General features: G+C 44.4%; 1 protein-coding gene across 1 annotated transcript; it reads left to right on the plus strand.

Moving 5' to 3' along the window:
- Positions 1 to 7,203: 7,203 nt before the first annotated feature.
- PLCXD3 (phosphatidylinositol specific phospholipase C X domain containing 3) lies at positions 7,204 to 97,718 on the plus strand. Its single transcript, XM_081881653.1, has 3 exons — positions 7,204 to 7,576; positions 77,824 to 78,532; positions 97,409 to 97,718. The coding sequence occupies exons 1-3, from the start codon at positions 7,474 to 7,476 to the stop codon at positions 97,563 to 97,565; spliced, it is 969 nt and encodes a 322-aa protein (XP_081737779.1). The 5' UTR covers positions 7,204 to 7,473; the 3' UTR covers positions 97,566 to 97,718.
- Positions 97,719 to 121,896: the final 24,178 nt, after the last annotated feature.

The raw sequence follows: 121,896 nt of genomic DNA on the forward strand, positions 1-121,896 counted from the left end.
ATTGTAGGTGCAGAATTACCGACAGAGCAGAAAAAACTATTCATGTATGCAACGACTGCCACCAGGATGCTGGGTAGCCCAGAGCTAGAAAGACGACAAGGTCCCTCTTGGGATACTGCCAGGGAGACAGAGGTATCAGGTCTCCACGCCAGACGATCACCGGTCTCCCGTGGAAACAGCATCAGTCAATTAGTGACACGAGCCTCAGACACATTCCAAGACTCATGGACGCCCTTTTCAGCAGTCTCCGCAACGGAAGATTCAGGCAGAAGAGCATATTTACAGCTTTATTCAACGTAGGTCAGAACAAAGGGAAAACATGACTGCTTGCATCTGTGTCAAGGAAACAGCCAGAACAAAAGATATATACAAAACAGAAGTTCCCAGCAAGAACAGTGCTGGGAGTAAACAGGCATGTGACACACAACAATCATGCCTGACTCTTTTAAGGAGGAACGGAACTATATCCTAACAGTCCCTACCAGAGTGGGATGGCAGACTAAATGCTTGGGCTATGCAGAAATGGCAAAAATGACCAGGAAAATCAGAAATCAGGAAGATCAAAATTTCAGTAAAGTTGAATACCACTGTAAACATTTGAACTCTTTAGCAGGTCTAAAATAACTATTGTAAGGTAACAAGGACTTTGGATACAATGGAAAACTGAAAAATTGGAGCGACACACGATATGCAGTAGAAAAGGTTGGAAGGGTGGAGGGAAGTCTAAACCCATGGAAGGGTGGAGGGAAGTCTAAAGATTCAGAAGAATCTTGTTTATTTGTTCTTATTTATGATTGTGAATGTAAACAATAATTTGTAAAATCGAATAATTTTTTTTCTTTTTTAAAAAATAAAAATAATAAACTCGGGGGACAACCAGAGATGCTCCTACAGATGATCTCAGTGACTCAGCTGAGATATGAGGGTTCAGTAGATAGATAATTTATTACGTCCGGAGACCAGCTTATAAAACACACTTGAGGGTACAACCCCAGAAGGAAAACAAACATTTAAAACAATGTACAACAATAAATGTATAATTTATAAATGTGAGAAGAGTATAGACACTTAAAACTTTAAGATAAGCTACCGCAGAAAGGTGACCCAGAGTCACCCATGGAACTGAGTTTGGGGATTTTCTTAACAAACTAGTTTAGGTTGAGGGATGGTCTGTGCCTACAGATCTGTACACATAATCTGGCGACCATCTGGGTCGTCTTATGATCTTTGCCTAACAGGAAAAGGTCAAATTTTTGCTTTACTGGGAGGTCAGCGATCCTCACCATCAGGGGATCAATGGTCTCACTACGTGCCTCTTCATAAAAGGGACATCTAAAGAACAAGTGCTCTGAGCTTCCTATCTCCCCCAATGAACAGGCGCAAAGTCTCTGAGCATATGGGAGTTTTTTAAAGGATCCTTCCAGGACCGGCGAGGGCAGAGCCTAGCTTCTGGCATAAGGGTTCAGTAGTCTAGTCTCTGCATTCTGCCCCAGCTGAAGCTTCTGTGCCAAAGCACGGACTACAGAAGTCAGGTTCCCCATTTCCAGGAGTTGGATAGATGCATATATTAACCATCACCACCACAACGAACTACAGTCTTGCATAATCAACTTGATTAGGTCCCTCTGGTTTTCAGGCCTGCAAGATGTGCATTGTAGATGGTAACATAACCCGCAAACTGTGCTGTGGACCGAAACCAGCATATTGATTTAAGTAATTTTCATAAAATCTCATTAGGCTCATTGACGGCTCTCTACACCTTTGGGGAGTGCTTCATTACCATGTAAATAGAGATAGGTCCTTTGGGCTTCCAAAATTAAGAAACAGTGGAAGCTCGTCAGGCGAGAAGGAAAGCTTCTGTGGAAAGGTACCAATAAACCAAAATGAGATTTATTGCGGCAATCTGTGCTTCCCAGCATCTGCATGTGTTGCATTTTGAATTCCCCGAACTCTTTACAATCTTTATGTTGTTTCAGAAGAGATAAGAAGGAGCTGTCTCTGTAATGTTTGATACACGTGGGTGAGATCTTCCAGGGAAGATCCTCAGGGGTCAGTTTCCTTTTGGAGGAGAGAACAACAGGGACTTGTCTTATTATATGATATGCTTGCAAGAAGAAGAGTTGTCATGCAGCTGGAGCGAGAGAGTGAAGCAAGCAGGCTGGTGACATGAGTGAGCAGGCCAGCAGTGTGAGCGGGCAATTGAATGGCCCAGGCAAGCTTTCCCACTTCCCTGAATGAAGATGAGAAAGTCTTTCTTCCCTTTGCTCTGTGCCACCAACAGAAGGAAGTGTAGCAGGAATGGGGGGTGGTTAAAGGAGCTGTGAGGTGATAATGGGTTGAGATATAAAGGGAGAGGGTTGACAAGGTGGTTGTGTCGGATAACCAGCCTCATATAAGCAACATGTTTAAGTCTAATTAATGCATGAAGGAGTTAAAATCATAGAGTAAGCTGTCCTGCCAGGCTTAGCTATGCCACTTCCTCTTACCTTGGGAGGAATTAGGTAATCAGGTCTATTGCTTACCGAGAAACACAGCATGTGAAGAGACTTGAGCTGCTTGCTCCAGCTCAGTCACATGGCTCTCACCCGCCACTCTTGAGTTCCTATACCAATAATCTAGGATTTTTTTACCACTTTGTAACTAAGCTATGTTTTACTGCCTGTGCAACTTTTTTTGACTAAGGTGTGGAAAAGCACATGAATCTGACCTTTGGAGAGTTTGTAAGTAAATAATTTTTAACCAAAGGTGTGGTATTTTCCTATGCTGGCAGGGAAATTTTGGAACTCAAATTTTTAGGTCTAAAGCCTATATTTCCATGCTCTACTTTGCTGTATACTTTGTGACTTTAACTCTCTGCTGGGGCTTTCTCACCAAAGAATACTTGCTCCAAACTTGGAATTTGGCATCTAGGAATTCTCCTTTCTTTCTTTTTTTTCTTTTTTACACCATCTGGTTGGTGGAGTGGGGAATAGGCCGCATTTCCTGGTTCTGTAATGTCTGTCTGCAGTAGTTGCCAACATACAGGTTGAGCAAGGATGAAAAAGCAATGATAGTCCCAAAACAGCAACAACAAGGCCAAATAATGGCATCGCTCCTCAAGCCTTTAAGGCTCCTATACCTTATGCATAGTTGAGAGTATTGCTGCCTCTACCTCAGTATTGTCTGCACTGACTGACATTTTCCAGGGTACCACATCCCCACTTCCTGGCTTTTTTTACCTGGAGATGCTGGGGATTGAACCTGGAACCTTCTGCATGCAAACCATGTGCACTTCCACTGCACTATTGCCCTTTCCCCAGTGGGCTATGACCCTTCCCCAATCAATTGTCATCTGCAGTGAGAGCTTTCCAGCTTTTGTTGAGTGTGTGCAGCTGCCTGTAATGGTCTGCATCTATTTTTACCAGAGAGTTGATCTTCACTACTCCGAAAAGTACAAGGCAGCCTTTTCATTAATGGACATTCAATCCTGCCTCAAAAGACCAAGAAGAAAGAACAATCCATTTTGTTATTAATTAAGCGGCCTTTGGGTCCGCCATTTCGTTCAATAACATTTAGTACGTATATGTGAATCCCATGTCAAGTGTCTTTTATAGGCAGCGCTGAGGCTCCATCTGGCTAAGCCTCCCTCCCTCCCCAATTTCACAACTAAGGTAATAAAACAAGGATTTCTCTGGAGGTTTGGAACTGCCTTTCCAATGACCCTCCAATAAAGCAATCAGAAATGCATAAATAATCACTGCTTAAGCAGCATTCAGCCTTAATTAAGATAAATTACAAAGTGTGGCAGCAAACATCTTGTGATAAAACCCACAACGGCTCTCGTATATCAAGAGTGCCACTTCCATAAATATGGAGAACATATCAATTTTGAGCTTAATTTAATAGGTTTATTTAGGAGGAGAGAAATCCTCTGTCCAAAGCAAAGTCTCTTCTTAAAGGACTTTTGTCACTTAAGCTTTAATGCTATAGATTACAGCTCTGGGAAAAGCGGCCCAGTGGATCAATCAGAGCATAGACTTAGGGCACCTGAACACAGACTTAGGGTATTTCCATTTGCCTGCTGCTGCCAACCCAGGACGTTTTGCTGCCTGAAGCAAACCCCAGATGACACCTGCCCAACCCTTTCCTGCACCAACTCTTTTAAAAAATAATTGTAGGTACCAATTCCTGTTTTCATCTATTCATGGTGCAGCCTAAAGCACATCTCTTTACTGCATGGCAGGCAGGGCCAGCCCATCCATGAGGCAAGGTGAGATGATCCTCTCAGGCAACAGAGCCACAGTGGTGGCAGATCTGGCCTCCAAGGAACACATCGTCCACCACTGCTGCCACAGTGGCAGTGGTGTCTGCAGCACACTCCTTGAGGCCGGGTCTGCCTCCTCCTCAGAAGTCCCTCCATTCCGCCTTCACAATGGCCTCTCGACGAACGGGAGATGCTGCTGCTCTCCATCCACCCCTAGGGAGGAAATGGCGGGGTCTCCCTCTTAGTCTCCTGGTGTCAGGGACCGGGCTGAGGAGGGCTGCACTGAGGAGGAATGGTGGGAACCTCCCCCTCCCCCTGCTCCTAGTCAGGATCCTGAATCTTCCCAGGAGCAGGAGGACAGTATAGATTTGGAACAGTGGTTTGAAGAGGGGCATAGTTCAGAAGGCAGAAGCTGGGAAGAACTGAATGGGGAACAGCTAGGAGGAGAAGAACTGGAGGAGAGAGAGTTAACAGACTCACTGCCACTGGGAAGCATTAATCCACTCAGCCCAAGGTCAAGAAGAGCAGATAAGGTGGCAGCCATTTTGGGGGTGGTGGTTAAAGGGGTACATGGGGGAAGGAGAGAGAAATAAAGCCTTATTGCACAGATAGAAGCCCTTGTGAATGGCTTCCACTAATGTGGTTCGCTAGGTAAATCCCATCCCATTTATGTCTTTCCTTCCAAGGTAAATGGCAATTAAGAGTTGGGGATGTGTGTGGACTTGATGGGGGGAAAGTGAGGGAGGAAATGTGAAATCTTCCTTCTAGCTGTGCCATGGTCCCAGGTCCCCTCTAGCTGATATATACATATATTTAGAAGTCTAAAAAGACAGAAATGGAGTCACATATTTCTCGTCTGATGTAGTTTGGCCCTTAGACTACAATGCTAAGCATGCTTATGGAAGGATGAGCAGATCTGGTATTCCAAGTAAGCAAATAGGCTTAGATCTGGTTTGGAATATTTAGGTGATTGCTTTAGTTGCCACCCATTCTCCTCTTCATGGCTCCCTCCTGCTGCTTCACTTAATAAACACACATTATTATTATTATTATTTTAAAAGAAATCTGGAGTGAGCCAAGTGTTGCAAACCTACCTGAAGTATTGATATCAGAGTTAAAGTGAAATGTGAAACAGACAGTGGAGAGAAAAAACACACACAACCTCCTCCAAGTCCCATCTCACACATCCTCTTGGTGACTGTTTAAATGTGACACCTTCATGTTTAACCGAACACTTCGGAGATAAAAATACTTCATTGGGTTCGTTTTAGCTGTGCTGAACAACACAGCTTTGAAAAAAAGAAGAAGAGAGAGAGAAAAAAAAGAAGAATCCAGCTCATTGTTTAGTAACACCCAAATGAGGTTTGACTTTGCCCCCAAACGGCAATGAAGACTAGCAAGGACTGGTGTTTTTGTCAGAGTCGCACTTTGCTGAGATCCATAGCATCTTCTCGACAGGTGCAAGAAGGCAGTGGCTCTAAGCGCAGGATGCAGCAACAATTACTGAGGCAAAGCAGGTGTGGGTCTAGTCAGGGCCTGGATGATGCTAGACCTTCTGGATACCCCATATATATCACCCAGAATTCCATCATGGAAGAAAAGTGGGGTATAAATGTTTAAAAGTTGAGGTGTTTGATGTGATTCAGAGGAGAACTATGGACAGTGTAAGAGTTTAGATTTTGAGAACTGGTGTGGTGTCGTAGTTAGAGTGTTGGGAGCAGCACCTGGGAGACCAGGGTTCATATCCATACTCAGCCATGAACCTCACTGGGTAACCTTGAGCCACTCACTGCCTCTCAGCCTAACCTACCTCTCAGGGTTGTTGTGTGGATTCAGTGAGGGGGGTAGAACCATGTATGCTGCCTTGAGCTCTTTGGAATAAAAAAAAAAAGGTAGGATATAAGTGCAATAAAATAAATAATAAACTGGGTGCTATCAAAAGAAGCTGGACGCTCAAAGACTCAGAACAGGCAAAAGAAAGTACTTCATCAAGCAGCACTTAGTTAAACTATGGAACTGGAGTGACAAATTCATGAAGGATAAGGCTATCAGTAGCTACTAGCTGCAATGGATATGTCCTTCCTCCATTATTGAAGACCGTATACTCTGAATATCAGGGGATCACAAGAGGGGAGAATGTGATTGCATGGTAATTCTGCTTGTGGGATTCTCAGAGGCACCTGGTTCTGAGAACAGGACCTTGGACTAGATGGGCATTTGGCCCGACTCAGCAGGACTCTTCTTGTGTATTTATAGTCGCTGAAGGCTCAGTCTTGTGTTGATGTCAGATGAGTATTGCCAACTCAGGGGACAACCAGAGATGCTCCTACAGATGATCTCAGTGATTCAGTTGGTTCAGGAGGTTCAGGAGGTCCCTAAGGTATCTTTTACCTGAGTTGCTGAGGGCAAGGACCTTAGACCTGTCTCAGTCATAGCTGGGAAGTTAATGCAGATGCTGAAACAATTGTGTCACACATTTGTGACTATCTGCTGCCATCAGTCGTCTAGCTCAGCCATGAAGCTCACAGATGCCCAAGGGAAGCCCATGAGCAGGACCTGAGCACAAAATCACTCTTCCCACCAGCAGCTCCCAACATGGGGTATTCAAAGGCACACAGGCTGCATAGCCACTGTGGCTAGTAGCTGCTGATAGATTTATCCTCCATTAAATACTAAGCCACATGGATTTTTTAATATACATATTAAGCGGGCTAGAAATAAATGTCACGTCAGGGAGATGGGAGTTGCACTGCACATCAGTCCCCTCGCTGAGAAAAGGGGGTTGAGATAGATGTCCTCCAACCTTTCTTAATGATCTTGTTGGAATTCCCACTCCGGGGCTGTGATTTGGCCCGGGGGTGGGGGGTGGGGGTGGCAGGGAAACAGGCTGACTGGAGTAGAGAGAGAGAGAGCGCTTAGCAGCAGTAGCGCGCTAGCCCGCGGCTTGTTACTCTTGTTGCGCGCAGCCCGATTCGAATTCGCCTGTGCCTGCGCCATCATCGGGTGGGTGTGGCGCAGCGTGGCGCGTAAACTCCCGAGCGTAGCGGAGGCTGGAGAAGAGCGAACAGTCTGGGATTCAGGGAGTCAGGTGGAGGAGAAGGAGGAGGAGGTCGCTGTTCTTGGTACCGCTGCCGCCGCCGGCTGAGACCAGAGAGTAGCCGCAGCCGCAGCCGCAGCTTGCGGGGTTGAGTGAGCGAGTGCGTTTTTGCGCCCCTCTCCGACCTGCAAGCATGGCTTCGTCGCAAGGCAAGCTGGAGCTGAAATTCGCGGACTGGATGGCAAGTTTGCCCGAGAGCATCCACAGCGTGCCCCTGACGAATCTGGCGATCCCAGGTAGGCGACTCGAGGTTGGGATTTGGGGAGGACTGGTTGGTTTTGCCTCAAAAGTCCTTTATAAAATGTGGATGAGCTCTTGGGCTTCAACCAGACATGGGAAAGGTGACATTGCCAGAGAATCTCTTTGCTTCGCCTGCAGGGAGATAATGGCTTTTCTTCTGGGGAATGGCTGGCGTGTGTGATGGAGGGCTGGGAGAAACTGGCTTGTATGTGAGCCCCTGGGCGTTTCATGTGTGTGTGCGTATTGCGTGCGCATCTGTGCACATGCTTGCCCAGAAGGGTAGCTGGTATCAGTCGCGTTGCACCAAGCAAACAACAAAGACTCTCGTGGCTCCTTGAAGGCGAGCGCATTTGCAACGCCATCTCGTACATTGTTTACTCAGGAGTAAGTTCCATTGTGGCCAACGGGACTTACTCCCTAGTAAGTGTGGTTAGGGGTTGCAGCCTTGCCGAGGCATAATCTTTCATAGGCTGGAGACCGTATATAATATATATGGCATATGGGAAGAAAGTGGATTGGAGTCCCAGAAAGCTTATGCCGCAATAAAATTGGCTTTTGCTTAGGGTGCCACAGGCATATAAAGTGTTACTGCAACAAGGAATTCGCCCTCTGGAAATGTGTGTGTAATACTAAAAATCCTCACCTTCTCCACCTGCCTCTGTGGCCAGAAGATCTGTGTTTGACTTGCATTGGAAGGCTTATGGCTTTAGATAATTCCCCCACTGCCTGGCATCCAGGTTCTTAATATTCTCCTCAAGTCTCTAAAAATGAATCTCTAGTTCCAAGAAAAGGAGGGACAAAAGTTCAGACTAATGAAACCATTTCATTCTATTCTCTGTCCCTCTTCCATTCCACCTTCTGTTAGAAGCTCAATGGCACCTTGATGTGTGTCCCATAGATCATGCGTTTCCATGATCTAATACATGTGGCAGATCTATCTGGCTTGGTTCAAACATGCATGCCCTTCTCTTCATTCTCTGCCTCTGACTGCTGCATCTTGATGAGTGACAAGCAAGGGTCAGTTTAGATATTTGGCACCACCAACCTCTTGCTGTTAAAATCGGGCACACATGCTTGTTACTACATTTTATTTTTTATTTGACTTTTCTCTAAGGAGCTCAAGGTTCTACCTCCCCCTGTTTTGTCCTCACAAACAACCCTGTGAGGTAGATTAGGCTGAGACACAGCAGCTGGCCCAAATTCAGCCAGTGAGGTTCATGGCTGAGTGGGAGTTTGAATTTGGGTCTCACCAGTTCCTAGCTCTAAACCTTACTGGCATGCCTGCCTGGCCCCATCCCACCCCTCTCTGTTTGCATAGTTGAGATAGTTCTCATCTGCAAATCCACAGAATGGCCAGCATCATGTCTAGTGGTCCCAAGCTTGTGAGCTGCCTAAATAGCAAAGCATTGCACCTTTCAGGTGATGCGAGATGAAACCAATGTTAAGCCTGGGTGGTTTTTGCATCGTTGACGTTGCATGCATGCAACAATATGTTTCCTGGCGTTGCAGGGAAAGGGTGATGGGTGTTCATGTATGAACTGACCCTTGTAGGTAGGAGTGTGTGTGTACATGTGTGAGCAATCATCAAAGAGCCACGGAGAATGGACAGTTCAAGACCAAGAACTAAGATCCAGGGGTCAAGATGTTTGCATGCAGCAGGTAGAGGGAAGTCTGTTGGGGTTGATGTGCCTCACTCTTCATTGCTGATAGCCTTGCTCTATAATGGGCTGGGTAGCCCTAGTCCTAACAGATGTTGGATTCTCAGCTCTCATCAGCCCCAGCCAGAATGGCCAATGGGCAGCGATGATGGGAGATGGAGTCCAGCAACATCTAGCCACAGGTTCCCCATCTCTGCTTTGTGGGAAACTCATCTATCATTTGAAATCTACCCAAGAACCGTTGACACACTGCAACATTTCAAAATGATCTGCCTTATTCTTCTGTTGCAGAGTCAACAGTTTGTAATGGATGGCAGACTTGGGGTTGTAATAGGGAGAACTGAAGGGTCAAAACTTATCTCAGCCATGCATCTCATCTGGGGCGGAGGGTGTATATTGAGAAAGTTGTCTCAGCCTTGACTTTGCCTCTCAGCATTGTGAGGATAAATTGTGTAAGTCTTTGATGTCCTTGGAGGAAACAACCACTGCCACTACTGTAGAACACATGACAGATTTCTCCCACCTCCCAAAAAAATCCAGTTTAGAAAAAGTACCTTTCTCTGGAAAAGCAGAATAAATTTATTTATTGGGATTAATAATAAGCTTTTTAAAATAATAATAACAACAACCCTCCTTGTCATTTACTATATTGGTGCTGTTTTCCTACACAAGACTTACATTGCCTTTCAACTTATTTCATGCTGTTCGTGTGGATACCTGGAAGCTTTTGTTGTGCAAGATGAAGCAGATGAGCATTCTAGCCAGGGCAGATTTCATATTTTCATTGCAGACTGAGAAGCAAGGAATGTGTTTAACCATTCAACCCTATTCCTATTCAGAAGCAAGCCCTACTGAGTTCAGTGGAACTTGTTCCCTAGTAAATGTGCCAAGTCCCATTGAACTCAGTTGGGCTTACAGGGAAGATTGCGCTTTAAGCCACATTTGTGAAAACGCTCCGTGTGCATGTTGCTAGACCAACATGCCAAATGCATCCTAATGCCTGTAGTCTTGGGATTGCGAGGTGTGTGTGCAAAGGAAGCAGTTGTGGGGACACCACTTGGCTCTGGATGACCTCGGACAAAGGACACGACTTGAAAATGTGGAGTTGCTTTGTGGAACAAAAGATATCTTCTAATTTTGGGATATTGTTGAAGCTGCTGTGCGAAGGAGCGCCTGTGCAGATTGCCAAGGTTATTTGGAATTTGCAAGAGCAAGAGAGAGGTGGTGCCTGATCATTGCAGGAATCAATGATCAATTTGTCTGCCTCTGAACTCCTAGCTCAGCCTTTGCAAACCTGGTGCCCTCCAGATGTTTTAGACTACAGCTCACATTGTTCCCAGTGAGCACAGCTCGCTGACTGGAGCTGATCAGAGTTGCAACCACAACATCTGGAGCATCCTGGTTTCATGAAGGCTGCACTAGTGTCTAGGGTGTCAGCATGAGACAGAACAAAGGTAAAAATCAGGCAGCTTCTTGGGGGGGAAATATATTCTAATATGTTCTTTCCATAATTGTCTGATATGAAAATAACTTGCCCAAAATAACATTTTGGAGAGGAGGGGGAGAAAGAGAGGGAGAGAGAGAAATCCTTTGTATTCTCTGCAGTACAAAGAAATGGATTCTCTGCTAATTGCTAATTGAAATCTAATATATGCTAATTGAAAACTAATGCATGCAAATAGGTTAATTGCTCTGACATAGAAAGTGGATGGCTTGCTGATTGGAGATGTGTTTATCTGGCTAGTTAAATTTAAAAACAAAAACACACAATTATTGCTCTCTTTACACACACACACACACACAAAAACTGAGTTTTTCAAGCACCTTGAGTGCTGAGCGGATCTGCCATGGGAAGTGGGTTGGAATGCCTGTGGTTAGATAAGCTTTCCTGTTATACTGAGCAATTTAAAGGCAGAAGCCAGAACCCATAGTGTAGGGCCAAGATTATGGAACAGCGCAAACTGCTCTTGCAATAACAGATGATGGCTATCTGTGGGTGGATGGCATTTAATCCTGCTCTAGATGCTTCATAGCACAGTGGTCGATTGCATGCTCTGCATGCAAAAGGTCTTGGGTTCGTGCCTGAAACCTTAGAGAGCCTCTGGCAGTCTGCGTACAGTACAATAGTGAGCAAGACAAGCCAATGTCCTCAGTACAAAGCAGTTTCCTAGAGCTGCAATGTAGGCTTGATCTGCCTTCGGAACAAAGCGCTTTGCAGCTAAGTGGTAATCTGATTTAGTATTGATAAGGGTGGGCGTGCGAATCAAGCAAAATTAAATAAATACAGGGGATTGCTTACTTGTGCTTTGCTGTTGCAATGGGAGAAATGCTGTTTGCTTTCTTGTTCTTCTTCTGGACCTATTTCCCCAACCTTTCCTGCTGTAGGTTGACTGCTGGCTCCATAATTTCTGGGGGGCTTACTTTGGGCAGGTAACCTTTGGGAACATGCTGGGTCCTCTTGTTGCATCGACCAACCACGTGCCCATGGGAAGCTCTCAAGCAGCACCTGAGCACAACAGCAACCTCCCCACTTGCAATTCCCAGCAACTGCTATTCAGAGGCATAATGCCTCCCAAATCAGTAGAGGTAGAACATAAACACATAAAATGTGTGGGACGCGGGTGGCGCTGTGGGTTAAACCACAGAGCCTAGGACTTGCCAATCATAAGGTCGGCGGTTTGAATCCCCGCAACGGGGTGAGCTCCCGTTGCTTGGTCCAAGCTCCTGCCAACCTAGCAGTTCGAAAGCACGTCAAAGTGCAAGTAGATAAATAGGTACCGCTCCGGCGGGAAGGTAAACAGCGTTTCCGTGTGCAGCTCTGGTTCGCCAGAAGCAGCTTAGTCATGCTGGCCACATGACCCAGAAGCTGTACGCTGGCTCCCTCGGCCAATAAAGTGAGATGAGCGCCGCAACCCCAGAGTCAGTCACGACTGGACCTAATGGTCAGGGGTCCTTAGAACATAAACATCATGGCTGTTAGTCATTTATAGTCTTGCCCTCCAGGAATTGGTCTGGTCCTCTTTCAGGGCCATCTAAGTTGGCGGCCATCTTATGGGTGAAAGCCTTTCCCTATCTGCTTTCTTAGCACCGTGCATAATCTTATGTGCCTCTGGAACACCCCCTCTTACTTTTTTCCTACACTGAACAGCCCCAAATCATGGAATCACAGAATTGTAGAGTTGGAAGGGTCATGTAGCCCTACTCCCTGGAAATGTAGGAACTACAGCTAAAGAATCTCTTTACATTGCAACTTTTTCTCTTGAGGGAGCTGCACTACCCACTAGATCATTTTGGTTGTTCTTTTATGGACCTTTTCCAAGTAGAGGCATCTAATTGAAAGAGATTGGTGTGTGTGTGTGTGTGTGTGCGCGCGCGTGTGCAAATGGATTGTTTTCCCTCATGTTGCCTTTGACATTGGGTTTTCTTTCCATATCTTGCCGGAGAATGTTGGGACCCCCCTTTAAATCCCAACCATTCTACCTTCTAGAATATAGAGGGAGTTTCTTTTTCTTTCAGTGCCTGCCACTAGGATTTTATTTGCCACCACTTAATCTGAAATGACCTTGGCAGTATTGATTAACGCACTCCAATTCCCTTTCTTGGAAGGTGGCAAAAGATAATATTCTTTTGTTGTAGGAGTTGCAAGGGGATTAGTATCCCCAAATGCTCAGAACTCTTGGAACTCCTGCCATTAAAATGAGCGATAAGGAGAGGAAAGGGAATTAGAAATGCACCAGGGCTGTTTAGGCTGGGGCTGAAACATATATACAAACGGAGCAGAGTGGCACTTACTTCTGAGTAAAAATGTACAGGATTGCTCTGCACCTAGATCTAAATGCCTTCGTTTGTTAAGTCTGACCAAACATGCTAAGTATATCATTCTGATTTGGTTTGGATCCTGAGTTTAAACCCAGAGGGAACCACCAAAGGTTAGTTGACCAAACTTAGCAGTCGACAACTTAGTGTCAAGCCCTCCATCCTCATTACATAATCCTCCCAACTATCTCCTTTTGTTGTTGTTGTTTAGTCGTTTAGTCGTGTCCGACTCTTCGTGACTCCATGGACCAGAGCACGCCAGGCACTCCTGTCTTCCACTGCCTCCCGCAGTTTGGTCAAACTCATGCTGGTAGCTTTGAGAACACTGTCCAACCATCTTGTCCTCTGTCGTCCCCTTCTCCTTGTGCCCTCCATCTTTCCCAACATCAGGGTCTTTTCCAGGAAGTCTTCTCTTCTCATGAGGTGGCCAAAGTATTGGAGCCTCAGCTTCAGGATCTGTCCTTCCAGTGAGCACTCAGGGCTGATTTCCTTAAGAATGGACAGGTTTGATCTTCTTGCAGTCCATGGGACTCTCAAGAGTCTCCTCCAGCACCATAATTCAAAAGCACCAGCCGCCTTTATGGTCCAGCTCTCACTTCCATACATCACTACTGGGAAAACCATAGCTTTAACTATACTGGCCTTTGTTGGCAAGGTGATGTCTCTGCTTTTTAAGATGCTTGGTTAATTGGTTAATTAATACACTAATCAGTTAAAAGCATGGCAGGATAATCTTGGCAGCAGTGTATATTTTTGTGGCTGGATAAGAGCCAATGCCATAGTACAGTGTTTCCCAAACTTGGGTCTCCAGCCGTTTTTGGACCTCAACACCCATCATCCCTAGCTGGCAAAACCAGTGGTCAGCAGTGATGAGAACTGTAGTCTGAAAACAACTGGAGACTCAAGTTTGGGAAACCCTGCTGTAGTAGCTCATGTTGATAGAGAGCCACAGGCAGAGGTTATCAAGTTAGATGAGCTGCCGGCCTGACTCAGTTTTAAGGCAGCTAACGAAGCAGTGGACAATATGACTAGCGTACCCCCAAATTCTTTTATCTTGTGCTAGAGCAGGGTTTCCCAGACTTGGCCCTCCAGCTGTTTGGGGACTACAATTCCCACCATCCCTGACCACTGGTCCTGCTTAGCTAGGGATGATGGGTATTGTAGTCCCAAAACAGCTGGTGACCCAAGTTTGAGAATCCCTGCTCTAGAGCAATGCTGCAGAACATTTTCCAGCCTGAGGGCCACATTCCCTTCTGGGTAACATTCTCAGGGCCACATGCCAGTGGTGGGTGGGGCCAGATGCAAAAGTGGGCGGGGCCTTGAATATGAATGTAAGGTTGTTCAGTAGGCTAGTTTCTGTGCATTGATTCCCCTTCTTTCCTGAATCCAGCAATGCAAGTGTTATCTGAGTTCAAAAACACATTCCAGACAGGCAAAAATGTTTAGGGTTGGGAAGGGCATGGGACCTGGGTAGAGTTCAGACAGAGGGTCCCATTTGGCTCTTGGACCTGAGGTTCCACATCACTGCCATCAAGGGTGCACCTAGTGGCCATATAGCTTGACAGAGCTCTGATAGCAAGTCTGTGTTTACTTCTCTTCTCTGAGGCCATCTTGGTGAGTTGATTGCCAGGCCCACTCACTGCTCACATGGTGACCCTTCTCAAAATTGCTTCAAGGCACCATTTTGGGGAAGTCAGTGAGTGCTGTATATTAATTGGGAACACTGCATTCAATTCTTATGTGTAAGCCTTTCTCCAGAAATAAATAGCTACGCCTGTGGGTAGATTTTTTTTTGGTATAACTTGTTATTATCACCTTCATTGAAATATGAATCAGTCTGGTCCAATGGTAGAATTTAAATTTGTTGTTTTCTCCCTGCACCCCCAGTAGGAAGAATGTTGATCTTGATATTGGCATAGCAAGAGTTTGAGCTCAGAATGTTATCTGCATCTGTTGTTGTTGTGTGTGTGTGTGTGTGTGTGTGTGTGTGTGTGTGTGTGTATTCATACAATAACTTATCTTCAGTTTCCTAATGGATTTGTCTTGACTGATTCAATATTGAAGATGTTCCTAGGGTAATCAGATATACTTGGTTTCCTGATAATTCACTGTGCTTACATGTTTTGCTTGTTCTTTGCTCATAGAATGAGAAAGAGTCACGTGGCTTGAGTTAATGTTTGCTTTTAGGGGCGATCTGCTGCTAGTGACGTTGTGGAGACTCGTAATTAGCCCAGCCGCACTGCACATCTCGCCTTTTCACAATTCCCATACGTGTAACAAAACGTGATTTTGATGCGCCCAAAGTATAATAGTCTTGCAATTGAGAAATGAGATTTATCATGAAATAAATTTATTCTGTGCTCCTGTGTGGTTTGCTTTGTGACTGGCATAATGAAGCAGCCCAGGTAGGCCAGGCTGAGAGACAGTTCTTCACCTATGGTGAGCTTTGTAGCAGAGTGGAGTTTTGATCCTGGGCTTCCCTAACCCTAGTCTGATACTCTTGCTGCGACATCGCACTTGACTTGAAATTCGAACTTTACCGCAAAAGAAGAAGAAAGAATATGTTTCATTCCACTTTTATGTTCTAGTTGCAATGATTACGCCAATAAGAACTACTTAGAGCCTATTTCTCCCCAACGTGTCCATTTCTTCTGCCTGTATTATCTGTTAATGGATCCATTTCTGTGATGTCCAGTACCTTAATTGCCCATTCAGTTGATGCAGATGTCAAGTGCTGAGCGGGAGAGGAGTAGATTTGCAGCTCCTAGGAGAGTTTTTTTGTGTGTGTGTGCAATAAAAATAATTTGATTGGCTCTTGATAATCCTCTTCGAGAGAGTTCAATATCAAAGTTAATACATCAGACATCAGCCTTGACACTCATCACTGAAACAATAACCTCGGCAGTCTGGACCCAGAAGGAGGCAATGGGGGCAGGGTGACATCCTCAGCAAAAGGTTAATTCAGTGCAAGGACCAGTCACCTGCCCAGGATTAGGGCTCTGATGCCCATTTGAAGGGGCTTGGAAGCAGGATGCAGAAAAATTGGGAAGTGGGCAAGCAGGCAGGTAAGGAAGCAGATCCTGGATTGGCTGGGGACAACATGCCAAAGAAGTGGGGGCTGGTACCCCTTGGGCAGAAGTCAGAGAGCCCTACAGTAGGTGGACCCAGAGTCAATGACTTTCAGAGCTGACTGATTAGAGATTTAATAATAATAATAATAATAATAATAATAATAATAATAATAATAATTTTATTTATATCCTACCCTCCCCAGCCGAAGCTGGGCTCAGGGCGGCTAACAACAATAACATAATACAACATTCTAAAATCATTTCATTATAAACTTAATTCAAATCAAATTGATGGCAACCATTGGGCTAGAGTTCTGTGAAGATTGCCAAAGGAGGGAGTCAGGCTGGCCAAAGGCCTGGTGGAACAGCTCTGTCTTGCAGGCCATGCGGAAAGATGTCAAGTCCCCCAGGGCCCTAGTCTCTTGTGACAGAGTGTTCCCCAGATCGGAGCCACAGCCGAAAAAGCCCTGGCTCTGTTTGAGGCCAGCCTAACCTCTCTGTGGCCTGGGACCTTCAAGATGTTTTTGTTTGAAGACCATAAGTTCCTCTGTGGGACGAGTCAGGATGGCCATCCATCAACAGACAGAGTTGGGTGTCATCAGCATGCTGATGGCAGCCCAGCCCAAAATTCTGGATTTGACCCCATCTTCCTCCCAGCTGAGTTCTTCAAGGGGCAACACCGAAACTAAGGAGAGGAGGAATGTGGCAGGCAGTGCCCCTTGCTAGAAATGGTCGTAAGTAAAAAGACAGGAGTCGCTGGCTGAGGGTAGGCAGAAGTTGGTGGGGCAGTGCCCCCATGGCCCTCATTCACTAGCTTCTTTTGCAGAAAGCAAGGTGGTTCCTAACTGTTGCCCTGCGAGTGCTGCTATACTAGATAACCAGCAACGTAGCAAGAGTGGGTAGACAGAGGGTCCTGCCATGGGTGCCACCTGGACAGGGCAGAATGAGAATCAAGGATGCATTTCTGGACTATCAATTGTTTTTAAAATAAAATGATGCATTTTTTTCTTCTTCTTCAGGGTGGAAATGATTACAAATGTCTTCAAGTTGGTTGATATCAGGTGTCAGCTTATTCCGGGGCTTAGTGGGGGCAGCAGGCCTGGCAGAGCAGCTTGTGCAGCTCAGAATGGACTCTGTGACTGCAGCCTGACACAACAAAACACATTCAGGGTGCTATCCAAGTTAGCAATTTGGGGCATGTTTACCTGCAGGATCATCTTACTCCTGTATCCACCCACTTGACCACTTCAGTCTGTGGAACTGATACAGCACCTGGTCCTCATAATACCTATTCTACATTTGTAAGAAATCAATCTTTCAGTGTGGCAGAACTTACACTCCCTGCCTATTTACACCAGGGAATTGCATTCACTGTACTCTTTTCGGTGCCTGATAAAAACATTTTTGTTTAGACGAGCTTGCCTTGACATGTAGAATGTTGGCGTATGTTTTTAATCTGATTTTGTCTTTTGACTGTTTTAAAGAGTTGTTCTTACTGATAATTTTATTGTTTTATTCTCTTTGTAAACTGATTTTGGGTCCTTTTTTTCTTTTTGCAATCAAGTGATGTATTAAATCATATGAGATAAACAAATAAGTTAACTTGGGAGTTAAGCCTACTGAGTTCAGTGGGTCTTCCTCGTGAGCAGGATTTTCTGTTTTCAGTCATTAAATACTGCTGACCGGGGACAGGAATGTGGAATTCATTTTAAAGTAAGGCAGCCTTCCTTTCTGGAATGCGCTACATTTTTCAAGAATTGTTGTATCCATGGATAAGATTACTGTATGTGTTTGCTAAACCAAAATGGCCATAGATGTTACTCATATGCTGGACAGCTCCACACTGCTGCTTTTCAGGCAGGTTTCGCCTTGCTGCTATTGCAAACAAAATGAACCAGAATGAAAAACTGCTACACAATGTGAATAATAGGTTATTTGAATGCATCCTCTCATACCAATAAGTGTGTAATTTCATGAGCAGCTTGAAATGCCAGTGAAATGTTCAATTAGTCCCCAAATAGCAGCCCAGCCTTGTTGTTGTTGTTGTTTTGTGTGTGTGTAAGAGATTTCAAGAATGTGAAGCATGTTTGGAAGTCGTCACAAATCCCAGTATTGTTTGCATGGTATTAACAGCATTTTGGAATTCTTTCCTTATGTTCTTTTCTGGCTGCATCTCCATAATAACATTTCAAACTGCGTGTTGTTTTGAGCAACTCCTCTTGAATGTCTGGGATATGGGGGGTAGGGCATCAGAATGATAATCCAAAAATTGAACAAGCATGAATCAGTCACACAGATTTCTCTGAAAAAAGGCTGCATGAGATATGTTCCTGCAATTCCAGCATGGAACCACTGCTGTCTCTTCTGCAAAGCCCTCGGTCCTTGACAGAAACACGTTTGCTTGCACTTATCTCTTACTATTCTTCTCTCTCCATTGTCTTGCTCCTACAATCTCTTCTTCAGTGTCTAAATTTAGTCTGTAAAGCTCTTTAGAGCAGGGACATATATTTGGCTTCTGTTACTCTGTAAATCATCATGCACAGTGATGGCATGATAAATAACTATCTCCACAAATTGAAGGGTGGCCTGTGGATATTCTTATTCTTATGAGCTCATTCGGAGTGAAGGCAATGCTGATCCAGGACACTGTGCCCTCACTCTCAGTTGCCTTTCTGACATAGCCAAATCTTATTGGCTCTGTAGTCTTGCAATGTTGTTCACTTCATTGCATTTTAGATTGTGTTATGGCTGATGTGTTTGCCTCCCCTGGGCTCCTTTGGGAGGAAAGGCAGGGTATGCAATGAATGAATGAATGAATGATCCTTGCTTGTCTGGATGGATTAATCTTAGCAAGAAGGGCTGTAACCCAAAGGGCCAAAGGGCCTCAGGTGCAATCCTTGGGATATCTTGGTATGGTTGGGAAACTCTTGTTTAAAATCCTGGGGAGCCAGATGAATCAATGGTCTTCCGAGAGAGAAAGTAGGTTTGAGGGAGTTCTGAAAATAGCCTCCCCTGTGAAGCATTGTTCTCCCTCTGGCCCCTAAAGGAAAAGGCAATATAGGGTCCAGGCTTACATTTAATGTGGAAAATTGTTTTGTTGGCATCCATCTGTCTCGAGAGACATTGGCGTGCGTCTACAGGGGTGAAGTCAAACCGCAGCATTAGCAGCACCAAAGCGACCTCTCTGGGATGCAAGCCTGGGCAATGTGTATGGAGGTCCTGGGTTGCCCAGACAACAAGACCCCTCCCTTGGCCTTGTTGATGTGGTCCAAATGAAAGCAGAGCAATACGTTTGGCACCAGCTTGGCTGCAGGAGTTGCTAGAAGGAGGCGTGCTCCTTCTCCTGAAGATGCCCCACAAGCCAGCTGATCTCTTAGATGGGCTACCTCCCCAGGTTGACTAACCCCATCTGCTCCTCACGTCCCTCTACAACATGTGCACAAATGCCCTTCCTGACCTTTGGACCCATTACTGGTCTTGTCCACTCAATCCACTGGAGCCTGTCTTAGCTTGTGGAACATTAGAGATTTAAGAGCAATATTTGGTTGGTGATGCTGAATTAGTTGGTACGGCCCATGCTAAGCATATACAGCATGTCTAATAGTGCACGTCTGTGCTTGTTTACTTGAAAGTTAACCCCATTGGTCAGTGGAGTAAGTTTCCCAGGTAAGTGTGCAGTCTTAAATTTGATCTGGTTATTATCATTTCCATTATCGTTATCATTGCTTACAAACTACTAGCAGCGCAATCTAAACATGGCTTCTCAGAAGCAAGTGTGACTAAATTCAATGGGCTTACTTCCAGGTAAATAGGATTGCAGCCTAAGGTAGGAAGGGAGGACATGATAGAGTTGTTTGAAATGATGCACTGTGTGGAGAAACTTAATAGGAAATCTCTCTCTCTCTTTCATAATACAGTGGTACCTTGGTTCTCAAATGCCTTGGTACTTGAACAACTTGGAACCAGAAGGCTGCAAACCCAGGAGTAAGGGTTCCGGTTTGTGAACTTTTTTCAGAAGCTGAACATGCTCCATTTTGAGTGTTATGGTTTCGATTGGAGTGCCACACTTCCATTTTGAGTGTTACGCTGATGTCTGTTTTTGCTATTTATTTTGCGTTTTTGTTTCTGCAGCTTTTTTGTTTGTTTTTGTGACTGTGTGGAACCCAGTTCAGCTACTGATTGATTGATTGTGTGACTGCAGTACTGTTCATTGTTTATTGCTTTCATTTTATGGATCAGTGGTCTCATTAGATAGTAAAATTCATGTTAAATTTCTGTTTTAGGGGTTGTTTTTAAAAGTCTGGAACGGATTAATCCATTTTGCATTACTTTCTATAGGAAAGCGTGCCTTGGTTTTGGAATGCTTTGGTTTTGGAACCGACTTCCGGAACGAATTAAGTTTGAGAACCAAGGTACCACTGTACTAAGTCCAGGACCTCTGAGGAAGTTGAATGTTGGAAGAGTCAGGACAGACTAAATAAAGGACTATGCCACACAGTGCATAGTTAAATGATGGTTTCACTCCCAATGGGAGGCAGCAATGGCCACTAATTTTGCAGGCTTTAAAGGAGGGTTAAACAAGTTCATGGAGGCTACAGCTATCAATGGCTCCTAGTCCAATGGCTGTGTTCTGCCTCTACTGTCAGAGATGGTATAATTCTGAATATCAGTTGCTGGATATCACAAGTGGGGCGAGCACTGTTGTGTTCCTGGCTTTCTATAGATAGGTATTGTATCTGCTTGGCCACTGTGAGGACAGAACGCTGGAACCAGAAGGCTCTTAACCTTCTTCCTGTAACACCTAGTGGTCAGTCTCATTGAACTCACTGGGATTTACCTCTGGGTAGACATGCATTGGAATGCACAGAAAATGTTGCACATGCATTGAAATGTGCAGCAAATGTTGTATGTGGTGTGTATTCCAACACCTGTTTTCTATTGGCTTATTATCCTGCATATTAGTATAGCAGTGGAATATTTTTCTTTGTATAAAATCCTAGCATCATGACGGGTGTGTTTTTTCTCTCTCTTTCTTAATGACATTTTAATTCTAGCCCTCCTCTTGGCATCTACAAATTGCTGGTGTATATTACCTCTTAGGCTGACATTTCTATATGCTTATATTTGGCCAAGATCAAACTTTTCTTGGAAAGTTTTAGGAACATCTGTTTAGCCATTTGGGGGCTATTGAAGCATGTAGAAATTATACCATTCAGCTGTTTAAATTTTGCTAAAGTACTTCTTCCTATTTTAGCACGGGCATGAATAGAAAATAGATCAAATGCAATAACTGAGAATTTCAAAATGGGCTTCCTCTGGGGCTCTTCTCTCTCCTTTCGCTCTATCCTGATTGCAGCTACTATTCTGCACCTTAGAATATTCCATTTCTGAGAGCCACTGCAGGTATGAAGAGACTGGCTTGGAGTGGAAAAAATTGGGTTCAAACTCCTGGTCGGTCATGAATCTTGCAGTATGACTTTGGGCAAGCCACTATAGGCCAATTTAGACATAAATGCTAAACGTTACTTTGGATCATGGCCTCCTACTACTATCTCCAGTTTTGGTGTGGGCACAAGGAAGAGTTCAGAAGCTTAGGCTTCGATTTTCAGTTAATCCAAGTTTCACATTCTGTCTAAACTCTAGGCTGTTGTTAAGCTAGTTATGGTTTACCACAACAAGCCAACTTCATAAACCACAGACAAAAGATGCCTGAGGTTCCCCAGGACTGTTTGAAAACCTTTTTGACCAGATGTGCGAGTTGGACAATGGAAACATTTCTGCAGATGCCATGAGGGACAACATCCCTGTTGTGCTACTTTCAGCTCTCCTAAAAGTTATTGTCTGTCTCTTGTCTCAGACCCAATCCCAGCCAGTTTCCAAGGAGGCACTTCTCTGACTTCAATGGCTGCTTGATTTTAATAATAGTAACCTTGGTGGCTTAACCTTGAGTGATTAATTGCTCTTCTCACATTTACAAATCCATCTGCCAGCAGCACATCTGCCTGTTGCTTGTGTAGCTCTTGATTTTAATTTCTCCCGGAAAAAAGACCCGGGCTTCCTGTAAAGGTAGAACAAGGAGTGGAAGTCAGATATGCATTTTACTCAGAGTAGACCCATTTGAACTAATGAACATGACTAAGTTAGGTCTACTCAGAGGAGGAACTTAGTTGAATCCCACCCCAGGAGGTTGGACATCTGTTAGAGATACTGTAGATGCTTCTACTGAGCAGGAGGTTGGAATGGATTGAGCACCATCCATGTGGTGTCTGCATGCAGGTTCAAAGGCCAGCAGCTGTGAAGCTCTCACTGCAATATCATGCCCTTTTGTTGACTTTCTTAAGACAATTAACATGATTTTCACCCTCCATTGACTCATGGAACCTTATGGAAAGGCGCTTTCATTGGAACTGCTTTTCTTGGAACGTCTCAAACTACAGTGGTACCTCGGGTTACAGACGCTTCAGGTTACAGACTCCGCTAACCCAGAAATATTACCTCGGGTTAAGAACTTTGCTTCAGGATGAGAACAGAAATCGTGCTCCAGTGGCGCAGCGGCAGCGGGAGGCCCCATTAGCTAAAGTGGTGTCTCAGGTTAAGAACAGTTTCAGGTTAAGAACGGACCTCCGGAACGAATTAAGTTCTTAACCCGAGGTACCACTGTACAACCATTGGCTGCTATTTTCTGTATTATCTTCTCTGTATTAAGCTCTGTATGAGTACGTTTTGTTACTTGACATTAAAAACCAATTTAAAATAGTTAAAAAATTGGAAAGAGCATGTCTTTAAAGCAGTACTATACCACTTTAATGGCCATGGCTCCCCCCAAAGAATCCTGGGAACTGTAGTTTGTTTTGAATTGCTATTCCCAATACAGAACCACAACTCCCCGAGCTCCGTGGCAAGGAGGATTGATTGTTAAACCACTCTGGAAATCATCAGAGGAGGTCTGTGGTGGGAAAAGGCGTCTCCTAACAACTCTCAGCATGCTTAGCAAATTACAGTTCTCCAGATTCTTGGGTGGAAACTGGCTGGTTGGAGAACAAAATCCACACACATCCCCCACTTTTGCAAACATTTTTGGTTGGAGCACAAAATTCAAAGAAGTTTTTTTAAAAAGCAACAACAAAACCAAACCAAAAACCTGCATTTTCATTTGCATGTTGTTTCAGTGCAAATTAATATAGTTTTGCATTGTCTTTCTCATTACTACTCTTTTCAATAAAATCCCACTGCTATTGATAGGTTCTATGGGGGACAAAATATATGGAATTATTCTTTTATATCTCTTACTTCATTCATTTCCCATATACCATTAAGTCTTGACTGGAAAACTTTCCCCATCTTCTCTCTCTCTTCCTGCAGCTACAAGATTTTCTAAATGCACCATGTAGAGACCATTTTCTCTTTTACATTTCATCACAGACTTTCATAGCAGCCAAGACTATATATCGGCCAAAAACATCCACTTGGCTAAACGGTCAAGGAATTTACAAAGGGCATTTTTGCTGTCTAGTTGCACAGCTGTGAATTTGTCATACCTGGAGACGCTTCAAAAGTTTGAGCTCAGGGCTTCCTGTAAAATTGTTGTTAGACATTCTTGCTTGTTGGCATTGGGGAAAATTGGGAGTCCAGCATTTATGTTGTATATAAGTAATAAGGAACCCAGCACTCTAGGTACCCCTTTAGTTGAGGTTCATTGAAGAACCAATGGTGGCTGCTAAGCTACAAACTGCAGCCAACACACAATCATTACTTAGCTTGTGAGCCACCCTGAGACCTGCAGGTATGGGGAAGTAAAGATCACCAGTGTTGAAGCAATGATTCTTCAACATCAACTTCGTTGGACTGGACATGTTGTGCAAATGCCTGATTATCATCTTCCAAAGCAACTACTCTATTCCGAACTTAAAAATGGAAAGCATAATGCTGGTGGTCAACAGAAGAGGTTTAAAAACAGTCTCAAGGCAAATCTAAAAAAAAATAATCCTAAAAAATGTAGTATAAATACTGACAATTGGGAAACACTGGCCTGCGAGTGCTCCAGTTGGAGAACAGCCTTCACCAAAGGTGCCATGGACTTTGAAGACACTCGAACTCAGGACGCAAGGGAGAAATGTGCTAAGAGGAAGGCATGTGTGGCAAATCCACACCGTGATCAACTTCTGCCCAGAAACCGATGTCCCCACTGTGTGGATCCATAATTGGCTTCCACAGTCACTTACGGACTCACTGTTAAAACTATGTTGATGGAAGACAATCTTTCTCAGCTATGAGTGATTGCCAAAGGAAGAAGAAGAAGAAGATAAATTTAATAAAAAATAAAAAATAGTAACAATAGCCACAAATCCAGACTAAGCCCAGTTCATTATATTGTCTAGTTCCTTGAGAGTTGTTTTATACCTACTTATTTTGTTTTATGTTCCACCTTTCTTCTGTTGAATTCAAATTGCTGCCTAGGAGTTTCCAGGCAATTGTGGCATACCCTCCAACAGTTCTTTGATTCCGATGAATCAGAAACCCGGACAGCTTCTGTAATCCAGGACTGTCCCTGGAAAACAGGGACACTTGGAGGGTCTGTTGTGGTGTCTCATCCATCCAAACTGGGAGGGGTGGCTAACACCCCAGAGGACAGGATCACACTTCAAAACGACCTTGACAGATTAGAGAACTGGGCCAAAACAAACAAGATGAATTTTAATAGGGAGAAATGTAAAGTATTGGACTTGGGCAAAAAAAAATTGAGAGGCACAAATACAAGATGGGTGACACCTGGCTTGAGAGCAGTACATGTGAAAAGGACCTAGGAGTCTTGGTTGACCACAAACTTGACATGAGCCAACAGTGTGACGCGGCAGCTAAAAAAGCCAATGCAATTCTGGGCTGCATCAATAGGAGTATTGCATCTAGATCAAGGGAAGTAATAGTGCCACTGTATTCTGCTCTGGTCAGACCTCACCTGGAGTACTGTGTCCAGTTCTGGGCACCACAGTTCAAGAAGGACACTGACAAACTGGAACGTGTCCAGAGGAGGGCAACCAAAATGGTCAAAGGCCTGGAAACGATGCCTTATGAAGAACGGCTAAGGGAGCTGGGCATGTTTAGCCTGGAGAAGAGGAGGTTAAGGGGTGATATGATAGCCATGTTCAAATATATAAAAGGATGTCACATAGAGGAGGGAGAAAGGTTGTTTTCTGCTGCTCCAGAGAAGCGGACACGGAGCAATGGTTCCAAACTACAAGAAAGAAGATTCCACCTAAACATTAGGAAGAACTTCCTGACAGTAAGAGCTGTTTGACAGTGGAATTTGCTGCCAAGGAGTGTGGTGGAGTCTCCTTCTTTGGAGGTCTTTAAGCAGAGGCTTGACAACCATATGTCAGGAGTGCTCTGATGGTGTTTCCTGCTTGGCAGGGGGTTGGACTCGATGGCCCTTGTGGTCTCTTCCAACTCTATGATTCTATCCAGCCCAGTCCAGATGCAGACCTGCTTAGCTTCAGAAGGCAGGCTTGCCTCTTGTGCTCTCAGGGGCCATTATGGCAGCTTGAAGTGCCCCCATCTTATTGTGTAAAGGTTGTTCAATCTTTCTTCCACCTAACCTTCAGTACTGCCTATCTCCAAGCATTCTGGGAAGAGTAAAATACTCTCCATGGTGTCAATTTCAGACTAAGCTGCACTTGATACGTGGCACTACATCTGTAGATTAGCTGAGATGTATGACACACACACAGAGGCTGCTGTTGCTAGGGAGGGAAGAGCCTGTTGAGGAGGTTTATTGGATTACAAAATTTGCTCTTAAAAATGAGATCGGGAGGAAGTGGAGCTATTCCAGCTTTCGAAATAATTCCTGTAATACAATTTTCTGAAGTAAGGTGTAGCTGGAAAAAGAAACTGATTGTGGCTCAAAATCACCGGGGAGCTAGAATCTGAACTTGGGATCTTGGCGGAAAGCTAGGCTTTATTTTCCTGCCTTTTGACAGTATATATAAATCTAACTCTCATTTTGCAAGATGACCTTTTGTGTGAACAAGAGATTTGAGGAGTTTAGTGGCGGCATACTGTCAGCACAAGCACAAAACAGGACAATAAGCTAGGGTGGAATTCAGAACGGCTCATTTTGGGAGGTGAAATCAAGAGGGTTGCATCCTGCTGGGCAAGCAGAATTCCACTTGCATGCCCATGAAATGTGCTATGGAGGGTCCCTAAATCCAGCGGAGCAGATTTTGAGGGTGCACAGAGTAGGGACTGCAAAGTGAAGGAGGAGCGGGAGCTCCATTGTGCAACAATAAGTCTATTGTTTGAGTGGAACAGCAGCCATGCTTGCAACCTAAAGATGTACTTCCTGGAGAGATGGTCAAAGCAGTGGTGAGCAAACTTTATTTTGGTGTTGGTGGCCCAATTTCCTTTGGCGTAGGTTAGGGGACTCGTGATGATTGTGGATGGGGTTGAAGACAATGGTGGAAATGACCAGAGCCCAAAGTAGGTGAAGGCATCCTTCCCCCGCTCTCTTTCATTCTCTTTCTCTCCCTCCCTCTCTCCTTTCCATTCCTTCTCTCCCCTGCTGCTCATCCAATGGGCTGTTGCAGGAGGGACAGAGCATTCTTTCCAGATGTCTGAGCAGAGATCACCTGCAGAGGAGTTTTCAAAGTCAGCCAAGGACCACATAAAATTTGAGTGAAGGCCACATGCAGCCCGTGGGCCACAGGTTGCCCATTGCTGGTTTAAGGTAAACCATACATGGGCAAGGAACCAAGGAGCTATTTGATCGTTAGGTTCGTATTTTCTCAAACGTAGACAGCATAATGACATAACAGTCCATAAATCATTATCACGTTCAACTTAATAAAACAGTTTTGCAAATTATGGCTCATGCCCCAAGTGATCAATCTCTCAATCAATATTACTGTGTACAAAGACAAGGAGGGAGAGAGTTACTGAAGGTGAAAACATTCCAAAGGGTGCATGCATATTTTTATAAAATGTTACAGGTTTTTTTTTGGGGGGGGGGTTGGGGGTACATTTTTCATAAGCCACTAAGATACACAATTGTCCTAATGGCTCCCATTTGTATTTGTATTAAGCTTTCAAGGAATGTGTTTATTTCTAAAACTGATACCTGCTTCTTCAGTGACCATCACCATTCCCTGGATGGCTTATAAACTATAGAAGAACAGAGTAAACCTCTTTATAATAAGAAAGTTCCCTTGCATCTGACTTTGGTGGGGTTAAGGTAATCTCCCAAACCAGGAGGGAAGCATTATAAAGTGGCATGCATAAATGGAAGGGAACCATGTTACTATAATTTTATAAGTACAGTATCATGATAGAAAGATGAAAGTGGGTCACAAGCTGGAACATGTGTGGAGCAGGGTGACCAAGATGATCAAGGGTCTGGAAACCAAGCCTTGTGAGGAACAGTGGAGGGAGTGGGTATGTTTAACCTGTTAAAGAGGAGACTCGGAGGAGATATGATACCCATCTTCAAATACAGTGGTACCTCGGGTTAAGAACTTAATTCGTTCTGGAGGTCCGTTCTTAACCTGAAACTGTTCTTAACCTGAGGTACCACTTTAGCTAATCGGACCTCCCACCGCTGCATGATTTCTGTTCTCACCCTGAAGCAAAGTTCATAACCTGAGGTACTATTTCTGGGTTAGCAGAGTCTGTAACCTGAAGTGTCTGTAACCCGAGGTACCACTGTAACTCAAGGGCTGTCACATGGAAGAGGGAACAAGCTTGTTTACTCCTGCTTTGGAGGATAGGACTCAAACCAATGGCTTCAACTTACAAGAAAGGAGATTCCGACTTAACATCAAGAAGAATATCAGGAAGAACTTTCTGAGAATAAGAGCTGTTTGACGTTGCAACAGGCTCCCACGGGTGGTTGTGGATCTTCCTTCCATGGAGGCTTTCAAGCAGAGGTTGGATGGCCTCTGAGATTTGTGGATCACTTTGTGGGGTGTGTTTGTGTTGAACTAGAAGACCCTTGGGGTTCCTTCCAGCTCTACAATTCTATGATTCTGTGATTCTTATCAGAAAGCTTAGGAATGTTGGAAGCTCCTAACACTATCTGGCAGTGGCTCTATATGGCTTCAGACCCAGGGGCATAGGAAGGGTGGAGTGGGGGGACGGTCCGCCCCAGGTGTCACCCTGAGGGGGGATGACAAAATGGCGGCTGGCCAAAGGCTACGCTCACTGTAGGGTGGCCTAGGGCGCACACACGCTGTCGTTATGGGCGCTGCTCAAGCGCTGTCCATATCGGCGCCGCACATGCTCCACTGGGTGGTTTGCCCCACCCCTGTGGGTGGTTTGCCCCACTCCTCAGCACCTTGCACTGGGGGCTGCAGAGCCTTCCTTCACCACTGTTCAGACCAGGAACATTCTCAGCTGTACCTGAAGGTGTTGGGGATTTAAAAGACCACTGAAGGTGGCCCTGTTTTGGGTTTTTAATGTCTGACGCTGTATTGTTTTTAATATTTGGTTGGAAGCCGCGCAGAGTGGCTGGGGAAACCCAGCCAGATGAGCGTGGTATAAATAATAAATTATTATTATTATTTTGAACTTGGGAACTTCCACATGCAAGCAGTCACTCTGTTTCTGTGCTAATAAGATCCTTCCCACTGACCAACAGACCTTGCGCCAGTAACACACATCAAGAAGAGCTTGACTCTGGCCCTGATAGAGATAACTGTAGCATATGGTTTTGGTGTCACAGATTTGGCAGTGGTGAGAAGAGAGCCAGAAAAGAAAGAATAGAAAAAAAGAGGAGTGAGAAGAGTGGTGAATCTAAACCAAGTGCCTAAAGAAAATGTATTAATACAAAGGATTGCTTAGTGTATCAACAGTTCTTTTCATCAGAAGCAGCTGCAGGTGTCAATGGACTGAAAGTAAAATCGATGTAAGAACAGAGCTATGAATCTGTAAAAAAAAAAAAAAAAAAGTCTGAATAACAGTCACAAGGAAACCACCAGCGTACAACTTGCATAAAACCAAAAATTAATAATATGTTGCACATAATTATCTTGATACGAATGTCAAGCTGACATCTAGAATCTCTTTAAAAAATACTGTGAACAGCAGATTTATGAAACAAATAATTAGCTAACTATATATATGAGAGAGGGAGGGAGAGACAAGCCTGATAGTTGGGGGCTAAAATCTCCAGCTGTGTTCAGAATACTCCAACCCACTGACTATAGTCTGAAGCCATATTCAGTTGTTCCTTCATATGCATGCAAAAAAAAGGGCTTGAGACTGTGTCCTCCTGCTTCTGCCTTCAGTATACATTGGTGGCTTTGCTCTCATTGCCTGCACACTGAGGGGGGGGGGAGTTTGACTTTACCAACATCCTGGGTCAGGACATTGCAAGCACTCCATGCATCAGCACTGGTGACCACACGCATGTGGTGACAGATGATTTTGTCCACCTGGGTTCCACCATAACCAGCAACCTCTCAATCAATGCTGAGCTAGACAAGCATATTGGCAAGGCAGCTACAGCAATGGCTTACCTCTCAGAAAGTGTATGGGACAATGTGATGCTTAACATCCAATACCAAGATGAAGGTCTACCAGGCTTGCGTGTTGAGCACATGGTAGAGAGTTGTGGGCCACTTACAACTGCCAGAAATGATGCCTCGATGCCTTCCACATGCACTGCGTCAGGAAGATTTGGGGCATCACATGGCAGGGCAGAGTCCCAAGCAAAGATCTGGTCTCCCAAGCCCACATTCCCTGCATGTTCACACTCCTGTCTCAGTGACATCTGCATTGGCTTGGTCGTGTGTACAGAATGGAAGATGGCAGGATCCCCAAGGATGTGCTCTACAGGAAGCAGGCTTGTTGGCATTCTGCATTACAAAGATGCCTGCAAACATGGCTTCAAGTCTCTCCCGTATCAGTCTCTACTGCCACAGCAGGAACTGTAACCTTCCCGCAGTTTGACTTCACCCCCCAAAGGCGCACTTCTCCATTGTCTCCTGAGAATGTGTGTTCAGCTCCTGCTATGTTTAAACTAGGTGGGTTTATATATATGACTGGAAGAGATTGGCAGGCGGAGAGATGTAAGAATAGTGGGATATCTCTTTCTGGGGATCTGAGGTGGGGCAGTAGCTCTGCTGCCTTGCAGTCTGGGCCTCTTCTTCTGTATCTAGGGTGGAGAACCACTGACTTATGGGTCAGATAGAGTATCTTCTCCTTGCTCTGAACAAAATCTTCAGTTGGAGCCAACAGAATATTTGTTCTGATATTGTAGCCTCCTCATGGGCAGAGATCATGCTCCCACTGAAAATGTTATCCTGCACCACAAGTGGGCTTGAAAAAGCCTTCCATTGGTGTCAAACATAATGATCAAAGTCTGATCTTCCTGGAAATGACGTTGGGAAGGGTTAAGATCACCTCTCAAACTTCATTGCTGGGGTGGAAGTGAGCGTGTGGTTGTCTCTCTGTGTTTGTTGGATTAGGTTTAGGGTTAAGTGTGTGATACGGAGACCCCTAACTCCTTCACAGAGCTCCAGTACTCAAGAGTTCCCTGGGAAGAGGGACTGATTGTTAAACTGCTCTGGGAATCGTAGCCCTGTGAGGGAAATATGGGTCTCCTAACAACTACAAGCACCCTTTGCAAACTACAGTATCCTGGATTCTCTGTGGGGAAGCTATGACTGTGTGCTAGGCCCGGGGGTAACCCTTGAAACGCAGTCCAGGACCGGTCCAGAATCCGGAGGTTCTGCTAGGAGTCAGTCTGACAGGGCCAAAGCAAGACATGAGAGAGGAAACCAGGCAAGGACAGGTACAGGATCTGGCATACAGCAATGTTGCTCCCGTAACCTGGGGTGGGGTCAGTCAGCCTTTTATCTTTGTTGGGCTAACGGCTGGTCCTGATCCCCCGGCGACTCACCTCCCTGTTTCGCCTGAAGGCGAGCACTCCTCCTGCGAGTACTCAGATCTCTCTTTCTCTCAAACCTTAGTCTCTGAAGCTCGGGAGATGTCTGTGGGTTACTAGACCCAGGGGCCTCCTCAGCCTCCCCTGGCCCAACCGGTAGTGGAGCAGCTGTAAGTGATGGCCCAGCCGAAGGCAACAAGGTACTCCCCACATCTGGACCCAGGGCAAGGTCAGGTCCCTGACTCGGCCCAGCAGGTGTTTGTTGAGGGGAACCTGTGGGACTGGGCTAACGGCTGGTCCTGAAGACTGGGACTCTTCAGGATCTTTGTTGGGCTAACGGCTGGTCCTGAAGACTGGGACTCTTCAGGATCAGGCCCCAGACTTGGTTCAGATTATGCTTGAGGCAAAGGATCCAGTGCAGACTGAGACTCCTCTGGTTCCGAGTCCGAGTCCGAGTACCAGGCCATCACAGACTGCTTAAAATGGTGTTGTTGTTGTTGTTGTTTAGTCATCTTAGTTGTGTTCGACTCTCCATGATCCCATGAACCAGAGCATACCTTGGAAGCTCTCACTTTCTTCTCAAAGCTTCTCCTTTTTTATGTCCATGGAGTTTTCTTGGCAAAATACTGGAGTTGTTTACCAGTTCCTTCTGCAGGTGGATCACATTTAGTCTAAACTCTCGAATATGACCTGTCCATCTTGGGTGGCCCTGCACAGCATAGCTCATAGCTTCTTGGAGTTATTCAAGCCCCTTCAACATGACAAGGCAGTGGTCCATGAAGGGGAAAATGGTGTTACACCACTCTAAATGTATAGTACAGATGGAGTTTTAATGGATGTCTTATAGATATTTTTGGAGGACATTCTCTGATCAGTGGATTGAACCTGGAGCTTGGCTGTCGTTACTGTGAACTTTTTTTTTTAATGTGCTGTGCATTTGTGGTGGAACATTGAAGTAATGAGCAAACATGTGATCATCTAATAGAGAAAAGTGGTGGATGAGGCCCCAGGTTATTTTCCTGCTAGCCCATTGTTCAGAAAACAGAGGGAAACAAATGCAAATTGTTCAACATGGAGAAGTTCTTTGCAAAACACCCTTTGCAAGGGTTGTGTTAGAAGAGCTGCTCTCTCCACCTGCATTAGAGCTTTGTGCTAAATGTTTTTTGAGGCTGTGCCAAGATCTGGGTGACCTTGATGGTTGTCCTGCAATGGAAAGCTGAGACATGTATGCTCAGGAAAGGCCTTAATAATTGACTTAAAAGCTGGAGATTGCCAATCCTAGAATTTACCACAATGAAAACATACTATTGGGAGAGTTATTGGGGGTGGCCAGGTGTCAAGACTAGAAATGACCTGATATTTGGGAGACATTTCTCCCCTGCCCATTCAGGACAGAAGCAAATAGCTCCCTTACCCATATTAGGAAAGAGTGGGAGAAATTCAGTGCCCTATGGCCTGTCGGGTTTTTTGCTGAATAGCATCATGAGAGAGGCGGGGGACTTGAGAATTCATTCAGACCTGGGAAATACTGTGTAAACTTTCCTGATTATAACGTTAGCACATTTTCTAATGTTCCTTTCACTGCAGTGCCTGTTGCATTATGGAGCAGTGGCCCTTTGATCAATAAACTGGCATATCATGCTAAATTTCATTCATACCAGCGGTTGTGCTGTGACACAACAATGGGTGCTGTTGGACATTGTCGCTCTCCCCCCCCCTCCTTTCCACACATGCATGCTTCTTATTCCCCCACAGATCACCCGGGAAAACCTCAAGAATGAACTATATATCAGTATGCCACCCCAAATTCCGTCATTTTATTCCTGCAGTTTTCTAACTTAATGGACTTGCAGTTAATGGAAGCAATGAGCAGAGAAATGAGCACTAAACTGCCACCAGATTTCTGCAGGTGGCTTCTACATTGTGTGAAACCTCAAGTAAAATGTGGAAATTAACAGTTGGGGAAAGAAATATAATGCTGTGTGGATTCAGCCTGAATTAGGCTGGTGGACCAGATTCTTATCTCTCCCGCTCCTCATGAGGCAAGTTTGGTGGAGGGCAGAGCCACCCAGCTGTCAGTCACCTGGTGTTGCAACGTGCTGATTTTCACCAATCACAAAACGCTGTATGCAGAACTTCAGGGGTGCCATTGGTCAGCAGATTGTCAGTGCCTACAAACCTGCTTTGGTCCAGCTGTGTCCTTGCCTGCCCCATCCCTGATGCCATATTTGATCAAAACAAAATAACACAAAATAACACTGTGTATCTGAAGAAGTGTGCATGCACACGAAAGCTCATACCTAGAACTAACTTAGTTGGTCTTTAAGGTGCTACTGGAAGGAATTTTTTTATTTTGTTTTGACTATGGCAGACCAACACGGCTACCTATCTGTAACTGGAGCCATATTTGATGTTAGGCATAGGGCAAGTGGTGGTGGCTTGGCTGAAACAGCCCTGGTGGGCAGAATGGCTTAGTTCATTTATTACATGCTGCCATTCCAGAGTGAGCTGTGCCCCAAAGCAGATGCATCCACTTATCAAAAAAGCAAGCACTGGGGGTAGCTGAGAGAAGCCAGCTTACAAATCGTATCCATAAATTCAAGCAGGGCAAAAAACAACAATGGAACCAACATAGAGTAAATTCCGTATTACAAAAGAAACTCTTTCTCTTTAGTGATCACTTGTAGCTGGGTAAAATTGTCTTCAATAAACACGGTTTTAAAAGTGAGTCTGTAAGTGACTGTGGAGGCCAATTCTGGATCCACACGTCCATCCACAGTGGGGAAATAGATTTCAGGGTGGGAGTTGATCATGGTGAGGGTTTGCTAAATGTGCCTTCCTTTTAGCATGTTTCTCCCTTTCATCCTGAGTTCGAGTGTATTCAAAGCCCATGATACCTTTGGTAAAGGCTGTTCTCCAATTGGAGTGCTCGAAGGCCAGTGTTTCCAGTTGTTGGTATTTATACTACATTTTTAAAGATTTGCCTTGAGAGTCTTCGAAGCTCTTTTGTTGACCACCAGCGTGACACTTTCCATTTTTAAGTTCAGAATAGAGTAGCTGCTTTGGAGGACGATAATCAGGCATCCACACAACATGACCAGTCCAACGAATCTAGACTTAAATACGTAAGTACTGAGCAAAGGAAAGTGAACAGAGAATCAGGTTTCAGTTGCTGCCGCTAGTCTTGCTGAACTCCATGAGGCAAAACACTACTAAACCTTAGGTTACGTATATACAATGCTGGTAACAACACACACAATGTAACAGGCTGTTTTTGATTCTGTAACTTCTATTTCAAACACAGTTCAACATATAATATCTCACAAAGTATAATTCCATAGACCAACACATCATGCAAACAGAACATATCAAGAGAAATTAAAGTCCAATGGATGGTCAGGAGATAAAGTCCATTTGGTTCTTAAATTGGCATATTGGCAATAACCACAATATGGTATGCTTATCTTTTGATGTTCCACGTATATATGTTCTGTTTGCATGATGTGTTGGTCTATAGAATAACACTTTGTGAGATATTATATATTGAATTGTGTTTGAAATAGAAGTTATAGTCAAAAACAGCATGTTATGTTGTGTGTGTTGTTACCAGAACTCCATGAGGCTGCAGTAGGCTGCCTTTAGGCACAGTTCAAAGGAAAAAGCACGGCATTGTGAGGTGGCTGAGTGGTGTTCTTCATTTTAATACTCGTAAAAGTTTCAAACCTGTCTCTAATGCCCCCACAGCCTCCTGCACTTCCTGGAAGGACAGGACAACCTCTTATCCAAAATGCACCCTGGAAAATCACTCCAAGAGGAGGTGGCTTTGGGAGGGGGTGTGTCCTGTGTCCTGAGGATGGGGAAAAGACCCGGAGGGCCACATTTACCCCCCCCCCCCGGGCATGAGGTTCCTCACCTCTTGCTAAAACACATCACTGAGGAAATGGCTCACAATACCTTGTGAACCCAACTCTGGATTCACAACCCAACTCTTCTTACGTTCTCAGCTGCCTAAGGTCATTTCAACTGGGAACATCAGACCAAGTCAGGGGTCTTCCATATGTTGAAGCTGGTGCTTGATCAGTGAGCTGTGGTGGTCCCTACGGCAGAGCGTCACAATTCTAGGCAGTTCCTTCAGGCTCCTGACTGCAACCCGCAGTTGCCTGGCTCTGCTTTAAGACTTGCTTGTTGCTGAGAAATTCTATGAGCAGCAAAAATAGCAATCTTTAAAGAACTTGCTCGCTTTGGACAGCTCTTTTTTCAAAAATCTGTTCAAAGCAGGAATTCCCCGTGTATAATTTTCTTTTGAGTTAGAAGCCACTGTTTAGCTCTCTGAGTGACAATAGTGATTCTTTGTGCTGTAAAGTAGAAAACAGAGGTTCAGCGGGGTGTTGCTATCGTTTAAACACCAATTAATGCAGTAATTTCTTGGCTGCAGCAGTAAAGGATTCCTTTTCATTTTTAATTTGCATGGATTCTTGAAAGTGTGTACTGCTATGCTGGTGCTTAGCAGGGAGTCGTTAATGGGTGGGATCGCATTACCATCCTCCCCCTTCCCTCCCTGGTTTCGTATGGTAACCTTCCCCCCTGCCTTTGTGGAAAATAAAAAGGGGGTAAGCCCCACCCAAGCCATTACCACTCCGCATGCATTAATGTTCCTGCTATTCATCCTGCCTACACAGACATGCTGTCCTTAGTATACTCCCTGTGCCTTGCAGATCTTGAAAAGCATTATGCATTGTGATGAAAGTTTGACATTTATTGTCAGGGTTTCTGGGAGAAGTGAGGAGATGGCAGAGGAGACGGAAAGCGAGTGGGAGGAGGGAGAGAGAGACGAGGAAGAAGATGACGGAATTCGAAGGGAATCTATGAGCCTAAGCAGTGAGTCAGAGGATTCCCAAAAGGGAGCTAGCATGATCAGGCGAAAAGCAGGAGAAGAGAGAAGCTGTGAAAAGTCAGGGAAGGAGGGGAGAAAGCCCAGTGAAGCACAGACGCTGTCAGAGGGGTCTCAGCCGGAACGGAGTAAAGGGGGTGGAGTTGTCAGCCTCTCGGAGGGAGGAGGAACAGGAGAAAACAGAGAGAGGGGGTTGGAGCAAGGTGTTCAGCCGGAAAGGGTAGAGAGTGGAACAGGGGGCAGTATAGAGGACGAAGGAAAGGTCAAAAGCAACGTACGCGCGCCAAGTTCAAACATAGAGGCGCGCGGAAGTGGGGAAAGCTCAGAGGAGGAGCCCGGCCCCAAAGCCAGAAGGAGGGGGCAGGAGGCGGCAGAGGATTCAGCCTCAGGCGAATCCCGGAAAGAGAGAACCCAGGGGGGCAGAAAGACCCTGCGGAAAAGAAAGGAGAGGAAGAGGTGGTCTAGAGCCAGGCTATTAAGTTGGTGTGGAGGAGGGGAGGAGTCAGAGGGGGACTTCGGCGGTCTAACGTGACAGACGTACAGCCACAATGCTGAACTGTGAAAGAAGCAATTATCTTCAATAAACTTTTCCTGTAAGTAAACTACAACGGAGTAAGGTCTCTCGTGAGCTGGGACCCACCTGGGTGGCTGTGACAGAAAGTCCCCCTCCCTCTGAAAGCAAAAATTTTTTTTTTGCGAAGCTCACGAACGGGGCAGCCATGAGTGCTGAGGAACAGCTGGCTGCACTCCGGGATCAGATTACCACTCTCACAACGGCAGTCATTGCTTCGCAGAAGAAGAATGCTGACTTGGAGAAAGCGTGCCAGGATTTGCAAGCAAGGTGGGAAAATGCGGACAAGGCGGGGACCCCGGGCTCCAGAGCGGAGGGCATTGCGCTTGGAAGGAGGGGGGGTGCCCTAGTTTCGCATTTTAATGGCAACTTGCAAGACTATCCCAACTTCAGGGCAGATGTCGTGTATGCACTGCATTTACTCCGTCATGATTTTAGAGATGAGGAGGAGAGAGTGGGATTTATTGTTTCGCACCTGCATGGGGAGGCCAGGGCTTGGCTACGCAATCTGTGGCGCGAAGATGGACCAGCCCGTCGCAATGCAGATGCGTTTATCAAGGCAATGGATGCTTGTTTTCAATCCTCTGTGGATAAGGACATTGCGCGCCGGCAGATGCACGGGCTGAGGCAGGGGAGAGCCACTGTACGCCAATATCATTCTAAATTTTTTGCATTGCTCACCGCCTTAGATTGGCCGAAGGACAGTCTACCGATCAGGGATCTTTTTTGGGAGGGATTGAGCCCCTCCGTCAAGGATGAGATCGCAAGGGGGGACAGACCCCAGACCCTGGAAGACGTGGTGCAACGGGCTTTGGCTATAGGAATTCGACATGAGGGACGTCCGTGGCACGAGGAGGGGGGGCCCCAAGCGCGCGCGCAAGCAAAAGCTCTCCCTTTTGTGCACAGGGATTTCAGCCGTGCGCACCCCTCACCAATGGGGAAGGAAGGCGAAGAGCCAATGGAGATTGGTGGTGCTAGGGCTCAAAAGCCATCCCAGAGCCCCATCCCTGCTGCAGCCAAAGCGAAGCCTCCTAGAGGGACCAGGAAGTGTTACATCTGCGACAGTGCACACCATATGGCGAAAGAGTGCCCCCAGAGGCTCCAGAAGCACACTGCAGCACTAGCAACTGTGACAGCAGAGGTGCAATCAGAGGAGCAGCTTCAGGGAAACTGCAGTGCCTGGCTGGAAGCAGAGCTACTGGGGCTCAGCCAGGCGGATCTGTAGAGAAGTCCCCAGCATCCTTGCAGCGCATGGACCCTTTACCTCCCAAACCAGCAGTTTTACTCACAGCAACACTCCAGCTGCCTGATGGGCGACTTCTCGAGGTTCCAACAACCATCGATTCGGGAAGCAACGCCGATTTCGTGGGATTACAGTTCGTCAAGCAGCATAACATAGCGCTCCTGCCTGCAACGACGCCTCTGAACGTGGTCACGGTAGACGGCAGGAAGTTGCTGGGGGGGCAAGTGGTGCAGCAAACCCCTCCCATGATGATGCAAATTGGAGACCATCGAGAGCTTATTAGTTTCAATGTCACCCACTTATCGGACACGCCCATCGTGTTGGGCATGAGTTGGCTGGACAGGCACAGTCCCGCGGTTGCTTGGTACCAGAGGCAGATCACCTTTTGTTCATCGTATTGCGCCCAGAATTGCATCCAAACCGATCAAGGAGGAGAAGCCGAACAGCAGCTGCATCTGAGTATGGTGCAAGCGGTTCCTCACAAGTACGCGGAGTTCTTGGAGGTTTTCTGCGAAAAGGAAGCTGACAAATTGCCGCCTCACAGACCTTACGACTGCGCGATTGACTTAGTGCCAGGCGCGCAGTTGCCAACTGCCAAGCTGTACTCCATGTCGGAAGACGAGCTGCAAGAGCTTCGGGAGTTCATAGAACACAACCTCAAGCGCGGATTCATCCAGGAATCTAAAGCAGCGGGAGGCAGTCCTGTTTTCTTTGTGAAAAAGAAAGACACGCCCCAGAAGAGGCTCATTGTGGACTACCGGTTCATAAACAGACTAACTAAGCCCAAGGCCTTCCCCATGCCCAAAATTGACGACCTTTTGGCTACAGTCAGGAGGGGGAAGATTTTTACCAAGCTGGATTTACGTGGAGCTTACAACCTCATCCGCATCAGGAAGGGCGACGAGTGGAAGACGGCCATGTTCACTCCTTTGGGCACGTACGAATACAGAGTTATGCCCTTCGGTCTACAAAATGGCAGCCATGTTTTCCAAGCATTCATGCATCACGTCCTGGCAGGTCTCCTCTACAAGAAGTGTGTCTGTTTTCTCGACGATATCCTGATTTTCTCGGAATCGCCAGAGGATCACGATAAGGACGTGAAGGAAGTTCTGCAGAGGCTGAAGGAACACAGGCTGTACGCCAAGTTGGAGAAGTGCCAGTTTGATGTGAGAGAGGTAGATTTCCTTGGCTACAAGCTGTCCGACGAGGGACTGGCCATGGACAAGACTAAAGTCCAAGCGCTGTTGGACTGGAAAAGCCCTCGAAATCGGAAGGAGGTCCAGAGGTTCATCGGCTTTGCCAATTTTTATCGCAAGTTTATTAAAGGTTTTGCAAACGCGACGGCGGCAATCACTGACACCCTCAGTTCCAAGAAGAAGAAGTTCGTCTGGACCGAACAAGCAGAGCGATCGTTTCGGAAGCTTAAAAGCCTTTTCGCCTCCGAGGAGCAGCTGCTGCACGTGAATCCTGGCAGGCCCATGCGGGTAGAGACAGATGCATCAGACAGAGCAGTTGGGGCCGTCCTCTTGCAAGAGGATTCGCAAGGCAACTGGAGACCGGGTGCATTCTACTCCCGGAAGCTCAGCAAGACGGAGCGCAACTACACCATATGGGACAGGGAGTTGTTGGCCATTCATGCAGCTTTCAAAGCGTGGCGACACTTCTTGATAGGAGCCAAGCACACGGTGCAGGTCCGCACGGATCACAAGAACTTGGAGTATTGGCGGACGGCTAAATTGCAAACCCAACGACACATGCGCTGGGCGGAATTCTTTGCAGATTTCGATTTCAAAATAGAATACATCCCTGGAGACTCCAATGTTATAGCAGACGCGCTGTCCCGAAAGCCTCAATACCTGGAGGAAGTAGCTCCAATCGCAGCAAAGTACATTTTCGCACCGCAGGCGTGGACGTGCGCTACCATCGCAGTCGACCTGGACGCGGTGCGACGCGCGCTGCAAGAGGATCAGTTTGCACAATCCAAGATGGAGGAGCTCCGCAGAGGGTCGCCTGACAACAATGAGTTTCAGTTGCAGGATGGACTTTTGACTCGCAAGGGCGCCCTTTACGTGCCCACCGACGAGCTTCGCGCCACGGTTTTGCAACAATTGCACGATGCCCCGAGTGCGGGCCATTTCGGCAAAGAGAAGACGATGGAGTTGGTGGCAAGGGACTTTTGGTGGCCCCAGATGAGAGGAGAGGTGGCGGACTACGTAGCCAGGTGCGATATCTGCCAGAGGTCCAAACCAGTGCATCAGAAGCAGGCGGGATTGTTAGAACCGCTGGAGACACCGCAGCAACCGTGGGAGAGGGTAGCGTTGGACTTTGTTACAGACCTGCCCAGCTCCAGAGGTAAGACGGCGGTGTTAGTGGTTGTGGACTTGTTCACCAAGATGGCGCACTTCATTCCTTGTGCCAAGGTGGCGACGGCAGAACAGACCGCAAAGCTCTTCATCGATCACGTCTTCAGAGTGCATGGACTACCGCAGTCCGTCTTGTCCGACAGGGGGCGCCAATTTGTTTCCACTTTCTGGCGGAAGCTTCTGGGTATCTTGCACGTCAAGATCAACCTGACGTCGGCGAGGCATCCACAGACCAACGGTCAAGCGGAGAGGGTCAACGCGATCATGCAGCAGTACCTACGGTGTTACGCCAACCAGCGACCCGCGGCGTGGGTGGACTACCTGCCGATGGCTGAGTTCGCCTACAACAACACGAAGCACGCATCCACCGGGGTGACGCCTTTCTTCGCGAACTATGGACGTCATCCCAGAACCTTCCCGAGCTTTACAGCACCTGAAGGGGGGGGACCTCAAAATGCCGACCAGTTTGCAGCAGAGTTGCAAGAGGTGCACGAGGAGCTGCGGAGACATTTGGAGCTGGCAAAGCAGGCGTATAAGGTGCAAGCCGATAAACACAGAAGGGCGGGGGAAGACATTCAGGTTGGGGACTGGGTATGGTTAGCAGCCCACGCGATGCCGGCCAGGTCGTTGGCCAAAAAGAAGTTAGAACACAGGCAGCTAGGACCATATCAAGTTGAGGCTAAGATCAATCCGGTGGCTTTTCGCCTAGCCCTTCCGGAGGGCTCCAGGGTGCACCCGGTCTTTCATAGGTCGGTGCTCACTCCCTACAAAGCCCCACACAGGTTTCAAGAGTCAGAAGCACCTCCAGAGCCACGTAGAAGGGCGCCTGAGAGAGGGGAGTCGCCAAGACCAGAACCTCTTAATGAGGTCACAGAGATACTGGATTCACGATGGGGGGAGGAGGGAGTTGAATATTTTCTCGCCAGGGAAGGCACTCCAGTCTCTGCAAATAGCTGGGTGCCGGGTTACGCTTTGGACGAACCCCTGTTGAAGGAGGAGTTTCATGCAATTTTTCCGCACAAACCCATGCCCGAGGAGTATTTTGATGATTGGCTTTTCACGCCCACTTTGTCGGGCAGCACGTTCGGGGGTTTCTCCTCGCCCGAGGGCTCTACGCCCAAAACAAGCCCGACCAGGGATCCCCGCCTGGGGGGGGGAGAGACAAACCCTTATTGGTGGGTGGATCAGCCAAGGGAGGTATGGAGTCAGAGGTGGATGATAGGTCCTTGGCAGGCAGCGCCAGGAGAAGCAGTGAGGGAGGAAGAGACTGTGATGCCTTCAGGGGGGGAACCCGAGTTCGAACACACGTATACGGAGCTGCCAGAGGAGAAGATTGACGTGGACACCCGGTATCCTGAACCGACCCAGGAAGAACCACATTTCCCTCAACCTGCACCCAGCGACCGGGAGGGGGGAAGGGGGGGCTTCGAGGGGGGGATGGATGTCAGGGTTTCTGGGAGAAGTGAGGAGATGGCAGAGGAGACGGAAAGCGAGTGGGAGGAGGGAGAGAGAGACGAGGAAGAAGATGACGGAATTCGAAGGGAATCTATGAGCCTAAGCAGTGAGTCAGAGGATTCCCAAAAGGGAGCTAGCATGATCAGGCGAAAAGCAGGAGAAGAGAGAAGCTGTGAAAAGTCAGGGAAGGAGGGGAGAAAGCCCAGTGAAGCACAGACGCTGTCAGAGGGGTCTCAGCCGGAACGGAGTAAAGGGGGTGGAGTTGTCAGCCTCTCGGAGGGAGGAGGAACAGGAGAAAACAGAGAGAGGGGGTTGGAGCAAGGTGTTCAGCCGGAAAGGGTAGAGAGTGGAACAGGGGGCAGTATAGAGGACGAAGGAAAGGTCAAAAGCAACGTACGCGCGCCAAGTTCAAACATAGAGGCGCGCGGAAGTGGGGAAAGCTCAGAGGAGGAGCCCGGCCCCAAAGCCAGAAGGAGGGGGCAGGAGGCGGCAGAGGATTCAGCCTCAGGCGAATCCCGGAAAGAGAGAACCCAGGGGGGCAGAAAGACCCTGCGGAAAAGAAAGGAGAGGAAGAGGTGGTCTAGAGCCAGGCTATTAAGTTGGTGTGGAGGAGGGGAGGAGTCAGAGGGGGACTTCGGCGGTCTAACGTGACAGACGTACAGCCACAATGCTGAACTGTGAAAGAAGCAATTATCTTCAATAAACTTTTCCTGTAAGTAAACTACAACGGAGTAAGGTCTCTCGTGAGCTGGGACCCACCTGGGTGGCTGTGACATTTATGTACACGGGATGGTGTGTTTTTTGTGTGTAAGAACTCTGTCATTTCTATTATTTGGCACTCCACGAGCACGATAATCTAGCTTCGTAAGAAGAGTGTTGTCAGGGTTTCTGGGAGAAGTGAGGAGATGGCAGAGGAGACGGAAAGCGAGTGGGAGGAGGGAGAGAGAGACGAGGAAGAAGATGACGGAATTCGAAGGGAATCTATGAGCCTAAGCAGTGAGTCAGAGGATTCCCAAAAGGGAGCTAGCATGATCAGGCGAAAAGCAGGAGAAGAGAGAAGCTGTGAAAAGTCAGGGAAGGAGGGGAGAAAGCCCAGTGAAGCACAGACGCTGTCAGAGGGGTCTCAGCCGGAACGGAGTAAAGGGGGTGGAGTTGTCAGCCTCTCGGAGGGAGGAGGAACAGGAGAAAACAGAGAGAGGGGGTTGGAGCAAGGTGTTCAGCCGGAAAGGGTAGAGAGTGGAACAGGGGGCAGTATAGAGGACGAAGGAAAGGTCAAAAGCAACGTACGCGCGCCAAGTTCAAACATAGAGGCGCGCGGAAGTGGGGAAAGCTCAGAGGAGGAGCCCGGCCCCAAAGCCAGAAGGAGGGGGCAGGAGGCGGCAGAGGATTCAGCCTCAGGCGAATCCCGGAAAGAGAGAACCCAGGGGGGCAGAAAGACCCTGCGGAAAAGAAAGGAGAGGAAGAGGTGGTCTAGAGCCAGGCTATTAAGTTGGTGTGGAGGAGGGGAGGAGTCAGAGGGGGACTTCGGCGGTCTAACGTGACAGACGTACAGCCACAATGCTGAACTGTGAAAGAAGCAATTATCTTCAATAAACTTTTCCTGTAAGTAAACTACAACGGAGTAAGGTCTCTCGTGAGCTGGGACCCACCTGGGTGGCTGTGACAGAAAGTCCCCCTCCCTCTGAAAGCAAAAATTTTTTTTTTGCGAAGCTCACGAACGGGGCAGCCATGAGTGCTGAGGAACAGCTGGCTGCACTCCGGGATCAGATTACCACTCTCACAACGGCAGTCATTGCTTCGCAGAAGAAGAATGCTGACTTGGAGAAAGCCTGCCAGGATTTGCAAGCAAGGTGGGAAAATGCGGACAAGGCGGGGACCCCGGGCTCCAGAGCGGAGGGCATTGCGCTTGGAAGGAGGGGGGGTGCCCTAGTTTCGCATTTTAATGGCAACTTGCAAGACTATCCCAACTTCAGGGCAGATGTCGTGTATGCACTGCATTTACTCCGTCATGATTTTAGAGATGAGGAGGAGAGAGTGGGATTTATTGTTTCGCACCTGCATGGGGAGGCCAGGGCTTGGCTACGCAATCTGTGGCGCGAAGATGGACCAGCCCGTCGCAATGCAGATGCGTTTATCAAGGCAATGGATGCTTGTTTTCAATCCTCTGTGGATAAGGACATTGCGCGCCGGCAGATGCACGGGCTGAGGCAGGGGAGAGCCACTGTACGCCAATATCATTCTAAATTTTTTGCATTGCTCACCGCCTTAGATTGGCCGAAGGACAGTCTACCGGTCAGGGATCTTTTTTGGGAGGGATTGAGCCCCTCCGTCAAGGATGAGATCGCAAGGGGGGACAGACCCCAGACCCAGGAAGAACCACATTTCCCTCAACCTGCACCCAGCGACCGGGAGGGGGGAAGGGGGGGCTTCGAGGGGGGGATGGATGTCAGGGTTTCTGGGAGAAGTGAGGAGATGGCAGAGGAGACGGAAAGCGAGTGGGAGGAGGGAGAGAGAGACGAGGAAGAAGATGACGGAATTCGAAGGGAATCTATGAGCCTAAGCAGTGAGTCAGAGGATTCCCAAAAGGGAGCTAGCATGATCAGGCGAAAAGCAGGAGAAGAGAGAAGCTGTGAAAAGTCAGGGAAGGAGGGGAGAAAGCCCAGTGAAGCACAGACGCTGTCAGAGGGGTCTCAGCCGGAACGGAGTAAAGGGGGTGGAGTTGTCAGCCTCTCGGAGGGAGGAGGAACAGGAGAAAACAGAGAGAGGGGGTTGGAGCAAGGTGTTCAGCCGGAAAGGGTAGAGAGTGGAACAGGGGGCAGTATAGAGGACGAAGGAAAGGTCAAAAGCAACGTACGCGCGCCAAGTTCAAACATAGAGGCGCGCGGAAGTGGGGAAAGCTCAGAGGAGGAGCCCGGCCCCAAAGCCAGAAGGAGGGGGCAGGAGGCGGCAGAGGATTCAGCCTCAGGCGAATCCCGGAAAGAGAGAACCCAGGGGGGCAGAAAGACCCTGCGGAAAAGAAAGGAGAGGAAGAGGTGGTCTAGAGCCAGGCTATTAAGTTGGTGTGGAGGAGGGGAGGAGTCAGAGGGGGACTTCGGCGGTCTAACGTGACAGACGTACAGCCACAATGCTGAACTGTGAAAGAAGCAATTATCTTCAATAAACTTTTCCTGTAAGTAAACTACAACGGAGTAAGGTCTCTCGTGAGCTGGGACCCACCTGGGTGGCTGTGACAAGTGTGTTAGAGCGCATTGTATGGCAGAGTGAAAGTTCATCTGTTAATGCAAAAGAAAAAGGGAAAGCAAGGACAGATCTTTAAAAAAAGCAAAAGAAAAGCTAGGTTGTTTGAACCAGTGGTTATGGAAAAGGCCGCTTTGTCTCTCAAGAAGCACATTCCACGGTGAGACAAGAGTCTTGATAAGTGCGCCAGCCTGAAAATCCCCCAGAACACTCAGGAATCCATCAGATTCCATCAGTCTTTGAGAGTGCACCAACTCGTTGAGTCTCTCCTGCGGAGTTGAGTAGCTACATTTAGCCTAAACCTCACCAGGGAATGGTCTATCCATGACAAGTGACTCACACTGAGCCCCCCCACTCCACCCCAGTCAGTGGAGTATGACTAGTCTGCTCTGAGGAAAAGACCAGGTCTACACCAGATTAGGTGTAGGGGAAGCAGCTGTGGTTTGGGGAATATGGCCTTATGAGTCAAATTGAGACCCATGCTGGGCCAAATTAGTCTGGAGGTTCTCCAACCTCGCAGTAAATGAGCTATGCTGGCTGCAGAAAAGCAGCAGAATTCTCCAGCTTTCCTCCTCCAGCCCGTTCAATTCTCCAGCATGGAATTCAGAGCTCTCACCTGGATGGAATTCCCTGGTGCCTATAGCTACCAGGTGAATGTTTCAGTACACAGCTGCAGTATAAACAGACTGCTGTGGTCAGACCACTTTGAACAGTCAATAAAACAAGCCATTTCCTACAAAAGCTGCTGTGGCGCAATAGCTTATCTCTGATGTGCCACCTGACTTTTCAGCTTCCAGACACATGACTCTGTTCTGCTTGGACTATGCCCCCTTCCACACCGAATTTTATGTATTGATTTAACATTTGTTCCCCACCTTTCCTTGAAGGTGCTCATGGTTCTACCCCCGCTGATATCATAATGCTGTGATGCAAATATATGACCATGTCTGGAATACATCTCTGGTCCTCTCGCCTCAAAAAGGAGACTATAAAATTTGAAAAGCTTCAGAAAAGGGTTACTTTTGCAGCTTATTGAGACTTTTTAGTTTAGAGTAAAGGTAAGAGGTGACGCAGGTGGCGCTGTGGGTTAAACCACAGAGCCTAGGACTTGCTGATCAGAAGGTCAGCGGTTCGAATCCCCACGATGGGGTGAGCTCCCATTGCTCGGTCCCTGCTCCTGCCAACCTAACAGTTTGAAAGCATGTCATAGTGCAAGTAGATAAATAGGTACTGCTCTGGCGGGAAGGTAAATGGCGTTTCTGTGCACTGCTCTGGTTCGCCAGAAGCGGCTTAGTCATGCTGGCCACATGACCCGGAAGCTGGACGTCGGCTCCCTTGGCCAATAAAGCGGGATGAGCGCTGCAACCCCAGAGTCAGCCACGACTGGACCTAATGGTCAGGGGTCCCTTTACCTTTACCTTAAGAGGTGACATTATGTGAGGCATGGAGAAAGTTGCTGGAGAAAAGTTTTTGCCCTGCTTCCATAGCACTAGAACTTGTGACTATCCGGTGAAACTGAATGTTGGAAGAAGCTTCAGGTAAAACAGATAAAAGAAAATACTTATTCACACAGCACATAATTAAACTATTAAACTTGCTCACGCAGGAGGAAATGAAGTGATGGCCATCAAGTTGGATGGCTTTAGAAGGGAACAAATTCATGGACAATAAGGCTTTCAGTGTAGGGTTACCAGACGTCCCCGGTTCCCGGGGACAGTTCCCTGATTTGCAAATCTGTCCCCAGACAAATTCCGTCACCGGGATGTCCCCAGATTTGCAAATCTGTCCCCGGTAAACAGGGCAGCGGCGGCCTCAGCAGCCCGGAGCGAGCCTGTTAATGCACTTGGCTCTGGCTAGCTTCAGGAGCTGCTCGCTGCCGTGGCACCCGCCATTTTCCTGCTCCACGGCAGTGGATGGAGCAGTCTGTTAATGTGGAAAAAGCACAAAAGCAAGGGGAGAGGGCCGTGCAGAAATCCATGTTTTAATTACTCGTCTTATTAGCCTCCCAACAAAAGCAAAACAAAACTGTAAAAACAGATAAACAAACAGAATATTTCAGCAGACACCTGCAGTGTCATATTGTTCTGCAGTCAGGTTGGTGAATAAAAGAAAGCAGGAACCTAAAAACTTGGGGTGGGTGGGGAAGAGACTGCTATCTAATTAAAGCAAGGAAAAAACCCAAACAGATTAAAGCTGAAGCCATCATGTTTCCTACATGCTGTGCTGGGAATAAATTAAATGGCAAAGTTTCAAACATTCCAGGTCCTGGTGCACAACTAAAATAGAATCATAGAATTGTAGAGCTGGAAGGAACCCCAAAAGTCATCTAGAAATGGAGTTCTTTATTGCAGGGTTGGGAGGAGCTGTTTGAAATGGGTAAAGGTAAAGGTAAAGGTAAAGGGACCCCTGACCATTAGGACCAGTCATGACCGACTCTGGGGTTGTGACACTCATCCCGCTTTATTGGCCGAGGGAGCCGGCGTACAGCTTCCGGGTCATGTGGCTAGCATGACTAAGCTGCTTCTGGCGAACCATAGCAGCACACGGAAACGCCGTTTACCTTCCCGCCGGAGCAGTACCTATTTATCTACTTGCACTTTGACGTGCTTTCAAACTGCTAGGTTGGCAGGAGCAGGGACCGAGCAACAGGAGCTTACCCCGTCGCTGGGATTCAAACCGCCAACTTTCTGATCGGCAAGTCCTAGGCTCTGTGGTTTAACCCACAGCGCCACCTGCGTCCCGTTTGAAATGGGAGATGTGAATAATAATAATAATAATAATAATGTGCACCCAATGTTCTTGCAGCATTAAATGTGCCTGGGTTTGGCCCCCATTTACTTTGCAGATCAACCATCATGACGCTGGTGCCTTCCAAGTGTTTTGGATCACAGTTCCCATCAGTCCCAGCCAGCATGTCCAATGATAAAGGAAGGTAGAGCTGTAGTCCAATATTAGCTCAAGGGCACCAGGCATTTTTGTTAATATAAATTCTCCCCAGTATATTTTTTGAAAAAAGAAATAATAAGTTGTACGAACATTTAAGGTAACATTTTCAGACAATTGCTAAGAATAAGCATCAAGGTTTCAAAGTAGCTTAAAATACGTTGGCTGTACCCCAGAGCATCTTCTTGGCCACATGCTACAGTTTTCTGGGACTTGTGGTACAAGCAAAGTACTGGACTCTGAAGTCCCTTTCATCTCTCATTCTTTTAAAGATTCCACAGCAGGAAACTAGGTGGCTTTGACCTAACAGATGCTTGGTATCTTTCCTGAACACAGTTTGTTCTAGTATTTTCTTCTTTGGGTTTCTGAAATGGGGGGGAACGAGCTAACAATTTTTGATGGTACATAACATACCCAACTAGCTGGCTAGATACAGATATATTGTAAGCAACATACATCCTGGATATAAAATATTACTCTCTCTCTTTTTGGTGATCACTCGTAGCCGAGTAAGATTGTCTTCCATAAACACGGTTTAAAAAGTGAGTCTGTAAGTGACTGTGGAGGCCAATTCTGGATCCACACGTCCTTCCACAGTGAGGACATTGTTTTCTGGGTGGGAGTTGATCATGGTGTGGATTTGCCAAGCATGCCTTCCTCTTAGCATGTTTCTCCCTTGCTTCCTGAGTTCGAGTGTCTTCAAAACCCATGACACCTTTGGTAAAGGCTGTTCTCCAACTGGAGTGCTCGAAGGCCACTGTTTCCCAGTTGTTAGTGTTTATACTACATTTTTTAAAAAAATTGCCTTGAGACAGTCTTTAAACCTCTTTTGTTGACCACCAGCATTACGCTTTCCATTTTTAAGTTCAGAATAGAATAGTTGCTTTGCAAGACTATCATCAGGCATCCACACAACATCACTAGTCCAACAAAGTTGATGTTGAAGAATCATAGTTTCGACACTGGTGATCTTTGCTTCTTCCAGTACACTGATATTAGTTCGCCTGTCTTCCCAAGTGATGTGTAAAATTTTTTGGAGACACCGTTGATTGAATCTTTCGAGGAGTTGGAGATGGTGTTTATAAGTGGTCCATGTTTCACAAGCATAAAGTAAGGATGGTAGTACAATAGCTTTGTAAACAAGCATTTTGGTTTCCCTGCAAATGTCCCGGTCCTCAAACACTGCACTTCAATTGGGAGAAAGCCGCACTCACAGAGATCAGGCCATGCTAGATTTCAGCATCAATGTTGGCCCTTGTGGAAAGATAACTGCCTAGGTAGGAGAAGTGATCGACATTTTCCAACATTACACCATTGAGTTGGATTTGTGCTGCTGCAGAGGGGTTATTTTGTACTTGTTGGTGCAGCACTTTGGTTTTTTGAATGTTGAGTGATAGGTCAAGCTCTTCATAAGCTTCTAAAAAGATATTTAGGATGGTTTGGAGGTCATCCTCTGAGTGTGCACACACTATATTGTTATCAGCATACTGAAGCTCTATGATGGAAGTTACGGTAACTTTACTCTTTGCTTTCAGCCTGCTCAGATTGAAGAGCTTTCCATCTGTTCAAGATATGATTTCTACTCTGGTGGGGAGTTTCCCTTCGACAAAGTGTAGGATCATGACAATGAAAATAATTAATAGAGTTGGGGCAATAACACAACCTTGTTTAACACCAGATCCCACTATGAATGGTTCACTTTGAGAGCCATTGTTATCTGCAATTGTTGCTGTCATATTATCATGGAGGAGCCAAATGATGTTTACAAATTATCTGGGCAGCCAATTTTCAGAAGGACAGTCCACAGGACATTACGATTTACAGTGTCGAAAGCCTTAGTCAGGTCGATAAATGCCATATACAGGGGTTGGTTTTGCTCTCTCCATTTTTCCTGAAGCTGTCGAGAGGTGAAAATCATATCCACTGTCCCCCTAGAAAGCAAGGGTGAAACAAAGATGGACAGGATCCATAGAGAACTGGTCTTGTTGGTTGCCTACAACAATAACCCTATTCAGAAGTCATACCCAGGGTGAGTGATGAGAGGATCTTTGCATGTTCAGTGTAATAGTGTGTTCAGTGTGTGTTTGAACAAGAGTAGAACACCCTGTACTTTATCAGTGTCTCCAACAGTGCTCACATTCCTTCTTTCTGATTGCTTAGCAACAGTGATTTAGGGACCAAACATCCTTAGCAGCAGTAGAGCAGCAGTAGTAGTGGCCCCATGCCTGCCTAATAAACCTTGGAACATTCCTTCCACAGTTTGCTTTCTAACTTTCATTATATATGTGCGATTGATTTACTTATTTTTAAAATGAAAGCTCAAAGTCCAGCCCTCCTGTTGAAGCAAAGGGGGCAGGAATGAATGTAAAGATGAACCAAACATTGTCCTACTCCAAAATGAACTTAATATACTTTTAGGTAGGTAGCCGTGTTGGTCTGATGCAGTCAAAATATATTAAAAAAATAAAAAAATTGTCCAGTAGCACCTCAGAGACCAACTAAGTTTGTTCTTGGTATAAGCTTTTGTGTGCATGCACACTTCTTCAGATACCTGAAGAATCTTCGGTATCTGAAGAATTTGTTGTTGTTATTATTATTATTATTTCCTGACCCACAAATTTATTTATTTTTTTTAATAAATATTTATTAAGGTTTTTAAATATAAATGCACACATAATAAACAATCTTACTTCTTTTACAACAATTTCAACACTTCTTTGGACTCCCTCACGTCTCCCGCTCCCATTTACATCGTTAAAAATTTTTTCCAAACAAATTATCAACTTGTTTACAATCTCATGTCCACTCATTCAAATATAATCTAGCACTTCTTCCAAAAAATTTTTATATTTTCTTTAGTCTCACTTATCATCAAATTTAAATCTAGTTTAGTGGTGGCCAATTTTTTATGATCTAGCATCCTTCTTAACATTCAACCAAATTACAATGTTTTTGAAGATACATCTTAAATTTCTCCCAGTCTTCCTCCATCTTCTCTTCTCCCAGATCACAGATTCTGCCGGTCATCTCGGCCAGTTGCATATAGTCCATCAGCTGCATCTGCCACTCTTCCAGTGTGGGTAGATCTTGAGTTTTCCAGTTTTTTGCAATGAGAATCCTTGCTGCCGTTGTTGCATACATAAAAAATGTTCGATCCTTCTTTAACACCTTCTGGCCGACAATACCCAGAAGGAAGGCCTCTGGTTTCTTTGTGAAGGTATACTTAAATACCTTTTTCAGCTCATTATATATCATTTCCCAGAAGGCCTTCACCTTAGGGCATGTCCACCAGAGGTGAAAGAATGTTCCTTCATTTTCTCTGCATTTCCAACATTTATTATCAGACGAATGGTATATTTTGGCAAGTTTAACTGGGGTCATGTACCATCTATATATCATTTTCATTACATTTTCCTTCAGAGCATTACATGCGGTGAAGTTCAGCCCAGTGGTCCACAACTTTTCCCAGTCCTCAAACATAATGTTATGCCCAATGTCCTGTGCCCATTTTATCATAGCCGATTTAACCATTTCGTCTTGTGTATTCCATTTTAGCAGCAAGTTATACATTCTAGATAGTACCTTGGTCTTTGGTTCTAACAATTCTGTTTCTAACTTCGATTTCTCCACCTGGAACCCTAACTTTTTGTCATTTTTAAAAACTTCTTTAATCTGAGCATAATGTAACCAGTCTCGCACCTTATCCTTCATTTTCTCCAAACTCTGCAATTTCCAATTGTCTCCATCTTTTTCTAATATTTCCCAATATTTTGGCCATTTGGCCTCCATATTGGGTCTTTTTCGGGCCTTAGCCTCCAGAGGTGAAAGCCACCTTGGAGTTTTATTTTCCAATAAGTCTTTATATTTTGTCCAGACATTAAACACTGCTTTCCTGACAATATGGTTCTTAAAGGCCTTATTGATCTTAACTTTGTCATACCATAAGTATGCATGCCAACCAAAAGCATTGTTAAAACCTTCCAGGTCCAGTACGTCAGTGTCTTCGAGAAGAAGCCAATCTTTTAGCCAGCAGAAAGCTGCGGCTTCATAGTACAACTTTAAGTCTGGCAGGGCAAAGCCCCCTCTTTCTTTCGCATCTGTTAATATCTTAAACTTAATTCTGGGCTTTTTGCCCTGCCAGACAAATTTAGATATATCTTTCTGCCACTTCCGGAAGCACTCCGTTTTATCCACAATCTGTAATGTTTGAAACAAAAACAACATTTTTGGCAATACATTCATCTTAATAGCAGCAATTCGGCCTAACAAAGAAAGCTTCAATTTTGTCCAACTATCCAAGTCTCTCTTAATTTCAGACCAACATTTTTCATAGTTGTCCTTGAATAGACTCAGGTTTTTTGCTGTTATGTTTACCCCTAGGTACTTTACCTTTTTAACCATAGTTAATTCTGTTTCTCTCTGAAACCGTTCTGACTCTATATCTGTCAAATTTTTTCCCAGCACCTTGGTTTTCTGTTTGTTTAATTTAAATCCCGCCACCCGACCAAAGTCCTGAATCAATTGTAATACTCTTTTCGTACTAGATTCTGGCTCCTGCAGGGTCAAAACTAGGTCATCTGCAAAAGCTTCTGACCCACAAATTTAGTCCAGGACAGAAGTCTGAGCACATCTGCATATTAATGTACACACATTGGACCACCTGCTTTTGACTTGTAACCCAGCTTTCCAAAGCAGACATCCAATAGAAGGTGCATAGGGGCTTCCTCCCATCCCAGCCTACATTAATTCACCCTGGCTATTTAAATAGAACTACCAGAACTCTACAGAGAAACTTTTCTAATCCAGCCATTTTGCAGAAGGTTTGGGACATTTTTGCACGATGTGAGTCTGAGGACCTGAGATTACAATGGCAGAGGGCTTGTGATTTTAGTATGCTTTGGTTTTAATTATTGTTATTATAAATTCATTTATAGTCTGCCATTCTGAGCACTGCCCACACAAAGTGGCTTACATATCATAAAAGCACAATGCAGTGTGCAACACAGAACTGAAAGCCGGACAATTTCTAAGGCGGCGGTGCAAATGTTACTTAAGAACAATTAAAGGGCAATTAAAAGCAGGATAATTTAGATTTGTTTTGCAAAGAATAAAATGCACATACTGAGCTTTCTACATGTTACAGGCAATTTTTTTAAAAAAACCATTAAAAATTGAACACCTGTGTTGAAAAGATTCAGCAGTACAGTTTTTCTATTAGGGCTGTCAACTGATGAAATCCTTTTAACTGATTAGCCATCTGTTGGTGAATTATTAACTTTATGTAAGTTTGTATAAACACAGAGAAATGGGTATACATAGACAGGTGAAAGCCAGTATTTTAAGTATAGTTTTATGAGTTTTTGGGTGCCGGACTCCTCTAAATTCTTGCCTCTAGTAAGTTTTAGAGTTTAATCAAGACTTGGGTTGTTAAACTGGAAAGCAGACACTTAGTCCCTGGATTCAGAAAGTATTCAGAGAACAAAGGGGCCATTAAGAAAGCAAGAGAGAGGGCTATGGACCAGATGACAAATGGGTGGGGCCCCTCCTCCAGTTATTAGAGAGTGAGAAGGACAAAAGCCAGGGTTTAGTGCTGAAAGGACGTGTCATGTGGCCTAGATGTAAAGGCCTAGGTTGTGCTTGATTAATAAACAAAACCAATTTTTTAAAAAAATAATTTTTATTTGATTTTACAAGTGTAAAGTTATAACAATACCAAATACATGTTCATGTTCAGAGATTTCTCCAGACTTCCCACCATCCCCTCCTTGGGTCCTATTGTCAAAACTTTCAACTGCATAATATTTCATCATCCATATTTTGTGTATCTCCATATTGTGCATAGTCTTTGTTACATTACAAGTGCTATTAGAATCCTGCTAATGTTTTCATATGTTTACAGTGGTCTCCTAAATGAATTATAAAACTTTCCCATTCTTTCTTTAAGTTTTTGTCCTCTTGGTTCCTGAGCCTTCCGGTCAGTTTTGCCTTTTCGGCATATTCCAACAGCTTAATTTGCCATTCTGTGTGTTTTCTGTTCCGAGACTTTCTGAGCTCTTCTTGACCTTGGGGAGGGCAGTGGAGGAATGCTGTCCAACGACTGTGAATCTGTTAACTCTCTCTCTTACAGTGTTTCTTCTCCTAGCTGTTCCCCATCCAGTATTTCCCAGCTTCTGCCTTCTGAACTATGTCCCTCTGCAAACCACTGTTCCAAATCTATACTGTCCTCCTGCTCCTGGGAAGATTCAGGATCAGGGAGAGGGGGTAGCTCCACCCACTTCCTCCCTAGTCATCTGTTTTCTCCATCAAGTCTACACACATCTCCAACTCTCAATTGCTATTTACCTTGAAAGGAAAGACATAAATAGGATGGGATTTACCTAGTGAACCACATAAGCGGAAGCCATTCGCAAGGGCTTCTATCTGTGCAATGAGGCTTTCTCTCTCTCTCCTTCCCCCATGTACGCCTTTCACCACCACCCCCAAAATGGCTGCCACCTTATCTGCTCTTCTTGAGCTTGGGCTGAGTGGATGAACGCTTCCCAGTGACAGTTAACTCCCCCCCCCCAGTTCTTCTCCTTCTAGCTGTTCCCCACCCAGTTCTTCCCAGCTTCTGCCTTCTGAACTATGCCCCTCTGCAAACCACTCTTCCAAATCTATACTGTCCTCCTGCGCCAGGGAAGATTCAGGAGCAGGAACAGGGAGAGGGGGTGGCTCTCACCATTCCTCCTCAGTGCAGCCCTCCTCAGCACGATCTCTGACAGTCAGTAGAGTATGATACTCATAATCTCAGGGTTGTGTGTTGAAGCCCCATGTTGGGTAAAAGATTCTTGCATTGCATGGGGTGAGATTGGTTGAACCTCATGTTCCCTTCCAACTCTACAATTCTATGATTCTAAAGCCTTATTCTTATGTGAATATGTGTATAGAACCACTCCAGTCTTAGTCCTGACCAATGCAGGTTAGATATTCCTGATCATCTTGATAACAGGGGGAAAAAATCAACAGCTCCCCATTCTTTTTTCCTCCTCTGTTGGAATAACTTGGTCGTTGGAGCAGGAGCCTCAAAATTTCAGGGTCGTGGGTTCAAGCCCCAGGTTGGGGGAAAGATTCCTGCATTGCAGGGGGTTGGACTAGATGACCCTCGGGATCCTTTTGAACTCTACAATTTTTTCTTCTATTCTACCTTTGCTCTTTGCTATGAGTCACTGGAGAATAAACTCAGCAAGTTTATTTTTACCGTCTTAAATCTCTGTCTGCCTCTGTGTGTGTACATCCAAAAGGGTATATGTTTGTGTGAAGGAGGAAACCCAAAAATAACATGGAAAAGACAAGCAAACCCTAACAAGGGCCATCACCTGGAAGCCAGCACGTGGCAAACTTGAAAAAATGTGCCTAGAATTGTCTCCGGGATACTTATTTGCCTTCTGAGACTATCTTGCTGTTAGCATGAATATCAAACGCAACGCCAAAAGCATTTTCACGTGCATTTAGTTTCAGCTTGATTAACATAGGGTAGGTGAATTGTTCATTTTCTTCATTAGCACATTTTACAAGTGTATTGTTATAATTATTATTTCTACGCTTAATTTATTAATTGCCCTTCTAAACCACTGTCTCAAGGCGACTTACACATACTATAATTAAAAAGAATTTAAAACGGAGAGATTTAAACACAGCTTCTGGAACCACCAGAAAACCCACCCCCCATCCACAATTTAGCTTAACACAGCGTAGATAAATCCGTCATTTTCTTCATTAGCACATTTTATAAATGTGCGCAAAGTGATCTCAATACAGCTGGGAGTGGAGATAAGTTCTTAGTTGCCACCAGGAAAAAAATCCCTCCCTCCATGATTTATCTGGATCATTGTTTTCTGCTGCCACCAGAAAACCCCTCTTGCCTATCCTTGATTTACCTTGATTAACACATTCTCTTCATTAGCACATTTTATAAATGCATGGTGAGATGGGGGGGGGGGAGTGGGAGTAAGATCCAGCTAGAAGCAGAGCTAAGTTCTTGGCTGCCATCAGAAAATCCCCTCCTTCCCTTCTCTCAGCATTGCATCAGTCTAGCAATCTAGTTGCTTATTTATTTATTTATTTATTTATTTATTTATTTATTTATTTTTGAAATCATGTGTATCTAATCTTGAAGGACCGAAATCATTCTAAGGTGTCATACAAGTCAACTCAAAATGCAATATTAACTTTTCAAAATGTCTAACTCTCTACACATGTTATTTGGGTGGAGATGGCAACACAGAGGCAAGCTCTCACATTGCTGCCTGCCTGCCTCTGCCCCTGGAGGTCTATGTGTCCCAGCAGCAGATGATGACGTCAAGTGGAGGATTTGGAAAGTATTGGTGGGTGTCAAGCACTGGACTGAGGAGGAATGGTGGGAGCCGCCCCCCTTTTCCTCAACCTTCCTAAGGGCAGGAGGACAGTATTGATTTAGAGCAGTGGTTTGCAGAGGGGCATAGTCCAGAAGGGAAAAGCTGGGAAATACTGCGTGAGGAACAGCTAGAAGAGGAAACCCCAGGAGAGAGACAGCTGGCAGATTCAGTGTCCTTGGACAGCATTCCTGACCCCCCTTCGCCTAAGACTAGACGGGCTTGAGAATGATAGAACAGAGAGCATAGCAGCAACAAGCTCAGATTACCCGACATAGGAGTGACGTAGATTAATGGATATGGAGAGGGTAAACCTTTACTGGGAGCAACGCCATTTCTAGAGAGATAAGCATTCCTTTGTTTCTCGCTGTGATTATTAAAGAAACTAACTGGTAAGAATGCTCCTTTCGTTTGATATGCTTATTTACTGCCACCAGGGGAAAGATCTGATTCCCCGAAGCCTGACACTGGGCAACTTCCAAGTCTGCCCCTGCTCTCCATTCTCACGGTGCATTATTTAAAAACTGGGCTTCAAACAGATGGCTATCATCTGTAAAAGTAGGTGCATGGCCGCCGTGGTTGGAAAGCACAGAACTTCCATTTCTCTCCATGGTGCTGAGAGGTCTCTCTCTTCTTTCAAAGTCCAGACTGTTGGGTTTCTGCAACACAGGAGTCTTTGCACAAAGGTTAAAATAAGTCTGAAGTGCATTTAAATTAAATTGCTGATCATTGGATTTTTCAGAACTAGTGGTGGAAAAAAACACCTTCTGGGCTCAGTGTGGGACAGGGTTTTCTGTCTGTCTGTCTGTCTGTCTGTCTGTCTGTCTGTTTTAAAGCTGTTTTCCTGAGGGACTGGAAAATGCATTGCTTTTTCTTAGCCCCAGTTGGAGTACATGACAGAGTCTCAGATTCCCCAGCTTTGCTTTGGTGGGTGCTGCTAGGCAAGGACAAACCAGGCCAGACCAGTAGGTAGACCAGATAAGGTAGTTCTTCCACAGCTTGGATTAGAATTCAAGCCAGAGAAGGAGTGATGGGATGGCATGATGCAGGATACAGCCATATTTGCATTTTGAGCCAGCAGTGCCCAAATTCAGCAGTGCCACTGCTCAATGCTGCATAACGTTAAACCAAATGAGTGAAGGGACTCCATTAAAAAAAAGGCTGTTTGTTTGAGGTGATACAATAAGTGGTATCTGTGGACCCTGGTGCTTGTATCTGAGCTGGCTGCATTCACCCATGCAACTCGTCATATGATGCTGCTGCAGTCTGTCATCAAGTGACGAACAATGTCTGCGTAAACACTTTTGGTGGGTCATGCAGCAAAGACTTAAAGACGGTAGTCCTATGCCCACTTACCTGCCTTGGTTTACTCCCTCGGAGTTACCTCTGAGTAGCCCTATCAAGGATTGCACTGCACAGGGGTTTGCTGACAATTCAGGTAGCGATTCAGGAAATCTTGCCAGGACAAAGACAGTCAATGGACACCATCTAGCACAGCCTTCTGCAAGCTGGCAACCTCCCAATGTATTGGACTACAACTCCCATCAGCCCTAGTCAGGGCTGATGGGAGTTGTAGTCCAACACATCGGGAGGTCGTCGGCATGGGGAAAGCTCATCTAGCGGGAAGTTTTCCTGCACAAAGTAGCAGATTATGCCCAAAGCCTTTTGAGATGCATTGCCTGTTCTGATTTCTGGCCTTGAGCTAATCAGCACAAATGTACGGTAGGTACAATTGGCAAGCCATTTTAACGAGGCAAACTCCGGGAATTGATATAAATAGATCTCAGTATTTGGAAATAGTTTTTTTTTTTTTTTTAACCCTCATGAAGATACACTCCATTATGCAGTGCATGACACACCCCCAACATCATTATCTGTGGAAGGCACAGTATAACAGACCTATGGATTTCTTTGAATTTCAGAGTTAGAAGTTATTTGTAACAGCACAAGTAGAGAGAGCAGCTTTATTCAGAAAGGTGGGGGGGGGGGTGGGGAGATTTGGCCAGCCAAGGATGCTGCCCCAAATTTTGTCATGAGAGTAGTAGTGGCGTGATCATGAAAACCACTGGGACAAAACCGCCATGGTTTTGTGATTTAATGGGATTGCAATCAGAAGTTTTTCCAGCAGCAAATAACACAGAAATGAGCACCAGGCTTCCGCTATATCCTGCTAGACTTCCAGAAGTTGCTTACAAAAATACAAACACTATTAAATTTAAAAATTAATAATCACCAGACACTGAGAATTGTCTTTCAGGACAAATACAAGCATCAGTGTTATGTTCTGTATGCAGTGATCCATATGGCATCAAAGCAGGCTTGGAAAATCTTTCACGACATTACAGATTAAGCTCAAATCCACAGGGTATGCTTTGATCTACAGCACTGAGAAGTGATTTTTTTTTTTAAAAAATGATACTTATTAGAAGTTTCAAAAATTACAAAAAAGGCAAAAGAAAGAACAACAAAAAATTAACAAAACATACATAACAGTACATCAAAAAAGAAAAAAGAAAAAAACACACATAAAAACCAATACACCAATAATAATAATAATAAACACACATCCAATATTCCATATCTCCATCCTTCATTTACTTGTTTCATCGACCTCCTCACAGCTCCCTTTTTGTATTCTAGTTTAGTTATTTGTTTCAGCAAATTCTTTCCATCTTTCTAAATTTTTATTGAATAATTTGTCTTAACATTCTAACCTATTAGTTAACTCAGCAAATCCTTTCCATCTTTCACTATATTCTGTCATTCAATTTACCTTAATTTATTTTAACCTTATCTTTCTATAAAATACCTTAAAGCTTAAAACTTAATATTTATTTGTACATAATTCCTTATATCATTTCTACTAAAGCCAAATATTTTCATTCCAACATTTTCCTAATGCTCATTAATTTTACACTAATTCCCAATATAAGTAAAAAATTTTCTTCCAATCTTCCTCCAGCGTCTCTTCTTCCTGGTCTCGGGTTATGTCAGTTCTTACTGTCCGTTCCATCTAGTCCATCAACCTGGTAATCTTATGTCCGAAGCTCTTAAGTCTTTTCCATGTCCCTTCTGCAAATCTTCTTCTTGTTTGTACTTGCACTTAACCTTATCTTTTGTTGATCTCTTTCTTAATTCCTTTCCTTTCTCATTGAGGAGTAGGTCTCGGGGATGTTCCAACTCAAAAATATCTCCATCTCTCCTCAGCAGATCGGCCCATTCCCCACAGTCCCATTCCCCACAATCAACAGTGTAGTCCAGAAAATATTTAAAGGCATGTTTCAAAGTCCCTCCAAACTTAAGGGCCCCCACAACTCCAGACCCCCCCCCGGCCCACTCCAGATTCTACCTTCAACAACAACGGCTTATGCTCCTGTAGGGCCTTGGGCTTCTCCATTTGTATTACTTGAGGTTCAACAGCAGCCTCCTCCATTATCTTCTGCGTTTGCACTTGCTCTGTCAAAGCAGGTTCCTGAGTTGGCTCCTGGATGGTTTCTGTATAAGTATTCACTGTTTGCCCAAAATTTTTGATTGCAACAGTCATCAAGTCCATCTTCTCTCTCTCTTTTTTTAAATATTTTATTAAAGATTTTAATACAGTAAAAAAGAAACCAGAATAGACAGAAAACAAAAAAGAAAAAGAAACAAAAATAGAATTAACATCTTATAATAGCCATATTTTCTTCACTTTTTGGACTTCCTCACATCTCTCGCTCCTGCGTTCCAAGATTATACAATTTTAACCAGCAATTTATCACCTTGTTTCCATTCTTATTCTATACATTTCCAATATTATGTTCCTAACTTTAAATACTTTTATCTAAGTCTTAAATACCCAATTTAAACATAATAATTATTCAAAATTTATTTTTCTCTTAAGATTCGCTTACTCTCATATTCTTTCCAACTAGCTTAATGGTGCCGTGTTATTTTCAATCTCGCATCCTTCTTAGCACTCATGTAATTTACAATGTTTTTGTAGATAGTCCTTAAATTTCTTCCAATCCTCTTCCACTGCTTCCTCTCCCAGGTCTCGGAATCTGCCGGTCATTTCTGCTAGTTCCATATAGTCCATCAGTTGCATCTGCCATTCTTCCAGCGTGGGCAAATCTTGAGTTTTCCAGTATTTGGCGACAAGTATCCTTGCTGCTGTTGTAGCATACATGAAAAATGTTCGGTCCTTTTTTAACACCCTCTGGCCAACAATGCCCAAAAGGAAGGCCTCTGGTTTCTTAGGGAAGGTATACTTAAATACCTTTTTCAGCTCATTATATATCATTTCCCAGAAAGCCTTAACCCTAGGGCAAGTCCACAAGAGGTGAAAGAATGTTCCTTCGGTTCCCTTGCATTTCCAACACTTATTATCAGGCAGGTGGTATATTTTTGCAAGCTTAACTGGGGTCATGTACCACCTATATATCATTTTCATAATATTTTCTTTCAAGGCATTGCATGCCGTAAACTTCATACTGGTGGTCCAGAACTTTTCCCAATCAGCAAACATAATATTGTACCCGATGTCTTGTGCCATCAAGTCCATCTTCTCATGCATCTGCTCCAACAAAGCGCTTGTCTTGCAAAAGGCAAGCACCAAAACTTCTTCCAAACACATTTTTGTTCAAGGTCACAGTCTGATCCCACGATCCTTATCACCGCAGCTGTAGAGTCCCCAGATCGACTCCAGCAACAATTTAACAAGCTCCCTCTAGAGGAGACAATTTCTATTTTTTTTCCATCTTTTGAAAGCAGATCCAACAAAAGAAAGTTACTTTCATTTTTCAGATTTCTTGTTTCTTTTAAATGCAAAAGGCAACATTGGAGACAATTTGTTTCTCTTCTTTAACTATCTGTCAAAGGATGCTCCTTTCACAGTCAATGAACTTCACCAAAAATCTCTGTCTCTTTTTTTTTTTTAATAATATTTTATTTGAATTTTTCAAACATAAATGCAAAAATAAAAAAACAGTATAACATATATCATAACATCTTTTCATAACATCTTTGGACTCCCTCGCGCCTCCCGCTCCCATTTACATCATTGCCAATTCTTGCCAGCAATTTATCATCTTGTTTACACTCTTATGTCAAATTCATTTAAATATAATCTATAAATTCTCCAAAAGGTTTATAGTTTTTTCTCAAATTTACTTATCATCTTAATTCTCACTAATTTAGTGGTGCACAATTATTTATGATCTAGCATCCTTTCTTAGCATTCAACCAAATTACAGTATTTTTTAAAATAAATCTTGAATTTCTTCCAATCTTCTTCAACCCTCTCCTCTCCCAGGTCTTGGATTCTGCCAGTCATCTCGGCTAGTTCCATATAGTCCATCAGTTGCATCTGCCACTCTTCCAGTGTGGGTAGTTCTTGAGTCTTCCAGTTCTTAGCGATGAGTATCCTTGCTGCCGTTGTTGCATACATGAAAAATGTTCGGTCCTTCTTTAACACCTTCTGGCCGACAATGCCCAGAAGGAAGGCCTCTGGTTTCTTAGGGAAGGTATACTTAAATACCTTTTTCAGCTCATTATATATCATTTCCCAGAAAGCCTTCACTCTAGGGCAGGTCCACCAGAGGTGAAAGAATGTTCCTTCATTTTCTTTACATTTCCAACATTTATTATCAGACAAATGGTATATCTTAGCAAGTTTAACTGGGGTCATGTACCATCTATATATCATTTTCATTACATTTTCCTTCAAAGCATTACATGCAGTGAAGTTCAACCCAGTGGTCCACAACCTTTCCCAGTCCTCAAACATAATATTATACCCAATGTCCTGTGCCCATTTTATCATAGCTGATTTAACCATTTCGTATTGTGTATTCCATTTTAACAGCAGGTTATACATTCTTGAAAGTACCTTAGTCTTTGGTTCTAACAATTCTGTTTCTAGCTTCGATTTCTCCACCTGGAACCCTAGCTTTTTATCATTTTTAAAAACTTCATTAATCTGAGCATAATGTAACCAGTCTCGCACTTTATCCTTGATTTTCTCCAGACTCTGCAATTTCCAGTTGTCTCCATCTTTTTCTAGTATTTCCCAATATTTTGGCCATTTGGCCTCCATATTGGGTCTTTTTCGGGCCTCAAAAATCTCTGTCTCTGACACCCCGTTCCCAGGTTTGAGACGGTGGAAATTTATCTTTCTTTACTCTCTCTCCTGCAGGCTTAAATAGTCAAAATTCCCCCTCTTTACTCCTGCTTCCAAGAGGGGTTTAGATGGTTAAAACAGGAGGAATTTTAAACCTTTATGTACAACTTTCCAGACTTTAGCTTGCACAATTTTTGCTTCAGGCTATTTACAAAAGCGGAAGGCGGACTTCCTGTTTAGAACCTTCCCACTCGAGTGCCAAATTAAAATGTTTCTTTCTTTTTTTATATATATATATATATAAATTTTTATTAATTAACATCAAAAAACAAAACAAAACATGTTAGTTTCACATCAAGTTTTTCACAACTTATTTCTTTTTTTGGACTTCCTCCAGCTGTTCCGTAAATCATCCGTAGTTGTTATTTAAATTACGCATTTCTCAGATTTATATTGACATTATTTATCTCTTTTTTCCTATTCCCTTTAGACAATACTTCTTACTTTTTCACAGTGCTTCTTTAAATCCCTTTAGCGTCATCTGTCCCTCACTTATAAGTTCCAGATATTCCACAAATTTCCCCCAGTCCTCAATGAACTTTTGGTCTCTTAAGTATCTAATCTTCCCTGTCAGTTTATATAACTCTGCGTAGTCTAACAGTTTCATTCTCCAATCTTCCACAGTCGGTATTTCTTGTTGTTTCCATTTCTGGGCCAGTAACACTCTTGCTGCTGTTATTGCATATTGGAAAAATTTACAGTCTTTTCTTTTTATCTCATTTCCTACTATTCCTAACAGAAAGACTTCTGCTTTCTTTATAAATGTATATTTTAAAATCCTCTTCAGTTCATTATATATCTTTTCCCAGAAGTCTTTCACTTTCTTACATTCGCACCACATGTGATAAAAAGTACCGTATTTTTCGCTCTATAACACGCACCAGACCATAACACGCACATAGTTTTTAGAGGAGGAAAACAAGAAAAAAAATATTCTAAATGAAACAGTGGATGTATGATTTTTGTGGTTCATGCTGTGGCCACAGACAGGTGATCTGTCAGTGAGTTTGGAGTAGCCCAATGCAAAAATCCTGAGGATCCATGTGGATCCATGCTTTGTAACCACGTTTTTGCACCACTGTGACCCTAGGCAACAGTGGGTGCGTGATTTTTTTGGTGCAAGATGTAGCCATGGACATGCTATGTGATCTGATGGTGAATTTGGGGTGACCCAATGCAAAAATCCTGAGGATCCATGTGGATCCGTGCTTTGTAACCACGTTTTTGCACCATTGTGGCCCTAGGCCACAGTGGGTGCGTGATTTTTTTGGTGCAGGCTGTAGCCATGGACATGCTATGTTATCTGATGGTGAATTTGGGGTGACCCAGTGCAAAGATCCTGTGGATCCATGCTTTGTAACCACGTTTTTGCACCATTGCAGCCCCAGGCAACAGTGGGTGCGTGATTTTTTTGGTACAGACTGTAGCCATGGACATGTAATGTGATCTGATGGTGAATTTGGGGTGACCCAATGCAAAAATCCTGAGGATCCATGTGGATCCGTGCTTTGTCACCACGTTTTAAATGGAGAGGGAAGGAAAAACACAGAAGGGACAAGAAGCACAAGAGGGGTGTGCGGAGAAGCAGCTGGCTAAGAATGCAGGGGAGGAGTTTAACGGGGTGGGGGGAGGAAAGGAAGGCAAAAGTCCCCCCCCAAGCCAGCCCTCTCTCTCTCTCTCCCACCTGCATGTTTTTCGGCTGCCTGCGAGTCCCTAGAGCACGGAGAGGAGGAGGTGGTGGGCTGGAGCCTGCACGCAGTGTGACTAGGAAAGAATTAGAAGGAAGGACTCGATCCTTTCCTTAACCCTCTACTTGCCAGGAGGGCAGGGGATTCCCTGCTCTTTGTTGAGTTTGAGCAAACGCAGCAACAGAAGCGGGTGGGCAGTAAGACCCTGAGGCAGAATGCAGGAAAGCAGCAGCTTCTGCCTTCCCTCCGCCCGACCATCCGATCTTATTTTTGCCTGATTTTTGCCTATTTTTGCCCCTGCGCTCCGGCGAGTCAGCTCCAGGGACCACACATTCGCTCAATAACACGCACAGACATTTCCCCTTACTTTTTAGGAGAAAAAAATCTGCGTGTTATAGAGTGAAATTTACGGTACCTTCTTTATCTTTACATGTAAAAATTAAAATGTTTCTTAGCCCAATTTTCCGTTCTACTCACGGGTACTTGTTTAGAGTCCAATTGTCCACAGGAAAAAGTCAGCGCTCTCCGGCAACGGCTGTGCGGCTTCACTCCACAAAAATAGCGGTCGATTCAAAACACCGCGCCGCTCACCCCAAGTCGCTTTGGATCCCCAAAAAAGGGGTTTCCTTGCATGTAGGGGGGCGCTCCTGTTGTCAGCCGAATCCCACGTTCCCAGGCTTCCTTCGCCTGGGATTTTTAAAGGGTCTCCGCCTTCGCCGCGGCGGCAAGACCCGATTTTCGCGGAGCAGGTTCCTCTGGATCAGAGGAATTCCGCCATTGCCGATGGCGCTAACCCGGAAGTCCGAGAAGTGACTTTTGCATTGTGTAAAAGATAAAACAAAATCAGCAGTTTGAGAAACATTGGGAAGATGGAATAAAACTGCCGTAATTTTAAAACATACAGAAAGTAACAGAAAGTTAAAACCGCAATAGGACAGACTAAAACCAATTAAAACTCACACAAACTTTATAAACCTTTGAGTAAGGTAAAGGTAAAGGGACCCCTGACCATTAGGTCCAGTCGTGACCGACTCTGGGGTTGCAGCGCTCATCTCGCTTTATTGGCCGAGGGAGCCGGCATACAGCTTCCGGGTCATGTGGCCAGCATGACTAAGCCGCTTCTGGCAAACCAGAGCAGCGCACGGAAACGCCGTTTACCTTCCCGCCGGAGCGGTACCTATTTATCTACTTGCACTTTGACGTGCTTTCAAACTGCTAGGTTGGCAGGAGCAGGGACCGAGCAATGGGAGCTCACCCCGTCGCGCGGATTCGAACCGCCAACCTTCTGACCGGCAAGTCCTAGGCTCTGTGGTTTAACCCACAGCACCACCCGCATCCCTTAAACCTTTGAGTAGGCTTGTCTAAATGAGAATGTCTTCAGTAGGTGCCAAAAAGAATGCAGTTAAGGTGTCTGCCTGGCATCAATAAGCTGGGAGTTCCAAAGTGCCAATGCTGCCATGCTAAACAATGTAGTGCCCCTTTAAAAAAGTAATATATAGTTTTGCTCAGAGATGCATGCAGCTTGCCATGAGGCTAATGGCACCCATTCCTTTTGGGTAATGTGAATATAGATAAGAAAATCCTGTGTGCTGTGGACTGGGAAGATACTACATCTTTGTGGCAGATACTTTGACTGGTATTTGATTTATTCTTTGTTTTGTTTAAAGCTTTTGACTTTTCCTTAAAAACATTAATTTCATGTCTTCATCATTACATATTATCCATTCCCTGTCCTGGATTTCCCAACTCTCAAAAGAGATATAAGAAGTTACCAGGTTCCTCTTAATTTTACTTTCTTTAAGCCTCCCTTCCTCCTCAAATACAGCTGTTATTTTAACCATATTTAACTGGTTGCATACCTTCTTAATTAGATCTAATTTATTGGGCTTCTGATATTTTCTGTATGCCTTTGTGCAAAGTTTTCTAGCTGGAGTGATGCTATCTACAGCTTGATCTCATTAGCTTACTCTGAGGTTCTTTATTTAACTGCCAGCACCTCTTTGATCCTGCCATAACTTCCTTGCTATATTTGACCACTGCAGGAAGATCCACCCGCTTTTGAAAGCTGTGGATTTCGAAACATCTGTTTTGGACTCACCCGGCCTAGTGTGCAAGAGCATGTCTTCCTTTTGGTTTGGCATCAAGCAGGGGAGAGAGAGAGAGAGAACCCCATTTCATCCAACCACATTGCTTAAGTACTTTGATTCAGCAGATAAGAGATTGCTAAGTAATGTTTGCATTCTAGCCGACACATCAATCAAAACAGCATGTTCTGCAGAGAACTGCTTGGCTTAACAGCGTTTCAGCATGCCTATTATAGTAATTATTCTAAGCATCATTTTTATGACGCACAGAAAGGCAATTTTAAGTACTGTATTGTGCCCCTCCCCCAGTCTGTAGGTCGCCCCCCACTTCCCGGCGCCACACGCTTGCTGGTCTGCATAGCAACTAAGCTGGGAGGTAGAACTGGCAAACTTCTGCACTAGAGAAATGGAAGATAGTTTGATTATGCTGTGTGTACACACACATATGCACACATATAATACATTATGCAAATTGGGTCTAAATTATGCAATCTGCATTATGCTGTCTAAATTATGCAGAAATTCTGCTATTTTCCCCAACTGATGTAAGGAAGATGTGTAAACAGTCTATATTAGAGCAGAACATTGCACTTAGATAATTACTGTGATCATATGCACCATAGATAGGTGCTTTGGGCAAATATATTTGTTTATGTTTTGGCACTAAAGCTGAAAATTGGAAATGCTGTAAAATGGAAATGCTTTTTTTTTTAAAAAAAAACCAAACCAAACCACACACCCCAAGAAACAGCAAGTTGAATTCTGTGTACAAAATAAATGAAATGAATCAATACAATATATGCATGTTTGGGGCATAACTGTTATTGCCATTTTATTTTGAATACTCTGAAAATTGGGTACTACTTTATACTGGAAAGCTGGAGAGCACACCCCTTACATTGCTTAGCTGAGAAAAGTCTCAGGAAACCTTGCTTAATTTGCTTCTGCCTTTGCCAATGATAAGGGACGCAGGTGGCGCTGTGGGTTAAACCAAAAGCACACCAAACAATGCAAGTAGATAAATAGGTACCGCTCCGGCGGGAAGGTAAACAGCGTTTCAGTGCGAGATGAGCGCCGCAACCCCAGAGTCGGCCACGACTGGACCTAATGGTCATTGGTCCCTTTACCTTTACCTTGCCAATGATGCAAGTAGGCATGCTGAGATCAAGCTTTAGCTGTATCATACTATTTGACGCTGTAGGTAGGTTTTGATGCTGTATTAGATTGTATAATTTATTTGGTGCACAGGCCACTTTGCAACGTAATAACCATGCAACACAAGAACTTTAAAACTATTATTTCTGTATATCTCATATCAAAAGCCGCAGTGTCAAACCATTTAATAAATTACTGCAATCGCTGTCCCCTCATTCCAAAGCCTGCAGTGGAAGAGGTGTGTCTTTTACCTGTTTCCTAAAACCACAATAGATTTGGGAAGCAAATTAATACTGTAAGTAGTTGTTAGCTGGGAAGCAATTCATTGCATGTAGAAATTCAGCATGTCAGGGTGATTCAGCCTAAACTTCTCCTACATGTCTTACTTCAACGTATAGGGAAGTGAACGGGGTGTGCATGCATGCTGAACATTCAAACATTCAAGCAGTCCCCCCACCTTGTAGCCTGAAGTAGTTGTTGTTGTTTAGTTGTTTATTTGTGTAGTCGTGTCTGACTCTTCCTGACCCCATGGACCAGAGCACGCCAGGCACTCCTGTCTTCCACTGCCTCCCGCAGTTTGGTCAAACTCATGCTGGTAGCTTCGAGAACACTATCCAACCATCTCGTCCTCTGTCGTCCCCTTCTCCTTGTGCCCTCAGTCTTTCCCAACATCAGGGTCTTTTCCAGGGAGTCTTCTCTTCTCATGAGGTGGCCAAAGTATTGGAGCCTCAGCTTCAGGATCTGTCCTTCCAGTGAGCACTCAGGGCTGATTTCCTTCAGAATGGAGAGGTTTGATCTTCTTGCAGTCCATGGGACTCTCAAGAGTCTCCTCCAGCACCATAATTCAAAAGCATCAATTCTTCGGCAATCAGCCTACTTTATGGTCAGCCTGAATTAGTACACTGCAGTAATTATACCTTTAAAGATATAAACTGGTCCTTCATAACACAGCAGCCTTGCACATCTGCATGTGAGAGGGAGACCTTCAGAAAGCTCACTCTGACAACTCAAGAACTCATTGTCTACACCAGTTTGGGCCAGGTATCCTCTCGTATATACCTGCCTGGGCCTTCAGATTATTACCACCAGAGATCCTTTTTAGGTTCCCCACTTAAAGAGATGAAACTGGAGGTTACTAAGGACCTGATACCTACATAAACATCTTTTTGGCACCTGGTGAAGACCTTTGTATTTTCAGTCTTTCTGCAGTTATCATCATCATCATCCCTCTGGCTGGGATTTAAATGCTGTTATGCTGCTTGTTCTGGTTTTTAGAAACTCTCATCTTTGTGGCTCCCATTTTTGTTGCATAAGGAATTAAAATGCCTACAAAGTCTCTCTTCCCTTCCTTTCTGGCAACAAGCCATTTTGCTAATTGTGCTACTGGCACGCGCTAATTAGCCGTAACTCATATTTTGTAAGAACTGTTTAGAATTTTTTTTTATGTACTCGTTGTGGGGGGAGATTTATGTCTGTACCAGTATATATTTGTTAGCATGCAGATGCTGCAAACACACTCCAAGGGGTGCATCACAAGTTGGAGCAAGAGACAATTTGCAGCCCGGAATCTTAGTCTGCCCTGCTCCTAAACTGGGCTATCCCATGCAATAGGTCAGGGGTGGGGAGCCTTTTTCAGTCTGAGGGGGCCATTTTTCCTTGTGTGCAACCTGCAGAGAGCTGCATGCCAGAGGTGGGCAGGGCAGAGGCAAAAGTCAGCAAAATCAGAAGCAACAGTGTAAAGATGGCTACCTTCCTTCCATGCAAAAGCCATTATCTTCTACACACAACCCACATGCTCATCTCTCCATTGCCCAGGAAGAGGTACCAATACAGTTCAACAGTACCTTCCAGCCAAGCAAAAGCATTCGCAGGAGCTCTCTTTTGTTGAAACACAAGAGCAATCATGGCTTAATGCCTCTCCATATTGTAGCCATGTGTTACAATACTGGCCAAGTTCTTCATATGATCTTAACCTTAATTGGCCTTGATCTTCTTTTACTAATTGCTGATATCTGACCCATTTGCCTTCTGTGTTTTTCTTTTTAACAGATAATACCTCTAATGGTGATATCCACCATGGTGTTTTGGGCTCTAACAATCTCCAGTGTCTTTGCCTGGGCATGAACATTAAGGCACCGTGCAGTGCCCAGTTTGATATGTTACACACTGCAGCTGCTGAGGTATATTTTGAAGCATAGAGAACAGACTGAAGGCAAATTCAGGTCCCCCCACCCCCTGCCCTGGGTATCTTTAGGCAAAAGAACAAGCAGCCTCTGCCAGCTTTTAAATCCATGGGGGACAGGTTATTGCAGAGTAAACAAACATATAGTATACAGAGCGGAGTCAGGTAGGGGGCTCTGCCAGTGGTCCTTGGTGTTAGGACTGGGGACTGGGTGGCTGAGTGGGTACAGAGTGGGGTTCTAAATTGGGCAGCATCCCACACCCAACTCCAACTGCAGCTTACAGATCAAGCGGAAGGGAAGCCCAGGCTTGAAGGAATCGATGCATAAATTACTGTGGTCAAACTTTCCTGCACCAGGAATGGCCATATCTTTTGTACTAATGGCAGTTAGGTGCAGGACTCTTGTCCTCCAACAGAAGGGTATGTCCCTCCCTCCCAGGAGAAGCACCACTGCCCCTCACTGGAATCTGCAGCCTGAGGCAGTGGCAGCAAACTGCCTAATGCTAGGGCTGGTAGGTTTCTGGTGGTTGTTTTTTTAAAGGACAGAATATGAAACTCCAGCATAGATTCTGGATTTATTTATTTTTACAGTCTTAATAAAACCTATTACACAAGCAGCGGGTGAAAGTAACATTGAAAAAGTCTGCAGGGAGTCTAAAAATATACATCCAAGTCCGCCTTGCACCGAGGAAGGACTGTACGGATTGTACTAAGGGAAAATTATAGTGGAAAAATAAGCTAGCGATCCAGAAGGTTTCTTTCGCTGATGAGCTCCGGTAATTGGCATGAAGACTGCTTTTTCTTTTCTTTTTTCGTCCAGCAATCGTGTTAGTACTGTGAAGCACTGTACTTCAAAGAAAGGTTTCTCCCCATTATAAAAATCTATTAAGTATTGTTGTTGTTACAGATAACATCAATCAAGAGACTGCTCAGGGCTGAGAGGGAACACTTTGATTTCAACTTCCTTTTACTAGAAAGTGTTGCCCTCACTCACTTAATGCTGTGTGCTACAAAGACCTTTAACAGGGACCGTCTGGAAATTTCATCATCTTCTTTTCTAATACAAGCGATTCTCTTTCTAAATTGCTTTTATCAGTAGACATGTCAGGATTATTCCGAACGCAAATGATGATGGGGACGTCGTTGCATAGAAAAGATGCTGTCTCTCATGCTCAGTAGTGTGAAAGTGCTCAAGGAATTCTGCAGTATGGAGGAAATTGCAGGTGGGGGCGGAAATCAAGCCCCCCAGGCTTTGCCCAGGAATGTAGGCTACTTTAGACATGTTTCACCTGAGCATGCTGGTCACTAATTAAATTGTGTGTGGATCTCCTTCTTTGCATGGAATCCTATTCACTTTTCTCACAAGAGCTGCTAGACCATTTAGCTGGTAGGTTAATCAACTGAAGCTCAAGTTGATTAATAATTTGTGCTGTAAGTTAAGAGCTCGCTTGCTTATTTTTGTGGCTGTTTTGGCTCTGGGGTGCTGCGTGCTTGATGAGAGGATCTGCTGGCAGTCACGTTTTTGGGGATCTGATTCAGTTTCACAGGGCTAGAAGCATGAAGAACGATCAATGGAAGCAACCCCAAGAGTGAAGGCCCAATGGATTTGGGTAATGTAGTCCAAACCAGACAGAAGGTCATGAAGGTCAAGTTGCAGAATCATCAGCTGAAAAAACCCCATGGTTTAGAAGCAAGTAAACTCATCCAAAGCAGGTAGCAATATGGAGGAACAGGAACAAATCTAAATAGGGGTATCAGGTTGAGTCAAGTGGTGAAAATTGAAGATAAAACTCAGAGAGTGAGGTGTGTTTCATCCAGACTGGTCCACTGAGCTACCTGAAGATGGGTGATAGGGATTGCATTGCAGTCCAAATGATACCTTTGAGCAGGAATAGCCAACGTAGGCTAGCCAGATGTTGCTGGACCACAACTCCCATCACCCCTGACAATGAGCCATACTGACTGGGGCTGATGGGATTTGGAGTCCAGCAACATTTGGAGGGGAACACGTTGGGTACTCAGCCTTTGAGGAGCATAGTTCAGTATATGATGCAAGTGCTAGTGGACTCCATAAATTGTGTGTTGTGCAAATAAGCTATTTTGCCTGTCCCAAACCTTCTGCCACTTGGTTTCATTTCCTCCCTCTGTGTTCAAGTATTAGATTATGAAAGACAGAGAGAAAATTAGCTCCATCTATTAGCATCCAACTCCAGCTTTGTTCATGATCATAGCACAACACACCCAATATTTTAACATCTGCCTTTGTGCTGAATATTGGTTTCCAAATATCTTTATCTTTGAATAGTCGTTGCGGACCAATTTATCCTGGAAAGAGTTCTTTTTAAAAAAGAAAAAAAGCTGGCTTCCTGTACTTGAAGAATGAGTTTTTAAAAGCTGTGCAGTCAATATGGGCAGCCCTGAGCAGATTAACTGCCTGGCAATGGATCTCTCTGCCTATATATATGTGACTTGGGAGAAAGAATTAGCTATTAACCACTGATTTATTTTTGTTTTGATGATACAATGCAAATATTTTACGCTGGGTAAATAGATTTATTTAAACCAGGGCTTTCATTTGACTGATGGCTTCTTTAATAGAAATACCATTTGCATCACAAAAAGGTCTCCGATGCAATATATCCTTCCTAAGTGCTCACAAGAGGTGGGAAGGGGGAAATTGAAGCGTGTGCAAATGGTATCTCCCCCCTGCCCGGCCCCACCAAAAGCAATGCCATTGTATATTTTGATATTGCAATAAAACAACTTTAGTTGCACCTCCTCAAGCTTGAACAAGAAAGTCATGTGGCCCAGGTTCCTTACACCCCGATGGTACCAGTTGTGGAAAGGAACTTCAACCCAGTTCGTGCCAAGATGAGAACAGCTTGTTCTGCAGAGAGCAGAGAGCTCAGCCTGACTACAGTGGTACCTCAGTTACATACGCTTCAGGTTACACACGCTTCAGGTTACATACGCTTCAGGTTACAGACTCCGCTAACCCAGAAATAGTGCTTCAGGTTAAGAACTTTGCTTCAGGATGAGAACAGAAATCGGGCTCCGGCGGCGCGGTGGCAGCAGGAGGCCCCATTAGCTAAAGTGGTTCTTCAGGTTAAGCACAGTTTCAGGTTAAGAACGGACCTCCGGGAGGAATTAAGTACTTAACCTGAGGTACCACTGTACTAGCAAAGAACAGCAGGTGGATGTTGCTTCAGCAACAGCCAGGCTTAGACTGAGCCCCTTATAGGAGCAGTGATTGTCCTGTGTTCACCTGCACTGAAAGATTCCTCCTCAGTAAGAGGAGACCAGGTCCTTCCAGGCGTCTTTACTCAGATGGAACAGGGCAGACCCGGAGAGGAATTCAGTAGCATGCACAGTGCAAGCGTTTGAGCTTGCCAGACAAATTGTTTCCCTGACTCCTCCCTCCATTTTTTTTTTGGGGGGGGGCAAACAGAGGGGGAAAGGCTGTTGCACAAGCGGAAGTCATTGCACATGGCTTCCACTGAGAGGACTCATTAGTTGAATCTGATCTCACTGGAGCACCTGAAATTTACTCCTCTGAGCCAGAGCATGGAATTAGGCCAACCTCTAGGCCAGAGCATGGGCATAGCCAGGATTTTTTTGGGGGGAGGACTTGGTTGTGGGGAGGGGAGGACTTTTGTGTGTGGAGGGGGAAGAACCGATGTGATTGGTCAGTTAGTTAAGTATTTCTATTGTTTTACTTGATCTAGAGGGGGCCACTGCCCCCCTGCCCCCCCTTGGCTATGCCCATGGGCCAGAGTGGCACTGCTGTCACAGGCTGATCTTGTGGAAGTCCAGCTGGGATTGGGGCTGAACTTCTAAAGGAGGGGGGGGGAGTGTGGTCTCTGCCTAACTCCTGCCCCTTAACTTGGTTTTTTTCAGGGGGGGGGATGGTAGGTTTTTGTAGGCTCTAACTCTGTACCCACTAAATGCAGCAGGATTTCACATCTGAGTGGAAATGCAGACAATCGGGTTGCAATTTCGCTTTTCAAGGCGATGGTGGAAATGGTTCATTAATTAATTTTGCAGAGAAGCAGGGATTGCTTTAAGCTTCAAAGGGGAAGTCTTTGCGGACCGAAGACTGCCATTCTGAGCAGGACCTGCAGAACAGAAAGGGGCTTACTTTAGAGTAAGTGAGGTCTCCCATTGCAGTTCAGAAATGCTTGTCCATCCTTGCATTGCCGTGAGGACACAAGATCATGAGATTGCAGTGAAGAAAGCACGTTTTACTAGGTGTGGGCACAGAACACCACATTCAGCTCATGATGAAAAGCAACATCTCATATAATGTAGTAATTGGGTTAGATCAGGGTTGGGGAGCGGTCATCATTGCTGGTCATTACCCGTTCTGACCAGGAAAGATAGCAATTCAAGTCCAGGAACATTTGGAGGGCAGCAACTTCCAGATCCCTGGTTTCAACATAGAAACTAGTTATTTACTTTTAATCAACACAGACATTTCTCCTAACAGGGGACCTCTTTTCAGTGACTAAGGCAAGAATAGATTGACAGAAGACAGTATTTGCACATGAATGAACAGACCTGGGTTTGCAAAACATAATGATTGTGGGTGTAAGAAAATCTCAGATCATCAGATAATTAACTGAGAGAATAGTGAAGTCTGCCAGATTATTTTCCACCCAGGCACAAATATATTTAACTTTATGTGCTTACATGGTTGCCTTTGTAGTAAGATCTGAGTAAGAACGCTTGCAGGAAACATCGAAGATTGGTATTTTTAATTATTTTTTTTTAAAAAAGAGAACTTTTTAGCAGGAACTATTTCAACGGCGGCTTAAACACTGGTGAAATTTGTTGTCACGAAGAAAGAGTGTCGGTTCATACATGCACGCTCTTAGCTAGCCAGCATTTGATGATTCACCATAATATGTCTAATCCAACTCCAATAAAAGACACTCTATTTGAGGTGATGTGAAGTGATATCTGTGGCATTTTGATTTATGATGGCAATCCACTGCTCAGTGCTTCAGTCATTATATGACAAACATTCATGAGTGAATCAGCCCTCAAAAACATTCTGAGGTCTGGATAAAATAGAGTTCTTCTGCAAGTGGGATTAGGAACATAGGAATCTGCTTCATTCCTATGTCAAGCCATTGCTCAGGATCTCACCTTGCTCTGTATCTCCCCATCTGTCTGTAGTCTTCAAAGGACCCACAGATGTTCTAAAGGTAGGACACTTGGGTGGGGTGGAGTGGTCAGCTGTTTTAACCCTTTCTTTGCAATTTTTCTGCGCGGAATCATATCTTCCTCTCCCCTTTACTGGTTTTCTTCCAAAGAGTTCAAAGTTATAGGTCCTCCCTTCACAGTGAGAAAACCAGATAGTTCTGGGACTGCCACTAGCATAATTTTTATTTTATTTTATTTACCATTTACTATTAGGTTTATATACCTCCCTTCATCAGAAGATTTCAGGGTGGTTCACGAGATAAAAATACAAGATAAAAACACAAATAAGTAATTAAAACAAAAACAGCAAAACAATGAGATTTCCCCTCCCTTCCTCCCCCTGCATGCCCCCCCAGGCCCTCTGTAGATCTGCCTTGGAGGATTGGGAGAACACCCAGAATAGATTTCGGGGTGGGGAGAACATTCTGTTGTGCAAGGATAGCCTTAGGCTTAGCACTGCGTTGAATGCAACCCTTTCTCTTGAAAAGCACTCTAGCCATTCAGATTCCTTTTAAGGATTGGACTGGGAGCATCACTGCAAAGAGCTGAGAAGATAAAAAGAGCTCTGTTGGATCAGGCCAAAGGCCCATTTAGTCCATCATCCTGTTCTCACCTTGGTCAGCAAGGTGCCTATAGGAGGCCCCCATACAGGATGCCCATCTGCATTTCCCAGCAACTGAAAATTCAGAGGAATAATGCCTCTGATCCCGAAGGTCATATATAGCCATTGACTACCCATTGGTAATAAGTAGTAAGCAATGATAATGTTGTCCTCCATGAATTTGTCTAATCCCCTTTCAGTAAATGACCTGCAGGGTGGTGTGAGTGCAGAGAACAGAAGACGCTACACTTTAAACAGAGTGTGGCACATGAGAGTCTTTCTAGGGTCCTTTGCCTTTCAGATAACGTGCAGATGTTTCCTATTTGTTGCTGGCGCTTTCATATGCCTGCTTCTTAAGAGAGCCTCAGCCTTCGTTGCTCTGCTTTTGGTTAGGGCTGGATTCTAGGATAGGTCGCAGGAGATCAGGACCATGGTCAGCACATTTGGGGGGCAGGTTCCAACTCCGGCAGGAAACATGGCTCTCAGGCGTCGCAAACTTGGAATTCCGCTTCAGCAATTATCTGGAGCAAGCCAGAGAGGGCTGCTGTTTGCAACTCCACTCCCAAGGAGAATCCTATCAGGGCTGAAAGGGGCTGTGCCTTATTACTTAGGCTTGGAAAGTGATGGGACCAGGGCGCCTTCTGCTGCCTCTGGGATTTCCTGCTTCACCGGCAGGTTTTCCGAGGGGTTGCTCAGAGTTCTAGAAGAGGGAAGAGCTACATCCTCAGGCTGTGCAAAAAAATGCACTACTGTTTTCTGAGGGATGCCTTTCCCTGGGTATCTCATGAGACAGGTAGATTTGAAGCTATCCATCTCCAGGAATGGGACCTGTAACAAACCTCCCCGTCCTCTGTCAGATTCATCCTCTTTGGCACTGGGGTATAATGTTTTTCAGCCTTTAAACAGCAATATTTTGTACCTGAAACAAAAAGATCCCTATGTATATGCATGCTTGTGTATTGGGTGGTGCCACCGTCCTTGAATTTTGGGGGGAGCTGTAGGGAATACGGTGGCAGAAGTGTCCCAAGACTCTCTTGGATAAAACCCATTATGTCCTTTATGATGAGCTAAACTTGTTGCCTCCATGCTCACACTGTTCTGTAGTCTTTTGAAGTTTCATTTTATATAAGGTTGCTGGTCACTGGTATTATCACTCAAAGCCTTCTTAGAATCATGGCAGGGCCACTTTCATTTACAGCTATTGGTGTTTGAATGTTATGCACTCTTCTCCAGCCCTGGAAACTGATGCATCCTTTGCTCCTCCGAGGATGCGTGGAATAGAAATGTGATAGACCTGCCATTGAGTCAGTTGATTCATCCATCCAAATCCAAAGGAATAGTGCAGTTTCATCGCCATCTGGGAGGGTCCAGTTGCATCATAGTGGTGCTCTTATAATTCTAGGGTTCTCATCCTATGAGTCCATAATGAGAACCATTCCCATGCCATCCTTCTGTCTATCTGGCATGTTGCCCCATCATCTGAACAGTGTCTGCACAATGCTACAGTTTGTGCTGCTGCAAGGACACAGTGATGGCGATGATCCAAATTGAGTGCACATTTGGGTCAGGGTTGGGGATGCTTAGACCCAGGGACTGAATATGGCCTCACCATCCAGCCCTCATAACTCTCCTCGGGCTACACATCTCAGTGGCTTGTCTTCATGGAGAATAGAGAAGGGTGCATGAGTGTGTGTCAAAACTAGCCTGCTGCAAACTTACAGTGGTACCTTGGGTTCCATACGCTTCAGGTTATATACGCTTCAGGTTATAGACTCTGCTAACCCAGAAATAGTGCTTCAGGTTAAGAACTTTGCTTCAGGATGAGAACAGAAATCTTGCTCCGGCGGTGTGGCAGTAGCAGGAGGCCCCATTAGCTAAAGTGGTGCTTCAGGTTAAGAACAGTTTCAGGTTAAGTACGGACCTCCAGAATGAATTAAGTACTTAACCTGAGGTACCACTGTACATTTGTGGCTTTGCCTGCTTCGACCTCTGGCCCCGCCACAGATGTCAGGATTAGGTGTTAGGACTAAGCCCTCTCTCATATAATTTAAACAGGTGTTGGATTCATATATTTTGGCCTGATATCAGCTGGAGTTATTCCTCATTGTCAGCCTTCAAGACTAACGGTGTGTTTCCTGGAAGACTAACAATTGCTACTCAAACACATCAAGGACTTGCAGAATGAAAACCAAACAATTGCCAGTGCCAAGTCATATTCTGTGCAAGAAGCACAACCCGGCAGGGACTCGGCACACCACTGACTGAGCCTGAAAAGTTAAGTCATTTCCCCCTCCCAGGTAACAATATGCTTTGACCTCCAAACACTCAACATAGTACAAACACAGCTATCCCTTTCATTGACTCTGCGAGGTGCAAACTAATGCTATCAGAACACCCGCGCAAGTGTGAAGCAATCAGGTGCCTTCTGAAAAGAACATATTTTGTGATTCTCTTGCTACACAGGTAAACCATTTGGATACTACTAGCGACATCTTTCCAATGCTAAAATAACTGATATTAAAACAGTTAGAGAGGAAATAAGTGATTTGTGTTGTAATTTGAGCTCTGGAATATTTTCATGCAGCCCTGAGTATCAGTCTTCAAATCTTGCTTTTTTAAAAAAAGAAATGCAAACGTGTTGTTTTGTGTTATTTTTAGGCTCTCATGACTCATTTAGCTTCTACATTGATGAAGCCTCACCCGTTGGACCTGAACAACCTGACACCGTCCAGAATTTTGTCTCTGTGTTTGGAACTGTGGCTAAAAAGCTGATGAGGAAATGGTTGGCGACACAGACGATGAACTTCACAAGCCAGCTTGGAGCAGGCATACGGTATTTTGATCTTAGAATCTCCACCAAGCCCAGAGACCCCGACAATGAACTCTACTTTGCTCACGGTTTGTTCAGTGCCAAAGTCAACGAGGGCCTTGAGGAGATCAGTGCCTTTCTTGCTGACCACCACAAGGAAGTGGTCTTTTTGGACTTCAACCACTTCTACGGGATGCAAATGTGCCACCATGAAAAACTGGTCCAAATGCTCAAAGACACTTTTGGGAATAAAATGTGCCCGGCTATATTTGCTCATGAAGTCTGTCTCCAGTATCTGTGGGAGAAGGATTATCAAGTGCTGGTGTTCTATCACAGTCCAGTGGCTTTGGAGGTTTCCTTCTTGTGGCCAGGGCAGATGATGCCAGCTCCGTGGGCCAATACAACAGATCCTGAAAAACTGATCCAGTTTCTCCAGGCATCCATCATTGAGAAAAGGAAGAAGGGCTCCTTTTTTATATCTCAGGTGGTGCTGACCCCAAAGGCTAGCACTGTGGTCAAAGGCGTCACTAGTGGTCTCAGAGAAACCATCACAGAAAGGTGAGTGCCTTACAAATCCAGGTGTGCTTGGATATATGGCCTAGGATATACGTACCTACGGGCCGCCTCTCCTGGTATGCTCCACAGAGGACCTTACGGTCTGCAAATAATAACACCTTGGAGATCCTGGGCCTCAGAGAAATTAGGCTGGCCTTGACCAGGGCCAGGGCCTTTTCAGCCTTGGCCCTGGCCTGGTGGAACGCTCTGCCACAAGAGATCAGGGTCCTGTGGGATCTGACATCTTTCCACAGGGCCTGCAAGACGGAGTCATTCCACCAGGCTCAGCCTGACTCCCCTTTTCTTTTTGTATAATATGAAAGAGGCCTCCCAGCATTCTCATGGGCCCATATAAAATCAGCATAAACAGTTAGGCCGATGAGCACTTACTGTTCCCAACCCTAACCCTGCGGAAAGCCATCTAATTAGACTTTAATTTGATTTTGACCTGTTTTTAGGAGGTAATTTAATTATTGTTTGATCTTATACCAATGTTATATATCTGATGTTAGCCTCCCTGAGCCCGACTTCGGCCGGGGAGGGTGGGATATAAATAAAAGTTTATTATTATTATTATTATTATTATTATTATTATTATTATTATTACATGGAAGTAAGATCCTATTAGAGTTGTCTTCTCTTATTCATTTATGATGGTCAAAAAATGCAGAAACAACAATTGTTACTGTTACTTGTGGGCGGGAGCAATTGGCCAGAAATCAGATAATGACTGTTTCCCTCCTTTTTGGTCTGTATTTGTAAACATGCATGCTTATTATCTACAGGTGATGGGTTTAAGTATTGATTAATGTCCTTCATGCAGCTTGAGTCTGGGTCTGAAGATTAGGTGTGGCCACCATGCAAAGAGGAAGCAATGGGTGACCCAGATGTAAATATGCAGGGATAGATTTGTAGTACACCCAACTTTGTGATCCTTTCTGAAATGAGAAAGGGAAGTGGGGACTGAGCATAAAAAACAAAACAAAACAAAACAAAACAAAACAAAACAAAACAAAACAAAACAAAACAAAACAAAACAAAACAAAACAAAACAAAACAAAACAAAACAAAACAAAACAAAACAAAACACAGTGTTCTCTTGCACCAAGGCAGTGCTAATCCATGACATTTTCTTGCCTGAAGTTGAGATGGGGAAGAATACCAATTTATTTCCAAAAATGATTCTTCCCAATAATTTTTATTCCTGTATTAAGTTGCAAGCCACAATAAAATGATGAGAGCTAAAGGGTGTCCAACTTCAGAAATTTATATTGTTTATATTATATATCACGTCAGAAGCTTTCACCCAAAGAATGCTGGGAAATGTAGTTTGGTGAGGATGTTGAGATTTCTCTGTTAGAGCTCCCTAGCCCTTGACACAGAACTACAATTCCCAGAGTTCCCCAAAGAGAAGGAATCATTATTAAGCTGATTTATTTTCTAAGTGTAGATGGGTCTCAAGGGATACTTCTTACCACATGCTTTACTTCTGTCAAAGGGGGTTTATTTTCAAAACACTTTTCTTGTTTTCTTTTTCTTTGTTTTAGGAGTAATTAATTTTTTCCTTGAAACAATTCACTTCAATGACTACTTTGAACCTGATTATTCAAGTAGTGCAAAACCCATCTCTGCATCTTCTCTTGGGAAAATACCTTGAAATATATTTCCATTCATACAAAGGTTGTCGGAGGGATTAGTTTTTTCTTGCCATGGGGGATTAGTTCTTTGCTCTTTCCCACTTGAAATATTATTCAAAGAAAATAGGGCAATGATCAAAGTTCAGCTGCCTAGCTTGGGTTGCAAAACATCTAAGCCTTAGAGGGTTTCATTGTATCACTTAATTGTATTTTTCAGTCTGAAATTTGATCTTACTGCTAATGCGTGCATTACAAATCCTAATGAATATTTGTGTAATGGTTATCTGAAGACCTGGACCTGGACCTGACTTGCTTTGGAGTAACTGATATTTCAGGTTTTAACTCTCTCCACCCTCACTACCCCTTTCTTCCCACCCCCACCCCATTCCCCAAAAGCTGTAAATTTGAGTCCAGTTAAAAACATATCTCAACCCTTTCTCTTCACCTGTGGTTATTTTTTTTTTCACATTTAAAGAAAAAGTGAAAGCTGGCTTGTTTCCTTCCCCCCTGGTTCAGTAGAATGAATATATTCATGGGTTTATTGCTTTATGTGTTTATAATGAGCACCTTGATAAAAAGATATATATCTTTTAAACTGATATTGTGTTACAGATGGAAATGACTCTTCTAAGATGTTGTCTGCTATGAAACACAGCATGCACCATCTAACAAAGGAACGATGCTTCCCCCCCCCCCCCCGCTTTTAAAATAGGGGTGGGGAATCAGTAGATTTCAACTCTCATCAGCCTCAAATGATGGAAGTTGTCTTCCAGTCATATCTGGAAGCTCCAGGTTCCATAACCCGTTCTAAATTACTGTTAAAAGCATGCATAAATTTGTGCAGATACAAATAAACAATGGATGCATTGATTAAAATGCATACAATTAATCAGCTCCAATTTCCTTAATTGGGTGATCTGACACATATGTGTGTATATGTATATGTATATATGTGTGTGTGTACATATGTATATGTGTATGTGTATGTGTATATGTATATGTAGGGACGCGGCTGGCGCTGTGGGTTAAACCACAGAGCCTAGGCTTTGCTGAACAGAAGGTCAACGGTTCGAATCCCCGAGACAGGGTGAGCTCCCGTTGCTCGGTCCCTGCTCCTGCTAACCTAGCAGTTTGAAAGCACGTCAAAGTGCAAGTAGATAAATAGGTACCATTCTGGCGGGAAGGTAAACGCCGTTTCCGTGCACTGCTCTGGTTTGCCAGAAGCGGCTTAGTCATGCTGGCCACATGACCGGCTCCCTCGGCCAATAAAGCAAGATGAGTGCTGCAACCCCAGAGTCGGTCACGACTGGACCTAATGGTCAGGGGTCCCTTTACCTTTATATGTGTGTATATATGTGTGTGTGTGTGTGTGTGTGTGTGTTTATATGTATATATGTGTATGTGTATGTGTATATGTATACGTATACACACACACACACACACACACACACACACTTTTGGAGAAAGGTACATATTCAGACCCTAACCCTCCACATGTTAATTCTTCAGTAGGAGATGTTCCACTGGAGGCCAGAAATATATACAGCCAGCCATAAGGTCTTTGAAGACTGATGAGTTCACTGATGTGGCGCATGAGTGCATGCCCACAACAAAGCAGCTTGTGCTGACGCCGTGCATTGACGCACAAACACCGTCTCACCTGCCACAAAGCTATTTCTCTAATGCAGACGGGAATTACAAGGGCGCAGTTCATCTGTCCTCCTCAGAATGAAAAATGGCTCTGCTCTCCTCCCCAGCCCCCTTCCCTCAAGCAACACAGCAAATGTACAATAAGGCAGCGCCGTTGTAACCCAGATAAAAGCGAAAGGAGTCTGCAGGCCTCCCCTAAAACACAGCTCAATAGCAAATACATCATGTCTGCTTCTGGCTGATAATGTTCACTGAAGAACTCTGCTGCTTGATACCAGAAGCAGCTAGTCCCTGGTGTCTAAAAGAAGGTGGGGCATGTAATAATGTCAGGTTCCTTGAAGCTCTTTTCTGAATTCACAACTCCAACCTGAATTACTGTTGTATCCAGCAGCGGTTGGCATGGGTGGGTAAATGGGAAGACCCAGGTGGGCACTTGCCTGTTATTTTGTCATTTTCAGTTTTTTTAAGAAACCTGGAAGGCTTGCGGCAACATCAGACTTCGCGTGTTCTCCTGTACAGGGTGTACATGCCAAGCTTCTTTGACTAGCAGGCAGCTTGTGCCAAACTCATAATGATCCTGCTGTTCTTTCCCCTCCCTTTCCATCCTGTTCTTTGCCTTTCTTCTCCCTTTTACAAATTCAGCAGCCCCATTGGCTGGAACCAGAGGCTGGAGGATAAACAGCAGTCAGTTGTGTGTTCAGCTTTTCAGTTCTAAAGGGGATCTGATGGGGCCATTATTGAAAATAAAAGCTGCTAGTAGTTCTTACGCTCTTAATTCGTTTGAAGGGATCCTCCTTAAATCTAACCAACAAAGTTTCACACACACACACACACACACACACACACCCTAAAACTCCCAGGGGCAAGATGGAGTTCCAGGTACATTGAGGCCCTCACTCTGTAACGTTTCATAATTTGGGATGAGCATTGGTCAACACCCCTTCCCTTCCCCAGTCTGGTGGAGCTGTTGATGAATGCTGGTTCTGTCCAAAGGAAGCCATCTGTCACCTAATGAATGAGGGAGCTCTGACCTGCTGTGCAGAACTGAGACCTGGCCAAATGAGGTGGCCTGGCTTCACCTATGTACCTCCTATAGGTACATAGCTGTGCCTGCCTGGGAAGTCAACACAGCTCCAACCAAGTCAGAGGGGTGAGCCTAGGGGCCTGAACTCAGGAGGAAAACTCCATTCTGAAAGTAGAAAAACCCCATTCTGAAAGGCATGAAAAAAATCGAAAGTACTTACCTTATTTTTCGCCCTATAGGACACACTTTTTCCCCTCCAAAAATGAAGGGGAAATGTGTGTTCGTCCTATGGGGTGAATACAGGCTTTCGCTGAAGCCTGGAGAGTGAGAGGGGTCAGTGCGCACCGACCCCTCTCGCTCTCCAGGCTTCAGGAAGCTCTGCGCAACCCTAGGGAGCCCGGTGTGAAGCTGCACAGGGCTCCTGAAGGTTGCTCAGAGCTGCCTGCATTCCCGGGCTCCGCGCAGCTCCGCGCAACCCTCCGGAGCCCGGCGTGAAGCCGCGCTGGGCTCCCAAGGGTTGCGCAGAGCTGCCTGCATTTCAAAGCCTGGGGCGCGCTGAAGAGCGCGCCCAGGCTTAGCGCAGCTCTCAGCAAGCCTGGGGAGACCAGCGCGGCTCCCTAGGCTTGCAGATAGCAGGCTGTTCTGGGGGCTGGGGTCGGGGGAAGCTCGGGCTTCCCCCGCACCAGCCCCGTGCCTGGGGGGGAAATAATTTTTTTTTCTTTATTCCCCCCCAAAAAAAACTAGGTGCGTCCTATGGGGCGATGCGTCCTATGGGGCGAAAAATACGGTACTTGTTCCCACAGATTTTCCTGGACATTACCAGGATTTCAAGGTGGAATTGACATCTAGGGGTGGGGGGTGGACAATTTCCGAAAGGTGGCGCTTTCTCCTGGATCTTATTTTTTTTCAGAAATTTGGGGTTTTTTAGTTTCTCAGATTGAAATTTTGCAGTACCTATACAATTTACAACAAACAACAAGGAATCTCTTGGACTCCCCCCCCCCCTACCCTTTGTGGGTCCCACTGTTAATCATTTCCTCCTGCATCTTTTATAACAATCCAGATCTTTATCTCTCCATTGTATCCTAAATTCACCATTAAACTACAAGTGATATTCCAATCCTACTAATGATTTTAACTGTTTACAGTGGCCTTTAAGATAAGTTATAAATTTCCCCCATTGTTTTCTACTGGATCTTAGGCAAGTCAATCGAAAAATTGTGTTATTTGGGGTTTGGTTTTTTTGTAAGCTCAACTTTGGAGGTGTCCTGGTTTTCACTTTGCGGAATATGGCAGCCCTACCATGGGTTTTCCCAGCTCTTGACTTCAGTCCTCAGGACACTGCTCCAAATGCCTCCCGGATATGTTGGAGCCTTCTTACAAGAACAGGCAGAGATGATCTCTCTCCAGAGGTATCTGCTCTCTGGCCCAGATTTTGTAACTTTTGTATGCACTGGTTTTTATCTTCAAAGGTTCTTACATCTCTTTGTGTTAGCTGCTCCAGGGTACAGCTGTATTTTTAGAGTTGGCAACGAGGATGGCTCTAACTGAGCCAGTGAGTTAAAGGAACTTAGAGTTGTTCCACTTGGCCACAAAGCCCCCACTAACCTTCTAGGGTTTTGGGTGCTGGGGATAAAATGAAGAGAATTCCACACTAGCTATCTATCCTGAGTTGCTTGGAGCAGAGGCAGGAATTAAATGTGAAGTATCAGGAGTCATCACCATTGTGGAAGCAGTTGGGAATAGCTCTAGGCCAGCCGTAGTGTGGCTGCGACTGCCACTAAGATTTTGCCTGGCCCAAACCTAGACTTTAGAAAAAGTGGGATTTTGAGGAGTAATTTTCAATAATTGAGAGATGGCATGGATTATGGAGTCAAAGTCTCCAACAGGGATGGGTGAATCTTGTGAATGTTGGTTTCATCTTTACACTTTTACAAATGTAAGTTCACGTTTCCACATCATTTTGTGATTTAAAAAACAACAGTGCAATCTAGGTATGGCCACACATACACACCATACATTTAAAGTGCTTTAAGCAGCCTCAGCTTCTCCCAAAGAATTATGGGAGCTGTGGTTTGTTAAGGGTGTTGAGAATTGTTAGGAGACCCCTATTACCCCCCACCCCGAGCTACAGTTTCCTGAATGGTTTAGCAATTAATTCTTCTTCACGGGGAACTCTGGGAACTGTGTCTCTTTGAGGGGAGGAGGGGCCTCCTAACAACTCTCAGCACCCTTAACAAACTACAGTTCCCAGAATCCTGTGGAGGTAGCCATGAAAGTTTAACGTGGGGGTCATAGTGCTTTATATGTATGCTGTGAATGTTGGCCTATATCTACTCAGAAGTCCCAATGAGTTTAATGAGCCTTAGCCTCAGCTAACTGTGTTTCAGCTTCACAACCAAAGTCTATTGCAAGAAAAACAACAGAGAGTCCTGAAGTGCCTGGAAGCAGACTTCGCAAACCTGGTGCCCTCCAGGTTCAAAATGTTCAAAGCAGCAGAGCACATCTGCTAGACCTGTTCCTAATAAGTGACCCCCACTCTCTGCCCTAATTCCAGATCAATCAACTCCTTTATAACTGGATTTACAGAGGTCATCCCCATTTCTGATTATATCCTGGAATGTCCCGCTTTTCCTATTGTCACTGGAGAAATGTTGGAGGATATGTTAACTGGCCTTCCCAGTAGTGATGTTTTCCCAGTAGTGATGTATGGAAGTGAGAGCTGGACCACAAAGAAGGCTGATCGCCGAAGAATTGATGCTTTTGAATTATGGTGCTGGAGGAGACTCTTGAGGGTCCCATGGACTGTAAGAAGATCAAACCTCTCCATTCTTAAGGAAATCAGCCCTGAGTGCTCACTGGAAGGACAGATCGTGAAGCTGAGACAGATCGTGAAGCTGAGGTGTTGGGAAAGATGGAGGGCACAAGGAGAAGGGGACGACAGAGGATGAGATGGTTGGACAGTGTTCTCGAAGCTACTAACGTGAGTTTTACCAAACTGCGGGAGGCAGTGGAAGGCAGGAGGGCCTGGTGTGCTCTGGTCCATGGGGTCACGAAGAGTCGGACACAACTAAACGACTAAACAATAACAACATGTTAACTGGCAAACTGGAACTGCTTCTTTCCCAACTTCCTGTCTCTCTGCAGACTCCTCCTGCCTCTTACCTTAACACATTCCATCCTCTCAGCAACTCCCCGGTTCCATCCAGTCTCACACCAGAGCACAGTTCATGACCACATACATCCCACCCACCATGACAGTAGTCATTTTGTTAGCAAATCAATAAAAAGCAGGCAAGACAGAGACTCACATTTTGCCTCACTGCATTTGCCTCTCAGTAGTTCATGAAATATCTCTGGAGCCAGCGATTCACTTCTCATTTTCTTCCCTGTAAAAATTATTATAATACCTCATTGAGGATTTGTGAGGCTAAATTCATTAATGTTTGCAAAGCACTTTCCATGATTCTTCGTGGCTGGAAAAAGATGCAGACTTCATTTTGAGCAGTAGGATAAAACACAGTGGTTTCTTTATTATTATTATTATTATTATTATTATTATTATTATTATTATTACAGGCCGTGATGTTTTTGTTCCTTTAAGAGCCATTATTCTGATTTGATTGTACTTTCCTTGCAAGGGGGAAAGGCAGGCAAATTCAGTGTTAGGCCTTGTGCATTCCCACTTGTCTGTCGGAAGTCAAATTTTATAGCGAAAGAAATAAAAGGAGGTCTAGGAGGAGTTTGTAATGGAGATGGGATAACTTTGGGCTTGGGAAGACACATTACGCTTGGGCCGAAACAGATGCACAAGCTGCTATAATGACACTTCCCCCAGAATTCATGATTTGAGCTGGTAAAAGAATGACATATCCTTCAGCATTTCTCTGATGAAAATGGGGCGTCCTATCCCATAATAATAATAATTTTATTATTTATACCCCGCCCATCTGACTGGGTTGCCCCAGCCATTCTGGGCAGCTTCCAACATATATAAAAACATTAAACATTTTTTAAAACTTCCCTATGCATGGCTGCCTTCAGATGTCTTCCAAAGGTTGTACAGTGGTACCTTGGGTTACATACGCTTCAGGTTACAGATGTTTCAGGTTACAGACTCTGCTAACCCAGAAATATTACCTCGGGTTAAGAACTTTGCTTCAGGATGAGAACAGAAATCGGGCTCCAGCAGCGCGGCAGCAGCAGGAGGCCCCATTAGCTAAAGTGGTGTTTCAGGTTAAGAACAGTTTCAGGTTAAGAACGGACCTCCAGGATGAATTAAGTTCTTAACCCAAGGTACCACTGTATAGTTATACTTATCTCCTTGGCTTGGGGTTGCGTAGCTCCAGACCCTCCAATATTTCTCTGAAGAAATTACGGACGTCCTAAGGAAAATCAGGATATTCTAGGATCAAATCAGAAACCAGGATGGTCTTCTGTAAATCCAGGACTGTTCCTGAAAAACAGGGACACTTGGAGGGTCTGGAATGAACGAGGAAGAGGCGGATGTAAAGATGGGTTTAATGTGACCGAAGGATGGAGCATACAATGGGCTTTGACCTTTGGGGAGATTTTAAAATTGTAGAGCCATCTAAATTAGAGTTCTGGTAGCTAAGCAACTGTCATGTAGAATATATTACTGCTTGATAAAGTGGCTTTAAGGACTGAAGCAAAACTGATTGGTGATGAGCAGTTTGGAGCCTTGGAGATCTGCCAGGTCCATCCTTTGTTTACTGAGCTTCATCAGAGAGGAGTGTTTCGCCTCAAGAGCTTTAAGACAATTGCAGTAATGCATGTTGTGACGAATTAAACGCCCAAGATCAACACAATCTGGAATCCACCTATAAATTCACAACAGCTCCTTAATGTGGGATTGCCACAATGGGTCCCTTATTTTCAAAGGCTGCCTCTTTTTTTGCTAGTTATACCTTACTTCGGGGGGGGGGAGGTCACTATTGGCGTTATTTTCATGGGGGAGCTATGTTCATTATCTCCATCTGGACACTTTTGATTGGACTGCCTATTTCCTACATTAGAACCTTTTAGATATGATTGCTAAGAGAATCACTTATGGTGTCTCAATCATGTATTTTACTTTGTAGCTGCTGTGGCATAACAATAATTATTTTGCTGTACAATGTAGGAAGGTGTCCTTCCAGAGATCACAAAGATTAATCTAACCCGGGTCATTCCCATTTCTAGCTGTCTTGAAGAAAATCTGTGCTGATTATACTTTTTAGTGTTATTTTTCAGCTGCAATGGGGTGCAAGCATGTATTAAATCTAGCCATTTTTTACTGAGCATTATCAGTAATGATCTCTGAGGGAGCGGAGAGATCTATGCTCTTATCCAACTTCCCAAGTTTACAAATGCTATAGTATCTATAAATGAAATATGCAAAATGGAGGCAGGGCAGCAGATTGCATTAGCAGTATTTTATATATTTAGGTCAGGTCAGTTTTGCCACGAGGAGAAAATCTGATTTGTTGAATTTGTTTCTTTTGTGTGCTAAATAGTACCAGCTTTCAGCCTGCGAGGCTGGGTTCATGCAAAATTGTTGCCAAGTTGGTGGTGACTTTTTAAAAGATAAAAACTTTCTGACTGATGGGAGTTCAAGTCAGAAACATATGGAGGGCACCAGGTTGGGGCAAGGGTGTTCTAAAAAGGTGCCCTGCCCAGGGGAACTTATTTTTCCAAGTATCTAAGGATACTGCCAAAGAATTAATGATTTTGAATTATGGTGCTGGAGGAGACTCTTGAGAGTCCCACGGACTGCAAGAAGATCAAACCTATCCATTCTGAAGGAAATCAGCCCTGAGTGCTCACTGGAAGGACATATCCTGAAGCTGAGGCTCCAGTACTTTGGCTACCTCATGAGAAGAGAAGACTCCCTGGAAAAGACCCTGATATTGGGAAAGATTGAGGGCACAAGGAGAAGGGGACGACAGAGGACGAGATGGTTGGACAGTGTTCTCGAAGATACAAACATGAGTTTGACCAAACTGCCGGAGGCAGTGGAAGACAGAAGTGCCTGAAGTGCTCTGGTCCATGGGGTCATGAAGAGTCGGACATGACTAAACGACTAAACAACAACAACAAGGATACCAGCATGTCTAAGCATAATCAGAAAAGAGCTGTTTTAACCCATCGGCTCTAGCAAAAACAAGCTAGCTAGATTTTACCCAGTGGCAATGGCCCAACAAAGAAACTTAAGGTGTCTCAAGGGATTTCTTAATTGCTTCAAGATTGGTTCTTACATTGCAAAGAACCAGATTTATAGCACTGAAGAAATGCCTTGAGCCACCTTAAGGGTTTTTTTGCTGCACCATTGTCCCTGGGTAAAATCTAGGCTACCTTGGCTCTCCCTTTCTCCATTCATGTCACTTGTCTCATCATTCGTCCCCCTGCTGTTTCTTTATGTAGCTCTTGATTGCTCAGTGACATGTATGCCTCGGTCCCTGAGCTAGCTAGTTTCACTTTCCTGGATTCTCACATCAGTGCTCCATTTCACAGCTGCATGGTTAACCATGTCACTTTGGCTCCTACTCTTGGTTACACTCGCTGAATATTCCATCGGGGAAATGCATCCAGCAGCGCTGGGATGTATCAATTCATTACCGGCTCCCACTGCAGAGAAAACGCTGCCTGTTCGATGTGGTTTTATTTAAGGAGATAACATATGCTGTGTACAGGAAGAGCAGATCAGGGCTATTGTAATTGCCTGGAGTTGAATTACCTCCAGCCGTGTTCTTGTCAGATATCATAAGCGGAGACAGAGGGTAAGCCTGGTCAGTATTTTCTTGGGTAATCTCCAGTGGATACACACCTGCCACAGGCATTGGTGCTGGAAATTCAGCATCAACAAACAGCCTTTGTGATGGGGTAGGAGCTGTAAGGAATCTTGTGTCGCATAGGTAGGTCACATAGACTTGTGTGAGGATCATACACCTGCCTTTATGTTCCCTTATATATTAGAAAAGTGGGGAAATGTGCAATCATGGTGCTGTTACAAAAGCTGGGTGCCATACCTGCAAGATTCCAGAGGGGTCCACGCACTCACCCAGGGTCTGTGTTCCTTTGGAGAACCGAGACTTCAGAGACTGTTGTATCTTTAAGAAATATGGTTTATTCACTATTTAGACCTTCAGTCTCCATGGAGGGAGTCCAAGTCTTACAGCATGGTCATTTCAAGAGGAGCTTGTCCCCCACAGCAGTGCAGACATGGAGTCCAAGGCATCTCTCCTAGCCAGCCTTCAGCCAGCCTGCCCAAGATGGATCCCTGTCTTTCTTCCTCCTCCTCCTTCACAGAACACCCCGCTAAAAACTCTCTTTTCCTGTCACCTTGTACCCAGTTATCCTGGCAACCTTCCAGACCACAGTCTCATACCTCAGGGCAAGGGGGAAAAGGACAGTTCCCTTGCATTGCCAATGGCTCTCAATGGCCCTCGCTTCGCCAGGTCATTTTGCATAAGCCAACTCAGGGATTCACCTGCAGCTTGTATTTCTCCCTTTGCATCCCATATAACCAAATTCCTACCATTTATTAATTTATAGGGCTGGGGGGGGGGGTTCCCTCCCTAATCTATAACATACCTTTAAAGTTGGAGTGGGCAAATTTGATGAACATTTCCTCGTGACTGACAAGGAAAAATGGGGGCATGGAGGGCTAGGGGACAAATTCAATTCAGTCCACATTTAAATTATTAATTAAGTTCATATTCCGCTCTTCATCAGAAGATCACAGGGTGGTTTACAGCATAAAAATACAAAATGAAAACAGAAAATACATATAACAACAACAACAACAACCCAACACTAACCTCCCTCCCGCAAACACATTTAAAATACCATAGCATGTTCAATCAGCGAAATGCCTGATTACAGAGGAAGGTTTCTGCCTGGGGCCTAAAGTTATGTAGTGAAGGCGCCAGGCAAGCATTCCACAAACAGAGCAGGAAAGTTGTTGTTCTCATGTTGTCAATCTCTGGACCAGGGGGCAGCAACCTAAGGCCCATGGGCCACAAGTGGCCAATGGGGGCCATTTAACCAGCCCATGGACCCCTGCCGCCCTCTTGGGGACCCCCACCGCCTGCTTGGTCAGCTCCCATGTGCCGCGCTAAACCGGCGCAGAGCAGAGAGGGGACCACCTTCTGCAACGCTGGCCGGCTTCCCACTGGCTGCAGGAAGCTCCTGAAGCCAATGGGAAGCTGTGCACACCTCCTCCGCGCTGGAAGGAACGCCGGAAATAGCGTTTGCGCATGCGCACTCTGGCCCACCACAGCGTCTGCAGGACCATAAACTGGCCCAAGCCATGAAAACTTTGCCAACCCCTGCTCTGGACTGTTTGTGGAGTGGGCCCTTAAGAAGGGCCTCAGATCATGATTTCAGAGTCCAGGTTGGTTTAAAGGCAAATCTTCATAATCCCCCCTTATACCACTGACTTGCCTTTTCCCTAAACTAAAGAGTCCCAGATGCTGCAACCTTTATGTGGGGCTTAGAGGAAAAATAAATGCCACCTTCATTAAATCATCCTCTGAATACTCCCTGAATATGAATAGCGTGTAATGCTTGTTACAACCTCTTACAATGGATGAATTATCTAACAGCAAGGCAGTTAAATAACTTTTTTAATAAGTCTGGGTAGCAGTGTCAAATGACCTCCATCCCGAGGCCCACGGTGCTAGCTGGCTCTTGTCGGCGTCTACCAAACCACATCAGCCCAATAAATTGACAGAAATTACCGTAATTGCTCCACATGGAATTCTAGGACTTGCTGGCCTTGAATATAGTCAGCCAGCAAGGAGGCTTTTGATGCGATCCCTCTACTATAGCAGAGGCCAGTTCAAAGGATTCAATTAAAAGAGGGGCTGAGACTCCGTATGGGAGAGGAAGGCGAATTCCTCAGCCGGCAAATATAAATGGTGGGAAGGGTATCTGTAGCAGGAGTGCAGGGATTTTCACAACAGCATGCAAATGCAATGTCGCCTCCAACGCCTCTCCCTCACGCCTGTGGGAGTTTGAACAGAGGGTTTATCTTGTCACCAAAGAAGGTCGATGGGAGTAGACACCACAGAGTCAGGCCCTCTGTGGTCTCCCGTGAGACTGGCTGACTGTAACAGAAGGTATGCCTTGGCAGCCCATCTGTCTGGGAAACACAACAGACCTCGATGACTAGGCAGCTAGCCATCCTTCGTTAAACCTTTGGTGTGTTTTGAGGCTTCCTGCAAAAGCCACCATTTCCCTCATGCGTAACTAGATGTACTCCTGGCCTGGACCCTTCAGCGACACTACCGCTCGTCTAAATGTTCAGCTGTCGTTAAAATTAACAACATTAATAATACGACTCTTCTTTAGTCATGGAGAACACAGGCCAGTTACTGTAAGACAGGGGCAGGGAACACTTGCCTGCTTGGGGGCGGCAAAATTGTGGACACAAGCCAGGGGTAGGTGGGGCAGGAGCTAAAAGTGGATGTGGTTTCAACCCACACATACATCTTCATCCTGCATCCAAGCAGCAGGAGCTGTGATCACAGGTCAAAGGCACATTCCAGCCTGTAAAAAGCTCTTCAGGGGGGTCTGGAGCAGAATCGGTGATAGGTGTGTCCTGAGAATGGGTGTGGACTGGGGAGGGCATGGCCTAGAGAGAATCCTGAGGGCCATTTTGGTCCCTGGGCCAGCCCTGCTCTAAGAACTGCTTTGGTCGCGCTGTGTGATGACTTCTGTTGGGGAGAGACAAGGGAAATGTGTCCCTGTGTGGAGCCAGTGGGGTATAGTGGTTATGAGCTGTAGACTCGTAATCTAGTGAACCGGGTTTGTTTCCCCGCTCCTCCACATGCAGCTGCTGGGTGACCTTGGGCTAGTCACACTTCTTTGAAGTCTCTCAGCCCCACTCACCTCACAGAGTGTTTGTTGTGGGGGAGGAAGGGAAAGGAGAATGTTAGCCGCTTTGAGACTCCTTCGGGTAGTGGTAAAGGGGGATATCAAATCCAAACCCCTCCTCCTCCTCCTCCTCTTCTGTTAATTCTCCTCAACCTCTCAGCAGCTTTTGATACCATCGACCATGGCATCCTTCTTGAGCGGGTGTCTAAGTTAGAGGTGGGTGACTTTGAGGTGGTTGCTGTCCTGCCTGATGGTTACTTCCAGGGAGTGTTGCTTGGGGAGTGTTCTTCAGCCCTGTGGAGCCTTCAATCTGGGGTCCCTAGGGGTTCGATTTTATCCCCTATGCTGTCTAACATCTGCATGAAATGACTGGGTGGGTTTATCCAAAGTTTTGGAGTACACTGTCGGCAATTTGCTGATGACCCACAGCTCTGCTTCCCCTTTGCATCTGTGGGTGAAGCAGTGGATGTGCTAGACTGTTGTCTTGCCTCAGTAATGAACTGGATGAGAGCCAGCAAAGACTTGGGCACTGTTAGTGGGTGGTTCCCTAGACCAGATGGTTGGGGGGCTGGCTGATCTGGAGGAGCGGGTACATAGTTTGGGGGTAATTCTGGGTCTGTTGCTTTTGGAAAACCCCCCACTCCATTACAAAACAGGACATTGGAAAGTAATGTGCAAGTAGCTTCTTGGTGACATGGATGATGATGTTGGACTTCACCACCCTTCAGCCCCATCCAGCATGGCATCCAGCATGGCCCAAATCAGGGACTATGGGAATTGTAGTCCAACAAATTCTTGAATGCCACAGGTTCCCTGTCCCTGACATAGATTCTTTGCTGATCTCAGGGCATCAGCCATGGAAGTTCTTCATTCTTGTAGGCATCAGGCTCATTGGAAACAAGTGGAAGTAACTTTTACAAATTTATGAATTCAGCTTTTCTAAATTGCCGCTCGGCAGCCATGGAATTCATTCTGCTGAAATGCTTATCTATAATTCAGCACTCTCCAATTGCTGGATAAAATTTGGAAGCATATTCAATCAGATGGCACAGTTTAACATTTTGAGGCTGGATGAACATTTTAATATGATTGATCACTGAGGAGATTTCACCCCTCCCATATCCAAGAATCTCCTGAGGTCTCTGCTGACTCTACAGAGAGGAGGAGCAATGTACTGCTCTCTACTTAATTAGTCAAGTGAGTGAGTCTCTGTGTGTGAGAGAGTCAGTCAGTGTGTCGGAGAGAGAGTGCAAGAGATCGTGTTTATAGATAAGATTGCTGCTAAGAGCAGCTGCAGGCACTCAGAGTATAGCATTGATTTATGCTCAGAATATTTAGCTCTGTATATAGTTTTGTATTATAGCTGTAGTTATAGAATAAAGGAAGATACTTTACAGAGCTGCTCTCCGAGTGGTTTATACTCTGCAAGACTCTGCAAAACGCTGCTGCGCGACGACTGTATTATTGAGACAGTGAATCCGGTGCTCTCAGCTCCAAGCTGTGAGTCCACAGCACTGTGACCTGTTCCTGTGGGAAAGGAGGTCTCTGGCAGTGCTACCCAGCTCGCCTAGCCCAGTCGGGCTGTAGTGCATGAGTCCAGTTGGTACACTGGCTCAAGGGCGATGCTGACAATCACTACCCGGTAGTTTCTTGGCAACAACCATGAGCTGATTACTTCCCCCATTCCTCGCCCCCGTGTGATCAGTTCCTTTTAATAAGGAACCACCACCGACTTGGAGGACTTGTGTTTCTTGGTGGGATACAACACACAAGTCTCAGCCAGTGGAAGCCTGTGCAAGCACTTCCACTAACACAATGCCCCCCTCTCCCTCTCCCTCTCCCCCCATGCCCCCTGCATCTCTCAAATAGGCTTTGGGAGGGGGGCAGAAGATCCCCTGAGCAATATGCAGGAGGAAGAAAGGTCAGGTCATTTCACCAGGCAAGCAGATGTGCTTCCAGTGATAGAGCAGTCTGCTAGCACTATGCTGAATTCCTCTCTCTGGTTGCAAAGACCAGGCTGAGAGATAAGCAAACAGCATAATATAGTGGTAGCCCTCCAGATATTGTTGGACTACAGCTCCCATCATGCCTGACCATTGGCCATGCTGGATGGGAGTTGTAACCCAAGAACATCCCAGGCTTCTTCAGTGGCCTGCCTCCTCTCTGCTTCTCTTCCCCCCTCAACTTCAGCCTCTGCTTCTGCCTTTGATTCTGGACTGCTTTCCCAGCCTCTTCCTGCTCTCTAGACCCTGTTCCGTCTTCAGCTTCTGACTCCTCCTCCTCCCAGTCTGCTCCTCCCACCACCAGTTTGCTGGCTCTGAGCCTTTTCTCCCTGCTGTTGCCTCCCACCACTCCTCAGCACCCAGCCACTCCATGACGCTGGGTCACCCAATCCAGGCCAAGGCCACAGTGTAAGGGGACAGGAGACATAACACTTGGCCTGCCATGGCACCAATCTGAATCTCCCTACTGGTAGCTTTTACTTACTAGGGCTATGTACTGAATCTGGCTGGTTCTCAGATCCTGAACTGGAGTGGGCTAATTTGGGGCAACCCTGGATTTATCCAGATTGGGTTGAGGCAGCCCGAGACTGGCCTGGGTCATGTCAGGTTTACCTGGAGGAATGTCAAAAGAGCTGGGGGTGATTGTGATGAGGAGAGGAGAGGGAGAAGGAGATTTGCAGGCAACCTGTGTGTTTCTCCTCTCCCCCTACAACCACATGTTTTACCATGTTTAAGTGGTCCAGGGGGGAGAAGAAAACATTTGTCTCCTTCTCCCTGTCCCTCTACCACATGACTGCCCAAGGCCCCCAAATTGCGCCGAGACTCAGATCTGCATACTCTAAGCTCCAGATTGTCTTGGGACAGATCAGGGCCACTCTGTAGTATTGGAACCACAGCCCTGTTATTTATCCCAAGAGGAAAACTGGTACTGGCGCTTGGGGTGGGTGGATATTTTGATGCAAACTTGAGGAATCATTAGGAACATTACAGGGTTGATGAAGAAGGAGAGTTTGGATTTGATATCCCACTTTATCACTACCCGAAGGAGTCTCAAAGCGTCTAACAATCTCCTTTCTTTCCTCCCCCACAACAAACACTCTGTGAGGTGAGTGGGGCTGAGAGACTTCAAAGAAGTGTGACTAGCCCAAGGTCACCCAGCAGCTACATGTGGAGGAGCGGGGAATCTAACCCAGTTCACCAGATTACGAGTCCACCGCTCTGAACCACTGGCTCCACACTGTGATGGAGAGATCTTTCTCTGACTCTCCAAACACCTTGGCTACCTGCAGGTTTTTGTATTGGGAAAGAGACACACATTGGGCCAGGCACATAATCCACTTTCTCTGCCCCTCTCCCCCTCTTTTTTAACAGCTAACCAGAAGGTGTTTATTGCTAATGTCAGGGTGTATAATGTAGCTGTTTTATGTTTCTAAGAGCATTCAGCCATGTGGGTATCTGCCATGCCACATGGGCTGTGCTTTCGCTGAATAAACTGCTTAATGAGGCCAATTACAGGGATGGAGGCACTGGGAATTACAAGGAATGGTAAACAAGACAAGGAACATGGGACAAATTTGATTTTGTTTGAATTCTAATAAGGAACCACCTAATTCTCACTTCTCAAGCCAATATGTGAACCAAAACACATCTATCTTTTGAAATTCGTCCTTCTCCAAATTTTGCGATACAGTTCTCCAGCCAAACAAAAATGCACATATTAGGGGAAAGTGCGCATAACATGCACATTTTAGTGAAAATGACTTTTAAAATGCATAATAGTGAAAATTGATAGCAATCATGTGTATAGTAGTTAAAATTGCATACAAAATGTAATTTATTGGCAGAAATTTGCACTAAAATGTTAACACATTTACATGAGGTGTTTGGTTTCTAATTTTTTTAAAATTGCTGCAGGAATGTGAAGAATTTAATTTATGTTTGAGAAACTGAGAAACCCAAACTAATGGATCTATACGTCCTTAAACAAATTTGTCCATCCTTAAACAAGACACACCACCTCCAGCCCAGGGAAAACACCGACTTGGTTTTTTTCCCTTCTCATTGCCATGTACATATGGAATATTTTCATTAAAATGGTTCAGATTTTGGTTGTGATTTGAATTTTAAGATTATCTGTGGAAGGAAAAATATACTTTCCTACCTGTGAACTTCTCCTCTTCAGGAGAATTAAATGTAGTAGACTTTTGTTAAGTTGGATTCTCTGCTGCAAGTTTTCCAATTTTATTTGCTGCCTCCATTTTTATTTATTTTTGAGACCTGGCCCATCAGGGTGGGGAACCGTTGGCCCTCCTGATGTTTCTGAACTTCAGTCAGAACATCAAAACCCAGAGAGCATCCAAAACGAAACAGAAAACAAAAAAGAACATTTCTCAAGATGCTGAGAATAAAATCCTTTCTCTCTCTCTCTCTCTCTCTCTCTCTCTCTCTCTCTCTCTCTCTCCCTCCTCCGCCCGGCATCTTGAGGTACATTAATGGGTGTTGGAGCCCAGCAACATTGACAAGAGTTGTCACCATGTCTAAAACCATGGGAAGCCAATGCTGGTCATTGTAGATAACACTTAGCTAGATGGGCTGATAGTTTGACTCAATGTAAGACGCCTTCTTATGTCCCTGCACATTTGATGCTTTCAATGGTGGGTAATTTTTTTCTCTTCTTCCTCCCCAGAGCTCTCCCCGCCATGATGCAGTGGGTCCAGACTCAGACACCGGGCGAAAGTGGTGTCAACATTGTCACTGCGGACTTTGTAGAACTTGGCGATTTTATCAGCACGATCATAAAACTGAACTACATCTTGGCTGAAGGCGAAGCTGATACGACTTGATAGTACCGTAATGTGTCCGACATGCTCTAAAGTGGAACTTATCTCCCTTAGTTGTGTTAGGTTGTAATCTTGTGGCACAGATTTTGCAAGCACATGCTGAATATTATTCTTTTCTTTTGGACATGCTGAGGACTTAGAAAGGATGGGGGGGGGGAGAGAAAGAAAATGGGTTGTTGTTTTTCTACTTGGTCTGATCATTTCTTGACATTGATTAGCTTGTGTCTCATGAAACCCAACCAGGTTTCATTTACACAGTTATCTTATTCAAGAAAGCCATTCATAAATATTTCTCCAACAACCACATGTGGTTTTGGCCATATTGAGGATCATTTGCTATGCTTAACTTGTAACTGGCGTTCATGAACTGCCCTTTGTCTGTGCAGTAGATTCTCATTGTCTTTAGTAATTCTGCTGCTGAACAAGAACATTGTATAGTCTTATCCAGGTGCTCCATATATATATATAAATGTTTCAGAAATTGGTGGCATAAGGTTTGTTGAACTCAGGTGGGAGGGAAGACTATGGCATCATAAAGAAAAGATCAGTCAAAAGTTAACAGTTGCAGTTACAATGCCTAATAACGTGCAGATTTCCTGAAATTTTTAAACATTTCAAATATGTTGTTGCTATTGCTTTTAAAAGAAGTTCCCCATTGTGAGTCTAATTCTGTCTTCTCCTGGGAGGGGCAGAAGCCTGTCATAGACTTATGCACAGAGTTTCATTATGCAGTTTTAGAGGGTGACTCTACATTACCATTTGGAACCATGGCTTCCTGAGAAGTCAATTAAAGAAAGGAGAGAACCACTGTTCTAGAGAAAGTTACAAAGGAAGACTGCCCCATGTTCTTTAAGGAATATCCAAAATGTTTATATACTTGACCATGTGAGGAAGTACCTCACACATAAACATATCCTAGAATTCAGAGATATAGTTGGAAGATATGTAATCCTCCCCCCTCGTGCATTTTCCCTCATAGTACTCACAGGTATGAAGTACCAGTACTTCTTTTGTGGCCCATGGCAGCCAATTTGGGCTGGCACCTATGGTACTTTTATCAATATATACCAGCACCTCTTTTTTTTAACCCCCCAAAAGAAGAGAGCACATGATAAGTACCTCATAACATCATAAGACCTCATAACAAACATGAAGAAGAGGTCTGATAATTTATTTGAATTTTCAGAGAAATCTGAGAAACAGCCTAGCTTAGTTGATCTACCAGCTGTTGCCCTGTCACGGGTCTTCTCAGGCTGTGGACACCATACGTAAATTCAGATCTTTCACAATCTTAGCCCCACTTCAACTATCTCTACTTCTTCACTTCTGGATCCCACATTACTCTATAATCTCATCCCTTTTCCTCTTTTAACTTTCCCCTCCCTTGCTACACTATGACTGGAAAACCTTCAAGTCACTTCAATTGTCCCACTCAGTGTTTGCTGTAATTCTAGACTCTCAGCTTAGTGGTTTTACAGGGAAGTTGTTTAGTGGGGTAAGACATATTATTCCACTTATTTCAAAATGTCAGCTGGGGATCCTACTGCTCATTCTGCTGAAGGGGACCCTAGATTTCTGCTCCAAAGTCCAGCCTTAGCTGCACCTCCATTTCTGCTAGGACAACAGTAATGGGTGTGCAATATTCCCATATTCAGCAAATTGTGCTCCAGGGTAGCAAGATTCCAAGTTTCTTCCCTCCCTGAGGCTCCTTCTTTTAGTAATATCCCCAGATCTTGCTTCTATTCCCACCTGTCCAAACTCATTTGTGTGATGGATTATTGGGTCAGTGGCAAAGCACAGGATTTGCATGCACAAGGTTCCAATTTTGGTCTCTGGCATCTCTGGCAAAAGCAGGCGTGATCACAGACTATGCTTCTTGGCACTGACAGGAGTCAGAATCCAACAACATCTGCAGGGTCACAGGTTCCCCCAGTCCCAAGTTACGGGGATCAGAAGGTTGGTAGAAATCTTTGCCTCAAACTCTGCAGAGCCTCTGTCAGTCCCATTACTGGGAAAGACAGACCAATGGTGTGACAGTAGAGAGTATCCTAGTCCATATATGAATAGATAGTTGCCCAGGTTTCCACTGTGCTCATGCACTCAAGCAAATATCAGTTGTGGAGCTGGTGGGAAAGCTGCCAGAGGGGAGTTTCCCCAAGTCCACCATGACTAGTCTTTTGAGGAACCCCTGATAAACTTCCAAGGAATCCCATGGTTCCCCAAATCATAGTCTGAGAAAACCTTGGCCTTAGATGAATGACGACAAGAAAGACTAGACACTGAACATCTATGGGCTAATACTGTCAAATGTTCAAAGATGGCTAATCATCCAACATTGTCTGCTGAGTGGAGCGTATGAAACATCTCACCAACATCTGACACCTATTTTTCATGGGAAGAAGTGATGGGGGGGGGGGAATCAGTTGTTGTTGTTTTAAAAAAACTATTGGGAACAAACTTTCCAGAAGCAAGAATTATTCTGATCCAACACAGGAGCATAAGGAGCCTTCCGTAACAGTTGCTGACGCAGATATGCTACCAAACGTACAACTGGATGGATTTCTCCATCCACATTGTCATGCATATCCAACATCTACGTTGAGACATCATTGGATGCGAATTAGGAATCTGCACCCAGAATTATCAGGTGCTGAGCATAGCTAAAGCCAGGTATGTTTTTCAGCTGAAACTTGTCAGAATTCAGTTCCGGCACCTCTCAGGTTGGCACCATTGCCATTGTAAGAGAACAAGGGAGACTTCATGGTGAGTTTCAGCACCTCTTTTACTAGAAAAGAGCACCGGCTAAAGCCAATATGTTTAGGGATGGGTATCTCTCTGTGTGGTTGTGGTTGTTTGGCCGAATCCCGTATTTCCATTTTAACACCCATTCAAATACAGTGTGATTTTTTTTTTTTACTGGTTCAGTGGAATGTTCATAAATATTCCCTTCTGGTGTTGTAGGACAACAAAACACAGCTGCCTCTTGTGCACCTTAGAAGAGGGCTTGGGGAACCTTGAGCCCTCCAGATGTTGCTAGACTCTGGCTCCCATCAGCCCCAGACATCCCATCAACCCAACGTCAGGGCTGACTGACTCCTGACAACATCAAGAGGACCACAGGTTCTCCATTTCTGCCTTAGGCTGTGCACACATTACCAGCTTAGAACGCTGCCAGTCATACTTTTCCTCAATGTAGATTGAAGCTGGTTTGGGGGAGAATGCCTCAAAACACAGTATGTTGTTAGAAATGACAAGGTAGATAGGGATCATGTGTACACTGCTTCGCAGTGGGAGCAGACTGAGTGCAGAGTAAAAGCAGGAGTGTGTACACAGCCTTAGAGCAAGCAATTCTGAAGATGGATTGTCAGTCTGCTTTACAGAACAGCTTCAGTGTACTTTATTTCAAACAGGACACCTGGAGGGACAAGCCCAGCTGCCTGAACGCTGTCCTTTGTGTGGACCGTAAGAGCTCAGCCAATAACTAGTCTAGCTTCTTTTACAGTGAAGCAAAAGCTAATTGTGTATTATACAATATGTGTGGCATAACTCTGCAGTAGCTTCTGTGTTTACATTGTTCTGAACTGTTCCCGTTTACCTGCCGACAAAAAAAGAAAGAAAGAAAAAATGCGCTGTATACTCTGTAAAATGTATTGATTACCAATTTGTTAAGAGTTCAGTGATTCCTTCTTCCCCCAGCTCATAATTTTGAAATTGTGCCAGTGTTCCTGTAAGTTTTCACGTTTGTGTTTGTGTGTATGTATGTGTTCAGGGGTGTGGGGTGTGTACTACGTTGTACAATATACGAGAATTAGCAACTTCAGCCTCAATGGAAAGGGTAGTTGTGTTATCTTCCTTAACGCTACAAATGTTCCAGCTTGTGAAATCTTGAAGTTTCATGTGTGCTTGAGGATTACTGTATTTGGGCTGAGATCCAGAGAGCTCTTTAACAGAAAGACTTCTTTAAAAACCATTGAGTGCATGGACCTCTTGAAGCTCCCTGGATCTCACTCCTAGGGTTCGGTTGCTTTCCTTCTTAGTACGCAAGTTTTAATTGTAAAGATTTAAGAAAAATGAATGTTTGCTTTTTTAAAAAAAACAAACCAATGTCAAATATACAACCACAAATCTTACAACGGAATGAATTTGCAAGGATTGATTTGTAGGTTTCATGATAATTAAATTTGAAATTCAGCATAATCTGTGTTTTGCTGCCAGGTTTCAAACCTGGGAAGGGGAGAGGGAGGGCAGGTTTTGTGACACTGAAACCAAAGTCAGATACCAAAAATTCTAGTTTTATTCCTGAAACTTGGGATATAATATTTTAAAACAAACATAAATACATGCCTACATTATGCTAGGTTTGTTTTTCAATGTTCTGAATATTATAGCTATTATAGATAGGGGGGATTTGTCAAATTTCAAATGGAATGGAAAAAAATTACTTCCACTCTAATTTATACAGCCAAGTCACACAACCTCTTTAAATAATTCAGATGGTGCATTTGTCACAAACAATGAAGGGAATCACCAAACAAAAAAGGAAGCAGTTTTCATTCTGACACATATCAAACACTGGTGTTCTGTCCTCATCATTGAACCCATGCCTCTCCTTCAGTGGGTGATAACCAACCAAGTCATATACAAAGTAGACCTATTTAAAATCAATAGACAACTTCATTGATTTCAGTGGGTTCACTCTAAGTAACACTGGGTATCCCACAGTATGCACTAATTTCTTTTTACCTAATTCAAGTACTCTAGCAACATTTTAGTGCCAACTGCCCCCCACCGAACGTTATCAAGTCTGGAATGGGTGGGAGTGGAGGTTAGTTGACCTGCCATTTCACTGAAGTTCTGAGCAGAAGTGAAAACTGAGTTTGGTGTTTCTTTCACAGGGAGAAAAATTGATTCAGGCTATAATCCTAAATTCACTTACTCAACATGGTGGGACTTGCTTCTCTATAAACATCCACTTCTAAGTAGACATGACTAAGGATAAGATTACAATCCTGTGCATATTCACATGGGAGAAGACTCTGAGATTTACTTCTGAGCATAGGCTTGTAGTACACCTTCTATTTTTTGAAAACCCACTTCTCGAATTAGGGGTCAATCTAGTCCTGCTACCAAAATTCAACTGAAGATAATGTCATTCTTATTTGCAAATCATTATCATCATCATCATCAAATCATTATCATCATCATCATCATCTTCTTCATTTATTGCCCACACTTCACCCTAAGGTCCCAGAGTGGGTTACAACAATTAGAATACAACATTAAAAACAATTAAAAACACCTTACAATCACAGAAACAAGATGAGTCCTATTGTGAAAGCGTTCCTTGAGGCCAATTCAAATTTCGATAGGTTGTCACAAGGTAAGTATTTTGTGTGGGGCTGCACACGAGTGCCAGGTAATCTTTTCCCCAGCTATTAGAAACATATGAAAATAAAGGGATGCCCTGGCATGGAATTAACCACCACCACAATGGCTGACCACAACTGTAAGCTGCAGATTGAAGCCCCATTCCCGCACCTAGTCAGGTACCCTTGCTTTCAGTGACCTTAAGGAAGTCTTAGTTCATGCAGGGTGGTGGCCTGGTCCTTAAATGGGTCTGCTTCATAAGCAGGAAATTAGATGGTGCTGCCATGCTTTTGATGATAGAATCATAGAATTGTAGAGTTGGAAGGGACCACAAGGGTCATCTAGTGCAACCCTCTGCCCAACGTGGGGCTTGAACCCACAACCTTGAGATTAAGAGTCTCACGCTCTACTGACTGAGCTGCCGTTTCCAAAGCAGGACTTTTCCATGGTTGGATTTCAGTCTCACCAGTCTCAGCCAGCATAGCTGATGCTTGAAAACGATGGGACTATTACAGGCAGAAATACCTGCTAAACCACCATGCATTGCCATTAAGAACATTGGTCCTGCCCAAGTTAAAGACATGTTGTATGTACAAGAACTTTGGGAGTAAGTCCTATTGAGATTTGCTTCCATTGAAAGTGTCAGTTGCACATCTTGTGACTGGATTATTGCATTCAATGGGATGCAGCTGCAATGAACTGTAGCTGGGTTGGGGTTATAATGATTGGCACCGTCATCAGTTTATTGCAGTCAACAGACCAGAAATAAACTATACATTGCACCGCGCAGTACTAATTATTGTCAACACGAATATCCAAATGGAATTTCCCCCCCTGACAGGACAGCATTAATCCCTTAAACCCTTACTTCCCTTCTTTCTCCAAGAAAACACATGCTCAAAGCATCAGAGTGACTTGATTTTATTTGGATGAGAATTGTGGATGTGTTAAGTTGGCTCAAATTGCAAATGTGTACCAAAGGTTCACACGGCTGCACCTGATTTTCCCATTCTTTCAGAATCTGGGTGCTTTAGTAAACGTTGCATTTCTTAAAAACAAAAACAAAAAAACGTGCCTACAGTTCTGTATAGCAAATGTGGATTTTTATTAAAAGAATGTGTATTTAATGTAAAGACAACGGCGACAACTGAGTTTATTTGTATTCAGTGAAATGTTAATAAAGCCCTGGTACCCATCAGATGGTTTTGGGTGGTTTCTTCAGTTCTTAAACACAGCAAAGTCCATATTAATATATGATACACTTCACTTTAACCTATTTAGATATTTTTGCAGGAGAAACAGCCTGTTCCACAGTCGAAAAGCCACTGGGATGTTTCTCTTAATGTTAACTTGATGTTTTTACTTCATCTGCAATTTCCACCTGTTCAATCTAACCCTCCCTTCTGGACCAATATGTTTGTGCCATATTCTACATGGCAGCCCCTCAGATATTGGAAGGCACCTCTCATGTGTGTCCCTAATCTTCTCTGTGCCAGGCCAAATGTTTTAATGAGTCCTCTTACTGACTGAGATCTTCCAGCTCTGTTTGCACCAGGTGATCTGCTCTGTATTTGTATTGTTTTCTTTCTTTTTTACTACCCAGACTGCTGCTCCAGAATTCCAAGAACCCCTGAAAACTGAGGTTTTTGAAAGGTTTTTGAAACTGAATTCCAAGAACCCCTGAAAACTGAGGTTTTTGAAAGGTTCTGTCCACCATTTTGATTCAAAATGGCGTCCAATTGTTCCTGTCAAATTTGGTTATGGGGTGTCCAAATGCCTAGCAAACAGATAAACAAAACAAACAAGTTTCCAAAATGCGGATAAAGATTTTGTATGCTGCATATATCTATCGTGCCTTTTGCTCTGGGTGTTTTAAGGTCGTTTACCTTTGAAAATATGAATGCACCAAAGTCTTTCATATGCCTCTAGCAGACTGAACGCCATGGTTTCCACATTTTTCTGTCCCCATACTTCCCAACTGACCCCCGCAATCATGAGGACTACAATTTGATGCACACGCAAAATGTGCAAAAATGATGCTAATTTGCACACCCAGGCTGCATGCTCTGCAGAGAACTCACAGAGCCTCGTCTGTTGTCCTTTCCACTTTTTAACCTAGGTTGCCATTTTTGTCCGAGCAAATGGAAAACGTAGCAAGCATTTAGCACGAAGACTATCTGAAAGCAAAAGGAAAACCACTTCAGCAGAACTGGAGCACAAGAACAATTGTATGCTCTCCTTCGCAATGCACATCTACAGAAACACACACACAGAGCGCTTTATAGGTCATTGCACAAAATGTAATTGAATTGTTTCCATCGCTTGCTTTTGTCGAAGTGATGGGTCTCACTCCCTGTTTGTGCTCTCGAGTTCATGGTTTCAGGCTGCGCTTTAAGAACGGCTCTGTTATGAATTACGAGATGTGGCAATTTGCTGGTGGCATTGATTCAAGCAATCTCAATGCAAATTAGCTCTGGTGGCAAAAGGTGAAGGCGAACTAATAAAGCGGCCTGGCTGCCCACTTCTTATCACACGGAGGCTGGTGGTGCTGCATACAGATGAGGCTGCCGAACGTCGATAACAATGTTCTGCTGTGACTAAATTAATTAAAACCTGGTTTTATAGCTTTCTCCCGGGATTAGGGAGGAAATTGATCATTGTTCAAATTCATAAATTCCCAAACAGCTCAGCGAAATAATATTTAAGCATTTAATCTTCTGGCCGTGGTGCTTTGGCATTTCTTAGCCATGTACAAAATCGGGCGCTGCAAGGTGGTGCAGAAGTGTGGCTTCCTGCGGCCATCTTCAAAACTCTTGAGGGGCTGCCTTGCAGGAGATGGAACTGGCTCCAGGGGGCAACAGTGGGGGGCAGTGTGGTGGGACAGAGCTGTCTTCCTGTCACCGCCATTGCTGCAATTATTATCGCTGTTGTTGGTTTCCTAATCATGCTCTGTCATGAACTGTCAGGACAAAGCGTGTTCTCCCTAATAGAGAGCACGTGTTGTGGTGGGGTCTAGCAGGCCACCCCACTGTTGCTGGGCAGATCTGTTTGGATGGCCATAGGCAGTCATTGGGCAGTTGAGTTTCTGGGGAGATTTTCATGTTGCCAATTTGGGGGTGGGACCCAAAGGTTTTAAATACAGGTCACACAGCTTTGGACTTTCTCTTTTGCTGCATGCACCAGATCACCCGCCCACCCTCCCTGAAATGAGGGTTATTTTGTTTGACCTTGCTATGCCTGTCATGGGGTTGCCTGCTTTTGGGGCAGGGGCCTGGTGGGAATTTTGTCCATTTGGCTGATTGGCTGGTGCCATTTGGTTTTTGCCTACCGTGTAGCAAATCGTCTCAACTTGTACGGTTTGCAATTAGGCATTGGTTAAAAAATTGGTTGGTGGAGGGGTAAGTGCCTACCCCTCCAATGCTGGTGCTGCAAGGGAATTCCGTTAAAGGAATCCAGGGGCCTACCATGCCTTCGTCCAAATCCCTGACATCGGGTTTGGGCCACATAAGCCCCTGGGAGCATGCGGGGAGAGGTGAGGGTCTGTTGCCCAGCTTCATTGATCCCCAATATTGTTTTCCCTGACTGGCTTCCGCTGGAACCTGGGAGTCAGTTCTGTCCCTGGGGCAAGGACAGATAGTCGTAACCTAAGCAACCACTCACATTTGTGTATTTAAATAAAGCTGTGGCCAGAATTCTGCCAAAAACCTTAAACAAAAATTTCTGTGTGACGTGTGAGTTAATTTGGGGTGGTTTGGGAACCTCGACACGCAATGGGGATGAAAAAGAGGATCCGGAATGTGTGATATATTTCAACCTATAGAAGCTACTGAATTGCATCTAAAATGGATTTGGGGTCAAATTTTGCGTCTCTGCTGTTGAAGAGTGGGGAGAATTGCTTTCCACTAAACCCATGATGCAGTGTCAATGCAAGATAATATGAACACATATGAATGTTGTGCTCCTACAGTGATGCCCGGGTGGCAGGGCACAAAAACCGCCCAGCTCTGCTTTGGTGTGTTGTGGCTCACACGTTTGTTTCAAGCAATTTTGATTAAGGAATATAAAACCATTTCCATTGATGAAAGAGTTCTTCAGAATGCACTGGGGATGGTGCCAGTTTGTGTAACTGTTTCTGTGTTTCATACTGGTGGTGGCAGCAGAACCTCCCAGCGTTAAAGAGTTCTCATTTCAAAAGGTGGGAGAGAGATGGCAGTCAGTTGCTTTTTCCTCCCAATATGGCACAGTTCAGCTCAGCATTTGCCCTGCATGATGAGGCACGCTTGGCAACATCTGTGATAGCCTAGCAGAGTTGAAACAAAGGAGGAAAATGTGAAGGATCATGCCAGTCAGAACACCATGGACCAAAAATCTTAGAAATGGAAGATATAATAATTAAAAATAAATAAATCATGAAACAAGGGAATAGTCTGAACTTGACCCTGAATGAAACAAGTTCACCCAAGTCCTTTCCAGAGCAATTCTGTTTTGTGCAATTTTCATCCAGACATGTCGAAAATGCTTTGCTTGCCAGAAAACAACATGAAGACAACTATTGAGGTTTGCTTATACTGAAGAGGGAAATGGCAAAGTTATTCTAATTATGCAGTATGTGGGCATTTGTAGCCAAGTGTACACCTGCGCTCTCAGCCTATGATCTGCATAGCATTTTGATAAATTGGTGTGCTCAGCTCATACAGAAACAGAGGCGTATTGGGGGTCCATGGTCTACAATTCTCCATGCCCTGCTTTGCTGCCTAACCAGATCATACCTTCATCAGCCAATTTTTTCAGCTGAAAGAGAGAGAGAGCATAATATTTTTTTAAATAAAAATTGCAATCAAAATAGAGAGAAATGTCACAGGAGATGACAAGGAAGGCAGGCTGGCAACATTGCCAATTCCCACTTCTCACTATGGGGCTCAAGAATGTGAGAAGTTAATAGTCAAGACAGCTTAGGAAGAACTGTCAGCCACAACTGCCTAAGAGCCTTCCATGTGGGGATCCTAACAAGGACGAGGCGACTCCAGTGGTGAAGAGAGAGAGGCAAGAGAGGAAAAGTGAAGGCGAGGATTGAGGTGTTTTTAATTGAGCACACAAACCGAAGAAGGGTCGGAGAAGAGAGCAGCGCGTGAGTTCAGAAATACAATGGCTACCCTAATACAGTCATACCTCATGTTACATCCGCTTCATGTTACGTTCTTTCAGGTTACGTCCCGTGGCGACCCGGAAGTACCGGAAAGGGTTACTTCCAGGTTTCGCCACTCGCGCATGCGCAGAAGCGCAAAATGACGTCACGCGCATGCGCAGAAGCGGCAAATCGCAACCCACACATGCGCAGACGCACCGCTGCGGGTTGCGCTCTTTTCATGTTGCAAACGGGCCTCCGGAACGGATCCCGTTCACAACCAGAGGTACCGCTGTATAGGATATAAACAGGCAATTTATTAGTTCTGCTTACACCCTCCACTTCCTTAGGCTGAAGCAGTTTACATGGGGCTCCCAGTTATCTACCACACAGGGATCCATCAGACATTTCCACCTCATGATGCAGGAACATAGGAAACTTACTTATACCCATTGGGTCCATCCAGCTCAGTATGATCTACACGGATTGGCAGCAGAATTTCAGACAGGGCTTTCCCCCTGAACTACCTGGAGATGCCAGGAATTGAACCTAGGAACTTGGTAGAGCATTCAAAACTGATGTGTCCCCGTTGCCCTTCCCCGGGTACTTTGGCATCAACTGCTCCCAAATAATTCTGTGAGCCCAGTAAGTAAGAGTACCACCATGCTGTACTCTGGCTTACATGCTCGTTGAAGTTCTTTCTAAATTAACTCACTACTATTTGATTGTCGCAATCTGTGAAGCAGTGTGTGTGGGTCTCTGGGCGCAATTAAAGACAATTAACATAATTACATGGGGCTGAGTTACTTGTGATGCTCCAGATGCTCTCAGGGCTTGATGCTTCCTGATGCTATTAGCTGCAGACTGCTTCTTTACAGGGGCCTAAAGGGGCAAAAAGAGGGAGCTGCACTACTGCACTTCAACCTCAGCTTGATAAGTCTTCAAATTTCCTTAAAGAGACAGTTGCAATCTCCGTCTTCTTCCAAAGGTCTTGGAGGTCTTTTTGAATAGTTTCTCAGCCAGGCAAAAAGGGGGGAAATGATGAAATTGACTAATAAAAAATAGGCTGGTTGGTGTAAGAAATGAAATTGACTTCCAAAGGATGAAGCTGACTTATCCATCATTAGTCAAAATAATGTAGTTGACAGAGATTTGGCCTTCAGCTGGGCCCATTCAACTTGGCTATAGTAGTCACTGATGATCTTAGGGCCTCTCTAGAAGGCCTTTTCTGCATTAGTGATCATGAGGGCAGTTATACACTGTCCTGCTTTCAATGCCATTTGTGCTTTCAGATGTTTTGGTTTAGACATACTGTTATGTACTGAAGTTCTCACCCTGGGCCAGCAGGAGGATACTGTAGATAGTTATGCAAATAAGGGATCAAAAGTGACGTTCAGTGATTGGATAGTTTTAGAAAATTGTTACAGTTACATTGTACTGGAGCTCTGTATAAGCAGGCTGACTGAACCCTTCAGTTCAGTTCTGTTCTGGCCTGTGAATAAACAAGAGCTGTTTGAGGAATCACTGTGTTGTCTGATATGTTCACCCACAACTTAACACATACTGCTTTGTTTCCCTCAGTGAATGTCCCAAAACTTTCAGCTGAAACTCTGCAACATGACAGATGGTGCATTTTATTTTTCAACCCACTTTTACTGCACCGGAGTGCAAGAACGCCTCTCCAGACCAGCAATAATGCAGTGACATTGGGGAAATCATAGTACAAGAACTAATAAAGCAGAATGACATGTGGACTATTTGGTATAAATCCATCACTAATGCAGCACCCAGCAAACAATCACTCTCCTCTCCTCCCCTGACTCAGTTGCTCCAGAAGGATAACACGGTTGATGGTATTGAAAGCCACTGAGAGGTTGAGGAGAATTAACAAGGACACATTTCCCCTGTCTCTGGCCCAACGGAGGCCATCACACAGGATAACCAAAGCAGCTTCTGTGCCAAAATCGCAACTGAAATGCATGTAAAAAATCATATATTCTGGATGTGACCCCAGATTTAAAAATTCTAGGAAGACAGAGCAATGGAAATTGAAGTAATGACTGACTATATTTTATGCATGGACTCTCTAATTTTACTCTTGGAACCCCATATGGAAGTGTAAATTAATACCGTGAGTAGACACACAGCTCCTTTACTTGGGTCATGTGGCAAAGTGGTGGCAGTGGGCTCTGGTGAAATCCCATAAGATCTCACAGAGTGCACGAAATCTCCTGAGATCTTGCTGGAAGCCACCACTGCTGCCGCCTCTACTACGCCAGTGGCAGAGGCAGCAGGCTGGGCAGGTGTCCTCAGGGGCACCACCTCTTGACGTTCCTCCACCTGAGGGGGCTGCTTCATTGGTGGGCCAGCTCTGCTTGTAGGCCAACTAGTCCACCCCCTGCCTGATGCAGGAACCACAGGTCTTATTTGGGCTGTAGATGACAGGGACTGAACTTAGGGCCTTCTGCATAAACTTTATGAATGAAGAGTCTACAAAGCCATGTAATAATTCAAAAACCACTGCCAGGTTCTAGGATTGGCAGCTCCACCCACCCCACCCCACCCAGCCTTGCTCTTGTGCCTTTAAAGGTAAAGGACCCTTGGATAGTTAAGTCCAGTCAAAGGTGACTATGGGGTTGTGGCGCTCATCTCGCATTCAGGCCAAGGGAGCTGGCATTTGTCCACAGACAGCTTTCCGGGTCATGTGGCCAGCATGACTAAATCGCTTCTGGTGCAATGGAACACTGTGATGGAAACCAGAGCACACGGAAATGGCGTTTAGCTTCCCGCCGCAGTGGTATCTATCTACTTGCACTGGTGTGCTTTCAAATGGCTAAGGTGTGCCTTTACAGTGGTACCTCGGGTTAAGAACTTAATTCGTTCTGGAGGTCTGTTCTTAACCTGAAACTGTTCTTAACCTGAAGCACCACTTTAGCTAATGGGGCCTCCCACTGCCGCCGCGCCACCGGAGCACGATTTCTGTTCTCATCCTGAAGCAAAGTTCTTAATCCGAGGTAATATTTCTGGGTTAGCGGAGTCTGTAACCTGAAGCGTATGTAACTCGAGGTACCACTGTATTAGCTATCTGACACACAAAAATGTAGCAGATGACTTCCTCTTTCACCTTCCTTATCTCTATGCCAGGAAAATCTGTACCTGTTGAAGTTCTGATATGTCGGTCTGCAGCTTTCTTTCCTTCCTTCCTTCCTTCCTTCTTTCTTTCTTTCTTTCTTTCTTTCTTTCTTTCTTTCTTTCTTTCTTTCTTTCTTTCACTGTGCTTCCTTCTCTTGTCTGCTCAGGAAAAGAAAAAGAAAAAAGCAATCAGCGGGCTTATTTTGAATATTGCAATAATAATATAAAAATGTACATGCCAAACATCCCTATAAGATGATTACGGCTTTTGCTGTTAAAACCCTTCTAAAGCTTTTCCATGTTTCATTGCACTGCATTAATCTAGGTGCTATGAATGCGGCGGCTCCCCCGCTAATGAGTTTTTTCTTCTTCTTTTCTAAATGGCAAGAGGTAAGTGTATACCTTTGTAGATAGTGAAGCCTGAAAGGGCTTGAATTGGTCGTGATGTTCTGGCATTGTTTTCCTCCACTTCCCCAGCTGCTGCCAAATAATTTGCAGTTCAGGAAAGGCTAATGGAGCTATAAACAAAGCACAGATGCCACTGTGACTTTTTTTATTGCACCGCATTATGGAAACGGTCCTCTGGATATTTCTGCTGCCGAGCCAGTGGGTGGGAGATGCCTGCCAGAAGTCATAGGGATAAGTTAGTGCATTTCCACCCAGAGACTTCTAAGTTGCTGGGCCCCATATGCACCAACATTGCCTACTAGCAGCTGGTGAGTTCTATCAAATGACCATCTTTGAGTTGGGAGTTCAGATCAGATCAAAGATCAGATCAAAGATGTTGAGTTGTAGCCAAGCCTGCTGTTTCTCTGGTGCAGCAGATGTCCCTTTGCTCAGTAGAACTTCCCCTTCATCTCCCCTACAGCTCCACACCACCCCATGCACTCTCAAAGTCTGCTCCAGAGGTTTGGAGGGGGTGCTTCTGGACCATATTTGGGGGAGAGGAGAGGAAGGGGAGGTCTTGTGGCTTGACTGGAACTCTGCTTGTGTTGCATGAGATATCACCCCACTGTGCCTGTATTGCCTTTTCTACAACTCACCTACGAACAGGTTCATAATTTTCTAGAAGGTCAGTCAGGTGACTTCAAAATTAGATGGTTGCTAGCTGATGCAAACCAGTTTCCTAGAGTTTGGATTTGATATCCCGCTTTATCACTACCCTAAGGAGTCTCAAAGCGGCTAACATTCTCCTTTCCCTTCCTCCCCCACAACAAGCACTCTGTGAGGTGAGTGAGGCTGAGAGATGTCAGAGAAGTGTGACTAGCCCAAGGTCACCCAGCAGCTGCATGTGGAGGAGCAGAGACATGAACCCGGTTACCCAGATTACAAGTCTATCACTCTTAACCACTACACACACCTTCAAGATAGCATTATATTCCCTTGTGGTGGTCAGAAAGTGACAGGCTTTGACCCCAGATGGTGTCAACTGCCTTTTAAAAAGTAAATGAGCATTTTGTGTTGGTGACTTGCCATTCTGAATATGCCTATGCTTAATTCACTCTTGGATTAGGTTGTTGCTACATGTTTTCTAGCCATTGGCCACAAACAATAAAAATCTGATGGATAACACCGGCGGCTGGGGTGTTGTCAGCCACTCAGAGCACAATCCCATTTGCAAATTTATTCCTGGCATCTCCAAGCACAGCTGAGAAAGATTCCCTGCCTGAAATCTGGGACAGTCACTGCCAATCAATGTTGACAATCCTAAGCTAGATGGAAGCATTGTCTCACTCACCATAAGACAACATCTTATGTCTTAAGCTTTTTTTTAAAAAAATAGTAATAATAATAATAATAATTTTTCTTTTTTTAAAAAAATAATATTTATTGAATTTTCCAGTAAAACATACCAATACAAAACAATTACAATAAAGACAAACACAAACAAAAAACAACAAGTATAATTCAAAAAATTATTTTCTCAACCTAATTTCCCCGACTTCCTCATACCTCACCGTTTTGTATTCTAATTTCATTATCCCGTCAGCAACTCCATTCCCTTATTTCCCAAATTTTTTTAACAAATTCCATTCCTTTTCATACTCTAATATCTCTGAAAACCACCATATTTTTAAATCCACATCAATCTAACATTCCTTAATCTTATAGTATTTATTAAGATAGTCCTTAAATTTCTTCCAATCTTCTTCCACTGTCTCTTTCTCCTGGTCTCGGATTCTGCCCGTCATCTCTGCAAGTCCCATATAATCTGTCATCTTCATCTGCCATTCTTCCAGGGTTGGTAAGACTGATGTCTTCCAATACTTTGCAGTGAGAATCCTTGCTGCTGTTGTAGCATATAAAAACAAAGTTCTATCCTTCTTTAACACCACATGACTAACCATGCCCAGGAGGAAGGCCTCTGGTTTCTTCAGGAAAGTGTATTTAAACATCTTCTTCATTTCATTATATATCATTTCCCAGAAAGCCTTAATCCTTGGGCATGTCCACCAGAGGTGAAAGAATGAACCTTCATTCTCTTTGCATTTCCAACATTTGTTGTCTGACAAGTGGTTAATTTTTGCAAGCTTGACTGGGGTCATGTACCACCTATATATCATTTTCATAATATTTTCTCTCAAGGCATTACACGCCGTGAATTTCATGCCGGTGGTCCACAACCTTTCCCAGTCAGCGAACATAATATTGTGACCAATATCTTGTGCCCACTTGATCATAGCTGATTTAACAGTTTCATCCTGCGTATTCCATTTCAGCAGCAAGTTATACATTTTTGATAAGTTCTTAGTATTGGATTCTAACAATTCTGTTTCCAATTTAGATTTCTCCACCTGGAAACCAATTTTCTTATCCATCTTGTAAATCTCCATTATTTGATAATAGTGAAGCCAATCTCTAACTTTGTCCTTTAGTTTCTCAAAACTCTTCAATTTAAAGTTACTACCCTCCTGTTCTAAAATTTCCCAATATTTCGGCCATGTGGACTCCATATTAAGTCTTTTCACAGCTTTTGCCTCCATTGATGAAAGCCACCTTGGAGTTTTGTTCTCCAGTAGGTCTTTATATCTAATCCACACATTGTACAATGCTTTCCTGACAATATGACTTTTAAAGCCTTTATGAATCTTCACTTTGTCATACCACAAATATGCATGCCACCCAAAAGAGTTGTTAAAACCTTCCAAATCTAAAATGTCTGTGTTTTTAAGAAGCAGCCAATCCTTCAACCAGCAGAAAGCTGCTGATTCATAATAAAGTTTCAAATCTGGCAGGGCAAATCCCCCCCTTTCCTTTGCGTCAGTTAAAATCTTAAATTTTATTCTGGGCTTTTTGCCCTGCCAGATAAATTTAGAAATGTCTCGCTGCCATCCCTTGAAACACTCCATCTTGTCAACAATTTGCAATGTTTGAAACAAAAATAACATTCTAGGCAATACATTCATCTTAATTGCTGCTATTCGGCCAGACAAAGAAAGTTTCATGTTAGCCCAAATTTCTAAATCTTTTTTCACTTGGTTCCAACATTTCTCATAGTTGTCTTTAAACAAGTTCACATTTTTAGCTGTCATATTAATCCCCAGATACTTTACGCTCTTAACCACAGTTAGACCTGTTTCATCCTGAAACTTTTCCTTCTCTCTTACTGTTAGATTTTTCTCTAATACCTTAGTTTTTAATTTATTTAATTTAAATCCTGCCACTTGACCAAACTCTTGAATTAATTCTAGAACCCTTTTCGTACTAGATTCCGGCTCTTGCAATGTAAGTACCAAATCATCTGCAAAAGCTCTCAGTTTATATTGTCTCGCTCCGACCTGAACCCCTTTAACCAGCTGGTCTTTTCTTATAATATTCAGCAAAACCTCCAGGACCGAAATAAACAACAGTGGGGAAATTGGGCACCCCTGACGTGTCCCTTTTTCTATCTTAAGTTCTTCTGTAATAACATTATTTACAATTAGCTTTGCTCTTTGTTCAGAATAAATAGCGCCTATACCGTTTTCAAAACCTTGGCCTACCCCCATCCCATGGAGATTCTTCTTCATAAAGGTCCAAGAAATATTGTCAAAGGCTTTCTCCGCGTCCACAAATATCAGAACAGCTTTTGTATTTATATTCACTTCTAGCATTTCCAAAATGTCTATTATGTTCCTTACATTATCTGATAAGTGCCTTTTCGGGAGAAAGCCCGATTGATCCCTATGAATCTCCCCCATCAAAACTTTTTTCAATCTTTTAGCTAGAATGTCAGCAAAAGTTTTGTAATCCACATTTAGTAAAGATATTGGGCGGTAGTTCTTCAGTTGGGTCTTTTCAGTCTCTGTCTTCGGTATAAGCGTGATATAAGCCTCTTTCCACGTATCAGGTGCTTCTTTCCCCTCAAGAATTTCGTTGCAGACTTCCTTCAATGGTTGTGTTAGCCATTCTTTTAAAATCTTATAGTATTTGGAAGTCAGTCCATCAGGTCACGGAGATTTGCCTAGTTTCATATTTTGAATGGCATCTTCTATCTCTTGTTCAGTTATTTTCTGATTCAGAAGTATTTTGTCTTGACATGAAATTTCCTTCATCCCATTTTTCTTCAAGAATTGTTCTATATCAGTCTCTTTTTCTGGCCCTTGTGCATATAGTTGTTTAAAATATCTCTGGAAGCAGCTTCTAATTTCAATTGGATTGTTAATGTTCTTTCCGTCCACTTCTAAATTTGTCACCGTATTTAGTTTTTGTCTCTTCTTCAATTGCCAAGCCAAGAATTTCCCACATTTATCAGCAGATTCAAACGTTTTCTGTCTCATTTGTTTGATTTTCCATTCTATTTCTTGATTCATCAGTTCCATATATTGAATTTGATATAGTTTAATTTCTCGCAAGATCTCCTGAGACTTTGGTTTTGATCTCAATTTCTTTTCTCCTTCTTTGATCTTTTCTAGAATCTTGTCCTTTTTCTCATTTTGGCTTTTCTTCTTTATTGCATTTTGTTGTATCAAGAGACCTCTCATAACCGCTTTGCTTGCGTCCCAGATTATTCTTTTTTCCACATTTGTCCTCATATTAATTTCAAAGTAGTCTCTTAGTGTTTTTTGGGCCTTTTTGCAAAATTCTTTATCTCTAAATAAAGAGTCATTCATTCTCCATCTAAATGTGCCAGCTGTTGTTTGATTCATTTCCATCTTCACGGCATTGTGGTCGGAGCAAGTCTTTGGGCAGATTTCTACTTTTTTTATCTTCGATGCCAGTCCTCTAGTAACCCATATTTGGTCAATTCTAATCCAGGTCATTTTAGCTTCAGAGAAAAAGGTTCCTTCTCTAATAATAATTTTTCAAGAGACAGGAAGAGGCAGAAGATCTGGGGAGCTGTACAAAAGACTTGAGGTTCACCCCATCTTTAATGGCCCTATCTGGTGGAATACTTTTGCCAGAATTAACTCATTTTATGCTCTCATTCACAACAATAATGTAAGTAGAAGAAAATCCTAACTCACCCCTCCTACAACCTGTGCAAACTAAGAACAGTGGTGGGCCATTAAGGAATATGCTTCTAAAATTCCAAGTTCTTTTTGCTGTTGTGTAGAAGATTTTTGCAGAAAAGCTGATGGCTGCTTCTGTCCAGTGTCAAATTGCATCCATTTTTCGAGAAGCATGTGGATCAGTGGTACAGGGTATACAAAAGGTCCCTGGTTTAATTTCTGGCATGCCCAGGTAAGGCTTTCTGAAATCCTAAAAGCCCCCCTTCTTTACCTCAGAGCAAGACCCATTGAATTCAATATGATTTACCTCTGAGTAGGCAGGATTGAGATTACACTATCAGTTCGTGGCCCCTGGCAGATTGACCATGAGTCAACTGTGGCCCTCAGCTGGAAAAGGTGAGTCATCTTGAGATATCTAGATATAGATAGTAAATGTGTAAGTAAATAAGGTCAATACCAGCAGGGAAACAGGTAATGTGGAAGTATCCTATATTGCATTCATTCATTTCAGGATGTAATCCATGAGTTTCAATGCCTTTTTTTATTAAACCAGTTGGACAATTCAGGAATATGTGGCATATTGATTATGGTGTCAGTTTCCTTAAAATCAATGGGGCAAAGCTCACTGAGCTGCTTGCTTGATGGAAGCTTGAAGCTACCTGAGTATGTTGACTTTAAACTATTCCAATGGGTATTTGTGTTTGTTGCTTTTGATAGAAGAAGACCTCCTGAATATCTAGTATGCTGGTGCTCCCTAGTGGTGGAGTTTGCTTTGAAGTATAGGATATTAATTTTTCTCACAGTTATGCAACCAAATATGTATAAGTAGGCAATTATGCATTTTTAAAAACATGACATGAATTTTGCATATTTGCATATCTGATGCCTCACTATATAGCAACCAGAAGACCTTAGATTTCAAACAGTAGATAGCATTCTGTCTTCCCCCATGAGCAAAGTGTTACCAGCCTTTTTTTTTTTTTTGCTATTCCTGAACTTATATCCCCTACAACAGAAATTGCCAGTCAAGCAGTTTTTCCTGGTATGGAGGTAAACAATGAGGAATGCTTAAATTTCTGTCTGTCAGGGTGCTGTTAAAAATACAGAGCAAGTTTTTAAAACCTGGAAACCTTATAACTGAATGAAGAAACTATTATTTTTGTTTTCTCATTTAGACCTGCATGATACACAGAGATGGTGTTAAATTATTAAAGCCTTATCTATACATAATGTATACATTGATGATTAAGGATGGGGGAACCTGTGACCCTTTAGATGTTGCTAGACTAGACGTCACATTGTCCCTGACTATTGCCCATGCTGGGTGGAGCTGATGAGAGTTGGGAGTCTTTAGAGCTCAGTCTTTAGATGTCAGTGAAGGGGATGCATTTTGTAGAATCATAGAACTGTAGAGAGTCATGTAGTCCAACCCTCTGCAATGCAGGAATCTCAACATGTGCGGAGGCCCTATCCAATTTGAAATCATATTGGACCCTGCTTAGCTTTTTTGCATGCAACACTGTTACTGTTCCGCTGCAGTTCACCTTCTGCCAAAAACTACCAATACTTTGTTTATCTCTGTCTGCTGCGGCAAAATTATGCAACTTAATTACATAATATATTTTTAAATTTGTTTCATACAATTTATATAAGTGATGGCACATGTAAACATTCTGTGTATCAGGGTAAAGGTAAAGGGACCCCTGACCATTAGGTCCAGTCGTGGCTGACTCTGGGGTTACGGTGCTCATCTCTCTTTATTGGCCGAGGGAGCTGGCGTTCAGCTTCTGGGTCATGTGGCCAGCATGACTAAGCCACTTCTGGCGAACCAGAGCAGCGCACGGAAACGCCGTTTACCTTCCCACCGGAGCGATACCTATTTATCTACTTGCACTTTGATGTGCTTTCGAACTGCTAGGTTGGCAAGGGACCGAGCAACGGGAGCTCACCTCGTTGCGGAGATTTGAACCGCCAACCTTCTGATTGGCTAGCCCTAGGCTCTGTGGTTTAACCCACAGCGCCACCCGCGTCCCTTGTGTATCAACTTAGGCTGGCCTAAATAAAAATGTTTTTAACAGGTACTGACATAAGTTGCATACATTATCTTTTGTTATATTATTCCACGCCATAAAGGCAGATGGGGCTCATCAATCTGGGAAGCTGACCCATCTAGGAGAAGGGAAACTCTGGTCCTAAACCTCCGCTCCCTTGCGGGATATCTTTTGGAGAAGAAAAGGCTAAGGATAAACACTACACAAATCTGGAGCGGAGTCCCTAAGGTGGTTGGATGGTGTCTTGTATGCCTCCTTCCAGCAACTCCTGCTGCCAAGGGAAGGTTGCTTTGATGCTGCAAATGCAGCGGTTAGGCTTCACCCCCAGAGGTGCACTCCATTGTCTCTTGAGACAGACAGATGCCAACAACAACAATTCAACCCCATTCTTTACAATGCAAAGGAAATGCAATGCAAATGGCAGGGGGGCATAACCTATTATGTACCATTTTCAGACCGAAAGCAACAGTGAATAATGATAATAGTTGCTAGATTGATGTACATTCTGCATGTGGGACAAATGTGCAAACACTGGCAATTTAGTCTCCTGTTTTCATTTTTTTGTTGGAATTCTCTGACATCTCTAGTCTAAGTCTAATTCTCAGTCTACTGCACCTCCTTGGCTCACAGCCTCAAGCTCACTTTAGAGAGGGTAGTGGTGTGTTAACTCCCTGGATTAGCTGCAAAATGAAACAAAAGTTAGATGTCCTTCCTGATTTCAGCAAAGCCAACTGCAGTTTCCATCCCCTTGTGGAATCATCAAAACCTGCAGAAATGGGCAAATCCATGAAGAGAGGAGCTCCATCAGTTGAACTCTAAAGCTCTCAAACATTGCCTTTTAAACACCAGTCAGTCCCAATCATACGTATTATTTCAATGCCTGTGATTCATATTTGGCTGAGCCAATATGGCTCGTAAGATTTTTATCTTGCAAGCCCAGGAAATGTTTGGTTGTAATGAAAGGCTTCGGTTATTCTGAATTGGTTTTTCTCCAGCATTATATTAAACTGACGGACTTAAGCACAGGAAAATGCTAATATGTCTCTTTCATTTGGCAGCAGTAGATCTTTAAGCAAAGACTGGTTTCCTTTTTTGAGTGCAAAACCTTGGTTTTTGCTTGGTTACTATAGCAAGTTGTCATAGTAACAGTCACTATTAAAATCCTTTAAACTATTTATTAAAGCCGGGGGGGGGGGGGAGAGGAGGCGAACAGACTTCTAAGAAGTGCCATTTTCTCACTAAGTACAATGTACTTTATTTCCTTTTAGACAACCTCCCCAAATTTGGCCCAAATCTAGTGTGACCATAAAAAAGGACCAAAGAAGATAGAGGTGTGTATGAAATCTGTGTCTGCTAATCTTCTGTATATTTTACTTGGGTGTCTTAAAGAGGTTTTAAAAAGGAAGCATCTGGAGTTAGCAGGAAGCCTTTTAACAGCAGCAAAAATAGTTATAGCTACTAAATAGAGATTATTAACCCATTGCTTTAAGGTGGGAACGCTCAAAGTGTGGTAAATATAGCTTTAGCGATCACCTTTGTGGTTCCCTTCCAACTCTACAATTCCATGATTCTATGATTCTAATTAGACCATGAACTGTCCTACGGAAGAAAAAACATCAGTGGAAAAAACATCAGAAAAACATCACCCTAAATTCTAGCAGGTATTCCATATAGAGGTCATGCTTGCAACAGAAATGGTTCCTTTAGAAACTATAGATTATGAGTAGACACATTATTGTAGCTCCTGACTACATATACAAATTGTGGGAGGCAGAAGCGGCAGCTTCTCAGGGTAATCAAGGAGATGTGATGTTCTGACATCTTGTGCACGACATCGCCAGGAGCCAGGGGCTGGAGCTGAATGCCCTCTGAACATTGAGGGGGGCTGACCCCCTTGGGGAAAAAAACTATTGCCCCCCACGAGCTTCAGCCTCTGGGAGCCAGCACCTACAGTGGGAAGCAGCCACAGTTCAATACAGTGGTACCTCGGGTTACAGACGCTTCAGGTTACAGATGCTTCAGGTTACAGACTCCACTAACCCAGAAATAGTATCTCAGGTTAAGAACTTTGCTTCAGGGTGAGAACAGAAATCGCATGGCGGCAGCAGCAAGAGGCCCCATTAGGTAAAGTGGTGCTTCAGGTTAAGAACAGTTTCAGGTTAAGAACGGACCTCCAGAACGAATTAAGTTCTTAACCCGAGGTACCACTGTATGTTGCTAAATACAGTATGTGTAGGGACCCACAGGAAGCTGCCTTAATATACTTGACTCTGGACAGCTGTGATCAGTCAGGGCAGCGCAGATAATACAGAGATAATACCATGGTCTGAACTTTTAATGTCCCTCTGTTCACTCATAAGTACAAGAAGCAGCCCTTAGGCTCCAATCCTAAACACACTTTCTAAGCACAGCGTTCTGAGTAAACATCTATAGGACTGCATAGTTGCTTGTTTATATTCTGAAGATGTCTGCAAACGTGACATGAAGGCAGGCAGCATTAACCCTGCCATGGGGGAATCCCTGCCAGACGACCACAGTGCCTGGAGACAATCAGTCAGGTTGTGCATCCGTAGCAGTGACCAGGGGAGGAATGACCACTGGAAGGAGCAGGGAAAGAAGAAACGCCATAGTACACCTGCAACAGTACAATCAGATGCCTTCATCTGCCCCAGCTGCAGCAAAACATGTCTCCACAGCCACAGCAAGTGCTGGAACCTTCCAAAAGTTTGACTTCACCCCCAAAGGCACACTCCTCCATTGTCTCCCAAGACAGATGGATGTCAACCAGGCTTTGAATGGTCAGGACTTATTTCTAAGTCCAACTTAGGTAGACGCCAGGTGGGGATGGCAAGTCCTTTAGGAACAAGCTTTTACAATTCTGATTAAAAGAAAGGTTCTCCAAACTCTGCAGTAAATGAATTAAGGGTTCTAATGACAAAAAAAGAGAGACTGGAGTCTTAGCAGCCCTGTAGAATTCAGCAAACCCAAAAAAATCACTCAGTCCAGAATGTTTTTGACTTCCTGTGGTCCAGAATGTTTTTGACTTCCTGTGGTCGAAATGCAATTAAATTCATATTGAGAAAATATATGAACTCCTTTCTTCAGAGTCGCAAGTATGGAAATGTCACTCATACAGGATATTTTCATCTAGGGAAGGTTGATTTTTTTGGTTATCAATGTTTTATTGAGGATCGTTCACCATGGCAGACAGAAACATTGACAATGTA

The sequence above is a fragment of the Podarcis erhardii genome, assembly GCF_964252035.2.
Source record: "Podarcis erhardii genome assembly, chromosome: 11".
Lineage (NCBI taxonomy): Eukaryota > Metazoa > Chordata > Lepidosauria > Squamata > Lacertidae > Podarcis > Podarcis erhardii.

What these genes read in the sequence shown, in the direction of transcription:
- PLCXD3 (XM_081881653.1), top strand. Translation starts at nt 7,474, where the DNA reads ATGGCTTCGTCGCAAGGCAAGCTGGAGCTGAAATTCGCGGACTGGATG. An exon ending in GACGAATCTGGCGATCCCAG is followed by an intron (nt 7,577 to 77,823) that starts GTAGGCGACTCG and finishes TGTTATTTTTAG; the next exon opens with GCTCTCATGACTCATTTAGC. An exon ending in AGAGAAACCATCACAGAAAG is followed by an intron (nt 78,533 to 97,408) that starts GTGAGTGCCTTA and finishes CTTCCTCCCCAG; the next exon opens with AGCTCTCCCCGCCATGATGC.